At 43.9% G+C, this 144179-nt stretch overlaps 1 protein-coding gene across 1 annotated transcript; it reads right to left on the reverse strand.

The window, feature by feature from the left end:
* Window positions 1-17187: 17187 nt before the first annotated feature.
* Window positions 17188-103571, reverse strand: GRIN2C (glutamate ionotropic receptor NMDA type subunit 2C). The gene is made up of 15 exons (XM_040438500.1): window positions 102656-103571; window positions 101943-102278; window positions 76636-77051; window positions 65416-66002; window positions 65117-65231; window positions 64818-65029; window positions 64521-64683; window positions 62364-62517; window positions 61188-61313; window positions 51261-51490; window positions 42586-42746; window positions 41353-41540; window positions 21446-21678; window positions 17777-18292; window positions 17188-17322 (listed from the first exon to the last, which is right to left on the reverse strand). Exons 1-15 carry the CDS (start codon window positions 103569-103571, stop codon window positions 17188-17190), a joined length of 4488 nt encoding a protein of 1495 aa, XP_040294434.1.
* Between the last annotated feature and the right edge of the window lie 40608 nt (window positions 103572-144179).

A 144179-nucleotide genomic window follows, 5' to 3' on the forward strand; every position in this document is an offset into this window, starting at 1 on the left:
TTGGGTTCATTTAGAACATGGTTGTTGTTCAATAATAAAATTAATCCTCAAAAATACAACTTGCCTAATAATTCTGCACTCCCTGTATAGGCTATGGCACATGGCTTCCTTCTCTCACTCAGATATGCCCTTGATATTAGCACAAAAAAAATCTCTATTTTAAAAGGCAAATAAGAAGAAATTGTACAATGTAAGAGCCTCTATGGATAAAATTTATGGTTCTCTCCTAGGTTGCTGGGTGATATAAATGGCACATAAATTTTTATGACCTTGCATTAATTATAATTATTGGCCAATTAGTGATGGTATAATTATGGTGGGTGCATATTCATGTGCTCAGTCAGTTATTCAGTTACTTAAGAAACCGCTGAAGGAGCCGAGAACTTCTGAGTAATAGGAAGTATTGCTTTATGTATTGCTTCTGATACACTGAGTTCACAGGACAACAATTAAAATACACTTCTAGTAATGTGCATTGAAATAAAAAAAATATTAGATTGGAAATAGTTATAAATAGTTACTGTTTTGCTCCTGGTGGTGGAACAATCTTTTTCTTCCCTAATAGCTCAGTGTGTTATTAGGTTGATTACCAAGTGAAAGTTCATTGGTTCGAATAGCCATGAAGAAGATTTCCCAAGAAAAGAGAAACTGCATCATCCTACTCATCGATAGTGGTATCTCAGCCACCTCATCATGTGAGGCCATGACAACTGGAAGAATACAAAATGAAGTCCATCCATTCCAAAGCCAAGTGGTGGACGTCCAGGCAAAATATCAGAGTCAACAAGTCGGCTCATCACAAGTTCTATCAGTTCTGGAGCGACAAACACGGCAGTGGAGGAGGCTTCATAATAGTGAGATCACAGAAGTTGATGCAAGCAACATGCATTACACAAGTCTGGAATGGTGGCCCAAAAAAAAGGTGAAGAAGCCTCGACTTCAATACTGTCATAAGAAGAGTCGGGCTTGAGTTTTCAAGAAAGTACGAACAGTAGAAGATTGGAAATGGGTGATTTGGAGCGATGAGACTAAAGTCAATAGACTGGGCTCTGATGGGTGCAAATGGGTCTGGAAGGAACAAGGGAAGAGGGGGTAGTGGATCGAGAAATTTAAGAAACTGTCAAGTTCATTGGAGGAAGCCTGATGATATGGGGTTGTTTCACAGCCAAAGGTGTTGGATACTTGACCAGGATGGATGGTGGTCTCAATGCTAACCTAAATGTGAGTATCCTACAAGACAAGTTACTTCGTACACTCGAGTACTATGATTATGAAAAGGACGACGTAGTGTTCCAGCAGGACAACGACCCGAAGCATACGTCGAGATTGGCAAATAAATGGTTCAATGACCATGAAGTAGAGGTGCTGGATTGGCCCACACAGTCCTCAGACCTCCACCCAATCAAATACTTGTGGGTAGAGTTGAAGAAAAAGCTATTTTCGTACCCAAGTGAGTTGAGCAGTATGCACCAACATTGGGAACGTGTAGAAGAGACCTGGGAACAGATTTCGGTTGAGACATGGTTGATTGAGAGCATGCCCAGAAGAATTCAGGCAGTGTTGAAAGCCAAGGGTGGATTTAAAAAATACTAATAAAAATTAAAATCTTAGAATCTTAGGAGCAAAACAGTAACAATGCAGTTACATGACAAGACTCTGCATAACTAATCATATGCTAAATAGTTGCAAGTCCAATTTATGTACAAGATAGCCAAGATGATTTTCTATAAAATGATGGTAAGATATGGAGCCTGAAAGTCAAAACATTGTTACCCTTATGGTTATCAGTGTATTTTTTTTTTTTTAAGATTCCTTGTGGGACTGATTATGGCTTGTGCCAATCAGAACTGGAAGAACCTAGTGGTGTACATAGAAAAGATAGAGCCCAGAGCAGCAATCAAAATAGATCTCCCATTAGACTCTTTCCATAACGCTTGAGGCAATTACCCATCTATGGAAATGATTATTACCTTTTTATTGCGTGTGATACTTTAGGTCTACAGTCAAATACTGAAACAGCATTGATATTTCATCTTGACATTAAAAAATTGCTAAATTAACTGCAGGTATAAAAATAAGTATCTATATATAGGTGACTGAGCGTTAACTGCAGATAGACTTCAGTTGGTTGATATTGTTACTTGACTAGATGGAAGCATTTTTACTTTGGCATAAAGAAATATAAGGTTTCTATGGAAGAAGATTGGAAGACCTATAAGATAAAGGTATCTCAGTCAGTCTGGACCATAAAAGGCACCTTAAAGGGGTTGTCCGGGTTTAGAGCTGAACCCGGACATACCCTTATTTTCACCCAGGCAGCACCCCTGATGTTGGCATCGGAGCATTTAATGCTCCGATGTGCTCCCTTGCCCTGCACTACATTGCGCAGGGCAAAGGCTCTTCCGCTTCCGCCCGGCAGTGTGTTCTGTGACGTCACCGGCTCAAATGGGCGTGCTTTAGTGCTGCCCTAGCCGTTATACTGGCTAGGGCAGTGCTAAAGTCCGCCAATCAGTGCCGGTGACGCCACCGGGCTTCCTGGCAGCCCCGGTACGTCACCGGAACTCTTGAAAATGCCTTATTCTGCGCGATTTAGCGCAGGGCAAAGGAGAGCATCGGAGCATGAACTGCTCCGATGCTCAAGTCAGGGGGGCTGCTGGGGGGAAAATGGAGGTATGTCCGGATTCAGCTCTTAACCCCGACAACCCCTTTAACTAGCTGGATAAATGCATTTGTTTGACTAGAAGAAGAATTAAACCCCCCACCTCAGCTAATGCATATAGCATAGTTCAGTGCTTGATCGGGCCCCTCTTCAAAATGGTTTCTGAGTTGGGATGAGCAAATTGATTTGTTAATCTGAACAAGTTTTTGCATCTGTGAGGGAACCTCCATCTACAACAGACCATTCTCTAATGTGCCGGCAAATTAACATGGCTGCACATCTCACGTGGCCATGATCATCTCGTACATGTGCCGTTACTGCGAGTATGGGTGAATGCACAAAAGTGTATATTTGTTCAGCTGAACAAATCTTTTTGCTCGTCCCTAGTTCTGAGAAATCAGAATATCTTACTTTAAGGGCTTTGTACAATGTGTTTTGCTCCATGTATCTAAAACAGCAAAACAAAGCAAGTTTGCAAATATTCTTAATTGAAAATCTATCATTTTGTGTATACAGCTGCTATGCAGACTTAGGCCTCATGCACACGACCGTATGTATTTTGCGGTCCGCAAAAAACGGATATGCAAAAAAAGGGATGACATCTGTGTGCATTCCATATTTTGCGGAACGGAACAGCGGGCCCCTAATAGAACAGTCCTATCCTTGTCCGTAATGCGGACAATAATAGGACATGTTACATTTTTTTGCGGAACGGAAATACAGACATACGGAAACGGAATGCACACAGTTTTTTTCAGTTTTTTTTGTGGACCCATTTAAATAAATGGTTCCGTATACGGTCCGCCAAAAAAATGGAACGGACACGGAATGAAAATACGTTTGTGTACATGAGGCCTTATGTATACACTTCTACATATACTAGAAAGAGTGCCTCCGTAGTGTGATCCTACTTTCCTTCTTCTTCCTCTACCTCTTGACAATATATATTCAATGCGTTAGCAGTAAGCGTACAACAGACATAAAGGGGTTCGGCAGTTATTTTAAACGGATGATCTATCCTCTGGATAGATCATCAGCATCTGATCGTCAGGGGTCCGACACCCGGGAACCCCGCCGATCAGCTGTTTGAGAAGGTAGCGGCGCTGGCAGTAGTGCCGTGGCCTTCTCGCTGTTTACCTGGGCCGGGCTAAGTTCCATTCAAGTGAACAGAGCTTACCCCCGCCCATGCCAGTTGATACTAGTCGTGACGTCACTGGGCCTGCGGTAAACAGCGAGAAGGCCACGGCGCTACTGCCAGCGCCGCTACCTTCTCAAACCCCCGACGATCAGATGCTGATGATCTATCCAGAGGATAGATCATCAGTTTAAAATAACTGTAGAACCCCTTTAAAGATCGAAAAATGAGATTCCTTCGTGGTTGATATGTTTTAGTTGCTAAATGAAAAGATGATGACAAAATTGCAAGCCTTCAAGACTACTCAGGTCTCTTCCTCAGGAATTAATAGAGTAATTGCAGCACACAGTTTTGCTTGTTGCTTATCAAATTTCAAATTTTATTCAATTTTTTGTCATCATATGACCAAATTCCAGTGCACGTTAGACAGCTCAATTATATAGTTTAGATAATGACCAGACGTTTCGGCCTTTCATGGCCTTCTTCAGTGGTCTCAAATCTAAAAAAATAATATATATTCGTTATAAGTCACATGAAATACGTATTGGGATTTCTGGTCTTGACGAAAAGAATTATACATAAAATATTTGCTATATACATATATTGAACATAGGGGAGAAAGTATATATGGTGAATATATTCTAAAAACAAATAGACAGCTTGTAATAATCCAAGAGCGAACCTACTGATATCAGAAATACAGTATAAGCGGATATAAACCATAACAGTTTCTGTCGGGTGTTTGCCCAATATAAGACACATAGACAACTGTGACCGTATTTATGGGATAAGTGATCCACCTAATTGGTCATGTGGTCTATAATCTAAATGTGCACATGGTCACTGCCTTGTGTAGTCCATAGGGCAAACCCCCTGAGCAAGAGATCATAATATAGCAGAGTGCAGACCTCATTATTAAAGCAGAGTGTAAATAACAAAGTGCAAGTAACAGACATAGTCTGGATGGCCTACATTACCCCCAACAATGGTCCAGACAAACTTCATCTTTATCATAATAATATTCAACATAAGCTGGAGTAGTTACCTTGCCGTGCTGTCCTTCAGGTGTGTGCGCCGGATGCACCTGGAGGACGCTGGCTATGTGCTTTTTATATCGGTGGTGGGCGCCATTATCATGTACGTCACATGGGACGTCTAAGTCACCTGATGTTGGTGGAACGCACGTGCGTTCCACCTGCGTCTCTGTTGTGCCGGCCGGCCGCTCAGTCTGTGCTGTTGCGCATGCGTGCATCGCGTGACGCAGGCGGAACTAACCTGCGTTCCACCTTGCGTGTCACCGGCTCAGGCCGTGCTTTAACAGCATTAACAAGAGGGCTTACTGAAATGAATAGATATTATGGCATTTCCGATAATACATATGGGTAGTTGGGATAAATGGGTACTGGATAATCAATAGTAATACATCACAATGATTTGCATGTTGATAATCAATAAGAAATAATCTATAATATCCCTGTCATAATAAGTAATGGATTGATGAATGATGGATGGGGTGAGAAAAGGGGGGGGGGGGGCGGGGGAAAGGGGAAAAGGGAAAAGGAAGTGGAGGGGAAGGAAAAAAGGAAGGAAAAAGGGGGGGGAAAAGGGGGGGAAAAAAAGGGGGGGCAGGTGGGGTGGGGGTGGGGGTTTTATCTCACCCTTGCAAGTCGTGATTTCAACGGGTCTGTAGAGGAAAAATGAAGATATTGTTAATTGCATATAAAAATTTTTTTTACAAAGCTGTACAGTTACATTAGATATTGATAGAGAAGTCGCATTCCCGGTTGAGGCCGTGTGGTGAGAGGGTTCCGAGTGTGTGGATCCAGTACGCCTCTCTTTGTTTTAGATGCGTGATCCGGTTGCCGCCACGTCTTGGATGATCGATTTGTTCCAATACTTGGAAACGTAATTGGGATACCTGGTGGTTTTTTTCGTTAAAATGATGTGGGACCGGTAGCATCGTGTGTCCAAGTCTAATGGTGGATTTGTGCTTACTTACACGATCACGCACGTGTTGGGTTGTCTCTCCCACGTACGCCAAACCGCATGGGCACTTCAATACATATATCACAAAACTGGATTCACATGTGAAGAAACCCTTAATCTGGTATAATCGACCAGTTCTTGGATGGGTGACATGTTCACCTCTAATTACACTTGAGCATTGCGCACAATGTAAACAAGGAAATGTTCCTAGTCTTTGGCTTTTCAAAAAAGTTTGTTTAGGTAGCTTGGTAAGACTCCCTATATCGGCCCTAACCAATTTATCTCTGATGTTGTGGGGTCTCTTGTAGCAGGTGAGTGGGGGTTCATTGAATTCCGAGATGTTAGGGTATGCTTTAGTGAGTAATGGCCAATGTTTCCTTAATGCCTGGTGGATTTTGGGGGCCAGGGGATGGTATGTAGTTATGCAAGCTAATCTTTTATGTTCTTTTTTGCATAATTGTGCTCCTTTGGTAATGTTATTCAATGTGGAATCTAAGAGAGTCTGTGGATAACCTCTAATTTGGAATTTTTCCTTCATTTCTTCAAGTCTAACTGTTTTTACATTGGTGTCGGTGACAATGCGGTTTACCCGTACAAACTGAGATTTTGGGAGAGAGTTTTTTGTAGCTCTGGGGTGACAGCTGTTGTAATGTAAAAGGCTATTGCGGTCGGTTGGTTTGTTATAGAGATCTAATGTCATGTTGCCTGCTGGATCGAGTTTGACTGTTGTGTCGAGGAAACTTATTTCCTCCTGGCTCGTCTGCATAGTGAATCCTAATTCTGGGTAGACAGCGTTAAGATCATGTACAAATTCCTCGACGGTGGTGATGGGGCCCTTCCATATGCAAAAAATGTCATCAATAAAGCGTAGCCACATGACTGAAAACTGTTTAAACAAGGGGTGGGTGTATACGTAATCTTCCTCAAAGGCTATCATGTAGGCATTTGCATATGGAGGGGCCACATTCGATCCCATAGCGGTACCCCTTTTCTGACCGTAGTATGTGTCACCAAACATGAAGTAATTTTTTGTTAATATGGTTGTCAATAGCTCGATGCAGAATTCCTGTTGTATCTGGTGGAGTTTGGAATGGGTAAACAATAATCTAGCTGTGGCCTGAATGCCCTTTTCATGTTCGATTGATGTGTATAGGCTGTTCACATCTAGAGTGATTAATGTACAGTTTGGTGGTCTGTCTGATTGTTGTAATTTGGAGATGAAGTCTGTGGTGTCAAGGAGAAAGGATCTAGACATTTTGATTAATGGGGTGAGAATTTTTTCAAGGTAAATGGCTAGAGGAGAAAATACTGACTCTGTTGAGGCGACAATGGGACGTCCTGGGGGATCTTGTAAATTTTTATGAATTTTTGGTAAAGTGTAAAAGACTGGTATGATCGGATCCTGTTTAGTGAGGAATATAGCGGTCTTGGGATCAATTATCTCTAGGCTGGTGTATGTGCTAAGGATATTAGAAATTAATTCCTGAATTTGTCTTGTCGGATTTTGTCGTAGAATCTCGTATGTTGTTTCATCGTTTAATTGTCCCATGATCTCCCTCATGTATTTAGATTTGTCCATAACTACTAGGGCACCTCCTTTGTCGGCTGGTTTAATTATGATGTCACTCTGTGTTTGTAGTGAATCTAGGGCCATTTTTTCTTCTGCTGTCAAGTTATTTGTATGTTTATAGTGGCCTTGTTTATTATCTTTTAGAATATCCTGTATGGTTTTCTGGGCAAGGGAAATGAATGTTTCTATCGGATGTTTGTTGCGGGGTGGCATAAATGAACTTTTATTTCTAAGGCCTAGTGTTTCCAGGGATAATGCCCCGGGTGGTTCCGTGGTAATAGTAGGTCCCGATTCCGCCTCGCCAAAGTGTGCCTTTAGTCTTAAGGTCCGGTAAAACCTCTGGAGTTCTTGTTCCAGGGTAAACGTATTAAGGCTCGGTGTGGGGCAGAAGGATAATCCTTTTTGGAGTATATAAGTCTGTGCGGGCGATAGATTGGTAGAGGAGATATTAACAACTAAATTGTTCTCCTTACCTGGGATCTTGTCTGTACTTGGCTTCCTTGACCGTTTCCTCCCGCCTCTCCTAGTGCGCCTAGTCCTGGTCTCTGTCCTCTCCGTCGGTTGCCTAAAAAACGAGCGGGATGTTTGTAGCTTCCTACGCTTTATTGATGACATTTTTTGCATATGGAAGGGCCCCATCACCACCGTCGAGGAATTTGTACATGATCTTAACGCTGTCTACCCAGAATTAGGATTCACTATGCAGACGAGCCAGGAGGAAATAAGTTTCCTCGACACAACAGTCAAACTCGATCCAGCAGGCAACATGACATTAGATCTCTATAACAAACCAACCGACCGCAATAGCCTTTTACATTACAACAGCTGTCACCCCAGAGCTACAAAAAACTCTCTCCCAAAATCTCAGTTTGTACGGGTAAACCGCATTGTCACCGACACCAATGTAAAAACAGTTAGACTTGAAGAAATGAAGGAAAAATTCCAAATTAGAGGTTATCCACAGACTCTCTTAGATTCCACATTGAATAACATTACCAAAGGAGCACAATTATGCAAAAAAGAACATAAAAGATTAGCTTGCGTAACTACATACCATCCCCTGGCCCCCAAAATCCACCAGGCATTAAGGAAACATTGGCCATTACTCACTAAAGCATACCCTAACATCTCGGAATTCAATGAACCCCCACTCACCTGCTACAAGAGACCCCACAACATCAGAGATAAATTGGTTAGGGCCGATATAGGGAGTCTTACCAAGCTACCTAAACAAACTTTTTTGAAAAGCCAAAGACTAGGAACATTTCCTTGTTTACATTGTGCGCAATGCTCAAGTGTAATTAGAGGTGAACATGTCACCCATCCAAGAACTGGTCGATTATACCAGATTAAGGGTTTCTTCACATGTGAATCCAGTTTTGTGATATATGTATTGAAGTGCCCATGCGGTTTGGCGTACGTGGGAGAGACAACCCAACACGTGCGTGATCGTGTAAGTAAGCACAAATCCACCATTAGACTTGGACACACGATGCTACCGGTCCCACATCATTTTAACGAAAAAAACCACCAGGTATCCCAATTACGTTTCCAAGTATTGGAACAAATCGATCATCCAAGACGTGGCGGCAACCGGATCACGCATCTAAAACAAAGAGAGGCGTACTGGATCCACACACTCGGAACCCTCTCACCACACGGCCTCAACCGGGAATGCGACTTCTCTATCAATATCTAATGTAACTGTACAGCTTTGTAAAAAAATTTTTTATATGCAATTAACAATATCTTCATTTTTCCTCTACAGACCCGTTGAAATCACGACTTGCAAGGGTGAGATAAAACCCCCACCCCCACCCCACCTGCCCCCCCTTTTTTTCCCCCCCTTTCCCCCCCCCCTTTTTCCTTCCTTTTTCCCTTCCCCCCCCCTTCCTTTTCCCTTTTCCCCTTCCCCCCCCCCCCCCCCTTTTCTCACCCCATCCATCATTCATCAATCCATTACTTATTATGACAGGGATATTATAGATTATTTCTTATTGATTATCAACATGCAAATCATTGTGATGTATTACTATTGATTATCCAGTACCCATTTATCCCAACTACCCATATGTATTATCGGAAATGCCATAATATCTATTCATTTCAGTAAGCCCTCTTGTTAATGCTGTTAAAGCACGGCCTGAGCCGGTGACACGCAAGGTGGAACGCAGGTTAGTTCCGCCTGCGTCACGCGATGCACGCATGCGCAACAGCACAGACTGAGCGGCCGGCCGGCACAACAGAGACGCAGGTGGAACGCACGTGCGTTCCACCAACATCAGGTGACTTAGACGTCCCATGTGACGTACATGATAATGGCGCCCACCACCGATATAAAAAGCACATAGCCAGCGTCCTCCAGGTGCATCCGGCGCACACACCTGAAGGACAGCACGGCAAGGTAACTACTCCAGCTTATGTTGAATATTATTATGATAAAGATGAAGTTTGTCTGGACCATTGTTGGGGGTAATGTAGGCCATCCAGACTATGTCTGTTACTTGCACTTTGTTATTTACACTCTGCTTTAATAATGAGGTCTGCACTCTGCTATATTATGATCTCTTGCTCAGGGGGTTTGCCCTATGGACTACACAAGGCAGTGACCATGTGCACATTTAGATTATAGACCACATGACCAATTAGGTGGATCACTTATCCCATAAATACGGTCACAGTTGTCTATGTGTCTTATATTGGGCAAACACCCGACAGAAACTGTTATGGTTTATATCCGCTTATACTGTATTTCTGATATCAGTAGGTTCGCTCTTGGATTATTACAAGCTGTCTATTTGTTTTTAGAATATATTCACCATATATACTTTCTCCCCTATGTTCAATATATGTATATAGCAAATATTTTATGTATAATTCTTTTCGTCAAGACCAGAAATCCCAATACGTATTTCATGTGACTTATAACGAATATATATTATTTTTTTAGATTTGAGACCACTGAAGAAGGCCATGAAAGGCCGAAACGTCTGGTCATTATCTAAACTATATAATTGAGCTGTCTAACGTGCACTGGAATTTGGTCATATGATGACAAAAAATTGAATAAAATTTGAAATTTGATAAGCAACAAGCAAAACTGTGTGCTGCAATTACTCTATTAATTGTACGTGACTGAACAAGTCCTTGCAGGCACCAGCTAACCCGATAAACGGAGTGCGGTACTCCAAAACTAACACTCTTCCTCAGGAATAACACAGTATCTGAAGAGTCACATATTTACACACAAAAATACAGGAGGATAGTGAGGTAGATGAGAGAACTGATGTAAAACAGATCAATATGAGGATATTTGGTACATATAATCAGGTAGACCACATTTGGTTTGGTGCAGGTGAAGATACCTTAGACCTTGTAGTCCTGGAAATCTATACCTTGTCAGTGGTCATTATGAATGGACAGGTCTTACATTTTGTCTGGTTGCACAGAAATATTCCTGTTGTTGGAAAGGACAGTGAGCTTCTAACATTGATGTTTCTGAGATTCAGGGGCTGTCTGAATCTGTCTGAATTGGATTGTAGGTGACTACTAGATGTAATCAATGTTTTTCTTGGTACTCAAAACACAAAAATCATTAGTTAACTCTAGTAGTTGCCTACAACCCAAATCTGGAGGTTCAGAGGAGGGTTGCTCAGAAACTACATCAAATACTACAACAAGATGACCGTTTGAAATCCATATTTCCGGACCCCCCACTCCTGTGCTACAGACAGCCCCCTAATCTTAGAAACATTATTGTCAGAAGCTCACTGTCCTCTCCAACAACAACAGAAACATTCCCCTGCAAACAGACCAGATGTAAGACCTGTCCATACATAATGACCACTGACGAGATGAAGGTCCCCAATACACATCAGGACTACAAGATCTCAGGTAGCTTCACCTGTACCACGCCAAATAAGATTTATTTAATTATATATATCAAAGGTCTTACTGGGGGTCAAAAACTTAGAAGAAAAATGAGCTGTTATCACCACACAATAAAAGAAAAAATGAAAGCTACGCTTATACCGAAACACTTTGCAGCCCTGACCACAACATCACAGATATGCAGGTCTTGATACAAAAAGGAAATTTCAAATCTAAGAACAACAGAATAGTCTGGGAGTATAATAAGATAATGACAACCTTTGACACACTCAGATCAGGAATGAATATGTCACATAGATTTATGTTCTTCTACATCTTAAAGGGGTTGTGTCACTTTAGCAAATACCATTTATTATGTAGAAGAAGTTAATACAAGCCACTTTCTAATGTATTGTTATTATCCATATTGCTTCCTTTGTTGTCTGGATTAATTTTTCCGTCACATTATACACTGCTCGTTTCCATGGTTACAGACCACCCTGCAATCCATCAGTGGTGGTCCTGCTTGCACTCTATTGGAAAAAATGCTGTCCTCTGGTGGCCTGGACTGCGGGACCGCACATAGGCAGGTGCATTTTTCTAGAGTGTGCAAGCACGACCACTGTTGCTGGATTGCAAGGTGGTCATAACCATGGAAACGAGCAGTGTAAAATGATGGAAAAATGAATCCAGTCAGCAAAGGAAGCAATATGGACAATCACAGTACATTAGTAAGTGCCCTGTATTAACTTTCCTTATTTATATTTAGTCATTGACTACTGATTGCCTCATCTTGCCATGTGTATTTCTTACTACTAAAACTTAACTTTTATTACTTAATTTATTTTATTATTCCTATCTAACCACAATTTGTTTTAAAAAATATATCAGGTGTTCCCCTCTTTTTTATGTGCTGTATAACATGTGTTATTTCTAGGTCTGGTAGCTGCGCCTTACTGCTCACTGCCCGATCCCCTGAAGACGCCAGGTAGCTGGCGAAACATGTCGGGGGGCAGTGTATGAGGTGATTTTAAACATTAGGAGTACCCATCAAGTGCAAATACATAGAAGGAACTAATAACCGCTAGAAAATTTAGGTTGGGTCTCGACAGATTTTGTGGGAATAAACTAAAATATAAAAATATAGACCCAACGGTTGTTAGGAGAACCCTATTTGTGGCATAGAGGGGAGGTGTAAACGGGGCGGCACTTGTATGCGTGATCGACATGGCAATGCCGATTGTGCTCATCTTGCATTGAGGGATATGGAACCCCCCTGACAGGGGTGTCCGGCTCCCTCTTTTGCCTCCTACCAGCCATATATTATACAAATTATGCAACTGTGGGTCTTCTGCCAGTATCCAATATGGTGCTTCTACACATGTACACATGTGAGCATGCGCATTGGAGTGCTGACAAGGTTTTTGGTCTTGCTGTATCCGACTGTATCCGACTAGGGCGACGCGCCTGCCTAGGACGTAATATGATGTCACTTTGCTGGGCGACGCGCCGGTCTTGGACGCAGCAAGACGTCATTCTGCTGAGACTCACCCTGACGCTTGCGCACTGTCTAAAGGTAGACGCCAACTTTGGCCATTGCGGACATGTGTGAATACGCTGTTATCATGTGGTATGTCAATTTTCCCATCGCTTGCTCCTCCTGTTTTTAAATTGTTGTAATTATGTGTATACATAACAGCTGATGCATATTGGCGCCACTTGTATTTATATAACAATTATATCACATTACTGTAAAGTTTTTGATAATGTTTTATATTCAATTATGTACCACCATTTTTATCACCATATTACTTTGTATTATTTATATAATAATCATGTCACATTTGATTTCAAATTGATTTTCACTTATTGATTGTATTTATCGATATCGTCACCCACCAATCATGTATATCTATTTAAACCACATGTTACACTTATGTTTGATGCTTGAGAAAGGCTCTGTGTTTTGAGCCGAAACGTCACCTCTTTGTGCCGAAACGTCGCCTCTTTGTGCCACTGTGGCCCAATAAACTTCCACTGTTTTCTACTGGATGTGCTGTCCGTTTTCATCTATATATATATATATATATATATATATATATATATTAGGGGACAATAAAACTTTCTCACTCTTATCTATAACTGCTAAAACAATTTACTGCTACAAATGTTTGTTTCCCCTTCCACCCGTATTGATCTGCTCTACATCAGTTATCTCATCTATCTCACTATTCTCCTGTATTTTTATGTATAAATATGTGAATCTTAGAGACCCGAGTAGTCTCAAAAGCTTGCAATTTTGTCATCATCTTTTCAGTTAGCCATTAAAAGGTATCAACCACGAAGGAATCTGATTTTATACTTTCTATTTACTGGCTAACACAGTATAAAGATATTTTTAACTTTGACAGATAAAAGTAAGAATTGTCTGCAGGACTAAACAGAGCTTGTAGTTTTTAACCATGGAGACACATAGTTCTGCCTGGGAGCTGAAGACAATCAAAGCGCCCAAAAACCTTCAATAGCTGACCGCCAACAGCTATCTCCCTCATAGACATGGACACTTTGTTCAGCCAAGTGTATATGTTTCCCATATGCAGAGAGTAGAAAGCTGCTGCCAGACATCTCCATCAGCAGTTTATCTCTTGGGAGAACCAAAGGATTGAGTGGTATAATTCAACCCACCCGTTCCTTCTCTTCTACCCAATAACATTTCATAGGAGAGAGTCAGGATCTCCCCATACACATTCAATTGTCAGCCAGTCCCACCAAAAATTAGTATTTTTATCGGTTTTGTTTTTACAGGATTTCCTATGCAGTAAAACTGACCTGTCACCCTCATTCTCTGGGTCAGTACGATTATAACTTTACCACATTTATGTAGTTTTTCTTGCATTTTAATACTGTGAAAAATAAAAAACTTTTCTTTGCATCACCACATTGAAACCCCCATAACTTTTTTATTTTCATGTAGTTGATTTTATTTTGGAGTGTCCATGAGTTTTTGATCACTTTTTATTCAATTTTGGTGAAGCAATGAAAAATGGGAATGCACACTTGATTTTGATGTTTTTTTTATCCCATTACGCCAATCGCCATATGGGATAAATATTTTTATATTTTGAAAACAATGGCCATTTTCGCACAAGGTGCCTAGGATGTTTTAGTTTTTTTGTTTTTTATTGTTTATCTTTTTTGTTTATTTTTATTAAAATTGTAGGGAAAGGAGGTGATTTTAATTTCAAATTTTTGTTTCTATTTTTTTTTTATGCTTTTTCTTCTTTCTTTTACACTTTTTTTATATTCATTAGATTGCTTCTCTCATAGACCCTAATGCATTAGCATTGGAGTCTATGAGCATTTCACTATGTTCCTATGGAGCTCTGCCACAGACAGGCTGATGGGGCAGAGCTTAGTGGTGCCAAGGGGACCCCAAGACATAACTTTGCTTGGGGTCCCATATGTGCCAAATTAAAACTATTTACAAAGTTGCTTAAAGGATAACTGTCGTATTTATTAATTTTTTTTGAGTATTGGATTGTGGTGATTAATATCACCTTGGTGGCCCTATTTCAACTTTTCACTGTGTATTCAATTACCCCTTAATTCTACATTTTTGTTCCCTGTACTGCCTACTTTTACCTGTGCTTAAAATAGGGTTGCTAGGCATGGTCCGTCTATCTGTTAAAGAACGGAGCACGCTGGATGCAGGCTCACATTACTGACAGCCAGGGACTGTAAGTAAATGATTAAAGCCAGGTCCTCCCCAGCAGCTGATAACAGTGCCTGGGCTGTGTGCACTTCTCCCTGTCCCTGTGCTTGGCAGACGCTCCCTCACTCAGCAGAGCTGGAAAATGCAGAGTTGGAGCAGCGCACACCAGGGAAGGGAGATCTGCCATCTGCTCAGTGTATAAATGAAAGCAACATGTGGTAAGAGGACCCCTTTGTGCTGCAGGAGATTAACCCTTTACGGGGGAGGGCTCTGGTTACTGACACTTTTGGGGGGCTATTGTTACTGGCTAGTGAGGGCAGGCGGGATTAGCCTCAGGGTGAGGGCAGTGGCGGCCATCTTAACTGAATAGTGAAATTGCAGTTTTATGCAGACTGTTTGCTAAGGGCTGAATCTTATTAAATATGGGGTAAGTCAGTCTAATAGTAACTGATTCTGGAATATCATGTTATTAGTAACTACATATATGAAAATTGAAATTAGGGTCTAAATGTCACAGTTATCCTTTAATTTTAGATTCATTGGAGCAATAAAACAAATTGTTGCGAAGGTGGACATAGCCCTTTAGTGGAACAGCTTCCACAAGACTACACTTAAATCCTTGTCAATAAAAATATGTTAACATCTCAATAAAAATATATTTAAAATACGTATGTTAAAGGATTTGTCCAGGATTTGAAAAATGGCAAAGAGCAGGGAATGTGATCAGGTGAAAATCTATTCTCACCTGTTCAATCCCCTGCCACTCCAGCACCACTGCTCTGATGGTCCCTGCCAATCACTGTTTACCTGCCCTGCAGCTATGACCTGCTGTACATGTGCACTGGACTGTTGCAGCCAATTATTGGCTTCAGCAGTGGTGTTGCATAGATGGTATGAGACTGCTTAAGCCAGTGACTGGCTGCAGCGATCAAATGCACATGTACTGCAAGTCATCAATGCAGAACAAGTAAATAGAATAACAGGGACCACTGGAGCGGCTGCGTGGGAGTAGTGGGGGATTGAACAGGTCAATTATGTTTTTGTATATTTTATCACATTTACTGCTCTTTGCCAACTTTTTGGAAATCCCAGAATCCCATTTATATTCCTCGAAGCAAAATTACATTTGACCTGGCACAGATACTAATATACATAAATGTCGTTTTTTATTCTTTTACGATATAATCCTGTAATCATTCAATATAATGGCACTTTAACCAAACTGCCAAATAAAGAGACAGAAATCCCTGGCAAGATTACAATAATAGGAACTCATTTTTTCGGATTAAGATGGCAGATGAAGCAGATGTACCTACTGTATAACATATCACTTTTGGTCCTGTAGGAGTGAGTATAATCATAAGGTTATATTGATGCTATTTATGATTGCACAAAAATGGTGGACATCTTTGAAGACCATTTTCCAGTTTACATATAGAACCAGGTAAGTAATTGTAAATCCATTGCATTATTTATCCTGATTTTGAATCACCCTCACCCGACCCCCTGCCGCTCCCAATTTACTAGGTTCCTGGATTATACTTCCTTTTGACACCCTTGAAATTCCTGGAGCTACCTTCTTAGCCAGTCTCTGGCCTTAATGGTGATCCGACTAAGCCACAGCCTCAGCATTCCCTGAATATTGAGTAGGGACCAGGTAGCAGAGACCAGCGAGGACCCTGTAAGCATTGGAACGGGAGTGGCAAGGAATCAGTGAGGGTGACTATGCCATCTTTTATTTTTAACTCACTTCAAGCCCTTTCTAAAGTATTTCCCCCCTCAACTCTTTCAAAGTCCTAGAGCCTTCAGAGCTGAAATCCCACAACAATCCTTGCTTGCTCTGGTAATTAGCATTTTGGGAAGTGTAGGGGCAAAAAAAACTCTACTACTGCATTACTGGAGCTCATCTAAGCTGAAAAGGGTTCTGACGACAAGCTTATTGACTGTTTCCAATGGCAACCAGCAGAACTATGAATGCAGCTCTAGCCATACTAACTCAGAATCCGTATAAAATAAACAGAATATGACCCAAGTTACTTAACTCTTTAGTTTGACTCTACCTATATACCAGCTTTAAAATGTGATCAAATGTGGACGTACCCTTTAATGTAAAGTGACAATATGATAGTTCCAATTCATACCTAATCCATTCCATTGATTACACCACAAAAGACTTTTTATGGATAGGTATAAAGAATTCCACAGACCTCCCTCTACATGTCCTGCACCTGAGAGTCAGCAGTCAAATGTGATCTTTATAATCTGGCAGAGTTCTTGTTGTCATAGTATACACAGGTATTTTCATAAATGTCACACTTCTGACTCCCAGCTAATTCTCCTCCATGTTTCAGTAGGGTGGTGGGTTCCTGCACTGCCACCTGGAAATGTTCCTAAAGATGAAGAGGAAGGATTCCTATTATTTCCCATGTGGGAGTAACATGCAGTCCTTCCTAGAGTAGCCATGTTAAAAACAGTGTGCATGTCTCTGTTGGTTAAGGTGGATGGCATGACATGTGTGGAGGTTGTCTCCTGAAAACATGCTTCATTTTGGGAAGACTTATAGGGAACAGGATTACACAATTTACCACCTCTATTCCTCATAGGATAGCTATTGCTGTTGCTGCAGAAAGGGCACACATGAGAGGTATGAGGAAGAGAACAGTAAAAAGGTCCACCACAACGTTGTTGTAGCCTCCAGTCTTCCCTTTGGAGGGAATCGCACAACAGGTAAGGTCTTCTTGATACTCGCCTTGGAATAGGGGATGGGCACCAAGCTCTGCAGTGCGGAGAGCCTCCTTTGGAAGTGGTCGGTGGTTTGTGCATCGGCTCCAGTCTTTTGCTTACTGTCAGGTGGGAAATATCACAAGGGCTGCTGCCAATGCCTAGTTTTTTGTCTTGTAGGCTTCCATTCTGTGAAATAAGGGACACTTGCGGGACATTCTCCTGACGCAGGAATGTATGTGTTGTTGAGGAGGGATCTATCTCCTCTGGGGAAAAGCAAGCAGAAGCATGAGAAGACCTTAATGCAGGAGAAAGAAGAGGTCCAATTAGAGCATGGTTTACAGTTGCCACTGGTTTGGTGATGACACCACACTGAGGGGAAGAAATGGTTTGAGTTGGCTGCTGTGACCCTTGCACAGAGAAAGCAACTTGAAGACTCGCACTCCGCTGTCTCCATGTACGTAAAGCATGAGATGCAGTCTCCAGGGAACCCCCAACTCCAGAGGAAGAAACCAGATCCCTTGCTGTTTGGAGTACCCTCAAAACATTGGCTGGTACAGGAGTCCCTGTCACATCTGGGTTAGGGCAAGCAGGTCCACGGGATGGACTTTGGACACCACGAAAACAACTGTAAATCCCCTATAGATTTAAGAACAGACATGAGAAAACTGATATACTAAACAATTATTTTAATAATTGTAATTTCGCAAACACATTTCATGAATAGCCTGAGATCTCAAATCTACAGCTGCACAGAAAGTCCTGTAGTTATGTGTCTCTTGGGCTGGGGCTACACGGCAACTCTGGCTGTGACAAACATGGCACGGAAAAAGTTCATCACAAAATAATCAAAGTAAATGAGGTCGTGTTGCGACTTGACAGTCACAAAAAATCCAGCAGGTTTGTATTTTTTGCAACTCTCAGGATAAATCTTGCAAGTCACAACGCAACCCCATTAACGTTGTAATGTACAGTACATAGTTCTGCGATCTTTGGCAGTGTTGCGTTCTAAGTTTCCATGTAACCTTAGTCTTACCACATCTATGAAAATCAAATGTACATCTCCACTAACCACAGAAAAAGTCTTACTATTACAAATTCAAAATGGGCCCCTCATTATGGTACTAGGTTTTGCCATGCAGAACAGAAGGGTCTAGCGTTTGCTTTGTCCTCCATACCCTTTCCAAGACCCTTGAGCTAAATCCTCACCCAGTTCCTCAAGAAAGGGAAGTCCTGCACAGGTTCTTGCCATCCAGTCCCAACAGCAAATGGGTTGTGGTACTTATTCCCTTTAGTATGTTATGCCAGTCATTGAGTGATTTGTGCCAAATACATTAAGCAGTGCCATATTCTGGCTTTCTACTTAATAAATGTAATCACAGAGTACCTTCACCAGTGTAAAACTGATGATCATTAAAAATCACCCAATTTGTGCCCTTAAAAAGCAATTAACAATGAGGCTGGGCAGGACAAGGAAAGGAAAATTGACTCACCCTCACACTTGCCCTATCAAGCTATAGGCCCTGCCTAGCAAAATAGGAATGGCCGCCACAATAGGGGCGATCCCGTGTCAGGAACCTACTGGTAGGCCCTATATGTCCCTGACAAGGGATAGATACCGCCACCCGAGAAGAGTAATATGACTACAGTCCAATAGTAATGTCATAAGTCAATGCATGTATCAGAAAATAATAAAGTTACAACAAAAATAATCGCACATAATACATATATGCTCCCAAATAAACCAGTGGCATCCAGGTTTTTATCACCAGTGGACAGAGACCAGACTTTCCATCAAGATGGCCACCACTGCACCACCAATGCTCCTGTGTTGACCCAGACTGATCCCTTATCGTACCCTCTCCAGGCTTGGCATCTCATTTGGGATTAAGGGAAGTATAATCATATCCTCCCTTTTCTGTCATAGCGATTGTTATGTTGATTGGCCTATCCTGCTGTTATTTCGATTTTATTGAATAGGCATACTTTGATTATCAGTATTTAAATGGTGTGTGGTAGATTTTTAAAAGGGTCTCAGTAGTAGCAGGACTGTGGACATTTGGTATGTGATGCAGATGCATTATATTTGGTCCCAAATATGATGGAATTGTCTTTCTTTATGGCCATGAGATTTACCATTATCATTTGGGTATTACTACAAGAATATAATCTGATTCGCACACATATTATTGCCTCCATTCCTGTATTGTTTTTTTTTTTGTTTTTTTTTGTTGTTATATGTGGTCCCCTGATGAACTGACCCCAAAGAACGGTTCAGAGAAATGAGTCGGGACAAAATTTACATTCCTGGAACTTGTGGTATGTGCTCCTTTCTTTTCCACTGGTGATCAAAACCTGGACGCCACTGGTTTATTTGGGAGCATATATGTATTATGTGTGATTATTTTTGTTGTAACTTTATTATTAGAGATGAGCAAATTTTTCAAAAGTTCAAGTCGGCCAGATCTTGCTTGAAGATCTGGCGCAAAATCTAACTCTGTGCGATAGTAAATCATCACGTCCAAGAGGTCTTCAACCAAGATGGCGACTGGTGACCCATCGCGAGCAACTGGGGGAGGTAAGTATGAATTTTTTTGTTTTTTACACTATTTAAGGTTAAATCGATTCGTTTACACGAAGCACAAGGAAATTTGGCTTCGAGGCGAATCGAATTTATCCTGAAATTCGGATCGAATTCCACTTTGTGGGATTCGATTCACTCATCTCTATTTATTATTTTCTGATACATGCATTGACTTATGACATTACTATTGGACTGTAGTCATATTAGGTCTCTTCTCGGGTGGCGGTATCTATCCTTTGTCAGGAACATATAGGGCCTATTAAGAGTTTCCTAACACGGGATCGCCCTTATTGGGCCGGCCATTCCGTTTTGCTAGGCAGGGCTTATAGCTTGATAGGGCAAGCGTGAGGGTGAGTCAATTTTCCCTTCCTTGTCCTGCCCAGCCACAATGTTAATTGCTTTTGAAGGGCACAAATTGGGTGATTTTTAATGATCATCAGTAAAAGTTACGTTTTACACTGGTGAACGTACTCTGTGATTACATTATAATTAAGTTACACTAGTGACTACCTGACATCTGATGTCTTTATCTATTAGAACTGTGAAAAATACTTAATAAATATGTCTAAAACTAAGGGGGTAATTTACTATTCTGAAATGCACCTAAATTAGGCACATTTCTGGCGCAGGTGGCGGGTCTAAAATTGTGTGGGTGTGGCTTAGGCAGGGAAGGACTGGCAGGCCTGTCTCATTCATCATTTTCTACGCCTGGTTTAGGTGTAGAAAATGGTCTAAATGTAACCGGTGCCTCTTTAAAACTTTGCCGGAATGACCGCCAGACATGGGCCTTTATTAAGACCGGTGTCTAAAACACAGGTCCTAATAAAAGTGCCCCTAAGTCTTCTTGGAGAACACACCCACGTTTCTCATCACACATTTGGCAAGTGACAAAAATTTGTAATTTCTAGTGGCACGTTTTTATATTTTGTGACTGATTTGGTGCACTTGACACCATCTGATGCATCTTACTGTAGATCTTTTTGACAATATCTTCTTCTTGTTCATGTACTCAAGGCAACGTGTTGTGAAGCAGAACCTGCTCCTTCGTCAACTAGAGCACTTAGCAGGTTCTGCTCTGAAACGTGTCACCTTGTGCACATGAAAATAAGCATTGTCAAAAAGATCTGATACAAAGTCAGATGTGAGTCTTCTCCAAGGGAGCATATTACTTTCTTTGAAGTTTTATTTCCTTACTACTTCTTGCTTACCCGACTGATCCCCAGCAGACTCTGTTCCACACAAGAGCTGGGCAAACAGTGTCTCATCCTCCAGTAGACAAGATGTTCCCAAGAGAAGACCAGAAGACTCAACCCCATAGCCACCAGTAGCATATAGAAGACTCCGGCCATGTTGTCGATGTCCAGTTTACTGCTCACCGCCTCATTCTTCTCATTTTGACAAATGCCTGATAACCACACTGTCTCCAGTCTCTGTGTGTCACCTAGAAGAAAAATATGGAATTACTATGGATAAAAAAATGATTTCAATTTAGACTAGCTCGCAACTGAGTACGACTTGGTGAGCTGTGTTATAATCTTGTAAACCTGTTTAGAAATTACAGTAAGGCGCTATAGTTGGGGTAATCTAGATTAGTTTCCCTCACTGACATGTTCTGTACTTAGTATAAAGCTGCTTAATCTGTATTTCATGATTGTAGTAGGGAGGAATTATCATGAGAGAGTTTTTTTGGGCATTTTTTAGGCTAGTCATTCTGATGTGTTCTAATGGAAATTGCAACTGATGCATGGCATTTAGTACCAACACTTTCCTGCCCACGTTGGAGTGCCCTGTTCTTTCTCTGAATGCTAAAGCTTTGTCTGGGGACCCCGGTTACTTAATATTCTGCCTGGAGAATCTACACTGATGTTACTGACCAATTTGGGTTAACTGTCCACATACTGACATTAAAGACTATGTACACCTTCAGAGTAAAATTTTCTTTATGACTGTATTTTACTCATTTTGGGCTAAAAATCATTTTTTCCATTGGTCTTTATTTAAAATATTAAGTCGTTCAGTCACAAAGGGTTAATTGTTTGTCTAACTTTGTGAATGTACTCTTTACTTTCACTTTGTGCCAATAACCCTTATCTCTAACTTACTAAGAGGTCATAAACACTTATTTAGTCCCCAGTGAGCTGGCATATCTAATTTGACTGCTTTAAGTCAATGGTTTGGGGGGAGTACTGTTGCACAAAAATCTTCAATTTTTTCTTCACTAATCACAGTCACTAATGTTAAATTTGGCATACTTCATACCAAGCTATGCCCATTTTGTTCACCAAAAAACAAAAGTGACTAGACAGGTTACAAAAGGAAGGAAAAAGGTGCAAGTAAATAATATAGTAATTTTAATAATAAATAATAAAAATTATGTTTGAAAATAAAGATGCAAAAAAGGAACAAATTATGTCAGAAAAATAGTGGATAAAAAATGGATAATAAATCCCACACAGTGTTAGCTTCAGAGCTTCTACTGTGAAAGACAGGATTGAAATGTTTTTTTCTTTTGATTAGATAAAAAAAAAAAAAAAAAAAAAGGCATTAAAACTGGCACAAAAACTGTGGCTTTTTATTTTAAATAAAACCCATAAGTGGGTTGTGTTTTTATGGTGTTTTGTAGATTTATGTGCATTTTTTTTGCTGGTGATGTTTTTTTGACAAAAAAAAATCAAAAATTTGGCTCCAGATATTGCATGGAAGTCTATGGGAAATATTAAATGCAGGACAAACAGTGTTTTTTCAAGTTGCAGAATGCTCTTGGGTTTGTCATATTTTTCTCTCTCTCATTATCTGGTGTTTCCTCCCACAGACCTCCATTGTTTTCCTATGCTACCTCAAAAACAACAACAACAAAAAAAAACACTTGTGCATTGTGTGTAGGCATTTCTTAAAAGTGTTTTTGCATGGTATTTGTTTTGTTTTTACAAAATCTTTTTTCCTATACAGCTCTCTAGAGAATGGGGCCACATATTTTCCTCTAAAAAAGACACTAAGCATGCAACACTCTTACAGAACACTAGGTGCTGAAACACACTATATGGGTAAAAAGAAAACTTAAAAATGATACAAAAACTGTTGATCAAGTCAGGCGTTTTTTGAGGCCAAAAAAAATCCTGTCAGGGACAAAACTACGTGTGAAGGATTGGATCAACACTGGATGGGTCATTTCAACCTGTCTACTTCGCCATGTCACTGTATTTCCAAGGTTCATGTCCATCTACACTTTATATGGACGTAACCAGGCATGGGATTCAGCCGGTTCCCTCAGGTTCGCCAGATCCGGTTGTTAAAATTACAGCCGGATCGAAGAACCGTGTTACCGGCTGAATCCCGATCCGGTTCCCTGTCGTCGTCGGCAGCTGGAGATGAGCACTTCCATTCCATAGTTTAGCTCCTGTGGGGGTTTGCTCTGGTAGGAAGGTTAGCGGATGCAGTATAGAGGCAACAACAAAGTCTTTGAATTAAACAGTTCAGTGTTTATTCACACATTAAGTAAATGACAAAACAAAAAGTCAGTTTCAAGGAAAACAGTCACCTTGTGATTCTGGTGTTCGTTCACACCATGCAGCAAAGAAGAAGTCCTTGGACAAAGCAGAATCCACCTGCTTTCACGCCAACAAGGTAGCAGGCCTTAATCCAGGCCCAAACTGCCAGGTCCCAACACAGAGACTAACAGAGCCTCACTGTCAGAGATGAGTAATCCACACCACCTGACAGTGCTCCCTGTGTTTTATAGCCCAAAACCAAGACCCGGCCTGGAACGTGGGGAGTAGTCACCCACCCAGCACTTTGACTACTCCCAGTAAGAGCCGTCCCAGATCAGCTATTACAGCTATACTAAACAGCAACGTGTCAAAAAGCAACTGCTGCTAACACATGAAACCGACTCTTACTTCCGGGAACCTCGGTGACACATATTTATCATCCACGATCATCCCCTGAACCCTCTTACACTCATTAGGCTTTTTAAAAGTTGGGTGGTACAGTATGTGTGTAGAGTATATATGGGGTATTTATGTATGTGTACCATGTATATATGGGGTATTTATGTATGTGTACCATGTATATATGGGGTATTTATGTGTAACATGTACATGGTGTATTTATGTGTATGTATGTTGCATATATACAGTATATAGTGTATGTTTATGTAAACATGTGTCGTGACGCCACGTGTCCGCTGTTGAGTAGGGAACCTGTTGTTAAAAATTTGAATCCCACCCCTGGACAGAACAGATAAAACAGTATGTTTCCCTTCCCAAGATATGAGAGACATGGCCATATGCAAATTATAGAACCCACCGCAAACAATGTCAGTCCTTACAATCAATTGCAGCTACTGCTTTCTAACCCCCTCCTGGCATTGATACAGGGTACTCTGAGTGCCACCATACAGCCTCCTGCACAAGGCTTTGCAGTGGATGGACACAAGGGTTAACTGATCACCATACAATGCACAGTGTACCACAGGCCACCATGGACAGGTGATGATAGGTCACTATTATTTCTTGGAAAGTCTACTGTACATACCAATGAACTGTAATTCCATAACAATGGAAATATGCCTCCGAGCAGTCAGACGGTGCCAATAAAAGTGACAAATATCTTCGACTTCTATAGGAATGACACTGAATTACAAGCCCCTTCAGTTTGCAGGTTTGAAGAATCGGTCTATCCGTACCAGATTGATTTGGATGCAGTTTGTCAAGAGACTCTTAAAAAAATGGCTCTACTGAAAGAAAGTTCCATGTGCTGTCTACTATACAAATGTATTCTAGTCTGAAGCTGTGATTGATAGCCAGGGCTTCGCAATCTATATGCATGATGTAAAAGGAATTCAAACTGTACAGCAAATACAGTGTGGCCCTATTTTTTATTAAATTTAATCCTGGATATTTTATATGCATCGAAATGGAAACAACAGCACGGTGCCCTCAATTCTGCTAAACAAACTACATGGCAATAGGTCAGGCTTAGAGACGCCGAAACATTCACTGACCCTGCATGGTGGCGCAGCCAAATCCTATGATTCCGCATTATTAACCGTGGGCACTTGACGTGCTTTCTTATGGTGAATCTATGAAGGCACTTGATGTGCCTCCCTATGGTGCATCTATGAAGGCACTTGATATGCCTCCCTGTGATCCAGGAAGGGAGTAGGGTAGAGTACAGGAGAGGCAGAAGTGACACTGATAGTGGTCGTAGTACTCATGGTGGCAGTCCTCACTCTGGTGCACCCTGGGCTGTACAGTGGAGGGGTACCTCCCTTGCTTTCATTGGGGAAAACCCTGGGTTTGGTCGGGGGGTCTCCTGCCTGGTGGTGGTCTCCAGTGGGTTTTGAGTTGCAAGGCAGGGTAAGATATGGTGAAATACAATGCTGTGGCAATGCAGGTAGTGGTACAATGCAATGATAGGCTTAGGTTAAAGGGAATCTGTCACCGCAATTTTGGACAATTGTCTACAGTAATACATGCAGATAAAGAGTCCAGATCAACCATTTTTATTTTCCTACTGTCCCAGGTTTCCCCGCTGTCAGCACTCAAAGCTGCGCTAAAATACATAGCCTGGACTGCTATGCTGTTCTAACATAATGGAGATGACTCATAGGCACAGTAGGAAAAAAAAAATTGTGATCTGGCCTCCATATCATGTATTACAGCAGATTATAGTCCAAAATCAGGGTGAGAGATTCCCTTTAAGGTGGAACCAAGTCCACTGAACTTTACTGAACCAACTCAGCAGTTACAAACATGCTCTTGCTAGAAAAGGCACAGTTCAAACACGTTGCATAAATCAGCATTCCGAAGGCTGCACATAGGGCATAGGCAGTAGGTTCCCTCTAAGTACCTTTCCAGACAAGCTATACAATCTTCCTAATTTGGCCAAGAAATGCAAGTTCTAACAATAATTTTGTTTCTCCCTGCTCACCAATGTGGTACTACAATATCCAGCTGAGGGGTGCAGCCCCTTTAACAGATGGCCAGCTTGTCTCTTAAGTATGGTAGGGAGCCTGAAACTCCTATTCCTACCAAATTGCAGTGAAGTCCAGAGTAAATACTCGTGTTACCTTCACTGGTTTTCTGTCCAGGCACTGTCCCTTTGTAATGGACCTAAACCTTCTGCAATATCTGCTCTTCTCTCTCCCTGCTGCCTCATGTTCATGTTTCACAGGGCTGGAGTATCTCCATTTGCTGCTATTTCCTCTCACACGCAGACACACTCTAACTTTGTTAGCTCCGTACACAACATAAAAAGGTGAGACCAGCAACTACATAGCAACTGAGTCATGGGGTTGGCTAGTTAACCTCCTCTACCCCATATACAGCTTTTGGCATACCAAGTGCACAGTAAAGTTGCATTAACCCCTTATGCAGTCGTCCGCCAACACACTGCAGTACTACCTCAATTTTACCCCCAAGATCATGAAGCCATTGCTCACCGCGTGTGGGTGGGAATTTTATCTCATGCAGATGCCACAATGAGTGTCCCTACCCTTATGGGCAATTTCCTGATATAATTTTTTGCAAGCAGAAACATTTCTGATTATCCGGCTGGAAGAAATATTTGTTTAAATACAATTGCCTACCCACACATCTCGGCAACCTGTTTGAGTGACAGATGGTGGTGGTACACAGCACCTGTATTCGGCTGACTGTGCCTGCAGGGTAACTAATATTCTACAGCACTGTGTGAGTATTATCATGGAGCAAGACGGAGATTTAAAAAAACATACAGTATAAGTGCTTAACCCCTTCCTGACACTGTCATTTTTTCATTTTGTTTTTCACTCCCTGCCTTCCAGGACCCATAACTTTTTTTTGTTCACATGGTTACGACCACCCTGCAGTACAGCAGCAGTGGTTGTGCTTGCATTACGTAGGAAAAAGCACTAGTCTATATGTGCTCCCACAGTCCTGGCCACCAGAGAGGTTGGCACCTTTTCCTATAGTGTGCAAGCACGGCCACCGCTGCTGGATTTCAGGGTGGTCGTAACCATGAAAATGAACAGTGTATAATGTGATGGAAAAATTAATCCAGCCAGCAAAGGAAGCAATACGGACAATCACAATACATTAGTAAGTGTGTTGTATTAACATCCTCTATATGATACATGGCACTTCCAGAGGAAAAAAAGCAGGCTGGTTTGAGAGCTGCATTTATACAAGCAGGCAAATAACACGAGTTTGTGAGCATTCGTGTGTTTGAGTTCAAGTGTGTGTTTGTATTAAGTGTGAGACATTAGATTACGTGATTTGAGATTCAGAGACTTTAGGAGGGGAGTAAGTTAGATTCTTATCACTGCACTATATTGTATTTTTCTCTTTTCTTGCGTAATCCCCATTTAGTATGTGTTCCATTACTGACAGCGCAGTCTAGTGCACATCTAATGTATGCAGTCCTGGAAAAGCCCTTTTGAGGGTGCATATCTTTGTTCAAAATGTGAGCAAATTGCCCGTTTGGAATCGCACATCGAGTATCTAAACGGGCAAATTTCAACACTGAGAAGCGTTGACAATTTGGAAAAGAGTTTGTTGCTCACTGAGCAAGCACTCTATGGGGCAGATGGAGGGGGGTGTTATTAGCGAGGAGGCTCAGGAAAGTGAGGTAGCTAGCTGGGTAACAGTTAGAAAGCAGGGTAGAGGGAAGAGTGCCAGGGAGGCCTGATCGGACACACCCCAACAGGTTTGCATGGTTTGCAGATCAGGGGGATGTCAGTCCAGGGAGAGCACTGCTGCAGCCGGACACTTCCTCTGCCAGTCAGGGGAATGTCAGTTCCAGTAAGCAGGGGACTAGGAGAGCAGGGCAGGCCAGACAGGTGCTGGTAGTGGGAGACTCAATTATTAGGCGTACAGATCGCTAAAACTGGAGAGGGGGAGGGGTCTGCCTTTATGTATAGTCCTGTCTAAAGCCCACACTCTGGGAAGATATAAGTGAGGGACATGAACATGTGGAGTCACTGTGGGTAGAAATACATGGAGGCAAAAACAATAATAAATTACTAATAGGAGTTTATTATAAACCACCTAATATACCAGAGTCCACAGAAAATCTGCTACTAAACGAGATAGACAAGGCGGCAAATCATAATAAGGTGGTTATTATGGGGGTCTTCAACTACCCAGATATAGACTGGGAAACTGAAACTTGTATATCTCATAAAGGAAACAGGTTCTTGGCAATAACCAAAGACAATTACCTTTCCCATCTGGTTCAGGACCCGACTAGAGGGACGGCCATACTGGACTTAGTATTAACCAATAGGCCTGACAGAACAACAGACGTGCAGGTCGGGGACACCTTGAAAATAGGGACCATAAAGTAATAACCTTCCAATTATCGTTCAAAAGAGCGTTTCTTCAGGGAGGAACAAAAATACCAATCTTCAAAAAAGCTAAATTTAGCCAACTAAGAGAGGCCATAGGCATAACTAACTGGGACAAAGTCCTCAAAAATAAAAATACAGCCACATGAGGATATTGGGATATTTTTAAAAGCATCCTAAAATCTAATTGTGAAAGGTACATACCTTATGGGAATAAAAGGTTAGGGAACAAGAAAAAAACTATGTGGATAAAATAGAATTGTAAAAAAAGCAATAAATGACAAAAATAAAGCATTTCAATCACTAAAACAGGAGTGTAGCGAGGAAGCACTGAAAAACTATAAGGAAAAAAATTGAATATATAAAAAACAAATAAAAGCAGCCAAACTAGAGACCGAGATATATATATATATATATATATATATATATATATATATATATATATATATATACAGTACAGACCAAAAGTTTGGACACACCTTCTCATTCAAAGAGTTTTCTTTATTTTCATGACTATGAAGGCATCAAAACTATGAATTAACACATGTGGAATTATATACATAACAAGCAAGTGTGAAACAACTGAAAATATGTCATATTCTAGGTTCTTCAAAGTAGCCACCCTTTGCTTTGATTACTGCTTTGCACACTCTTGGCATTCTCTTGATGAGCTTCAAGAGGTAGTACCCTGAAATGGTCTTCAAACAGTCTTGAAGGAGTTCCCAGAGATGCTTAGCACTTGTTGGCTCTTTTGCCTTCACTCTGCGGTCCAGCTCACCCCAAACCATCTCGATTGGGTTCAGGTCCGGTGACTGTGGAGGCCAGGTCAAATAGCCCTTACTTTCAAAGTTTTCCCAATTTTTCGGCTGACTAACTGACCTTCATTTCTTAAAGTAATGATGGCCACTCGTTTTTCTTTACTTAGCTGCTTTTTTCTTGCCATAATACAAATTCTAACAATCTATTCAGTAGGACTATCAGCTGTGTATCCACCTGACTTCTCCTCAACGCAACTGATGGTCCCAACCCCATTTATAAGGCAAGAAATCCCACTTATTAAACCTGACAGGGCACACCTGTGAAGTGAAAACCATTTCAGGGGACTACCTCTTGAAGCTCATCAAGAGAATGCCAAGAGTGTGCAAAGCAGTAATCAAAGCAAAAGGTGGCTACTTTGAAGAACCTAGAATATGACATATTTTCAGTTGTTTCACACTTGTTTGTTATGTATATAATTCCACATGTGTTAATTCATAGTTTTGATGCCTTCAGTGTGAATCTACAATTTTCATAGTCATGAAAATAAAGAAAACTCTTTGAATGAGAAGGTGTGTCCAAACTTTTGGTCTGTACTGTATATAAATGGTAAAAAGTATAAATCCGAAGGTGTCGGCCCTCTACAGAGTAATGAGGGGGGAGTTGCAGAGAGCGATGAGGAGAAAGAAAAGCTATTAAATATTTTTTTCTCCACTGTATTCACTGAAGAAAATAAACTGTCAGATGAAATGCAGAATGTAAAAGTTAATTCCCCATTAAAAGTGCCCTGTCTGACCCAGGAAGAAGTACAGCGGCTACTTAAAAAGATTAAGATAGACAAATCGCCAGGACCGGATGGCATACACCCCCGTATTCTAAAATAATTAAGTAATGTCATAGCCAGACCCTTATTTCTGATATTCAAGGACTCTATACTAACAGGGAGTGTTCCACAGGATTGGCGCATAGCAAATGTGGGGCAAATATTCAAAAAGGGTCCAAAAACAGAGCCCGGAAACTATAGGCCGGTAAGTTTAGCATCTGTCGTGGGTAAACAGTTTGAAAGTTTTCTAAGACATGCTATCTTGGAGTACCTCAAGGAAAATAAGCAAATAACGCCATATCAGCATGGCTTCATGAGGGATCGGTCATGTCAAAGTAATTTAATCAGTTTCTATGAGGAGTAAGTTCTAGACTTGACAGCGTCTAATCAATGGATGTCGTATATCTGGACTTCTCCAAAGTATTTGACACTGTAGCACATAAAAGGTTAGTATATAAAATGAGAATGCTCGGACTGGGAGAAAACGTCTGTATGTGGGTAAGTAACTGGCTCAATGATAGAAAACAGAGGGTGGTTATTAACGGTACACACTCAGATTGGGTCACTGTCAGTAGTGGAGTACCTCAGGGGTCAGTATTGGGCCCTATTCTCTTCAATATATTTATTAATGATCTTGTAAAAGGCTTGCACAGTAAAATATAAATTTTTGCAGATGACACTAAACTGTGTGACGTAATTGACAAGGAAGAGGACAGTATACTGCTACAGAGGGATCTGGATAGATTGGAGGCTTGGGCAGATAAGTGGCAGATGAGGTTTAACACTGACAAATGTAAGGTTATACACATGGGAAGGAATAATGCAAGTCACCCGTACATACTAAATGGTAAAACACTGGGTAACACTGACACGGAAAGGGACCTAGGAATTTTAGTGAACAGCAAGCTAATCTGTAAAAACCAGTGTCAGGCAGCTGCTGCCAAGGCCAATAAGATAATGGGTTGCATCAAAAGGGGCATAGGTCCCCGCAATGAGAACATAGTCCTACCACTATACAAATCACTAGTCAGACCACACATGGAGTACTGTGTACAGTTCTGGGCTTCTGTGAACAAGGCAGACATAGCAGAGCTGGAGAGGGTACCGAGAAGGGCAACTAAAGTAATAACTGGAATGGGGGGACTACAGTACCCTGAAAGATTATCAAAATTAAGGTTAATCACTTTAGAAAAAAGACGACTGAGGGGAGATCTAATTACTATGTATAAATATATCAGGGGTCAGTACAGAGATCTCTCCCATCATCTATTTATCACCAGGAGTGTGACTGTGACAAGGGGACATCCTCTGTGTCTGGAGGAAAGAAGGTTTGTACACAAACATAGAAGAAGATTCTTCTTACGGTAAGAGCAGTGACACTATAGAACTCTCTGCCTGAGGAGGTGGTGATGGAGAGTTCACTAAAAGAGTTCAAGAGGGGCCTGGATGTATTTCTGGAGTGTAATAATATTACAGACTAAAAAGAATGGCGTGGTATTAAACAGGCAGGAAATGCACAAACCCACATGCAGTTGTGCATATATATACAGGGGAGCAATTCCTGCACTTGTGGCCCGTTGCTAATGGCGATCCCCAGCAAAAATGCATACAGTGGAGGATGCCCGTAGCGAACCATAAGTACCACAATAGACATCCTACACAAGATAGCAATTATGTGGATGTGATAATCAATATAACAATATAACAATAGCAAAGACAGGTGCACTCTGCGGTCTTACTAAACCCTCAAACTGATTTTAAAATTGAGAGATTAGCCAACATGTCCTACGGCCCACTGGCTCCTGGTATTGCCCACATGACACAGGTAGGTGAGTGTTAGGTACCAAGCTACTTGAGAAACCTTGGCGCGGTGCTCGGGCTCAGACATGTCCTACACCGTAGGACATTTTGGCTAATCTCTCAATTTTCAAATCAGTTTGAGGGTTTAGTAAGACCGCAGAGTGCACCTGTCTTTGCTATTGTCATATTATTAATAATATTACAGGCTAATGCTACTAGAGATGGGTCGTTGATCCAGGGAGTTATTCTGATTGCCTGATTGGAGTCGGGAAGGAATTTTTTTCCCCTTAAGTGGGGAAAATTGGCTTCTACCTCACAGTTTTTTTTGGTGCCTTCCTCTGGATCAACTTGCAGGATAACAGGCAGAACTGGGTGGACAAATGTCTTTTTTTGGCCTTATATTCTATGTTGCTATGTAAACAAAGCCTTTAACTGTGGGAGAAACATTTGTGCAAAATATGCTACATACATCGGCTTCACAAAAAATTAACAAAAAGTAAAATGAAACCTTTGCAAATTCCAAAACATACTGTACAGTATCTAATATAACATATAGTGATGCAATGCACTTAAAGTAGTAGTCCAACTAATAAATAGAGTATAGGCCATCAATGTAAAAGTAGTGGAAAGCCTCTTTAGCACAGAGTAAAGTCTCAGAGACTTTGTTGAACTGTGTTGTAAAGGATCACTCTGTGTAAAATATATGCACTGTATTATGCCTAATACAAGACTTAAAGTCTCGTCCCAGACAATGGGGGCATTTCGCTAGGATATGCCCCCATTGTCTTATAGGTGCGGGTCCCACCGCTGGGACCCACATCTATATCGGGAACGGAGCCCTAAAAGTGGTGGCTGGAGGACTCTGGTCCGGCCATCACCAAGTGCTCTCCCCATAGAGAGCATGACCAGCCACCGCTCCTATTCACTTATATGGGCCCGATGTACACTGACCAAAAATATAAATGCAACACTTTCTGAAATGTGCAGTTTGATCACACAGCACAATGCCACAGATGTCGCAACGTTTGAGGGAGCGTGCAATTAGCATGCTGACTGCAGGAATGTCTACCAGAGCTGTTCCCCGTGCAATGAATGTTCATTTCTCTACCATAAGCCTTCTCCAAAGGCGTTTCAGAAAATTTGGCAGTACATCCAACCGGCCTCACAACCGCAGACCACGTGTAACCACACCAGCCCAGGACCTCCACATTCAGCATGTTCACCTCCATGATCATCTGAGACCAGCCACCCGGACAGCTGCAGCAACAATCGGTTTGCATAACCAAAGAATTTCTGCACAAACTGTCAGAAACCGTCTCAGGGAATCTCATCTGCATGCTCGTCGTCCTCATCGGGGTCTGGACCTGACTGCAGTTCGTCATCGTAACCGACTTGAGTGGGTAAATGCTCACATTCAATGGCATCTGGCACGTAGGAGAGGCGTTCTGTTCACGGATGAGTCGGCGTATGTTATGGACAATGAACACAGGTGCATTTTAATGATGGCATTTTGAATGCACAGAGATACCGTGAGGAGATCCTGAGGCCCATTGTTGTGCCCATTCATCCACGACCATCACCTCATGCTACAGCATGATAATGCATGGCCCCATATTGGAAGGATCTGTACACAATTCCTGGAAGCTGAAAACATCCCAGTTCTTGCATGGCCAGCATACTCACCGGGCATGTCACCCATTGAGCATGTTTGGGATGCTCTGGATCGGCGTAGACAACAGCGTGTTCCAGTTCCTGCCAATATTCTGCAACTTTGCACAGCTATTGAAGAGGAGTGGACCAACATTCCACAGGCCACAATCAACAACCTGATTAACTCTATGCAACGGAGATGTGTTGCACTGCGTGAGGCAAATGGTGGCCACACCAGATACTGATTGGTTTTCTGACCCCTTCCCCACCAAGTAAGGCAAAACTGTGGCCTTTTATTGTGGGCAGAGTGGTCTTTTATTGTGGGCAGTCTAAGGCACACCTGTGCAATATTCATGCTGTCTAATCGGCACCTTGATATGCCACACCTGTGAGGTGGGATGGATTATCTCGGCAAAGCAGAAGTGCTCACTAACACAGATTTAGACAGATTTGTGAACAATATTTGAGAGTAATGGGTCTTTTGTGTATGTCGAAAATGTTTCAGATCTTTGAGTTCAGCTCATGCAAAATGGGAGCAAAACCGAAAGTGTTGCGTTATTATTTTTGGTCAGTGTAAATAGCTGAGCCATAGAAAATGAATAGAGGGTGGCTGCGCATGCGCAGTGCGCCCTCCACCACTTTTAGGGCTCCGTTCTCGATATATCTAGCGATATGCCCCCATTGTCTAAGATGAGACAACCTCTTTAACCACCTCCGGACCGCCTAACGCAGGATCGCGTTCCGGAGGTGGCAGCCCTGCGCAGAGTCACGCATATATGCGTCATCTCGCGATGGGCGAGATTTCCTGTGAACGCGCGCACACAGGCGCGCGCGCTCACAGGAACGGAAGGTAAGAGAGTTGATCTCCAGCCTGCCAGCTGATCACCCCCCTGTCATTGATCACCCCCCTGTCATTGATTACCCCCCTGTAAAGCTCCATTCAGATGTCCGCATGATTTTTACGGATCCACTGATAGATGGATCAGATCCGCAAAACGCATCCGGACGTCTGAATGAAGCCTTACAGGGGCGTGATCAATGACTGTGGTTATCACCCCATATAGACTCCCTGATCACCCCCCCTGTCATTGATTACCCCCCTGTCATTGATCAACCCCCTGTAAAGCTCCATTCAGACGTCCGCATGATTTTTACGGATGCACTGATAGATGGATCCGATCCTCAAAACGCATCCGGACGTCTGAATGAAGCCTTACAGGGGCATGATCAATGACTGTGGTGATCACCCCATATAGACTCCCTGATCACCCCCCTGTAAAGCTCCATTCAGATGTCCGCATGATTTTTACGGATGCACTGATAGATGGATCCGATCCGCAAAACGCATCCGGACGTCTGAATGAAGCCTTACAGGGGCATGATCAATGACTGTGGTGATCACCCCATATAGACTCCCTGATCACCCCCCTGTAAAGCTCCATTCAGATGTCCGCATGATTTTTACGGATGCACTGATAGATGGATCCGATCCTCAAAACGCATCCGGACGTCTGAATGAAGCCTTACAGGGGCATGATCAATGACTGTGGTGATCACCCCATATAGACTCCCTGATCACCCCCCTGTAAAGCTCCATTCAGATGTCCGCATGATTTTTACGGATGCACTGATAGATGGATCCGATCCGCAAAACGCATCCGGACGTCTGAATGAAGCCTTACAGGGGCATGATCAATGACTGTGGTGATCACCCCATATAGACTCCCTGATCACCCCCCTGTCATTGATCACCCCCCTGTAAAGCTCCATTCAGATGTCCGCATGATTTTTACGGATGCACTGATAGATGGATCCGATCCGCAAAACGCATCCGGACGTCTGAATGAAGCCTTACAGGGGCATGATCAATGACTGTGGTGATCACCCCATATAGACTCCCTGATCACCCCCCTGTCATTGATCACCCCCCTGTAAAGCTCCATTCAGATGTCCGCATGATTTTTACGGATGCACTGATAGATGGATCCGATCCGCAAAACGCATCCGGACGTCTGAATGAAGCCTTACAGGGGCATGATCAATGACTGTGGTGATCACCCCATATAGACTCCCTGATCACCCCCCTGTCATTGATTACCCCCCTGTAAAGCTCCATTCAGATGTCCGCATGATTTTTACGGATGCACTGATAGATGGATCGGATCCGCAAAACGCATCCGGACGTCTGAATGAAGCCTTACAGGGGCGTGATCAATGACTGTGGTGATCACCCCATATAGACTCCCTGATCACCCCCCTGTCATTGATCAACCCCCCTGTCATTGATCAACCCCCCTGTCATTGATCACCCCCCCTGTCATTGATCACCCCCCCTGTCATTGATCCCCCCCTCTGTAAGGCTCCATTCAGATATTTTTTTGGCCCAAGTTAGCAGAATTTTTATTTTTTTTTCTTACAAAGTCTCATATTCCACTAACTTGTGTCAAAAAATAAAATCTCACATGAACTTACCATACCCCTCACGGAATCCAAATGCGTAAAATTTTTTAGACATTTATATTTCAGACTTCTTCTCACGCTTTAGGGCCCCTAGAATGCCAGGGCAGTATAAATACCCCACATGTGACCCCATTTCGGAAAGAAGACACCCCCAGGTATTCCGTGAGGGGCATATTGAGTCCATGAAAGATTGAATTTTTTGTCCCAAGTTAGCGGAACGGGAGACTTTGTGAGAAAAAAATTAAAAATATCAATTTCCGCTAACTTGTGCCAAAAAAAAAAAATTTCTATGAACTCGCCATGCCCCTCATTGAATACCTTGGGGTGTCTTCTTTCCAAAATGGGGTCACATGTGGGGTATTTATACTGCTCTGGCATTCTAGGGGCCCCAAAGCGTGAGAAGAAGTCTGGTATCCAAATGTCTAAAAATGCCCTCCTAAAAGGAATTTGGGCACCTTTGCGCATCTAGGCTGCAAAAAAGTGTCACACATCTGGTATCGCCGTACTCAGGAGAAGTTGGGGAATGTGTTTTGGGGTGTCATTTTACATATACCCATGCTGGGTGAGAGAAATATCTTGGTCAAATGCCAACTTTGTATAAAAAAATGGGAAAAGTTGTCTTTTGCCAAGATATTTCTCTCACCCAGCATGGGTATATGTAAAATGACACCCCAAAACACATTCCCCAACTTCTCCTGAATACGGCGATACCACATGTGTGACACTTTTTTGCAGCCTAGGTGGGCAAAGGGGCCCATATTCCAAAGAGCACCTTTAGGATTTCACAGGTCATTTACCTACTTACCACACATTAGGGCCCCTGGAAAATGCCAGGGCAGTATAACTACCCCACAAGTGACCCCATTTTGGAAAGAAGAGACCCCAAGGTATTCGCTGATGGGCATGGCGAGTTCCTAGAATTTTTTATTTTTTGTCACAAGTTAGTGGAAAATGCTTATTTTTTTTTTTATTTTTTTTTTCATACAAAGTCTCATATTCCACTAACTTGTGACAAAAAATAAAAAGTTCCATGAACTCACTATGCCCATCAGCGAATACCTTGGGGTCTCTTCTTTCCAAAATGGGGTCACTTGTGGGGTAGTTATACTGCCCTGGCATTCTAGGGGCCCAAATGTGTGGTAAGGAGTTTGAAATCAAATTCTGTAAAAAATGACCTGTGAAATCCGAAAGGTGCTCTTTTGAATATGGGCCCCTTTGCCCACCTAGGCTGCAAAAAAGTGTCACACATCTGGTATCTCCGTAATCGGGAGAAGTTGGGGAATGTGTTTTGGGGTGTCATTTTACATATACCCATGCTGGGTGAGAGAAATATCTTGGCAAAAGACAACTTTTCCCATTTTTTTATACAAAGTTGGCATTTGACCAAGATATTTATCTCACCCAGCATGGGTATATGTAAAAAGACACCCCAAAACACATTCCTCAACTTCTCCTGAATACAGAGATACCAGATGTGTGACACTTTTTTGCAGCCTAGGTGGGCAAAGGGGCCCACATTCCAAAGAGCACCTTTCGGATTTCACAGGTCATTTACCTACTTACCACACATTTGGGCCCCTAGAATGCCAGGGCAGTATAACTACCCCACAAGTGACCCCATTTTGGAAAGAAGAGACCCCAAGGTATTCGCTGATGGGCATAGTGAGTTCATGGAAGTTTTTATTTTTTGTCACAAGTTTGTGGAATATGAGACTTTGTATGAAAAAAAAAATAAAAAAAAAAATAAGCATTTTCCACTAACTTGTGACAAAAAATAAAAAATTCTAGGAACTCGCCATGCCCCTCACGGAATACCTTGGGGTGTCTTCTTTCCAAAATGGGGTCACTTGTGGGGTAGTTATACTGCCCTGGTATTCTAGGGGCCCAAATGTGTGGTAAGGAGTTTGAAATCAAATTCAGGAAAAAATGAGGAGTGAAATCCGAAAGGTGCTCTTTGGAATATGGGCCCCTTTGCCCACCTAGGCTGCAAAAAAGTGTCACACATCTGGTATCCCCGTACTCAGGAGAAGTTGAGGAATGTGTTTTGGGGTGTCTTTTTACATATACCCATGCTGGGTGAGATAAATATCTTGGTCAAATGACAACTTTGTATAAAAAAATGGGAAAAGTTGTCTTTTGCCAAGATATTTCTCTCACCCAGCATGGGTATATATAAAATGACACCCCAAAACACATTCCCCACCTTCTCCTGAGTACGGAGATACCAGATGTGTGACACTTTTTTGCAGCCTAGGTGGGCAAAGGGGCCCATATTCCAAAGAGCACCTTTCGGATTTCACAGGTCATTTTTTACAGAATTTGATTTCAAACTCCTTACCACACATTTGGGCCCCTAGAATGCCAGGGCAGTATAACTACCCCACAAGTGACCCCATTTTGGAAAGAAGAGACCCCAAGGTATTCGCTGATGGGCATAGTGAGTTCATAAAACTTTTTATTTTTTGTCACAAGTTAGTGGAATATGAGACTTTGTAAGAAAAAAAAAAAAAAAAAAAAGAAAATCATAATTTTCCGCTAACTTGTGACAAAAAATAAAAAGTTCTATGAACTCACTATGCCCATCAGCGAATACCTTAGGGTGTGTACTTTCAGAAATGGGGTCATTTGTGGGGTGTTTGTACTGTCTGGGCATTGTAGAACCTCAGGAAACATGACAGGTGCTCAGAAAGTCAGAGCTGCTTCATTTCAGAAATGGGGTCATTTGTGGGGTGTTTGTACTGTCTGGGCATTGTAGAACCTCAGGAAACATGACAGGTGCTCAGAAAGTCAGAGCTGCTTCAAAAAGCGGAAATTCACATTTTTGTACCATAGTTTGTAAACGCTATAACTTTTACCCAAACCATTTTTTTTTTACCCAAACATTTTTTTTTTATCAAAGACATGTAGAACTATAAATTTAGAGCAAAATTTCTATATGGATGTCGTTTTTTTTGCAAAATTTTACTACTGAAAGTGAAAAATGTCATTTTTTTGCAAAAAAATCGTTAAATTTCGATTAATAACAAAAAAAGTAAAAATGTCAGCAGCAATGAAATACCACCAAATGAAAGCTCTATTAGTGAGAAGAAAAGGAGGTAAAATTCATTTGGGTGGTAAGTTGCATGACCGAGCAATAAACGGTGAAAGTAGTGTAGGTCAGAAGTGTAAAAAGTGGCCTGGTCTTTCAGGGTGTTTAAGCACTGGGGGCTGAGGTGGTTAAAGGAGTTGTGTCATAAACGACTTTTCACTTTAAAGTATAGTTTCATCAGTTACTCTAGCTCTCATTCCTCTTTTCATTTTTTTTCAAATTTACCTCATTTACCATTTTTTCTTATCCCCCATGCTTGAATCCTACTTCCTGGTTTCTCATGTTTATACTGTGCCATCATGCCTTAGGGCAGTGAGATGTGTCCTGAGACATCAGCAGATTGTGACACTAGTCATGTCCCTCGTTCTTACCAGTGACACTTGGTGAGTTCTACATTACAAGGCTCCAATGCTGGACGCACCCAACATTAACTGAATATCTAAACTGATTTCCCACAGATATCTGTAAAGAATAAATCAAGGCAACTGGACTTACTTTAGATTTCTTGAAAACGTTTCACTCGTTCTTCCAACGAGCTTTCTAAATTCTGAGTGACTGTACAAGAATTCTCTGGGAATAAATATGTAACTGAATCAACATCTGGTAATTATACCCAGCATGGGGTCAGAGGTCATTATACCCAGCATGGGGTCAAAGGTGTTGATTCCATTATCCTAATTGGAGTCAGTAGGTGATAATGTTGATTCAGTTACATATTTATTCCCAGAGAATTCTTGTACAGTCACTCAGAATTGAGAAAGCTCGTTGGAAGAACGAGTGAAACGGTTTCAAGAAATCTACAGTAAGTCCAGTTGCCTTGATTTATTCTTTACAGATATACCATGACCTGGATAAATGAGAACCTTCCACAGGTCACAATGGTAGACTAATAACTGTAGAATAAAGCAGTTTTGATGAATGGTGATATTTAGGGGATGTGATTTAACAGTGTTATCTCTTGGACATTTATATTAGTGGCACAACCCCTTTAAAGGAATGATGCTTGACACAGAGATTCACAAAAACCATCTTACTCAATTATTTAGCTTCATCTTAGAATAAAGCTATTTTTGTGCAGGCTTTAAAGAAATACCGTACAATCAGTTATCCTAATGATATAGTTATTACTGTCGGATTTAGACATAGGGGAACATTTATCAAGACTGGCGTTTCCATATGCCACTCATGATTTCTGTGCTTTGGAGTAAGATGTGACTAGTTTATTAAGAGACAGATGCCTCTTAATAAATTAGACGCCTCTTTGGCACTTCATGCACCAGAAACTCAAGCCTACGCCAATGCAGGGGCTGGCATAGACGTGAGCTATAACTTATGCCAGTTTCTGGTGCAAGTTATAGGACATCCATCATGCTGTTATAGGCTCCGGCCCTCAGCTAAACTCCTTTTCTCACCACTTCTGAAATGTGGTGAGAAGCTCAAAATGGCTCAAATTATGGCGTGCACATGAGACTATATTGAGACTTTTACACCAAAATAGTGGCATAAAAGCTTTAATAAATGTCAACCTATGGTTGAACCTACTGTCTTGCAATGATGATTCAGAAAAAGGTTAACAATAACATCTTCATGAGACAAGAGACAATTCTCATCATCTCAGGGCAAAAGACCCTTTTTAAATCCAGATCTGGCAATCAAAATAAATCTCTAGATCAATGTCCCTTCTCCAGGAATCAAATACAAATAACTTGTAAAAAAAAATCTCTTTGCTTCAATGTCAAGTGGAACTTTTACTGTGTTCATGACTTAAAGGGGTTGTCTCATCTGAGACAATGGGGGCATACTGCTAGGATATGCCCCCAATGTCTGGTAGGTGCGGGTCCCACCACAGGGACCCGCAACTACACCGAGAACGGAGCGGGGAAGGTGGCGGAGGGCGCTGGCTCAGCTATTTCCGTCGGGCCCATAGAAGTGAATGTGAAGGGTGGCCAGTCATGCGTGGTGCGCTCCCATTCACTTCTTTGGGGAGTGCGCTTGGTGATGGTCAGACCAGAGTCCTCCAGCCACCACTTTGCGGGGCTCCGTTCCCGATATAGGTGTGGGTCCCAGTGGTGGGACCTGCACGTATAAGACAATGGGGGCCTATCCTAGCGATAAGCCCCCATTGTCTGTGATGAGACAACCCCTTTAACTTTTTCATGGAAGTATTATACAAGAAACACCAAAAAGTGATGTCATAGAGGTTGACACCTACCATCTCCTAGAAACTGTAGTAATGCCAGGTCAATGGGTCGCTTCCACCGTGAGTTCTTCTGTAGAGCAATACCATACCCTGTTGTAGCAAAGACCTTCCCACTTCCAATGGTCACCAGCTTACACCCTTCATCCTTGCCTGCCATGTAATTCAGCACTGCTGCATCATAAATGAAGGCGTCCAACTTTCTGTGGGAAAACACAAGGCCTAAGATATCACCTGGCAATACTAAAGAAGAAGATATAAAGAAGTGTTATCCAGAGTACAGGATATAGTATAGAGCAGAAGTTAACTAACCTTTTTCTACATTGTGAGCCATGTTTAACTTCAAGTGGTGGTCAGGACTCACAACCTCTGCCTGCCCTTCCCTCGGCCTCTCCCTGACTACGGTCTCTCCCTCACTACGGTTTTGCCTGATCCCTTGGTGCTCCAGACTGGTGTCTGTTGACCCTCATGTGTCAGCTTTCAATTGAACAGAGACTTCACCAAGAGGTCTGATGGTTCCCCTGCAGCAAAGTCCAGATCCCTGTATAAGGGTTAAAAGGTGAATACCAGGGAGGCCACATAGATAACACCCTTAAAAGTGACCCCAAGCCAAATCTGTTCAAGTGACACAGGGGATCCACAGCCACTTTTCAAAAAATAGCAAACATTTTCAAATATTTTTAAATTTGATGGGTGAATTTGTATTGTAACCAGTACATCCGTACAAATGGCAAGCCACACAGGTGGGGTCAAGAGCTACAAGTGGCTCCTAAGCTACTGTTTGAGGACCACTGGTATATAAACATTTATTACAATTAATGTACAACTATTTCAGGCTTTGTAGCACATAACTGATTGAGATAACGAAGGCATGCCCTTTTTTGGTGGTTAGGGTTAGGTTGGAGTGAGTAGGATGTAAAGCAACCAAATAGTCATATATGTCAAGGTTCAAACTAATCAGCATGTGCACTGGGTGGTGTATGTTTTTGCCTCTATGGAATAGTGCACCATACTCTGTCCAGGATGAAAAAGGTATATTGACGTATATCAGCCCAACGGAGGACAATGGGACACTCTTTTGGCCACTGGCTAAATGGGGGCTTATGGATTCATCGAGAGCTTCTCTGGCGGGTATGGCACACTACAAATGCAGTATGAATGTAGCTTCACTATGTAACTACATAAGCGCCAACATATTATCTATACTTGAATTCACATCGGAATTGTAATCTGTAAAATAGTCCTCACCCAGACTTCAAGCTGGCAAGAGCATCTTCCACTGATCGCTGGTTGTATCTCACCATGTAACTGTGCATGTCAGGATAATTGGTGCGGATGTTACGCTCAGTGCTGCCATTTGGGACAGTGCCAAATCTAAAAGGCGGGTAATGCTCTTGTGGCTTCTGGAACTGCAGACACAGAAAAGATCATAAGCCTGCTAAAATAAAACATCCGGCAGGTAACATGCTAAGATTTACTGGTATTCTGGGATGTATTGTGGGAATGGCCTTGATCACCAAGTCCTTGTTCCTCTGGGACCTTGAGGCTGTCATAAAGAGGACCAGCCCAGGAAGAGATATGATTAGACATGTTGAGAGAGTTGGCTTCTTCAATGTAGCCGCGGACATAGAGAGTAATAGCAAGGACTATAAATCCCCACAATTTACAGGCCTGCCAATAATACGGTAAAAAGTGAAATATGTGTTAAAGTGACCCAATGCATGGCCTTGTGAGTTTTGGACCTTACAGGATGTCTGATCTCTTTTCCTTCACGATTACTCTGATAGTAAAGTAGCTTTTCCGGCAGCAAGGATTCTCTGAGCTTGGGCATAGCTTCTGCAGGAACTCTCCACATACACGTCTTTTCTGTAGCTTTCCTCAGAGTAGACTCCCTATTCTCACTAACCAGGTGGCGGACCTAGTCCATCACCTGGTAATAGAAACAGTCTGCCAAACGTTAACTGTTAGGTTGCTGATACAGTGTAAAAAAATATTGCATTGTGTCAGTTGGTATCAGTTACTCCTTTGTAATATTCCTAATGGGGTACTGCAAATGCACAGTATGTGTCACGTAGTCTGGGAAGTGGTGTGACCAACTTGGAGGACAGAGGAAAAGCCCAGGAATTAGCAGATCTGCAACTGAAAAGGAGGGCACCATGTAAGTGTTCTGTTCATTCCTCTGTTAATATGATTACAATGAAAGGTAACACGGTAACACATACACATATATAGATATGGGACTGGATAGATAGATAGATACCTGTAGATAGATAGATAGATAGATAGATACCTGTAGATAGATAGATAGATAGATACCTGTAGATAGATGATAGATAGATAGATAGATAGATATAGATAGATAGCTGTAGATAGATAGATACCTGTAGATAGATGATAGATAGATAGATAGATAGATAGATATAGATAGATAGCTGTAGATAGATAGATACCTGTAGATAGATATAGATATAGATAGATAGCTGTAAATAGATAGATAGATAGATAGACCCACCATTCACTATAGGTGACATCACAACTTACCCACTCCCCTGCCCTGCACAATGACCTCTGCACATACCCTCCCCGAGAAATTAATAAGGTCAGCGGCAGTCTATTGTGTCTATGACCCACCCATGTTGCTGCTGTAAAGCATATCTCTAAATATATGTTGTAATAACATATTACTAGTCTTAGTGGCCAGCGTGAAAATTGCAGGATTTTAGCCATAGAGAGTGACATAGAAATGTTTTTAAAAAAACACCAAAGATTATATTTTTAACATAAAAACTTGAATTAAATAATAGGTCATTTTTTTGATGACACATTACCTATATGTAATACCATCTTAGTCTACTTTCACACTCGTGTTTTGGCTTTCCGTTTGTGAGATCCGTTCAGGGCTCTCACAAACGGTTCAAAACGGATCAGTTTTGCCCTAATGCATTCTGAATGGAACAGGATCCGCTCAGAATGCATCAGTCTGGCTCCGTTCCGCCTCCATTCCGCTCTGGAGGCGGACACCAAAACACTGCTTGCAGCGTTTTGGTGTCTGCCTGGCGATGCAGAGCCAAACGGATCCGTCCTGACTTACAATTTAAGTCAATGGGAGCGGATCCGTTTTCACTGACACAATATGGTGCAATAGAAAACTGATCCGTCCTCCATTGACTTTCAATGTAAGTCAGGATGGATCCGTTTTGACTTTGTTCTTCACAATGCAAACGGATCCGTTCTGAACTGATACAATCGTTTGCATTATCGGTGCAGATACCAGACGGATCCGCACCTAACGCAGGTGTGAAAGTAGCCTCAGTTTGCATTTTAATGCATCCTGAATGGAAAAGGATCCGCTCAGAATGCATTAGTTTGCCTCCGTTCCGTCTCCATTCCGCTTTGGAGGCGGACACCAAAATGCTGCTTGCAGCGTTTTGGTGTCCGTCTGACGAAACTGAGCCAAACGGATCCGTCCTGGCACACAATGTAAGTACATGGGGATGGATCTGTTTTCACTGACACAATCTGGCACGATAGAAAACGGATCCGTCCTCCATTGATTTTCAATGGTGTTCAAGACGGATCCGTTTTGGCAATGTTAAAGATAATACAAACGGATCCGTTCTGAACGGATGCAGACGGTTGTATTATCCATGTCCATGACGGATCCGCACAAAACGCGAGTGTGAAAGTAGCTTTACTATGTCATATGTTTAGAATGTAGAAAATGAAACAGTTTTGCTCCGTTAGGGTGCAGTGGACTGCGACTGAATATCAATTCCATTCATCTGAATGGGGCTGTGTTGGTGGCAAGCGCCTGGATTTCGGCAAGGCCCATTCAGGTGAATAGAACTGATTTTCAGTCGCAGAAAATTTCTGTAAGAAAATTTGCTGCACTTGAAGACATCTTTAGGATCATTTACCCATTGAAGCCTCTTTAGTAACTAGACATGAAACCTGTACTGCATTTGTAATTTCCCATACACAATCTGCACACCGCTACATCAATGCTCAGCATCCTGCAGCAGCAGGCGGGATGATAGCAGTCTGACAATTAACAACATGTGTTAATGAGAGCTTAATCACGAACATAATGAGGAATGTCTGGGTTTTTCACCCTCCTAGGAACATTGTAACCTGCCTTTTCTTTCCATCCTGCTAATGTTTCCCTTTGTCGCCTTCATTTACGCTTTCTGCGGTATGTCTATCTCTGTTATGTTCCTATGTTGATCCAATGTGCATTCTGTTCTGTGTATCCTATTGATCCCCACTGCACCAAATAAACCACCTATTTTTAGTTCAGATATGAACAATGTTTGCCTTTATTCATCACTATCTATGAAGCAAAGGCAACAGGAATATGTAAGTCAGATCTATATAGAGGATTGCTGAAAGGGGGCAAAGGTTACTGTTCGGGGATATCGATACCCAACCTCTGGGTAATGTATGATATATTGGTATAATGTGTAATATACTTCCTGAACACCCCTAGACACTATCTGGGCACTGTACACACTAGTTATCTGAGCACTGTATGGAGCGATCTGGGCAACGAGTGCATTATTTATCTCACAACTGTATAGCACTCTCAGAGCAGTGAAAGTACTACTTATCTGGGCAGTGAAAGTACTACTTATCTGGGCAGTGAAAGTACTACTTATCTGAGCAGTGAAAGTACTACTTATCTGGGCAGGGAAAGTACTATTTATCTGGGCAGTAAAAGTACTACTTATCTGGGCAGTGAAAGTACTACTTATCTGGGCAGTGAAAGTACTACTTATCTGGGCAGTGAAAGTACTACTTATCTGGGCAGTAAAAGTACTACTTATCTGGGCAGTGAAAGTACTACTTATCTGGGCAGTGAAAGTACTACTTATCTGGGCAGTGAAAGTACTACTTATCTGGGCAGTGAAAGTACTACTTATCTGGGCAGTGAAAGTACTACTTATCTGGGCAGTGAAAGTACTACTTATCTGGGCAGTGAAAGTACTACTTATCTGGGCAGTGAAAGTACTACTTATCTGGGCAGTGAAAGTACTACTTATCTGGGCAGTGAAAGTACTACTTATCTGGGCAGGGAAAGTACTATTTATCTGGGCAGTAAAAGTACTACTTATCTGGGCAGTGAAAGTACTACTTATCTGGGCAGTGAAAGTGCTTTTTACCTGGGCACTGTATGAAACTATCTAGACAATGAGTGCATTATTATGAGTGTATGATGCTATGTGGACAATGTATGGACTATTTACCTTGGCACTGTATGACATTGTGGACAATGAGTGCATTATTTATCTGAGCACTGAATGGCACTATCTGGATAAGATATGTATTATTTATCTGGGCACTGTGTGGCGCTATCTGTACAATGTATGGACTATTTACCTTGGCACTGTATGACATTGTGGACAATGAGTGCATTATTTATCTGAGCACTGAATGGCACTTTCTGGATAAGGTATGTATTATTTATCTGGGCACTGTGTGGCGCTATCTGTACAATGTATGGACTATTTACCTAGGCACTGTATGTTACTCTCTGGACAATGAGGGCATTATTATGGACACTGTAAGAAGCTATCTGGACAATTCATGTACTATTTACCTGGGCACTGCATGATACTGTGGACATTATTTATACAAACACTGAATGGTACTATCTGGATAATGTTTGTATTATTTATCTGACCACGGTACAATACTATCTGGACAATGTATGGACTATTTACCCAGGCCCTGTATGGCACTCTCTGGACATTGTATGGACTATTTACCTGGACACTCTCTGGAAAATGAGTGCATTATTTATCTGGACATCATCTGTTATTGGATAATGGTCTATACAATATATAGCTAATGTATAGACCATTTATCTGGGCAGTGTAAGGCACTATCTGGATAAAGTATGCACATTTTATTTGGATACTGACACCCTTTGGACAACATATTGACTTTTTTACCTGGCCATTCTAAGGCACTCTCTGGACAATAAGTGCATTTTCTATCTGACCGCTATATTGTACTATTTGGACAATGTATGGGATATTTACCTCAGTACTGTATGGCACTCTCTCAACAATAAATGCATGATTTATCTCCGCACTATATGGCACTGTCTGAACAATGTTTGTAATATTTACATGGGCACTGTATAGCACTATCTGGACTATGTATGGATTACCTAAACTATTTATGGAATATTTACCTGGACACTGTATGGTGGTATGTGGATAATGCAAGCATAGTATTATTTGAGTGTATAATACCAGTTTTCTAGCTTTCTAAATTGATGGTCTATCCTTAGAATAAGGCCTCATACACACAACCGTGGTGTGTTTTGCGGTCCACAAATTGCGGATCCGCAAAACACTGATGGCGTCCGTGCGCGTTCCGCAATTTGCGGAAAGGACAGCCTTTAATATAAATGCCTATTCTTCTACACGGAGTGCTGTCCGCATCCTTTGCGGCCCTATTGAAGTGAATGGGTCCGCATCTGAGCCGCCAAAACGGCGGCTCGGATGCGGCCCAAAACAACGGCCGTGTGCATGAGGCCTTAGTATTATAATATTTTGCCCTCTTTAGATGATTAGACTGAGGCCTAGAACTTACTTTTAAAATCTTTCCATTGATTTTTTTCATTACTATATTTTAGCGTACTGACAGTTGTGTGGTCACTGGTTGCCACGGGTGGACATCCAGTGGCTGTACCCTTAGTGTGGGGCATTTCAAAGTTTGACTTCTCTAACCATAAAGAGCTTTTTACTGTGTTCTCTAGTTTATTCCCATTGACCTTCAGTGAACATCTAGAGCAGGGATGGCCAACCTGCAGCACTCCAGCTGTTGCAAAACTACAACTCCCAGCATGCACAGACTGCCTACAGCTATCAGACTACAGGCTTGCATGGTGGGAGATGTAGTTTTACAACAGCTGGAGAGCCGCAGATCTAGAGTTAACATTTTTACCTCAAAAATGCACACAAAAAAAGATGTAAAATAAAATGCAAAAGTCAGCAAAACACCATAAATAAACTGTGTGTGAACGCAGCCTAAAGGCATTATCCTAGCACTCCTATATCCACAGTGCTCGGCTACCTCCAGCAATCTCATAGTGTTGCCACCCCATTCAAACATCGGACCCCCATTCTTGCAATCAGTGGAGGTCCCAGGGGTTTGCCCTCCACTAATCAGACATCTAACCTGTGGGGATAGGGGATACATTTTGATCCTTGGAAATCACTCCATGTACTCCTATATCCATTGTGTGCTGTCGAGCATAAAACTGTACTCCATATTTAAAGGAGTTGTCCCATAAAAATATTCTATATCTTTCAAACCACCACCTAAATCTCAATACTTTTGCAATTGCATGTACTGTAATTATAAATTTAGTATAACCGCTGAGTTATTTACTACAATCTGTATGGCGCCACCTGCTGTTTTCTCTTTTTCTAAATTCTTTGTCCAACTCACTGAGATGGAAGCACATGCTCAGTTCCATCCTTCGACTGCCACCAGCTGCTGCAGAAAGGACTGCCCCAAGAATAGACATGCCCCCTGAGTTTTGTGAGAGAGACTGTCATGTACTATATGATATCTGATTTACCATTTTTACATTAATTATAGGGTAACACCTTTAACCACCTAACAGTTCTGCCCGAGCTCAACTCCAGCTGTGGGAAAAGTACTTAACTGGAGCTGAGCTTGGGCAGAAGGGGAAGGGGAGGGATGCTTTAGCTGCTGATATCTCCTGAATGGTAGCAGCTAGAAGCATGGAACTGGTCTTGTTTGAAAGCTGGTATCCCAGGCATTAGTCAAAGCAACAGAGGATATCACTGTTAGAAATCAAGTCGGGAATAATCACAAGTAAAACCTGCTTTCACTTTCAGCTACATACACTGCATCCCAATTTCTAACAGTGATATCTTACCATGTACTGAAGATATTGCTGCCATTCTGGTATTGTTTGAAAGTTTGGAATGCCATCTCTAGCTGATACCAAACCAGAGATATGTGCAGCTAAAGCAGGTGGCCCCCTCCCCTTCAGTCTGAAGGAGAATGAGGGAGCAGTTGCAGAGCTGACAGCTGCAGGAGGAAAGGAAAAATTATAAAAATATATAGAAATATGGCATTATCATCAGCGTACTGACCCACATAATAAACTTATGTTATTTGTACCACATAGTGAATGCTGTAAATAAATTCCACAAAAATTAAATAATAAAATAATAACAGTCATTTAATACACTATATATACCCCAAAATGGTTCCTAGAAAACCTACAACTAATCCTGAAAAAAAAAATATTCAGAAGAAATTTTTTTAAAGTTATGACTGCTAGAGGTGAAAAGGGGGAAAATATTATTGGTCCTTAAGGCTAAAATTAATTATGTCACTAAGGGGTTAAAAATGCAATAGTGTCCCCTGAGTTGTGCGCCAACAATATTTACTGCAGACACACTTTAAAAATCTACAATAAAAAAAGTGACATTTTTGGGAGTGTTTTTCCAATTTTAACGTGACTGTTAAGAAGTGGACCGAAGGGCCGTATTACAGCTGAACTCCTTCTGTTTTCCATGCATATTCTTTGCAGAAATACCCCTTTGTGATATTGAATTCAATTTACACAGTATTACTACATTATTACTGTGGTCTTGGTGGATTACTTTACATTTATCATCATTAAATTTTATCTGCCATTTACCTGCACAGGCTGCCAGCATATCAAGGTCTTTCTGTAATATTTCAGTATTAAAGCCTTTCATACAAATCTTACAGAGCTCCAAACATCCTTTCTTCACACAGATATAGAGATAAATCAGAAAATAATGGTTGTTTGCAGCCATTTTTTGTGTTGCTTCTCCAGGCTGCCTGTTTTAGAGCAGGAGAAGCTGAGCAGATTGATATATAGTTTTGTAGGTAAAGATTCAGTATAACTTGTATTTTATTCATTGAAATCCCTGCCAGTGGGCGATCTTCTCAGTGATCGACAGCTCTGTATATAGGGAAGGCCGTCAATCACTGAGTAGGCCCGTCCACTTGACTCCTAAGCTTAGAAAGAGCAGAGATCTAAACGCATAAAATACAACTTAGGGCTCATGCACACGACCGTATGCCCTCTGAGACATACGGTCCGTGAGCGGGCAATATGTCCCGGAGCGGCATACATCATGGACACGGGAGCGCACAGAATCATAGGTTACTATGATACTGTGCGCATCGGGCCGCCTGCGGGACTACTGTCCTGCACTCATATGATCATATGAGTGCAGGACAATAGTACCGCGGGCGGCCAGATGCGCACAGTATCATAGTAACCTATAATGCTGTGCGCTCCCGTTCGCACGATGTATGCCGCTTCGGGAGATATGGCCGGCTCACGGACCGTATGTCTCGAAGGGCATGTGCATGAGCCCTTAGACTGAATATTTTCCCATAAAGATATATATCAATCTGCTCAGCTCCTCCTGCTCTATAACAGGCAGACTGCAGATAAGACACCATGTTCATGATGACAGGTTCCTTTTAAAGAAATTGGTGCAAACCTGTAAATTTTTGGTGCAATCTGGCACATCTAGTTCTTGAGAAATCCTGTGCACCTACAGTAGCTCAATGGGGGAAATGCAGGCAGATAAATCAGGAATAAAGTGCTCAGTAAGAAAATTAATGGCACTACTATCCATCTGATATTTACCATACAAAGTGAGCAAAGGATAGACATTTTTCCCAGAGTGCTTTTTTTTTTATGAAGGTGGACTTATTCAGAGAGCTCCCCCTAGTGGTGAATGCAGGCAGTCAGAAACCCATCCTTCCACTATATGGACTTGTGATTGATATGTGATAGACAGAATTGTAGATTGGGTTAGATTAAGAAAAATAGCCAGTATATAGAGTTTGAAAGGTAATAATCAACCAGGGATTGAGACCCCACTCACCTTCCTGTCACTCAAGCCAGACACGGTATCTATATACTGCTCCTGAATCATGAAGGCAGCTAGATTGGCTGTGTAGCTAGCCAAGAATATTACCGCAAAGAAGGCCCAGACCAGCACCATGATCTTACTGGTAGTACCACGGGGATTCTGTATAGGAACTGAATTATTAAACACCAACGCCCATAGCAGCCATAAGGATTTACCGATGGTGAAACTTGGACCTCCTAAACCTGTAAAGACAACAAAGAAAATGTTATCGCTCGTTTCCTTTCATAACCGTCCATCTCTTATCATTTTCTAACATCAGTTCCTGTCCTTTGCTGCACTGCAGAATAATTGATCTTTGTAGCTATTACTCACACCAGTCATGTTTCTCTTCAATGGTTTCAATTCTCAAAAATAAATAAAACATACAATATAATAAAAATATAAAAACATATAGATCATATAAATGTTATCATCTAACATGTTATATCCAGGCTTGAAAAATTGCATGAAATTGTTGTCCGCAGGGAAGACACAGACAGTGAGCCCTAACTGGAACCCCGCCCACTTCCCCTGCCTACTTGCAGTGCAAGCCCTAGGCGGCAAGTCCGCAACTGGTTGACATTCCCTATCCTACTAAGGTGCAATACATACGAAACAGAGACAAAACCACACAAAAGCAGAGTCATACAGGAATGAGTCTGAACCAGGAGGACGATACAGTACCAAATCGAGAGTCAGACAGTAGTCAAATAGCCAAGCCGAGATCAGAACCAGACGGGAGACACAGTGGCGTACTAAGGGCGTGGGGGGCGGTCCGCCCCGGGTGCCGACTCTCAGGGGGGTGCCAGAAGCAATGGGCGCTTCCATCAATACAGATGGAAGCGCTGATTGCTGGAGCGCAGGGAGCTGGGTCCTGTCACTCACCGCTCAGCTCCCTGCGCTCCTCCACTTCTTCAGGCTGGCGGCACACAGAATGGTGAAGCAGGAAGACTTCTCCCTGCTCCACCATTCAGCCTGCAGACACAGATCGCGCTGCCAACCGGTGTGGGTGGAGTCTGCAGTCTGGAAATCTGCATAAAATCCACCCACACAGTGCTGCAAAGCGATCTGTGCCTGCAGGGAAGAGAGGTATGTGAGCTTCAGGAGCGGGACAAGGTGAGTAGTTAGTGTTTTTTTTTTTTTATTACTATGGAGGGGGCACAGACAGAGGACTTTATTACTATAGAGATGGCACAGAGGACTTTATTAGTATGGTGGGGGCACAGAGGACATTATTACTATGGAGGGGGCACAGAGGACTTTATTACTATGGAGGGGGCACAGAGGACTTTATTACTATGGAGGGGGCACTGAGGACTTTATTACTATGGAGGGGGCACTGAGGACTTTATTACTATAGAGAAGGCACAGAAGGCATTACTACTATGGAGGGGGGCACATAGGGCATTACTAATGTGAAGGGGACACAGTGGGCATTATTACTATGAAGGGGGCACAATGGGGATTTCTACTATGGAGGGGGCACAGAGGGCATTACTAGCACAGTGGGCATTATTACTATTAAGGGGGAACAATGGGCATTATTACTGTGAAAGGGGCACAATGGGCATTATTACTATGGGGGCACAGTGGGCATTATTACTATAAAGGGGACACAATGGGGATTATTACTATGAAGGGGGCACAATGGGGATTATTACTGTGAAGGGGGCACAATGGGGATTATTACTGTGAAGGGGGCACAATGTGGATTATTACTGTGAAGGGGGCACAATGGGGATTATTACTGTGAAGGGGCACTATGGGGATTATTACTGTGAAGGGGGCACAATGTGGAATATTACTGTGAAGGGGGCACAATGGGGATTATTACTGTGAAGGGGCACTATGGGGATTATTACTTTGAAGGGGGCACAATGGGGATTATTACTGGAAGGGGGCACAAATAGGGCATTACAACTGTGAAAGGGGCATAGAGAGGGCATAACTACTGTGAGGGGGCACAATGTGGGCACAACTACTGTGAGGGGGCACAATGTGGGCACAACTACTGTGAGGGGACACAATGTGGGCACAACTACTGTGAGAGGACACAATGTGGGCATAACTACTGTGAGGGGGCACACATCTGTACAAAACTACTGTGAAGGTTGTGCAATGAAGGCAATACTACCGTGAGGTGGTACTTTTTTTTTTAAAGCGAACCTTTCACCTGTCTTGTCCCGCTTTTCTGGCATGTATATGCATGGAAAAATCGCTTTATAAAGTAATCGTCTCCAGCTCCACAAGTCACGGTAGAAGTCAAGGGGGTAGCCCTTCCCTCACTCCAGGCTGTTACTCCCCTGCCCTAACCCCGCCTCTATGCAGTCGAATTGACACCCGGCTCAGTCGCCGGGACCGTGCTTGTACAGGCGGCGCATGCGCCGTCGGACTCAAGCGCGATCCTGTAACTGAATCGCGCGTGAGGAAGAGAAGACAGGCAGGCATCGGGGACGGCGCATGCGCGATTCAGTTACAGGAGCTGGAGAAGAGTACTTTATAAAGCGATTTTTCCATGCATATACATGCCAGAAAAGCGGGACAAGACCGTGTGCTAACACAATGAGGATGATCTATAAGGTACTTTTGATAGTTTATTAAGTGAAATCCAGGTGAAAGGTTCGCTTTAAGTATTGGGGGGATTCCAAACACCCTAGACACGCCACTGGGGAGACACAATACAAAAAAAAACACTAGGCAGAGAGTGGTCAAAAGCAAGCCGAGGTCAATAATATGAGCAATCCAAATGCACAGACAGATTGGGACTGGGAGCACATCTAGGGAGTCATAGACTTTTACTGGTACTGGTGTATGGCTAGGAAGGGGTTTAAATAGAGCACTGAGTCCCTGGATCAGAACCTAATAGGTCATGACTCGGTGCTCCATTAGTCAGAACACTAGCAAATAGGAGTAGAGCTAGCCCACTGCTAGTCTCCTCCATCACAGGCCCGCTGCAGGGAGAAACAGAGTATTGCATCCTGTTGCTAAGGATGCTGCCGCGTCACCGGTGGCATGGCCATTGTAAGGGATCGCCTCTTATTTGGGGGTCATTCTCACAGATACGACTTTAGGACACCAGGTTTCAGGTCCAAACCGTGCATTTATTGTGCACACTCCAACCAATACAGGTCATCATGAAGTCGCAGCTTCACCTAACACATGTGACATCCACATAAAATAATAAACACTTGCCCGGCTAGGCTGTAACTAACACAGAGTTTCCTGACTCACCTAGGTCACAGTTCACACCCTGTGAACTCGTGCGGCTTTGTCAGCCAATGTCCCACAGCCTCCTGGCTGTCCAGAGCACAGTATGCCTACTGTCTCTAGTTCACTGCTTCGTGTGGGGGATTGGGGCTCAGTAGTCTGCCTGACTATGGCCCTGCGACCCTCCCAGGCGTCGCTGCGTCCCCCAACTCCAGGCTATCTCCCAGCCTCGTGGTCCCTCAGCCTTGCCCAGCTGAGACCACACAGACAGAGCCTCCAGGCCTCTGTCTACAGGTAACACAGTTTCCCCCCTGCTGACACCCTGGGAGGTGCTTTGTGCCAGCCTAATTACTTCCAGCTGGTCTCGCCTTCGCCTATGGTGGAATAGGGGTGTGGACCGAACTATCCACCCCTTCCTTGCCTCTAACCTGCGTGAGACCTGTCACTGTCTCACACCATGTAGCACATCATGGGGCAGCGCGTCTCACCTGCTGCGCCGAAGCCAGAAACCACAGCGTTGGAGCCTGTACAAGTAAATACCTCAGCAAGGTTTGCGGTCTATACAAATAAGACTGACTCTATTCAAATGAATATATGAATAATTATAGTGCTTGAAAAGGCAGTACATTGTTATTCCTCATCTTATATTTGATTCTTCTCCAGTTTTCTGCAATTAATACAGCCTGAACCACTTAACGTACATACTCCGTTCAAACTGTGTTTCAAATAGGGTGGCCAGACGTCCAGTTTTCAGGCTCCCTGTCCTTCGTCCGGCGCAGGGCCTGGACTGACACAGGGATGTCCACCCTTCCAGTAGCTCACGCTCAGACAGCAGCATTGTGCTGTGTGAGCGTGAGCTGCAGCAACTGTCTGAGGCTTCTTTCACCCGGGGCTCTGGGGAAGGATAGGGGGGAATCGCGGCACCATGCCTGCTCTTACTGGCAGGCAGCCATGCCAGGTAAGGGCAGCATGGTGCTGCACTGCCCCCCTGCAGCACCGATCGCTGCTATTGGCCAGATTCCTTACACATGCGCTGCTGCGCATCGCAGCTCCGGCTGCGATACGGAGCTGCAGGGGGGTGGGGGTGTCATGTGGAGGTGACCGATGCTGAACAATTCAGCACCTGTCTCCTCCTAGGTCAGGTAGGGGACACCAGTGTTTTGGGTCCCCTGCCAGCGCTGCTATTGGCTGGAACAACTATATCCTAACCATAGTGGATTATGCCACTAGATACCCCGAAGCAGTAGAGGTGCCCAATATTGAGGCTGAGACAGTAGCAGATGCCCTGGTTAAAGTATTCTCAAGAGTAGGATTTCCCAGAGAAATTCTATCTGACCAGGGTACTTAATTCACGGTGACCGTAACACATCAGCTATGGAAGGTCTGTGGGATAAAACCCCTGATGAGCTCCCCGTATTACCCCCAGACTAACGGTCTCTGTGAGTGATTTCATGGAACGCTGAAGCAAATGCTGAAGACGTTCACGGACGCTTACAGAGACTGGGAGCATCTCCTGCCTCACCTCCTCTTTGCTTATAGGGAGGTGCCGCAGGAATCGACGAGCTTCTCGCCCGTTGAGCTGTTATACGGGAGGCGAGTGAGGGGACCCCTCGATCTCATTAAGGAGCACTGGGAGGGGGCCACAGAGTCAGCAGGGACCCTGGTGGTACCATAAGTGCTGGAGTTGAGAGACCGTATGGAGGCATTGACTCAGAAGGTACGCAAGAAACTTCAGGTGGCCCAGCGGCGCCAGCGGGCATGGTATGACCGGAAGGCCCGATACCATAGTTTTAAATTCGGACAGAAGGTACTTAAACCAGTCCAGCATGACAAACTACAGGCTGCCTGGCAGGGACCATACCAGATTATTGGGAAGATATGTGACACTACTTACACTGTAGCTAGTTGTGAGAACGAGGATGTGAAGCACACATTTCACATCAACATGCTCAAGGAGTACAAAGGGAGAGAGGAAGAAGTGGCGGCCGTATGTGCCCCAGCTTCTGAGGATACGGATAACTTACTGTAACGGATCTCCTGGCACCCCGACTGGGTACCTCCGTTGATGGATGCTCCTAGTGCTTCCCGAGGGCTCCAAGCACTCCGCTCGACACCATAACCACCACAGGAACAAGGAACAGGAACAGCTCTTACAAGAGCTAGGAGTTATAGCCAGGGGAGTATACAGCGTATAGCAATCCACTTTTTGGGGGTTTCCACTCTAGGGGTATCTCAGGGTGTGTTCAATTGCAACATGGCGCCTGTCAATTATTCCGGTGAAATCTGCCTTCCAGAAGCCATTTGTTGCTCCTTTCCTTCTGACGCCTGTGGTACGCCCATTTAGCAGTATAAAAGCACATCTGGGGTATTGCTGTAATCAGGAGAAAATGGGCAATACATTTGGGGATGCATTTTCTCCAGTTATCCCTTGCGAAAGTGAAAAATTTGGGCCTAAAATCCATTTTACTGGAAAAAATTAGAATTTTTCATTTTCACAGCCAAATCCATGAATCACCTTTGAGGATAAAGTTCTCACTCCACATCTTGAAATATTCCTTGAGGGGTGTAGTTTCCAGAATGAGGTCACTTTTTGAGGGTTTCCACTCTAGGGGCACCTCAGGGTTTCTTCATATGCGACATAGCTCCCAAAAGCCAATCCTGCAAAATCTGTCCTCCAAAAGCCCTATGGCGCTACTTTCCTTTTGAAGCCTGTCATGCACCCATACATCATTTTGTGAGCACATATGTGGTGTTGGCGTATTCGAGGGGAAATGGGGAACAAAATGTGGGGTGCATTTTGTCCTCTTACCCCTTGAAAAAGTGAAAAATATGGGTGTAAAGCAACTTTTTCTGAAAAAAAATAAAATTTTTCATTTTCACAGCCAAGCGTTTCCTAATTCTGTGTAACGCCTGATGGGTCAAAGTGCTCACTACACACCTTGAAATATTCCTTGAGGGGTGTAGTTTCCAGAATGGGGTCACTTTTTGGGTGTTCCCACTGTAGGGCCACCTCAGAGTGTCTTCATGTGCGACATAGCTCCCAATTACCATTCCAGCTAAATCCGCTCTCCAAAAGCCATATGGTGCTCCTTCCACTCTGAAGCCTGCTGTGCGCCCATACATCAGTTTTTGAGCACACATGGGGTGTTTCTGTAAACTACAGATTTAAGGTAATAGATTTTGAATTTTGTTTGGCTGTTAACCCTTGATGTGTTGCAGAAAAATTTTATTGAAATTTAAAATCTGCTAAAAAAAGTTACATTTTTAAATTTCATTCAGATTTTCATTTAATTCTCGTGGGGCACCTAAAGGGTTAACAAAGTTTGCAAAATCAGTTTTGAATAGCTTGAGGGGTGTAGTTTCTAAAATGTGATTTATGGGTGTTTTCTAATATGTAAGCCCCAGAAAGTGACTTCATAACTGAACTGGTCCTGAAAAAATTGGGGTTTGGAAATATTCTTAAAAATTTTAAGATTTGCTTCTAAACTTCTAAACCTTCTAACTTCCCAAAAAAATAAAATGTAACTTTCAAAATGACCAAACATGAAGTAAACATATGGGGAATGTAAAGTAATAACTATTTATGGAGGTATTACTATCTATTTTAAAAGTAGAGAAATTGAAATTTGCTAATTTGCTAATTTTTCAAAATTTTTTGTAAATTTGGTATTTTTTATAAGTAAAAATGATTTTTTTTGACTCAATTTTACCACTGTCATGAAGTACAATATGTGACAAGAAAACAATCTCAGATTCGCCTGGCTAAGTAAAAGCATTTTAAAGTTATTACCACATAAAGTGACACATGTCAGATTTGCTAAAAATGGCCTGGACAGAAAGGTCCTTAAGGGGTTAATATACCGTATTTTTCACCCTATAAGACACATATTTTTCCCTCCAAAGTGGGGGGAAAATGTCAGTGCATCTTATGGGACGGATACTAATGAGCGCTTCCCTTGTGAAAGCGCTCATTAGTACCGGAGGAGTGGGACGCAGTAAAAGCAGTGCTTGCCTGGGCTCTGTACTCACCGCTTCCTGGTCCTCGGCCGCTCACTGTGCTGTAACTGTACACAGTGTGAGGACGTCTGCGCTCTGTGACCTCACGGGTCACAGCACAGTGCGCGGCAGGAGGAAGAGAGCTGGATCTTAGGAGCGACGACATCCGGAGCAGGAGAGGTGAATTGATTTTTATTTTATTTTATTTGCCATGAGACATGGGGTTATGATCTGAGGCATGGGGGTCTGATCTGAGGCATGGGGGTCTGATCTGAGGCATGGGGGTCTCATCTGAGGTATCAGGGTTTCATCTAAGGTCTATATGGGGGGGTCTTATTTATATTGGGGCTCTGATCTGAGGTCTTATTAACATTGGGGGTCCAATTGAGGCTGTGAGCTGAGGTCTGGTTAACATTTGGGGTCTGATTAGTGGTCTGATCTGAGGTCTAATGAAAAATATTTTTTTCTTATTCTCCTCCTCTAAAACCTAAGTGCGTCTAATGGGCAGGTGCGTCTTATAGGGCTAAAAATACATTGGTAACGTTTAAAAAAAATAAAATTCCCAAAGAAATGAATGGCAAAATTCTGCTATTTATACAGCCCAAAACGCTTAACGTACAAACTTCATTGCGCTTCGAAGCACTCGGTGATTAGAGGTGTGCTATGTATTTTCAATTGGATTTGTTCTCTATGTATTTCCTTCAGGAAATTTCAATCTAGCTATTCATATTAGTTCATTTATACATGGAAGGCCAAGAACATAACAAACGTATGCCTGAAAATGGCCTTATTTTGGAAATGATCAGTAGTGCATTTAGGGTCAATTCACATGGGCCAGATTAAACAGTTCCATACATCTCAATGGGGATATATAGGCAGTTAAGCCTATGGATTTCTTCAAGCCCCATTTACATGAATGGGACAATCGCGGTTATTTCTGCAACTAAGCTGCCATGTGTGAATTTATCCTACTTTTTACTTCCACCCATTTCTCCTGAATGTACATAAATGTCATGTACTGGACTATTTAAGACGCCCGTTCAGTTCTTCTAACAGGGTTCCTCTCTTTCTCCTCCATAAACAGTTCTTGAACTCAATTAACATCAGGTCTTGTTCCATTATGCTGTTCCTGAACTCTCTGGCATCGGATTTGGTTAGAGAGCTAAATTAGGACATAAAAGGCAATGCCAAGCACATTAGAGAAGAAGATAAGAACATGTCTTCTTGTCTGTAATGCAAAACAATCATTCCTCATCATCAGATCCTTGCCAGCCATGCTTCACACTTGCCAAAATATATTTTTGCATATACATTTGTTGTATCTAATAAAAGCCAATTTTTCTTTCCAAGAACTTTATATAGGACCTGGGACATTGCTTTCATGTGATTTAAACATCAATTCAGGAAAGAACTTTTTACAGTTAGAGCGCTCAAACTATGCCATGCCCTACCCCAAGAGGTAGTAATGGCAGACACTATGTCAATAATTATAAAAGGACATTAAATAGGACCAGGGGACATTATTTACATGTAAGTTAAACATTAGTACAGGAAAAGGATTCTTTACAGTTACAGTGATCAAACTATGGCATGCCCTACCCCAAGAGGTAGTGATGGCAGATGCTATGTCAGCCTTTTAACAGTAAAATGACTTTACATAGGACCAGGAGAAATTCTTTACATTTGATTTAGACAACAATATAAGAAAAGAGTTCTTTACCGTTAAAGCAGTCAAATATGGAATATCCTGACCCAAGAGGTAGTAATGGCAGATACCATGTCAATATTTATAAAAGGACATTACATAGGACCAGGGGACATTCTTTACATGTGATGTAAAGGGCATCTGTCAGCAGATTTGTGCCTATGAAACTGGCTGACCTTTTGGCAACTGAAGGCAGCTATGTCGGTATCATGTTCGTATGTGCCCACATTGCTGAGAAAAATGATTTTTCAGTACATGCAAATGTACATCTAGGAGCAACCGGGGCATTGCCCTTACTCCTAGAGACTCTGCTCTCTCTGAAACTGCCACGTCTTTTCCACTTTGATTCACAGGGCCAGGTGTGAAGATGTTTTCACTGCCTGGTCCTGTCAATCAAAGTGCAGAGGACGCAGCAGTTTCAGCGAAAGTAAGCCTCTAGGTGTAATGACAACACCCCCGTTGCTCCTAGAGGCTCATTTGCATATATTAAAACATCATTTTTCTCAGCAATGCGGGCACATGCAGGACCAACACAGGTACCTTTAGCTTCCAAATGCACATCAGCCAGTTTCACAGGTACAAATCTGCTGACAGATGCCCTTTAAATATTAATACAGCAAAGGATTCTTTACAGCTAGAGCAGTCAAACTATGGCATGCCCTACCCCAAGAGGTAATGATGGTAGATGCTATATCAGCATTTTAACTGTGAAAGGACTTTACATAGGACCAGGAGAAATCCTTTACATGTAATTAAGACATCAAAGGGTTCTTTACAGTTAAAGCAGTCAAACTAGTGGCGGTAGTAATGCCAGTGGTAGCTGCTATACCAGCATTTATAATAGTGCTAGATGCTTATCTAAAAGGCAAATGGCCGTGAAGGTTATAATGAATCTAGCAATGAATGATGTATAATTAATCAAGAAAGGTTGAATGTGATGGATACTTTTTTTTTTCCACCTAAATAATGATTTTTGAAAACAGTTATCTCACGTTTTCCATTGTTTAGATCTTGATTATATCCCATTGGGCTGAAATACTCAAAGATGAATACGGTCACTGCTACAACAGATAGGCACATGACAAACATCATCATCCAGACCGCTGGGCTATATGGTTCTGCAGAGAGAAGTAAAGGTGAGAATTAAAAGGACTTCACGGTTACTCCATGATACAATATCCTAACACCTCATCCAAAGAACAAAAACAATACTGTATATGTAGGGGTTCTAGTGAGCCAAGGTCAATATAAGGACCAGTATTACATATTTTTTATATGTAGAACTGTGGTGACAACACAAAGATTAACCAATGGGTTGTAAAAGGGGCAAATTAGATGCAATTTAAAGTGTAACTGTCATATTATTTTTTATTTGCTAGTTTATTAGAGCTAGGCATGTATAACTGAGTTAGTCTGTCAATGATTGTCAAAAGATCTGTAATTACCTTATAATAAGAGCTTTCATTAATGTCCCCTGTCCCTTTCCACTGGTCCCTTAAAATACCGTTGCTATGGCTTGTCTGTCTTCCTTTTAGTGTAAACAGAAGACAGAGGGGTGGTCCTTCACAATGCATGCCTGCATTAGGCTTCGGAGTGAGGAGGCGTGTCTCCCAGTAATCCAATCTGATTGGCTGGCTGGTAAGCTGCTGGCTACAGCAAGTGTGTATGTGAAGTGAGTGAAGGCAGTTTTGGCCTCAGAGACCTGGCAGAGGAGCCATTATGAGAAGATCCTTATATTGTAGAGGTTAAAACAGCCGTAACTCAGGGAAACACTCAAGGAAAACTGTGGTATGTGATGAATCTAAAGTTTGCTTTATGCATTTTTGATGAAAGCATGATAGTTACACTTTAAATCTGTTGAGTTTTAATTTTCCCACCTAATTTCCTTTATTTATCAATTTTATTTATATAGCACCAACATATTCCAGAGCACCCAGAGGAACCTATGCAAGCGCAAGAAGAGAATACAATCTCCATGAGGATGTGAGCTCCTTTCACAAGAATCCATTGGTAAATCATTATGAATACAGGAATATATCTGTGGACCCTAGATAATAGAATATCCAAATACTCAACATATTTTGAGTGACCCCACTATTAGAAGATATGTTTTTTTTCTAGTGTGCTTTGAAGTGAACTGAGGTCTAACAATTCTCTACAGATCTCACCTAGGAAAGCTGAGGGGGACACCGTTCCATTGCTACGTGACACTAGGACACTGATTCCAGTCTCTACAAAGGGAACAGAGAAATCCACAATCTCGGAACGCTCTTCATTTATCGTTAGAGACCCAATAGCAAGGTGAGCACGCTGATAATATACCTGAGCATGCACGGAGAGAAGAAGAGAAAAAATCAAGTGAAGTCAGCAGTCAGGAAGAGTGATACTAAAGTAGTCAAGAATTGAAAATCCTATACTATACACCATTCAGCTGTAACATTACAACCTGTCCAGAGTGAATAACATATATAATGATTCCTGTCATGGGGTGGGATATATTAGACAGCAAGTGAACAGTCCATTCTTAAAGGATAACTGTCACATTTAGACCCTAATTTCAATTTTCATATATGTAGTTACTAATAACATGATATTCCAGAATCAGTTACTATTAGACTGACTTACCCCATATTTAATAAGATTCAGCCCTTAGCAAACAGTCTGCATAAAACTGCAATTTCACAATTCAGTTAAGATGGCCGCCACTGCCCTCACCCTGAGGCTAATCCCGCCTGCCCTCACTAGCTAGTAACAATAGCCCCCCAAAAGTGTCAGTAACCAGAGCCCTCCCCCATATAGGGTTAATCTCCTGCAGCACAAAGGGGTCCTCTTACCACATGTTGCTTTCATTTATACACTGAGCAGATGGCAGATCTCCCTTCCCTGGTGTGCGCTGCTCCAACTCTGCATTTTCCAGCTCTGCTGAGTGAGGGAGCGTCTGCCAAGCGCAGGGACAGGGAGAAGAGCACACAGCCCAGGCACTGTTATCAACTGCTGGGGAGGACCTGGCTTTAATCATTTACTTACAGTCCCTGGCTGTCAGTAATGTGACCCTGCACATTGCGTGCTCCGTCTATCAACAGATAGACGGACCATGCCTAGCAACCCTATTTTAAGCACAGGTAAAAGTAGGCAGTACAGGGAACAAAAATGTGGAATTAAGGGGTAATTGAATACACAGTGAAAAGTTAAATTAGGGCCACCAAGGTGATATTAATCACCACAATCCAATACTCCAAAAAAAAAAAAAAAATGCGACAGTTATCCTTTAAAGTGATGTGCTATAAGTATGAAAAATTGTCAAGGGCCAAAATGTAATGGTTAACGCTTAGGTCAGAGCATTTACAAATTGGCAGGTCTTGTGCAGTGTTCTCAGTATGAAGTGGTTGGTGTCTACAAAAAGGGGTTCATGGAAAGACAACCAATGAACTATCGACAAGATCATGGGTTCCAAAAACTCATAGATGTGCATTGGGAGAGAAGGCTAGCCCATCTGGTCTGATCCCACAGAAGAGATACCGTAGGAAAAATTCCTGAAAAGTTACTCCTGACTATTATAAAAAGTTGTGGGAACACACAGGACATCTCAGCTTTCTGCGGTTGGGGCTATGTAGCAGCAGACCATTTAGAGGAATGCACATACTGACCTCCCTGTCTACTGCTGAAAGTGCCACAACAGGCATGTGAGCATTGGGAATTTGTAATGGAAGAAGGAACTGGGGTCTGATGAATGATGTTTTCTCTTTTATCATGTGGATGGCCAGATGTGTATGAGTCACTTACCTAGGGAAGAAATTGCACCAGCATGTGCTATGAGAAGGAGACAAGCTGGCGGAAGATCTGGGTAATGTTCTGCTGGGAGACCTTGGATCATGGTATTATTTTACTTGACATCTAATACCTACCTAAACATTGTACCGAGAACTACACCCTTTCATGACAGCAATATTCCCTAATAGTGGTGCCCTGCCCCACTGCAAATTGTTCAGGAATGGTTTGAGGAACATAATAAAAAGTTTAAGGTGATTACTTGGTCTCCAAATTCCCCAGATCCCAATCTGATCGAGCATCTATGGGATGTGCTGCACCCCATGGAGGCCACAGATGATAACTTAAAGAACTTAAAGGATCTGCTCATAATGGCCTGGTGCCAGATGCCACAGGAGACCTTCAGAGGTCTTATGGAGTCCATGCCTTGAAGAGTCAGAGCTGTTTTAGTGGCACAAAGGGGATCTAAACAAGAAGGTTGTAATGTTACAACTGATTAGTATATTTTCTAGATATAGTACTTGAGGAGATCATAAGTAGTAAATATGCCTACTTACCTCGCCAATCATTCCATTCCACACTCCTCGTACAAGTTTCCCATGTTTGCCGTTTGTCACTAGGTAAAGATCATATGAGAACTTAACAGTACGAGCCAACTTCTTCAGGATGTCAATACAGAAGCCTTTACAGCACAGCTTGGAGTAAGGTTCGCCTGAACTGCTGGGGTATATAATAGGTAAGAACTATGTCAATGAGGACAAGCATAGAGTTGGTGAAATTTATGAATAATTATTCCATAGTCACTTTTCTTCCCGTCCTTTGTATATAGTCTGCTGTTGACTGATCCCCTTTACCTTAATGTCAGGTTGCTCTGTTTGCGACAAGGCACTGTGTTCCGTACACAGTCTCCAGAGATTGGATCTGTGTTCTCAACAATAACAAATGGTCTCTCTTCTAAGGTGGCCACAGTAAGGTGATGAGTATCTGACACAAGTTGTTGACCACTGCCATATCGTGGCCATACTGGGTACTTCATACGTATTATACCATGTTCCCACCTGCCAACCTAGAAAGGAGAGGGGAGGGGGGACAGATTTCTTTAGCTGTGCCCATTTCTTGCAAACACTACCCAAGAGAAATGTAGAAAGCTTACCTCCTCCCATACCCGTTGTGGTGTCAATGTAATGACCAGCATGGATGGATTTAGTAGAAACCCTTGGGTATTGAAGGATAGGTCCCTCTCCTGCCACATTATATTCATCATATGCCTAAAAGATGGAAAAAATGTGAAGTGGAGCAATTGGAAAACAGATAGATCAAACATATAATTGTTGAGGACAATAAAGGGCATGTAAAAAACTAGAAAAAATTAAATAGGCCCTCCTAGGACTCTAATAAAACACTGTTGACTTCAACTTGTCTTGTGAACTGTTATGTTTCTTTGAGATGTACCTATACAAAGTGTCATTTCCTGGCATTTGTCCTGGTGTCAAACAGGTTCCTCCAGGATTGGGCAGCTCACCATGTTTCTGCAAATAGTTCCTAGCTGCTGCAGCAATTACTGCTATTCCATCCTGAACCTTTTGTCGTAGGCTCCTCCGCCAGCCATCAGTCATCACGCTAACAAGTCCAACAGGGAAGAATTCAGCAGGCTGCTCTGGAGAACCAATTGTAAAACTTGGTACAATCCAGATATGGTCTGGTCCAAGTAGTCCAGCTTCACCAGCAATTGGGAACAACTCCTCAGCCTCCTCTCTGGAGCAAAATAGTAGGAGCACGGGAGCTGAAATTTGTCGGAGTACTTTCTGGGCCCCCCTTGGACCAGTTCCTGGCTCTATTATCAGTTCATCTTGAGGGCCCCAACCTGGTTGAATAGCTTCACACAAAGCTCTGACTGTCTTCAAGAATAACCGGTGACCAGGATAATGACTTGTAATCACAGAGAATGGACCAAGTTCGTATTCCTCCAACACTTTAAAGATGACAGTGAGCTGCTGCTCCACTGAGACTGCCATCTGCAGGAAGGAAGATTTCGGCTCCTGTAAAGATAGGGACATTTTATTATTATTTTTTTACATTTTATTTCTACATTTTGACAATCAATGCAAACAACGGAGTAATAAAAGTGCTCAGATTGTAACATCTGTTATTTTAAGGGCACTGAGAAGTTACAAGCTTGCCAATGCTGCCAGCTTACCTATAAAAATGGGCTAGAACATGGCAGATGAAATTTAATGTTGACAAATGTAAAGTAATGCACCTAAGCCATAGTAACCGTTTTACTACGTATGGGTTAAAGGGTTTTCTGGGATTTTGATAACCTATGCGCAGGTAATTTATAGGGGTTCAATTCCCTGCCGATCCGCTGCTTCAAAGGGTTACAGTGCTTGGACGAGTGTTGCGGCCTCTTCAGAGTACTGAGCACAGCACAATACATTGTGTGGCTGTGTTCAGGCTCGGACTGGACCACCAGGGAACAGGTGAATCCCTCGGTGGGCCCCTGAACAAGGTTGGCCCCTAGTCCACCACTGCCTGCACAACTGATACATGGCACAGTAAACTGACTGCACTGCATATAGCTAGGCATTGTAAAGCATCTCAACCATGTTCATATAAAAAACCGGGTAGACTATTTAACAAAGTACCTAGTTTAGGCTACTTTCACACGAGCGTTCGGGTGTCCGCTCGTGCGCTCCGTTTGAAGGGGCTCACGAGCGGCCCCGAACGCATCCGTCTGGCCCTAATGCATTCTCAGTGGAGGCGGATCCACTGAGAATGCATCCGCCTGCCAGCGTTCAGCCTCCGCTCAGCGAGCGGACACCTGAACGCTGCTTGCAGCGTTCGGGTGTCCGCCTGGCCGTGCGGAGGCGAGCGGATCCGTCCAGACTTATAATGGAAGTCAATGGGGACGGATCCGCTTGAAGATGACACTATATGGCTCAATCTTCAAGCGGATCCGTTCCCCATTGACTTTCAATGTAAAGTCTGAACGGATCCGCTCAGGCTACTTTCACACTTAGAAAATTTTCTAAGTTATAATGCAGACGGATCCGTTCTGAACGGATGCAAACGTCTGCATTATAGGAGCGGATCCGTCTGATGAAACATCAGACGGATCCGCTCCGAACGCTAGTGTGAAAGTAGCCTTATTATTATAGACACATTGGGTAGGTGAGATGACTTCAAAGTACATAGTCATGCTAACCATGTCCTCTTTCCCGAGGGACCTGCCCTCAGCGATTGTTTTTGTGATCAGCGGGACTCAGCACTTGGACCCCCACCAATCAAAACCTTTGATATGTGACTATGAAACATCAAATGTTTTTTTAAAGTACAGATACACTTTAAGTCCTGGAAAACCATGAAAAACAAAAGCAAAACTTAGTAAGCTAAGTTACTCAGTACTCAATGTTAGCAGTACTCAAGGTCAGACAACAGCTGCAAAAGCAAGTTAGAGTTTAGGGTTTACAAAAATAATATTACCCCTATTACTCCTTGTAAGGCCACATCTAGTGTATGAGATTCAGTTTTGGACTCCACATGCTATAAAGGGTATAGGAGAGCTGGAGAGGCTTCAACAGTGGGCGACTAGATTATTAAATGGAATGAAAGGTCTCATTTATCATGAGATGCTAGACAATTTTGGCTTGATCAGCTTGGTAAAATACCTTAAAAGTGATGTTACAGCAATGGGTGTGAAACTACTGTGTCAACCAACAGATCTGGCTTTGGGCTACTCCTAAGGAAGTTATCCTGGCAGTCCTCTGGTATTCACCCCCTAACCCCGGTATAGGGATTTGGTCTTGCTGCAGGGGAACTAGCAGGAAAATACCTCCTGGAGTAGTCTCTCTATGATTGACAACTGTGCTGACCCATGAAGGTCAGAGACCTGGGCAGAGCACCAAGCGGTCAATCAGAATAGTAGTTAGGGACAGGCTGAAGTCAGGGTAGGCAGCGAAGGATCAACACCAGTAAATTGGAAGAATATCGGTACACGGGCAGATAACAGAACAGCACACCCTTGCAGGAACTTAGTAAGGTTTGAACCTATTGCTCAGGAACCTTCCCACTAGAGAAGGTGCCATAAAGGGTTTCTCTTTAAAAAATGTAAAATGGCCACAAGCAACCAGTCCTAGAATATGAGCAGAGCCGGTTGCCACCACTTGCAGAGCTGCTTAGGAGGTTGAGGAGGGGAGGCCTCACTACTCACTACACTGCTCTACAATAGATGGTAATGGTGCAATCCTGCCTATGATATGCCCTCATGGCTGAGCAGCCTGACAGGAAAACTCACCAATATATAGTATATGCAAGTGCTGAAGCGTAGTTTGTAGTGAGGCCCTGCCCCTTCACCCCCCTAGGCAGCTCTGCAAGTGGAGGCAGCCAGTCCTGCTCACATTTTAGGACAGGTTGCCTGCAGCCATTTTAAATCATTCCAATAGAACCCTTTTAAGTACCCTTTGGTGACCAGCTATTGACTAGTGACAATTAGGATGCGTGCGTGCAAGCTCCTCCCGCCGGTCTATGCTGCTGGCTACCAGGGGATAGGGGCATGTGAGTTGAACAGCAAATGGAAGTGATCTTACTTAAATAATAATGTGGTCAGTTCAAGGAACTAACATAAGATTTATCCCAAGGACTTTACAAAAGAACAGGGGGCATTCATTATACAAGCTATAAAGATGGGCGAGCACACTCCATTTGGATCATAAAGTACATAAAATTTAATTAAATCCCAATATAAATGGACACATGTGAATATGTAAAAATCAAGTCAGTTAATAGATAAAATACAATAAAACAAATAATGCACTTTAAATAGTCCACGGATTATAAAATTGTCAGGATGGTTTTATCCAGTATATTGCAGTCTGGTTAATGGTGTTTATACCAGAGTGCTATAAGTCAATTGACGTCTTGTAATGCTAGGAATCCACTTGTAAAGTGAAATAAATAACTAAGGTCCTGCTTTCCAGGAGACCTCTGGTTACAGTTCTGTTTCACGGATATTTCCCAAATATTATAAGCTGGTATAATGACATCAATGTAGACAGATGGTTGAAATATTCTAATTCAATCTCTGATCGACTGCATGCACTGGAGTATTAGTATATGCTTCCCAGACGTTGGGTGCCGGTCATATGCACCAGCCTGCTAAATAGTATTATTCAGTCCCGTAATGACTGTAGATGTTAGGCTTGTATATGAAGGCTTCTTACCTCCCTCGTTGTGGACGGTCTGTTTCGAACGTGAGTCGGGCGGTGCGGGACAACGCCGGCGTCTCGCTCCGTTCAGCTGCAGCTGGCTTACCCGAAATCTCACGGGGTTTTAAAACGAGATTCTCGTCCAGCACACTGGAAGTACACAGTGTATCTTCGGTATAATTCCGATTATTGTTAAAGTCCTTCAATCAAATTGATTATTTATTTCACTTTACAAGTGGATTCCTAGCATTACAAGACGTCAATTGACTTGTAGCACTCTGGTATAAACACCATTAACCAGACTGCAATATACTGGATAAAACCATCCTGACAATTTTATAATCCGTGGACTATTTAAAGTGCATTATTTGTTTTATTGTATTTTATCTATTAACTGACTTGATTTTTACATATTCACATGTGTCCATTTATATTGTGATTTAATTAAATTTTATGTACTTTATGATCCAAATGGAGTGTGCTCGCCCATCTTTATAGCTTTTACAATTTACCATATAGAGGGTGGGTGTCCCTCCAATCTGGGTTAGCAGCACCTGTTCCACAGTTCCGTCCAGAGTGAGCCACCGCCCTATTGTCGGCATTCATTATACACTGATGAGCAAAAGGGTAACAATGTTTTGCACTTTTGACTTTCAAGCTCCATATCTCACCATCCACTACAGCTTCCAACGTGAGACTACCATCATTTTATAGGCAGTCATCCTGGCAGTAACAGTGGCTGCTGTGCGCCGCTGTTACCCTGCTTACCACCAAAGTCCTGGGCACTGTGTTCAGCAGTGATCTGCTGCCAGTGATCTTTCAGCCATTGCCGCAGCATGCTTGCTGCTTGTTTCCTGCAGCATTTCCTTAAGGGCGGGCGCACGTCACTTCCTGTATTTTATGGGTTGGATTATGTGACCTCGCCAACCAGTCCTTGCCCTCCTGCACATATATAAGTGGCTCAGCCCCCTTCCTAGATGTCTTAGTGTCAAGGTCCTTGTGCCCTGATAAGGTTCCTGATATCCGCTTGTGTTCCTGTGTTCCTGACTTGTACTTGTGTTCCTGGATTCTGATACCCATTTTATCACTGCCTGCTTGCCTTGACTCTCCTGTTGCCGACCCGGATTGCCTGACCTGTACCTGTGCCGCCTTCCCTGACCTATTGCTTGTCTGACTTCGCCTCTGCCTCATCCTTCAGACCTGCACTGTTGCTCCTGGTAACGACTCAGCCTGCTGACAACGCCTGTACCTCTGGTATCTTTCTCAGGTACCTCCTGGTCCACCTGGACCAGCTGCCTCGTGTACCTAGCCTCCTCAAGAGGTAGCGACCTGGTATTCCCCTCGGAAAAGTTTATCCCCACCATCAGGGGTACTGTCAAGATCGAGGGGTTCACTTAGACAACACCCTTAGAGTAGGTAGGACAAGTGGCACAGTGGGTTCACACCCGCTGGTTCGTGACATTGGCTATCTCATACATAAATTGGACTTGTAACTATTTAGCATATGATTAGTTATGTAGATTCTTGTTATGTAACTACATTGTTACTGTTTTGCTCCTGGTGGTGGAACAATCTTTTTCTTCTTGTATACTGCAAGTCACAACCTGTTCTCACATTCCCTAATAGCTCTGTGTGTTATTAGGTTGATTCCCAAGTGAAAGGTCACTGGTTTAAATTGAGGAGTAGCCCTGAAGAAGATTTTCCAAGAAAAGAGAAACAGCATCATCCAACTCATCAATAGCGGTATCTCGGCCAAGAAAATTGCCAAACTGCATCATGTGAGGCCATGAAAAGTGGAAGAATAAGAAATGAAGTCCGTACAGGCAAAATATCGGAGACAACAAGTCGGCTCATCACAAGGTCTATCAGTTCTGGTGCGACAAACACGGGCAGTGGAGGTGGCTCATATGCTTTATAATAGTGAGATCACAGATGTCCATGCAAGCGGTGTGTGACGCGGATTACACAAATCTGGAATGGTGGCCCAGTGGACAGTAGAAGATTGAAAATGGGTGATTTGGAGCGATGAGACAAAAGTCAATAGACTGGGCTCTGATGGGTGCAAATGGGTCTGGAAGAAACAAGGGAAAAGGGCGCTAACAGATCAAGAGATTGAAGGAACTGTCAAGTTGGGTGGAGGAAACCTGATGATATGGAATTGTTTCACTGCCATAGGTGTTGGATAATTGATTAGGATCGATGGAGTTACTTCATACACTGCAGTACTATGGGTATGAAAAGGACGACATAGTGTTCCAGCAGGACCCAAAGCATACATCGAGAATGGCAAAGAAATGGTTCAATGACAATGAAGTAGAGGAGCTGGATTGGCCCCCGCAGTCCCCAGACCTCAACCCAATCGAACACTTATAGGTAAAGTTGAAGAAAAAGCTGTATTTGTACCCAAGTAAGTTAACCAGTATGCACAGTGGCATGGCAGGGGGGTTATTAGCAGGGCCACAGCACCAATTAGGCGAGGTGAGGCGATCGCCTCAGGAGGAGCGGCCCTGGTGACAAGTTGGGGGGGGGGGGGCGACGGCAGAGATAAGCGCTTCCATTGTGAGCGCTCATTTCCATAGTCATCTGTATCGCCATCCTCAGGACAGCAATACAGATGGATGCTGTGGGTCAGGGGAGAGGCGTCTCCCTTCCCAGTTCCTCTGATAGGCTGCAGGCACTAGGCCTGCAGCCTATCAGAGGCTGATGCAAGCGACGTGATGACGTCATTGCGCCGCCTGAGCGGTACACCGCGGGACACAGGCCGGAAGAGGCCTGCTTCGCATCGATGCTAGCCTGATGGAGGTAAGTATATGTGTTTATTTTTTTTTATATGGTACAATACAGGAGAGAAGTGCTGTGGGGGCACTTGTTACTGGCACATGATTGGGGGGGCATCTCTGGGGGGCACTTCTTACTGGCACATGATAAGGGGGTATTTATGTGGGGCACTTTTTACTGGCACATGATTGGGGGGCATCTATGGGGGCACTTCTTACTGGCACATTATTGGGGGCATCTATGGGGGCACTTCTACTGACACATTATTGGGGGGCATCTATGCCAGCACTTCTTACTGGTACATTATTTGGGGGCATTTTGGGGGCATCTATGGGGGCACTTCTTACTGGCACATTATTTGGGGGCACTGTGGGGGCATCTATGGGGGCACTTTTTACTGGCACATTATTGGGTGGAACTATGGGGGCATCTATGGGGGCGCTTCTTACTGGCACATTATTGGGGGCACTATGGGGGCATCTACTGAGACCACAAAGAAAGGGTATTTTATATGGGGGCACTATGGGGGGAGAGGAACACTATGGGGGCTTCTACTGAGGCCACAAAGAAGGGGTATTTTATATGGGGGGCTCTGTATAGGGGCATTTTATACTTGGACACATTATGGTGGGTACTATGGGGAAGGGGGAGAGGAGTACTATGGGGTCATCTATGGGGGGCACTAAGAAGGGATATTTTTTACTTGCAAATTATAGGGGACACTGAGGGCATCTACTGGGGCACTATATATGGGGCATCTTATACTGGTACATTATGGGGGGCACTAGGAGGAAGGCGGGAGAGGAGCACTATGGGGGCATTTACTGGGGAACTATATAGGGGTATTTTATACTGGCACATTATGGGGGCACTATGGGGACATTAGCTCAACTGGCACACATTATAAGGGGGCATTTTTGTACTGTCACATTATAAGGAGAATTACTACTGGGGGGCATTATGGTGGGCTTTATTACTACTGGGGGTCTATGGGGAACATGATTACTAGTATGGGCACTATGGGAGCATTATTACTTCTGGGGCACAGTGGGGACATGTTGGGGGCCCTGTAGGAGCACTATTACTACCATGTGTGCTCTAGCAGAGAATTATTCCTATTGGTGGGACTTTTGGGGGCCATACTACTGTGGGGACCCCTTGGAAAAGTATCAGCTTACAACAATTATTTTGGGGGGACGTTATGTTTACACTTTTAGTGTCAGGGGCACTATTTGCTGGGCGCAGTTATTTTAGGGCACTGTGTGCCAATAATTAGTGAAGGGGGCATTATCTTTGTGGTACTAGTATTATCAGGGGATTTATCTGTTTCTGCAGTATAGTATTGGGGAGCACAGCGGCACAGTATTGGGTGTGGTAGGATGATTTGTCCAGAAGATGGGAGGATGATAGAAAAGTAGTAAACTAAGATTTTTTTTGTCAAACTGCAGAGACGAGAAATGGCTGGAAAATGGTGGTCTGGTCTGAAAGGAGAAGATGAGGAAAGAGAATATCTACATCAAAGGTGACATCACTGGATGTAAGAGGTATGTGCGCTGTATTACCCTGGATGTTCTGCAGCAAGCATGCTCAACCCGTGGCCCTCCAGCTGTTGTAAAACTACAACTCCCACAATGCCCTGCTGTAGGCTGAAAGCTGTAGTCTGTTCGGGCATGCTGGTAGTTGTAGTTTTGCAACAGCTGGAGGGCTGCAGGTTGAGCATGCCTGTTCTGCAGTGATGGGAGGGTGGATATAGAATTTGGCCCACCCTGCCGCATTCTGTAAAAAAGGGGCGTGGCCACAGGTTGGGGGGGGGGGCACAATACTCGGCTTGCCCCGGGTGCTGGCAACCCACGCTACGCCACTGAGTATGCACCAACATTGGGAACATGGAAGAGACCAGGGAACAGATTTTGGTCTAGACATGGTTGAATCTGATTGAGAGCATGTCCAGAAGGATTCAGGCAGTGTTAAAAGCCAAAGGTGGATTTACAAAATACAAAAAAAAACTAAATAATATAAATTTAAATTTGGAAGCTGTAGTGGATGGCGAGATATGGAGCCTGAACATCAAAAGTTTAAAAGTTTGCTCGTCAGTTTATATGGAGGAAAGACGATTCAGACATCAGTACAGGAAAGGATTCCTTGCAGTTAGAGCAATCAAACTATGGAATGTCCTACCCCAAGAGGTAGTGATGGAAGATACTATGTCAGCCTTTGCCTAATTGCAAATGGCATTGATAGTTAGAATTAATCTAACAATTAAAGTGTGTAGTTGATTGAGAAAGGTTAAACTTGATTGACCTGTGTCTTTTTTCGACCTGCCACACACAGAAATATAGCAGACGTTAGCCAAAATCAGCAATTATATAACTTTTTTCCCACCAAGTAACCCTTATTTCCATATACTGTGATCTGCAGAGAAACGTACAAGTGCAAGACAGAAGCAGATGCGTCATCAGCTGTGAAACTACTTGTTTCCTTTGATTTCTCCAAAGCTGCTGCTCTCTGCCGTATGCAGAAATAAACTCACTAATTAAAACAAACTGAGATTAAATTCAGCATCATACTCGCCACTGACGCATAGGTAAAAGGATGGTTAATGAGGCGTCCGAAGACAAGAAATTCATTATTCAACTCTGGTAAAATAGTGGTGAGAATATCTGGTGGTAGTGATGGCCTAGTGCAGTAAGGAGAATGACATCTGCTCCAGCGAGGGATCTATAAATATGGCACTCAGGAGACTTAAGGCTCTCTGTGTCTTGCATGTAAAATAGGGGATGGGAAGCTATTTAATGGGGAGTATAGGAGGTATCAGCCTGCTGTACGGATGAGTCCACTCTTTCCTTTCTGCAAATTCCGAGACTCCAGTTTATCAAGATGCAAATTCACTGCAATCTTTGGACGGGCTGCAGTGCACATCACAACTACTGGGTGGCAACATCTAGACACATATAGCATAAAGAATTCCCCATTTGGTATCTAAATTCATGTATTTTTTTTCAAAGCTGGCCATCTTCTGCCCCTCCACTCAAAATATGAAGAGAAAAGAGGAAAGATAAGAAAGGACATATCTCTATATGATAATAAGTGAGCCTGAATATATAGAATAGTTAACTAGTGAGTGATCTTCCATATGGAAGATGAAGTCTTATTGGAGGCCCACCAGCAAAAGTCCAAGCTAGAGTAGACTGTACAGAAAAGGGGTCATACCAAATATCAAGCTGGGTCCTACTTATGGTAGTGGGTTTTGCCAACAAGGACAGAAGGGCCCGGTGTTTGTTTACCCGCAACCCTCTTTCCACGACCTTTGGACAATGTCCCGCCTCCTAACTACACAGTTCCTCTGGAGAATCCTGTATAGCTCCTATACTTAAAGTGGTTATGCCATGACACAGCTTCTAACAGAAGATATGGCTGGTGACAGTTGAAGATTTAAACTGAGCGTGTGTGACCACCACAATGAGGTGGACAAGAAATAAGGAAAACACCACAAACAGCAGGTGGCGCTATACAGATACATTTTATTGAATAGGTCAGTGACTATACTACATGGTTAATTACATGCAATTACAAAAGTATTCAGATCCAGATGCTGGTTTGGAAAATATAGACTGTTTCATGGCAAAATAAATGGACCAACCAAGACTGGGCCCCCTCTTTCCAAGGGCTCCATAGTAGCCAAATGTCTCTCTCTATGGTATTTACACCCTTTCATACTAGTTTTTAAGCCCACATGATTTATCTCATTATAATGATATTGTGTGCATTTTTCACATTATCGGGAGAAAATCACTAGATTAAAGGGTACCTCCAATGATGATACTGGCCATGGAAACCTACCTTGGCCCCATCTTCCGATGGCATTGGAGGTACCCTTTCATTTTAAAGAGTTACATTTTGCTTCTCGAGGTGGATTTAATCAGAAAAACTTAACCTATCCTACACTCATCTCTGTGTTTGCAGTGAGAATGCTATTGTTTTGGGCCATTGCACATGTGGTCACATGGTGGCACATCACAAAAATGCCCAAACATTATCATTTCTGCTATTTTCCAGTTGGAAAATCCAGGACTGGGCTATGACTTTAGCCTAGATGATCAATTAAGTCTGTCCAAATTCAGACAATGGCATTGTATTGCATCCATTAACTGAATGAGATGTGATCATGACACAATGTCCACAGGGCAGCACAGCCTGCTGCAAATGTCAAGGTTGGACAAAAGGTTGTCCTACCATACGATAGATAGATAGATAGATAGATAGATAGATAGACATGAGATAGATAGAGATAGATAGATAAATAGATAGATATATGGATGATAGATAGATAGATAGATATATAGTAGAGATATATAGATAGATATGAGATAGATAGATCATAGATAGATCATAGATAGATCATAGATTGATAGATCATAGGTAGATAATGGATAGATAGATAGATACATAGATAGATAGATGATAGATATGAGATAGATAGATAGATGATAGATATGAGATAGATAGATAGATAGATGATAGATAGATAGATAGATAGATAGATAGATAGATAAAACTGAACTACAGAACACACTGAGCCCTGCTACATCTATATGCACAGTCATGTTGGAAATATTTTTATAAGAAAGTTCTTGCGGGCACTAATTGCATGCAGCAATCAACAATCATTTGCATTATCATATGAGCTTACCTTTGGAGTCAATACCACAGCAGATCCTCCGCTAATGCTAATAATTGGTACGAGAGTCTGAGAAGAAATAAAATCTAGTATTTGGGCCACAGCCTCTGATCCAATATTGTCCTGAAACACCACCGCATGTGCTTCTTTTAAAGCCAGGCACAGTTGGCGCAAGAGTGGTCCTGGGCCGCTATCGTTCACAAGCACAGTGACTGTGTGAATGTCGAGAGGTAGACGTAAAGATCCATCTGGAATCAGTGGTCCTATCACTTCCATCTGTGGAATTGACCCACCAAATACCAAAGCAACATTCACCACAGGCCCTTCAGCTCGGGGAAGCAACGTTTCCATTACTACAGCTCCACAACCAAGTGCACCAAGAAAAAGCCATCCCAGCGACCGGGCCATGGACATCACAAAGGTGGAACCTGTAGGCAAGAAGACATAAATTAAGTCAGTCATACATTTAATGATTGACTAATGAACCGTCTACTTGGAGTACTGAAACTGAAGACCCTATGGTCTTGTAAGGGTTTGCTAGAAGATAGCCCTATGGGCTCAGTATAATATAGGATAAATGAAGAGTGTAAAATGTCAACATAATCTGGTTCAGTCCAACTGTGGAGTAGCATGGTTTTATGTGCTATATGTGGAGTAACATTACACAAAGCAAGGTGACATCATGTAGAAGGGGGCCTTGGGCCAGATGGGTACTTGAGAGAAGGTTGTAGGAATGCAGTCTAATGAGGGAGGGTGCATGCTGTAAGACAGGACGAGGGAGGACAATGGGACACACAGAAAGAACTATGATGTATTTTTAGTTATCCTATGAATTATTCATGGGTGGATGTGGCAGCTGATCCTGTGACTCCTGTCTGAGAAGCAGACGTCATATTGAGATCATGCCACAAAACCAGAACCATATCTTAAACTCAAATACAGCCAGAACTGAGGCAAAACCTGAACTGCACATACTGGACACCCTATAGGAACTTTTCTTGAGAAGTCTGGAAGATGACTACATGCTTCTTAATGCTCAATTTCCACCTTGATTCTGCACCAGAAATCTTACCTGGAATTGTTTATATGAAGTTACCTCTGACCTACAAGTCGAGAGTTGTGAATGATGGAGTAATGATGGTCTGTTTAGGCAGAAGATGGATAAACTGAACTTTCTGAAGGATCCAGAAATATCATGACCCTGAACTAGGCCTACACCCTCGGTCCATAAGACCTTACGACGCATGAACTTGAAGAAAGGCACCAAGGGATACCAGAGCCAAGTACAAAGTAAAAAAAAAAGATTGAGCACTAGGTCCAATCCAAGAATGGTTCTCCATAGCATGGCATCTACCAGCAGACTATATTCAGAGGACTAATGCACAATGTCAGCTTCTCTGCAGGTGGCACAGAGCTTCAAGCTACTTTGGAGCCTGGCATAATGATCTGGGTGCCTCAGACACACAGCTCAATTATATGGACTCCACTGGAATGTGGTGAAAACGATGTTGATTCTGCAGGAATGTGGCAAAGTGCCATGCACTGGCTTAGGGGCTTGGCATAATGCAGTGGGCACAGCAGAAATATGGCATATTGCTTCGTCGAATTCACAGATTCACAGCTGCTTTAACTCTTTCCCCTAAGCAACCTGCTGCCAGTATGTCCCATAGAATAAAGGTGAAAAGAATGAGTGCATGGGCAAGGAAACAACAAGGGTGGGTAAGATAAGAAATGGGGGGATAAAGGAGGCAATGGAAGACATCAACAGCTCAATCATCAGTCACATCTGTCCCAGCCAGGTAACGTTCATCCCTCACCTGCCCTGAGCCAGGAGCCGCACAGGATGATGCCAGAAGAATGTTACACAGAGCGGAGCTCGCAGAGCCAACTGCAAGGAGAACGAAGCCCAGGAGACACATCTAAACACGGGGAAGGGGGAATGGGAAGGAGACAAACAAAGAACTACAGAAAAGACAAACTATAAGGAGAAAGAAGGATCAGAGCAACAAGGAAAATGCAAAGAGTGAGAGAGGATGGGGAGAGGGAAAAGGAGGTGGGACAGGGTGAGGAACGAGAGAGAGGAGGGGGAATAAGGACGAGAGAAGGAGTGAGAGGAGTGGGATACGTGATGGGGAGAAGAGGAAAGATATGGGAGGTAGGTAAGATGGTAGATCAAGGAAAGAGTCAGAAGGGAGGAGAAAAGAGACAGGTATCAAGAGTACGAAGAGAGGCATGAAGGAAAGGACAGAATCAAGGACAGAGCCAGAGAGGGGAGCTCTATATCACTCACATGAGCCCTGCCTGTCCCTGGCTGGGTGTCACAGCCTGTCTACTCGCAGTCTCTGCGCATCCAAACATCTCATCCTTCTGCTCTTGGAAGGCTTTTTGACATATTGAGCTCTTCACCTCTTGCATTATGTATGGGGGCACTGGGGTCTTCTTCTGGCAGGGATTCTACAAAAACCCTGTGCTCTGTCTCTTCCTGGGATTAATCGCACTGGCTTCTTTTCTATAGTATTTTTTTTATATTCATTGCTTTTTGACCAACCTATTCCTTCAGTTATTTTTTTGTCTATTTTCTTCTTGTTCTGCCAAAATCATGTTTTATTTATGGGGGCTGCAACATGGCAGGTCACTTCTCAGGGCGGGTGCCTTCCTACTACTCTATGCTCCTCTCCCCCCTTTCAAACTTTTCAATGTGGTTTTTAGGCAGTCATTGTATGAGTAGGTGCAATTATGGTCAGCGTAGTGGCAACTTTTTTTTTTTTTTACATATATTGGAGCTGAGTTGGTCGTTTGGCACAGGTCAGCATGATGCTATGATGCAAGTTAACCATAGAGATGTGTCATAATATAGAAAAAACGGATCCGCAATACACGGGTGCCGTTCCGTGGGCATTCCGCATCACGGATGTAGACCCATTCACTTCAATGGGTCCGCAAATCCAGATATGCGGAATGGTGTGGAACGGAAGCACGGAACGAAACCCTACGGGAGCACTACGGAGTGCTTCCGTGGGGTTTTGTCCCGTACTTCCGTTCCGCAAAAAGATAGAACATGTCCTATCTTTTTGCGGAACGGCCGAATCGCGGACCCATTAAAGTGTGTGCAGGAGGCCTTAGTCAAATCATTTCTAGAAGATGTGATTCAGGAATTGGGAGTGTATTATGGAAAAGTGTAGTAGACTGCGCTATCCTGTCCAGCAATAACTCTGGAAAAGAACGGAACTCGGGCAGAACAGAGTCCAAAGATGAATCCTTAGAAGTCCATTTAATGCATTAAAGTCATGGTATACGTCCGAATACGGTTTTTGGGTAATCAGGTGTATACCCCTGACGGGAAGCTAAAAAGCTATGTGAATGCAGCCTTAGGACTTGTTCACACTTTGTCCTTTGAGTGCTGATTCCGTGCCGCAAAGCGCTACCATTCGTGCTACCAGCGGTTTAAAATTTGTGACCACCTGTTTGGAATCTGTGGGGGACGCCTGTTAAGGGGTTTAGCTTCATTCAGCGGGGCTTAAATTACGAATGTGTCAGTGTCATTGAAACTGGAAATCCACACAGAAGCCTTTGCAAAATATGCTGTGTGAATGGGGCCTAACAAAAGTTAGCAAGTACGTATGCTATTTTGGTTTCCATTTACAGCACGCGTACGGATAAAACAGGGTAATCTGCTACGCTATTCCATTGAACAAAAAATATACTAGACGAAAAGGGTCTCTATACGCTGAATAGGGGCTGCTGGGTCTGTTTATCCCATGCGCCAAGACCTTTCCCAGTGCATATGATGCATGCTGGCCCAGAGGGAAGAGGTAGGGATGGAGAGGATAGGAGTAGTGGCTGAGGCAATGAGGGTGGTCATAGTCCTCAGAGTGGCTGATCCTTCTGGCTCTGCGGGCAGTGAATGGAGGGGCACTACCCTTCTTCTCCCTGGGGAACACCCTGGATTTCAGGATCTTCTGCCTGTTGGTGGCTGGGGTCCCCTTGATGGTGGATGGTTGTCAGGGTGCAAGACAGGAAGACTGGTGCAGGGGGGCCAGCTGATGGTAGAGGCAATGACCAGGCTGGTTATAATGATGATGGAAGTTGTAGTACAACTACAAGAAGTAGGCACAGTTCTGAGGTATATCACAGTATAGGCTTTTCCCAAAGGCTTCATATAGTAAGTGACAATGATGGTAGTAGTCATCCATGAGTCTCTCTCTAGATACACTATGCAATGTTCCTTCCCAAAATAACCAGTCATGCAGTCACCCTCAATATTCTTTCTGCAGTTCCCAATTGCAGGGTGCAGTCCTTCAATGGACGGCCAAACCATCTCAGAAGTGTGCTGGCGCCAGAAGCAATTAGCCCTTACCACAAGCAGTAAAGTCCATTGCAATAAGCGTGGGTTTACCTTACTATCTCAGTCCAATCACAGTCTTTTTATAATGGTTCTCAACCTTCTATATAAATTCAAGGCTGTCTTTCTCTCATAGGAATAATTCTTAGTAGCATTGCTTTCTGGCAGCTTTCCACTAGCAGGAATGCTGTTTTTCTGGATAAGGCTTTTCTTTAAGTCCAGCTTGCACTTCAGTGATTTGGTCAGTCATTTTCATCAGTGATATATGAGCCAATAAAAAGTTGAGCCTACAGAAATGAAGTATAATAGAATGATTTGCTCCTGCTCTGTTTTCTTTGACCCGCAGCAAGTTTTGTCTCACACTGACTGATGGAAATTACTGACCAAACATTGACCAAATCACTGGTATGCACTAGGCCTTAGGCCTACTTGGGAGAGCACACCAAAGAAGGTCTTCACTCTAGGTCTGCTGTCTAGACACTCTGCTCTATAAGCCATTGGGGAAGGACCAGCCTATGTCCTTGCAACTAAAAGAACTGCCATTTTAACTACTTCCTACCTATATATCACCTTTTAGGAGCCTCACTGCAAAGATCATCATCACTTTAAACATTTTGAAGTGGTGAACATGACTATTAACCCTTTAACAGTAATGAACCTGAGTTTTAACCCTTCAACAGGGAATCACAGAATTAACCCTTTTAGGAGTGAGCCAATGGGTGACTGCACATACGGTAAATGTACACTGCTGATGAGAGACTTTAACAGTAAGACTATCTTTGTTGTTCATGGCCACTAATGAGAGCTAGCTTTCATTTTTCCAGAGTAATTTGAGAAATTACATCTGGGGTCTGATTGTTTGCTATGGGCAACAATCTTACTATTAGATAGTTTTGATAAATAAGGTCCACTGTCCAACTTAGACCAGACAGATGCAAAATTTGGTGCATCTTGCTTAAAGTGAATGGCGTTGTGCCAAGTTTTGAACTTACACTATCTAAAGCATAGGGGATAACTATCTAATCGGTTGGGGTCTGAACGATCTGAACTCCACCAATCCCAAGACCAGGGGTCCAATTCCCCAGTCTAGCATGGAAGTGCTGGAGATTTAAGAGCTTGGAACTTGGCTATCTCCTGCAGTTCCATAGAGAAAGAATGGAGACTCAGTGGACATGCTCGACCTACGACCCATTCAGATGGGGGAACAGGACTCCGGAGGTCCCAGGATAGGAAATGACTTTTTAAACTTGATACAACTCCTTTGAAGGGGTTTTCCTATCCTCAGATAAGCCAGAAATGTCAGATAGCTGCGGGTCCCACCTCTGGGACCCGCTCCTATCTGAAGAACAAGGCCCTTGAAATAAAGGAGGGCATGCCACACATTTGCAGCGAGTCAGCCCGGCAAGAGTCACTGCAGAGGATAGGAGTGGTAGTGTCCCTGATGAATGTGTAACTGTGTACTCCCTCAGGTCGTTGCTCCCTAGAGATTGGGGCAGTGGAAATGTAGCATTGAAGAATGAGGCCAGAATTAAACATATAAAGGTCTAATTTATTGAGTGCAACGTAGAACTTCAAATACATTTAATAGAAGTGCAAACATCTGGTCCCAGTAAAGAATGTAGAGGCAGGTTGGATTGCTGCAGGTTAGCACTAGCATTGTACTGACCTAGTAGTATTCTGGGTGATGGGTGTCTTAGCTGTAGTCCCTCACCTCACCGCAGTATTTTTAAATGCTGGATGTAGCTGTTCACTCTGCTGTCTGTCTTCTCAAGGATTCACTTGAGCATTTGATATAGCCGATATCTCTGGAAAACCTTGTCCAGGAGCAGGAGCTCTGCAGTTTGCTTCCTTCCTCCTCTCTGTGGGACCAGCCCACTCCTACCCTGTTCCTCACCAACCATTGCCATCTACTCCTTACTAGAACAAACATCCAAAAACGTAAAAATACATCACAATACGTAATATAATATACAATACAAAATACAAAACTGTATACAATGGTAATACCTCCAGGTATGGGGTGCTACACATTCACTGCTATGAAACTTCTGAAAGTAGCTGAGTGCTCAGGGAATGTAGAGCAAGCTGCGCAAGCGCGACCACCACTTCATTCCCGGTATGGGACTGCCCATTTTTGAACATCCCTTAGCGGTGAATGGAGGGTGGTTGCGCATGCTCAGCTGCACTCTCTTCACTCCAGAGGCCCTGTTCTCGAGATAGGAGCAGGTTCCCAGAGATGGGGACCTGCAGCTATCTGACATTCGTGGAATATACTAGCGATATGCCATAAATGTTTCGATGGGAATTCCCCTTTAAACACTTTTACCTAATTGTACACCACCTATTGTTTGGCTTACATTTAGCGCATTTTAGGCCATGCCCTCTTGGTTTATCAGGCATAAACAGTGTCTAATACACATGATACATTTCCCCGCATTTAGCTTAATAAATCTGCCCCGCTATCTTCTATTATTGTCCATAACAGTCTGTCGCTTTCGCGTGTTTTACTGACACTTTCTGATTTTGCATTGTAGTTTTTACATTTTACAGAAAAACAACAGGCATATGACAGATGGCGCGCTCTATTTCTGTATGGTTTTTCGGTATTTTTATACCATCCGTCCAGATTTTAACATACAGGCAATGTCAGTGAACTAGCAAGCTGGATACCCCCCCCCAGATGGCAGCTGCTGCTTATTCCTGGGCTCACTTCAGTTATCGCATTTTTTGTAACAGCTCTTAAAGCCTTGTAGTCCTATCACGTGGCGTCGCTGTTTAGTATGTTCACATGGATTCCCGCACTGATGACAGTCTATTATCCCTAGCTCTCAGTGATTTCTAACCATGCAAATGCCACTTTTTTGTGCAAATTTTTTTATAGAGGCCAATTTCTAGGAACCGTCGCCTCTTAATCATTCCTTTACAGAGCCTTAGGGAAATTTGAAGAAGCTGAGTAAGAGGGAAACCATGACACTTTGCCTCTATTTGCCGTAGGAGCTATTACGAAATATTACTTTCAATGACACTTTCGTTGCACCTGATGACATTCTTGATATCTCAACAACTAACATTTTTGACATACTAATGTAGAAATTAAAGGGATTTTCCGGGAGTACAATATGAGGACCTATCCTAAGGATAGGTCATCAAGATCCGATCAGTGAGGATCTGACTTCCAGCACCCATGCCGGTCAGCTGTTTTGAACGGCCACGGCCTAGGCCAGTGATGTCATGTTCATTGGTCACGTGGCTTATTTGCAGCTCAGCTCCATTCAAGTGAATGGGGCTGAGCTGCAATACCAAGCACAGCCACTATACAATGTACGGCGCTGTGCTTGGTCTACTGTGAGGAGGCGGATGTAAAAAAATACTATATATTTGTGTCAGAAGTTTTTTTTTTTTTTAATTTTTAGAATAAAGATACAGCCATTTTATTTGATACTTTTGTGCAGATTCTTTTTCCCCCCTCTATATTAAGGGACACTATAGTCACCAGAACCACAACAGCTAAACGTAGTAGTTCTGGTGTCTATAGCATGTCTCTGCAAGCTTTTTAATGTAAACACTGCTTTTTCTAAAAAAAAGGCAGTATTTACATTACTGCCAAGGAACACCTCTAGTGGCCACTCATCAGACGGCCACTAGAGGTGCTTCCTAGTCCAGTGTTGCACAACGTGCAGCACTGGCATTAACGCTAAACACTCCTCATAGAAATGCATTGATTCAAAGCATCTCTATGAAGCCACGCATGCGCAATAGCCTCCCAATGCTTCCCTATGGGAAAGCAGTGGGTTGGCTATGATATACTCACACACTGCACATTTTTTGTGTGTGTGTGTTGTGGTGGACGGCGTGATTGCATGCTAGGGTGTGGGAAGGCGGGATCCAGGGGGCCCAAGTAAATTCTTGCCCAGGGTCCAATCAATAGTAAAGACGGCCCTGGTTACTGCAGATTCATGTGTCCATGTTCTGCTCATATTATCGGTCCGTATTTCTTGCATGTGTCATGGCCCGATCGGGTCAGTTAAATCCATGGTCGGGCCCAGACATGCACAAGAAGCGCAGACAGATAACAAGGCTGGACCACGGACGTGTAAATCTGGCCTAAGGTATCAGTGCACACTGCTGAATTAGGCCTCATGCACACGACCGTTCCGTTTTTTGCGGTCCGCAAATTGCGGATTAGCAAAACACAGAAACCACCCGCGTGCCTTCCGGAACAGGCGGCCCATTGTAGAAATGCCTATTCTTGTCCGCAAAACGGACACAAAAAGGACATGTAATTTTTTTTTGCGGGGTTGCGTAACGGAGCAACAGATGCGGACAGCACACAGAGTGCTGTCCGCATCTTTTGCGGCCCCACTGAAGTGAATGGGTCCGCACCCGAGCTGCAAAAACTTGCGGCTCGGATGCGGACCAGAACAACGGTCGTGTGCATGAGCCGTGATAGAGCACCCATAGAAGTAGACGCCCTTTACGGTACTTCCAATTTAATATGGAGGTTTTTTCTGTTGCATTACTTATGGAGAATAAAGAGAATCTACTGCACAGGCGCCATCTGTATGCACAGTTCTCCTGAACTAGAAGTGAAGAGCGACTTGGCGTTAAAACCTGGGAGTGGCATGCCAGAGGAGAGAGCATCGGGGGACAGACTGCACATGATACCGAGTAAGTATTAGTACAGTCATTTCTGGTTCAGGAGAACTGCGCATACAGCTGGCGGGCGCATGCGCAGTAGGTTAAAAGAAGATGAAGCCGGCAGAGGGATTGCATCTTGTGGCACTCTAGCGAGATTACAGTAGAGGGTCTGCTTGATGTCGGAGGAGCTGGGAGGGGACTTCAAGATGAAGGGAGATGTGGGGCTCATTCAGAATGGATGTGGTGGGGCTGCACTAACCATTAGGACAGCCCCTTGGGCTCTTTTCACAGGTAATTAGAGTAAATATAAAATCGTTTTTTAAGGCAAAACCACAGCATTCATGTCAGACACAGGTATATTTCTAAAATACTCAAGGAGACCTCAGTGAACCTGTTGGCAGCTTAATATGAAAAATCGTGCTGACAGAATCCCTTTAAATCATGGCGAAATCTGCCTTTTAGTTTCAAGAACAGGAGTCATATCGCTGCAAAACCAGGCCGATCGGACCCTTTAGTAGTCTGAGAAAGCTGGATGTCAGCGCTGACAGCAGCTGTGATGGTGGCCATATTAGTTATTATGTGCGAGAGAGGAAAAGAAACAGAACAAATGAACTGCAATGTAGACGTAATATCGACTGGAGGAGAGGACAACACAAGGACAGATATTTACAGGTGATATTATACACTGCAGGTCCTTAGACCTATTAGTATGCGCCCCAAGCGTTACAAGGTGATATCAATAAATGAAATGACTATTACATCAATTTTTTCTAGTCTGCATTTCAATTTCGCAATTCCTACAAGTATTGACGCAGTATATGGAGTGAATAATGTATAGTGTATATAGAGGGGAAGATTGACTAATCTAAATGTGCTAGAACTGTGTTCTTTACCAAATAACTGCTGTACATGATTTGCACCACATTTATTATGTGTTTTATTATCATTTTCGTGCCTCACTTGACCGCCTTAAAGGGGTATTCCCATCTCAGACCATGGGGCATATGGCTAGCATATGCCCCCATTGTCTGATAGGTGCAGGTCCCACCACCATCTCATAAACCCAGTCGGCAAAGTGAAGGAGAGCGCACTGTGCATGCGCCCTCCTTCGTTTCTATGGAGATTCTGAAAATAGCCGAGTGCGCCACTCTGCTATTTTTGGCGGGCCAATAGGAACGATTGGTGGTGGCCGGCCCCAGCATTGCCAGCCAGCATTTGGCTTTGTTTTAGTGATAGGTGTGGGTCCCAGAGGTGAGACCCGCACCTATCAGACAATGGGTGCATACTCTAGCGATATGCCCCCATTGTCTGAGATGGGAATACCCCTTTAACGAAAAAGGGGCATAGTTTAGAGAGGAACTGCCACCCCTCCTGCCATGTCTGTTTTAGTGACTACTTGCATTCGACCTTTGTAATAACTATTCTGGAGCATCTATTCTTACAACTTTATGTTGTGCCATTCTTTTATTAACCATAACTTGCATTCCGCTACCCATCTGCGAAACCTTTGCCTTGCATCTCAAAACTCATCTCCACCAAGGGCACCCCACCTAACACCAGACAGCAGCCCCAAAGCCAGAGAGTGCCCCAAAAGGAAGAAAAGGTGCTCCCTTCCCATCACTGCACAGCCCAAGGGAGTGCCAGGGTGAGGACCGCCACTGAGTAACTACTACCTCCATCATTGCCACCACCACTCCTATGCTTTCCACTCTGCCCTGTGGCCCATTGGAATAGCACTAAAATTGTTGGGTTCAACGAATATTTATCTAAAGGTTCAGCCAGATTAAAGCTTCTTTCACATCGGTGTTACACGTCTCCTGCCGGAGCTTCTCTGGATCCACCATAACTGGATGTTACCGGATGCCCGCCAGCCCCCTTTGACTATAAAGGGATCCGGTGGAGATCCGGCCTCCACCTGCCAAATATGCTGGATCCATATGGAAATTGAACTGGATTTTGAAATCTGTAGTATGCCATTTGTTTGTGCTATTCCGCACCTCCTCTAGAATGGTTCTCCCCACAGACTTAAATGAGGTTGTTAACATAAACAGAAAATCGACACCAAAATCCACAACAAAAACCACACAAAACTGCACCAAACCGATCAAATTTATGTGCATTTTTTATGTGGTATTGGTGCTGATTTCATTTGGATTTTATGCATACAACTACCCTTAGGCCTCATGCACACGAGGCCTCATGCCGTTTTGGCGGCTCGGATGCGGACCCATTCACTTCAATGGGGCCGCAAAAGATGTGGAGAGCACTCCGTGTGCTGTCCGCATCCATTGCTCGTTCCGTGGCCCCGCAAAAAAAATATTTTCACTTTGTGGACAAGAATAGGCATTTAAATTGAAGGCTGTCCGTGCCGTGCCGCAAATTGCGGAACGCGCACGGACGCCATCCGTGTTTTTTTCGGATCCGCTATTAGCGGACCGCAAAACACACCACGGTCGTGTGCATGAGGCCTTAGGCAGATTTTGCCCTTTTTATTGAGAACACTGAACCAAAATGTCACCAGGGCATGTGTTCTGCCTCCCATTGTTTTCAATGGGAGGAAGCGCTAAAGTTTGCGGCCTAGCGGTTAAAAGTGTGCACGGACAGCCTCCACATGAAGCCATGGTAGCTATCTACTTGCAGTTAGCTCCATTCAATGGAGCTAAGCCCTAAGTGGGTCCATGGCCTTTAAAGTGAACAACCATAGGAGAAACCGCTGTGGTTTCTGCCGAGGTATATATCACCATGGTTTCTGCTGAGCTTACAGTCAACTATTTATTCTTTAAAGGGCTCATCCGGGAAACGATATTGATGACTTATCTGCGGGGGTTGGACTGCCAACACTCCCACCAATCATCTGTTGGAAGAGGTTGGACACTCCATGAGGGCCAAGGCCTCTTCGTAAGCCAGTGACACTGTACATTGATTACGTGGCCTAGTTGCAGCTCATCCCCATTCACGTCAATGGCCTATATTGCTAATGGCTGCACGGTATTGCAGGTGCCGCTGGGACATCAACCATGCAGACCTAATTAGTTTAATTAGAGCTGTAGGTGTCCACTATATGATGCAAGCTTCTAGCTATACCTGTCCTGAACTGCGGTGATGGTGTCTTAATGTGTTTCCCACCACCTTGCAGCGGAGTCTTGACAGATTGGTTACTTGATCACTCTGCTGACACAAATACGCCGTAGTTTACAAATCTTCTGTAGCCTATAACCCTGCAGAATTTCGGGGCAATGATGTCCTTCTAGATGAGCTGCCTCTGTGGTCCACATTCAGTAGACAGGCTTAATTTGTGCTGTAATTAAACAGATGTGCGCACCATAGGGTAATTCTCCATATACAGAGTAGTATAGAATAAAATACAAGGCTCACCTTGTTAGGTTGTGCTAATGATAGGCACAACTCTATTGAACGCTCATCAAAATAGGTCCTAAGAGCCTGGAGGGTAGTGGTCTGCAGCCACAGGTGAAAGGTCTTCTTATCGGAGATGCCTAGAATCCCCAAGAAGGTGCGTATTTGCAGAGATAAAAGTCCCACGGTGCAATGACCAACCACAGGTCACCAGGATCAGGATTCAAGGTATTTTATTGCAGCAATACAACACGTTTCGGGGGAATCACTCCCCTTAATCAGGTACACAAGGCTGCACACCTTAAGGCTGCACACCTACGGTTTGCATCCTTGTGTACCTGATGAAGGGGAGTGATTCCCCGAAACGTGTTGTATTGCTGCAATAAAATACATTGAATCCTGATCCTGGTGATCTGTGGTCCACATGGCCTGGAGAAGCAGGAGATGGATCGCATGCTCCAGAACTTTCCTCTCTAAACTGAACCTAACTCACTCAGCCCTTCCCTTGGCAAGAAGTTGGACCAGCCGACTCCTACCAAGAGAGGAGGAATGGGAAGCTAAGTCCCATTCCTGTTGCCAAACACTACCAACCGTACCCCATCTGCTAGAGAACAAGGCGTATAGCATGACATTACATAACACTGCATTTACATTACAAACCATTGCAGTTACAATAGTTGTACCCCCAGGTCTGGGGTACTCACAAATAATGTTGATTAAAAATGTCTTACAGCTTCTATGCAGAGCTGTGTGTCTCCATGGTAACAGATTACAAACAAAGTCTTTGTTGTCTGATCTTGCAATAAGAGCATGTTAAGAATAAGTAAGGGACAGAAGCGCACACTTTTTCAGCGTTTCAAAACTTGTGTGAAAACATAATGGGGGAGATTTATCAAAACTGGTACAAAGGAAAACTGGCTTAGTTGCCCATAGCAACCAATCAGATTCCACCTTTAATTTTTTCACACTCCTTTGGAAAATGAAAGGTGGAATCTGATTGGTTGCCATGCTATGATTGGTTTGCACCAGTTTTGAGAAGTCTCCCCTCCAAAGTGATTCAAGCAAGCAACTGCGTCTTTAGGCAGCTTTAACATGACACTTTCTGTACGTGTTTTTTTCTGGCATTTTTAGTCTATACATAGGTCTAAGGAAAAAATGACATACTCAGAGCATGCTGCATTATAAAAAATAAAATGCCACTGACCTCCAAAATGCTTCACATACAGGGAAAATCAAAATGCTGTGTATACGCACAAGCTGAAAAAAATCATGTGAAAAACACCACCAAAAACATGTCAAAATGATGTGAATCTAGCCATAAAAGGTTCCCGAAAAGTGATGACAAATATGTAAGTGATGTGGGATGGGGAAATCCTATTAGGGTTCTTTCATACAGTGTTGTTTTCCACCATTTTAAAATGCATGAAAAAAAAAACACATTTTAAAAATGTAACGTGTTTTTATGGTATTTTTACTGATATTTTTTGGTGTTGTTCTTCATTTTATGTGATGTTCTATGGTTATTTTTTCTGGCACATTTCAATTCTTATAGAGAAGCCTACGTGTAAAAACTCCTGAAGAAAATCTCATACCCAGATCATGCTGCATTTTGAAAAAAATCCCCCCCCCCCCCCCCCAAAAAAAATAAAAAAATACACAGGACAAAACAGTTGTGAGGGTCATTTATTAAGATTTGAGTTTTAGACGCCGGTCTTAATACCCTTGCGCTTGATGCGCCTAAGTTATGTACAGATGCGGTCCTCTACATAACTTAGGCGCATCCATCGCCAGCCTAAAAAGGGAGCTGGCGTCTATTTAAATCATTTTCTATGCCTAAAACACGCATAGAAAATTATAAATGAGGACCGGCCAGCCCACCCCCTGCCCCACCCAAGCCATGGCCGCTTTTTTAGAACTGTCGTACGTAGCCAGATGTGGAAGAAGTCGCAGATTCGGCCGAAAATCCCCTTTGTGACCGAATCTGCGACAGATATATGGTACGTAAAAAATTGTATTAATTTGCTTGTAATGCATTATCTATTTCACTACAGCTGGCTGCAGAATTTGTGGGCAAAAATAATACACACAAAAACACCTTAAAACTCGCCACAATACAACGTGATATTTTTTATTTTATTTTTTTTTGTTGCAAAAAACTGTTGAAACCAATGTTTTTATGTTTAATGATGCTATTTATATTTTTTTGAAATCCTGAAATCCTGCAGTTTTCACTGACCTCTGAGCCTCATAATAGTCTGACACTTCCTGTTCCATGGAGATTCCTTATCAGCAATCATCACATTATCATCACAGGCAGGATGACAAGGAAAACTAACACCTCTGTTTAGATAACACAAGATCCACCATTCACAATAGGTAATGTACGCAGGTCACATCCTTCCCCTCCCAGCACAGTGACCTCTGCAAGGGCCACAAAGCATGCCCACAACACGCCACCACAGAAGTCAATGAAAATATCTAGTCCACAGGTTCCTATAGTCCATATGCTATAAAGCATATTTCTGAATGCTGTTAACGGCAACCTAGAAAGATGGCCGCCTCCGTAATCTTATACAAAAAATATAAGAAAGAAATACTAAGTTATAACATAATAACATTAGAAAAAAAGAAGATGTATCACTTTTGCAGTGACCCATGGGGGAGGGGGTGTGTGGAAGAGGAAGGTAGTTATGGCTCCAAGGGTGGTCGTAGTACTCATAGTTCACAGTGGGGGGTGCACCCTTTCTTCCCCAGGGCACTCCCTGGAGTTGGGACTTCTGCCTGATGGTAGTTGGGGTGCCCTTGGTGGTTTATGTTTGGCAGGGTGCAAGGCATGGTGGAGCCAATAACCAGGCCTATTGCTTGCAATAAATAAATTCTCTTCACTGAAGCTGATGATAAGGATTGTAGTACAAGTAGCAGCAAGGCGCAGTAACAAAGTATATCACAGCACAATATTTTGTAGAACTCCGTACTCCTTCTCTGGTTCTCTAAAGTCTCTCAGTAGAACCACAGGCATGCAAAGAGTCCTTCTACAGTTCCTAGACTTATGGGTGCAGAAACTTTAGATATGGGTGACCAATCCATCTCAAAGTGTGGAGGATACTTTAGCAATATTCCCTTCCACTGCAGTAAGGTCTTTCTGCCATAAACGTTCACAATACCCTGCTGTCTGACTCCAATGCATGGTCTTGTGAGTTCTAGACCTGCAAATATCCTTCTCCCTGGGGTACTCTGGTAGGAAAGTTTCTTTCTTGGCTGTTAAAGTCCAAGAGACAGAGATTCTCTGAACTTGAGCCTAGCTCTGAGGAGCTTGCACATGTAGGTATTTACTGTTCTTCAGCTAGACTAAAACGACTCAGTTATCAAGCAGCGGACCCAGGTCCATCACACTGGAAATCTGACATAGTGAACCGAGGTTAAGATTAAGTACACAAACACAAAGAAAATCTCCTTTAAATCTCCTTCTCCCCAGGGTACTCTGGTAGAACAGTTGCTTTCTTGTCTGTTGAAGCCCCAGAGACGGAGATTATCTAAACTAGGTCCTAGCTCTGAGGAGCTTGCACATGTAGGTCTTTACTATTCTTCAACTAGACTAAGACGACTCACTAATCAAGGGGAGGACCCAGGTCCATCACCCCGGAAACCTGACATAGTGAACTAAGGTGAAGATTAAGTACACAAACATAAAAAAATCACAATATTTAAGTGAAGAATTTGATATTACAGTAATTAACCCTTTTCAGTAATCCTTCTTGGGTACTGCAATTTTAATTAGTTAATAAAATACATGTGATATATTCCCTTTAAGAAATATGAGATGGATCTGAAGCTACTACTACTAGTTGATACTCTTACATCACGGTAAGGCTTTGTTCTTCCAAGACTAACTCATTGCCCTTAAGTATTTTCACCTAAAACAGCTGCGTTTGGTTGACTCATTATATTCACACTGCTGCTTGTAGCACATCATTTACAAGTACACATTTATCTTGATCGCAACTGGAAAACTGAAATCTCCATAATTTTTTCATATTTTTGTGCATAAGTGTGTATTGTGACCTTCTGGACACGTAACTGATGTCATCACGGTCATTTATTTGCCAGTTGCTATACTTACACATTGAATCTGTTTGTGAGCCACATTGAAGGGCATCACCCTGTGAAATGTGTAGCCTTGGGCTATTGGAGTATTAATATCATGAATGTTTCATTTATTTTTTAATCACTTCTCCTTATGTTAATATTATCAAAGGACGGAGCAATCAGTGGAGGATTAACAATAGTCTTCATGCTCCATGTCCTGACTGTTCAGGCACTGGGATGCTGCTCTAATGTCTTACCTGGATCTCTCCCTATTATATGAAGGATGCCTTATGCACTGAGACCATATATATACTGAAACTAGATAGATAGATAGATAGATAGATAGATAGATAGATAGATAGATAGATAGATAAATAGATGGATAGTATTAGATAGATTTAGATAGACAGACAGATAGATATGAGAGAGCTAGATATGAAAGATATAGATGGGTAGATAGATGGATAGATGATAGATATGAGATAGATCGATCGGTCAATCGATTCATAGATAGATAGATAGATAGATAGATAGATAGATAGATAGATACAGTATTAGATAGATTTAGATAGACAGATATGAGAGAGCTAGATATGAGAGATATCTAGAGGGTAGATAGATGGATAGATAATAAATAGATATAGAGATAGATATGAGATAGATAGATAGATATGTAATACTCCAGAGTGGTGTTACCCCCTTCTGCACCTTGCTACTATCTTTTATGGTCTAACCTGTATGTCACCTATATATTTATTTCCAGGTCCCTCAACACTGTGCATTTATAATAATGTTATGTAACTGGTCATGTAATGTGCCTGGTTCACCAGCAGGTGGCAGCAAATACGGCAGAGCTATAGTTAGAATGGAACTCACCATTCCATTCCCCCCCCTCTTTGTTCAGAAGTTGGCTAGTCCTGCTTGCTACCAGAAGGAGGTGGGGCAGTTCTGGTTTGTTTTGGTTGAGACTCCATGTTGGAGCTGCCAAGGTTCTAACCTACTTCTGAACATAAGTCCGACTACAAGAGTTAAGTGCAGCATAAAGAGGAAACTGTCACAGTCTCTCTGACAGGGGTCAGAAGATCTAGGAGACTGGCTGCACGCGATGTGATCTGACAGCCTCTCTGGTTTCACTCTTCTGTGTTGTTGCTGGGTATTACCACACCCCTGGTCTCAGGTGAAGCTTAAGTGTTAATTCCTAATCCTCTATTTAGTCTGTTCTCACCCATCATGCTATACGGTTGATAGCTCCTTTTGTTTGTGAAGAGTTGGTGTCTGGTTCTCCTCTGAGTTCCTTCTCATCTGCAAATTTTGGAGTTAAGTATCTTTTCTCTATTTCTTGTTTGTGGTTTTCCCCTACCTTTTGGTATTAGGCCTGAGGGAGTCTCCTGTTCCTTAAGCTGGGAAGGAACAGGACATCTCTTGTCCTAACACTATTTCCAGGGCCCTTTAGGGTCAGATAGGGCCCTAGGTTCCAGCGTATGAACATTCCTACCATCAAGGTCTGTTTATACTTATAGTAGGCAGGGCTCAGGTTAGGGATTCACTAGGAGGTGACCTTTCCCCCTTTCCCTAGTTTCCAGGCCTCGTACCTATTCCCTTCCCTCTTGTGGTCAATGTGGAGTTATCCTCCCACACCGCGCCGTGACAGAAAAAAAGACACCAAGTTAGCTTGTCAGTACTGCAGAGTGAGAGAAAGATATAGCAGAATTTAGTTTGCCTGCCAGTTTAATGCTAAATCCTGCTGGAACCAAGACAAAGTCTGAAACTGTTTGGAGAAACGTTTATTCAAGTAAAGCTGCCATTGAACTTCATCTCAAGGTCTGGGCTCAAGTTATTTCTTTAAATCCCTCAATTATTCCCCCTATTTATTGCTTCAAAGCCAAAGGCTGGGGTCTAGCCGTATCCAGGTAGGAGCATCGTGACACACACAAAGAAAACAGATAGGCCGCACTATACCACTCAGCATTCCTACACCTGGGTACCATCTACTACATCACTAAAAAGGGGCCCTGTACCCTTGTTGCTTCACTGCAACTGGCATCATGAAAACAAGTACTCTTCTTCCTCTTAAAGGGCCCTGGGAGAAGGTGCCCTCTGCAATTTTGGCATCATACAAACAGGATATGAACGGGATTCGAACGGGATTAATCTGTGTGTCTTACAACTACAAAGCCTATAGGTTTTACAGGAACCCCATTAAAAATGACTTTATTAAATTTGCTGCGGAGTGACAGGCGCAAAACTATGCGCGTCGGCATCCAAAGGGTTAATCTGCTATTTTTATCAGCGATGGCGAATCATCTTCTTGTACAGAGCGGGAAGTAAAGGAACGTCCCTATCTAAAGCGGGGAAATTTAGCCCTGCCGACAGAGAGCAATATTACAGCACAAGGAGAGGAAGTGGAAGCTCCACCCCTAGAGCCCCTCCTTCATCACCAGTTGACATGGCCAGTGAGAGGAAGGACAAAATGGTGCTTCCAAAGCCTGCCTGTGGAGGAATGTGTTGTGACAAGGTACCTGCCCTGTTCGATGACATGAAGGATATCCGGGTGTCGCAGCTCATAAGTGGATCGGGGAAGGAATCGCCCACGTTCCCTGTGCCGACTGGTGCGGCAGAGATGGCAGGATTTACCAATCTGCCACCAGAAACAGTGAGGTCTACGACACGTTTAACCCGGTAGTCCCTCTGAAAGTCATGGCCTACGCTACCAAATCGTGGGATTACAGAAAGGCCATCAAGGATTGGGTGGTCCGATTGCTAGACCAGCCACTTCCCCACGACCCAGTACTGGAGAGAAGAATCTGGACCGTGGTCTGGTTCAATGTGGAACGAGGCACGGGGTTCATACAAGATGATGAGTCCGGGACAGAGTTGTTTGTCAACCGGCGCTCTGTTAAACGGCCTAACCTGCCGCAGGTTAGGCCAAAGGGGAGCAAGTTGAATATATTCCTATGAGGTCCACTAAAGGCCCCTTTGCTGCGGGGGTGTCTTCTTGAGAAGCCCCTTGTCCCAGTGTCCACACCGGAGACATGACAGGAAGAACCAACTGCTGTCGGGAGGGTGCACTGTCTGCAGGAGTCAGCAGATGGTGTGCTGTGCTTCCGCAAAAGGCCTCAGCCAGAACCAGAGCTGCTCATCCCAGGATTACCTGTGCCACCAACACCTGTTTGTCAAATGGGCTGTGTGTCCACCTCCATTGTTTCCTTCAACCCAAAAGTTGTTTATCAACTACCCTGGAAAATGGCCATGGCGAGGGAGAGAGCATCCCAGGATTCACCACCACATGAGAAGGACTATCTACCCGCTCCCATACAGCCGGTGGTCCTGGATCCATTTTGCCTGGCGGGAGGTTCCGGACCCGTTAAACAGAAAGTTGCAGCTGCTATGAAGAGTGTGACTACCCGTTCAATTCCAAGTTCCACTACAGGAGGGCAGTGCCGCTCCACTACACAAGTCAGACTGGATTATAAAAGGAAGGACCGTCCACTAATGACATTCAGCAGTGGTAGCAGCAAGGAAGATCGGAGGTCCTTCCCCTAAGGAGCCTCAACAACTCCATTTAAAGAATCCAGGACTTCTGACAGCCACAGCGTGGACTGTTCCTGAAGGGTGAGGGCCTGTTGGCATTGTTTTTATATTTCAGGCTGCCCTTGTTTTTAGTCCTCACCCGGATGGTCGCGTTCAGTTAGGACTGCCCCAATCTGTCAGTTACCCCCATCTTCATCTACCTGCAAGTTGTGCTTAACAGTGCCAAAATTCCCTTTTTTCCCCCTTCTCAGGTTATTTGGGGGCCCCCTTTTGCCAAAAGGGTTCTTATGACCTGTGCTGCTATTTTATATTGTTAACCCATGTGGATTACAAATGAGTTTACTATATCATGTGGATTACAAATAATGACGTTACGTTATTTCCCATGGATTACAAAGGACTCTTTTGCACTTTTGTTCTAGTTTGCAATGGATCCTCAAGCACTGAGGAAGATACTCTAATTTGATTTTATTGCACTATTTAAATGCCTTATCTGTTTGCACTGTGATTTGCACTAATCTTTTTCAGGTTCAGCAACGTTTCAAGTATATTGTCCATTGTCTGGACCCTTATATGGGTACAACAATGTGATATTATGCAGTTTTGTATGGACTTTGGTGTAATTATTTAGCCAGATAGTCAGCACCTTACTTTTCTAGATTTATGGACTGCCTCTGAGGAAGTCTGGTACGTCACAAGCAGGTCTTACATTGTCATTGCTCATATGGACTGCCTCTGAGGACGTTAAATACTCATGGTTCTTAAGTTACCTTGTGTTAGCTAGATAGCTTAGGCATACATTGTATTGTATTGCTACACAGGGGGAACCAAGTGGTAAGTCACAAGCAGTGTGTGTTTTTTTGTTTGTCTATATTTGTTAGGGGCTGTTTTCTAAACTAGATTTATTAAAAGTTATGTTTTATATATGTTACTGCCCCCCGCCTGTTTAATTTGAGGAATCCGTAGGAAGCCGTCTTTATGTCAGTCTATGTATGTGTATTTTCATGCAGCACTTACATTTTTCCTTGGTACACTTAGAGCATATACCCTAAGGGCAGCTTGATCTTTAAGTAAGGGGGTATGTAACACCCCAGAGTGGTGTTACCACTTCTGCACCTTGCTACTATATTTTCTGGTCTAACCTGTATGTCACTTATATATTTATTTCCAGGTCCCTCAAAACTGTGCATTTATAATAATATTATGTAACTGGTCATGTAATGCGCCTGGTTCACCAGCAGGTGGCAGCAAACATGGCAGAGCTATAGTTAGACAGAATGGAACTCATCATTCCATTCCCCCCCCCCCCTTTGGTCAGAAGTGGGCCAGTCCTGCTTGCTACTAGACGGAGGTACAGTTCTAGTTTGTTCTGGTTGAGAATCCATGTTGGAGCTGCCAGGATTCTAACCTACTTTTTGGCTGAAAATAAGTCCGACTACAAGAGTGAAGTGCAGCATAAAGAGGAAACAAATACACCAAGTTAACTCTTCAGTACTGCAGAGTGAGAGAAAGATATAGCACTGAGAAATATAGAATTGAGTTTGCCTGCCAGTTCATTGCTAAAGCTTGCTGAAACCAAGACAAAGCCTGAAACTGTTTGGAGAAACATTTATCTTCCACAGTTACTATAAGGGACTGTGCAAAGTTTTGGAGGGGAAAACAACAGACACACTGACCTTCTGACTATCTGGTTTAGGCTGAGTTCACATCACCGTTCAGCCATTCTTTTCTCCTGCTCCGTTTAGGAGCAGGGAAATGGAAAGGATAGATGCGGCACATAACTGAGCCGAACAGAACCTAAGAACCCCATAGACTACAATGGGGTCTGTTAGGTTTCCGCTCAGAAGAAGATTTTGTAAGCGAAGACAAAAGTCCTGCATGCACTACTTTTGTCTCCGCTCCAAAATCTTCTTCTGAGCAGACACCTAACAGATCCCATTATAGTCTGTGGGGTTCTTAGGGTCCGTTCGGCTCAGTTATGTGCCGCATCTGTCCTTTCCATTTTCGGAACGGAATGGCTGAATGGTGATGTAACGAAGTCTTAGCTGTATTGTTTATGTCGGGAAAAATATTGTTTCTGTTTAGGCTGTGCGTCTCCAAAAGAAAACAGTCAAAGCACCTAGATGTCTGCAGATAGGGATTACTGCTTAATAGAAGAGACTCTGCCAGTGTGCATGAGTGACCAAAATAAGACAATGAGATAGGCATACTCTGCCACAGACTCTGGGTCACCAGCCATGTGGTTGAGGAGCCAACTGGATGACTGAGCCAGATACCCCGGGCCTCCAACCTTTGTCCAGGGTACCCGTCTTGAGAGGGAGAGCTAGCTCAGGCCTTTCCTCAGCATCAAACCCTTCTTCTGCCAGGAGAAGCCAGCCCTATGCCTCGCCTGTACTATTTTGCTCCTGATTTCTTCCAGTAAAGAAGCACACTGGTTCACTGCAGACCCTCTCTGGACTTATTTCCCATTGGGTGCACCACGCCTTACCATCCCTTCCGGAGAGCAGCAACATGTGGTGACATCTCAACGGTGTCCTGGGAACCCAGCATAGGGTTGTGGCCACCCCACACACGGCTACTGCAATATATAGGAGATGATAGATAGATTGATAGATAGATAGATAGATAGATAGATTTGGGATAGATAATAAATAGATAGTGTTACAGGAAAATATGGCTCTCAGCCAGAACCTCAGCCTGATGATCATACAAATATGCCTAATAATTGGATATAGTGTATATTGATATCCAGTGGTATTCACCCATTCAGTGATATCAGTATGGCCAGTAGCCATTTGGTCATTGTGTCCCTTGTTAGCATATCAAAGGCAGGAAGGGGACATTGTAAAAGCAGTTGGACAACATTCTCTAGGCCAACAGATATTTGGGTGGCCACAGGGTGGAGTCCATGGTGGGGGCTGGGACACAGAAACATATAGGTGACATGAAACCTGGGAGTCTCTCTCTCTCTCTTCCTGGACCCCCCTGGACCAACATCATTTCAGGAGCAAGCTAAGTTATATGTAAGCTTATGTGTGTATGTATATAGGTATAATATCCCAGTAGACTTTATATGTGTATATGCTGTTTATGCAGCAGTCTCTATATGTACTTGTACTAATGGTCAGGTACTGGATATGAGTTGGTTAGAAGTGTGGATCCAGTAGACGGTATATTGGAGGAATCTGGATATACTGTATATACATACACAATATTAGACACATTTTCTTAGCATCCAGGAAATGCAGGAACAGAGGCGACTGTGTGTGGTGGTGTCTTCTATGTTATTTGTAGTGTCTCTATCTTTATGTATAATGTCCATTGCTTTGTCATCTCTGTTATCAGTAAACTATTTTTCTATATAAGTATCTGCGAGGGTTGTATGTTACTCCTGGGGTATATGAAAGACTGGAAGAGGTGTAATAATAATTGGCGTAATGATAAGTCTGAATTAGACGGCCACTTAGAGAAAAGGGACAGCACAGAGGAGAAATCCCAAGTAGTGGAAAACCTCGGTCGCGGAGGACGAGACAGACGCGAACCCCGCAACAAATGGCACACCAACAGGTGCTGACCCGCTGGGAACCCTTCAAACCCTTGATGTGCAGAGGAAATGGCCGATCTATACAAATTTATCATGCGATAGGCCTTACCGTCCTCAAATAATGATGTAAGGAAGTGTAGAATCTCTTCTACAGGCGCCGAAATGGGATCCAAGTGCCGAGCCAAGCACCAGCTAGACCAAGATCTCCAGGCTGATCTATAAGCTTGTCTTGTGCCGGAAGCCCATGCATCTTCCAATAGTCTTCTAGTTGCATCCGAAAGTCCTTGGACTCCCCAGGAGTCCCTGAAATTCTGCATGCTAGAAGCCGCAGGGAGCCGTCTAAAAGGAGGGGATGCTCTTGACCCACGGGCCCCCGAAGGAGACCCGGAAACTCTGGCAGAAGAATGGGGATCTCTATCATCAGTTCCAGTAATTCAGGGAACCATGAACGGGTGCCCCAAAATGGAACCACCATCCCCAGCTCGGCCTATTGTCGGTGCACCTGGTTCAGGACCCGCAGGATCATGGCGAAAGGTGGGATCGCATACATTAGGGATCCGGACCAATCCTGGAGGAAGGCATCCACCGCTTCTGCGTCTGGATCTGGGCGCCAACTGAAGAAACGGGGAAGCTGCGTATTCAGACGGGAGGTAAAGAGGTCGATAGAGAAAGGACCCCAAAGAGACAAGATAGCAAAGAACACCTCCTCGTCCAACTTCCAATCGTTGCCGTCCAAGAGATAACGAGAACTCCAATCCGCCTGGGTGTTGTGCAGGCCCGGAAGGTATTCCGCTAACACCGTAATGTCCCTGGAAAGACATTAAGACCAGAAATCCTTCGCTAGATGAGTAAGCATTGCTGAGTGTGTGCCTCCCATGGAGTTGACATAACGGACCGCTGAGATGTTGTCCATGTGCAGCCTGATGCAATTCCTGGCCATGCCGTTCGTGAAACTCCGAATAGCAAAGGAGCCCACCAGGAGCTCCAGAGCATTGATGTGAAGTCTGGGTTCGTCTGCCGACCAGGGTCCTCCTGTGGTTACCCCATCGCAATTCGCGCCCCAAACTAGAAGACTGGCGTCCGAATCCACCGTAAAGTCTGTCCGCGGACTGCAAATCGCCTTGCCGTTCCAAGCAGAGAGATTGTGTATCCACCAGGTCAGTTCGTCCCTGGTCTCCGACTCCAAAGATATTAGGTCTGCATACGAAGCTCCGGCATGGAGATGAGCAGTCTTCAGACGTTGAAGGGCCCGATAATGGAGTGGGGCCGGGAAGACCGCTTGCATAGAAGAGGAAAGGAGGCCGATAATTCGGGCCAAGTGACAAAGAGAGATTTGCGACATAGTCAACGCCCTGCTCAATTTCCTGGGGATAGCTCTGACCTTTGCCGGAGGGAGGCTTAAAGTTACCGTAAGGGAATTCACTGTAAAGCCTAGGAATTCCGTGGTCTGAGATGGGGTTAGAATCGATTTCTCCTGATTGAGAAGGAAGCCTAAACGAGAGAGGAGGTTCATAGTATAATTGAGATGTTTGAGAAGAACGGAATGATCCTGCGCTAAGATGAGAATATCGTCCAGGTAAATCACTAGGCGGACACCTCAACTGCGGAGCCACGCCATAGCTGGACGCATTAGCTTGGTGAAACACCAAGGGGCGGATGAGAGACCGAACGGAAGACAGCTAAAACGCCAGACCTCCCCTTTCAATAGAAAGCAAAGGAGATCTCTGGAGAAGTCTGTGATCGGGACAGTTAGGTATGCGTCCTTGAGATCGAGTTTCACCCTCCAATCCCCCTGAAGAAGTAAGTCTCTGTGGAGATGAATACCTTCCATCTTGAAATGTCTGTAATGGATGAACCTGTTCAAGGGCTGCAGGTTGATAACGGGTTGCATCTGACCCCCTTTCTTTTTCACTAAGAAGATGCTGCTGATTAAACCCGAATGCTGGTCTGGAGCTCGTTCTATCGCCTCCTTCTGGAAGAGGTCCGACAGCTCCCTGTTAATCAAAAGTTGAGATGGGCCCGAGAGAACCAGAGGATGGGGAAAAGGAATATGATGCGGAGACTCCACCAGCTCTATCTGGAAACCTCGGACTTTGGAATGGACCCACTGGTCCGAGGTGATGCGTGACCAGGCGTGAGAAAAATGACGGAGCCTGCCCCCTACGCAAACATTCGAAAAACAGAGGTAGAATGCTTACCGTAAAGTCGTCTTGAGCTCATGGATCCTCTGTAACCTCTATTGCGTCCTGGACCGCCTCTGGTAGGAAAAAATCCAGACGGTTGTCTGGCATCCTGGTAAGAGGATCTTTGTGGAAAGGCTGATCTATGTGAGTAGGAGCCTTGACCCGAACCTCGGGTCTGATATGAAGAACGGCCGGGCAGACGGCCCCTGGAACTGCTGGCCCTGGTGGAAACCCGATCATGAAAGACCCTCTTCATAGAGGACTGGGCTTTGTCGAGAGCCGTAAAAGCGCCCACAAATCAGCTCAAATCTTTAATGAAGGAATCTCTAAAAAGTAAGCCCTGAGCATCCTTGCCTGCCTCAGTGAGGGCCTGATTGGCCAATTTAGGCTCAATCTTGAATAGGATGGCCTTGCGTCTCTCAATAAAGAGTGACATGTTGACATTGCCGGCAATGCAAATAGCCCTTTGGATCCAGCCCCGAAGTTCTTCCGGGTCCACATTTCTATCATCCGCTCTAGCGGATTCAGCCAATTCGAAAATTCTGGCTAGGGGGCCAAAAATATCCAGTTTATCTTGGCAGGCTTTAAGAGCTGACTCCAGACCCTTATGGGGATTCCATCCCGACTTAGATAGGAACTGCGCCATCTTAGGGTCTACAACCAGGGTATCGCAGACTTTGGTGGGCACTAGCGGTCTAGGGCATTCTGGCCTAAGCTTACTGAGAGGGCAACGCACCCGGGTCTCTAAATATTTGGTCACATGGTCCACCGGGAGCCACTCTGCCGATCTCGGATGATGGAGGACGTCCGGAACGAAAAGTGGTTCTCCCGATGGGTCCACTAAGGAGACTGAGGCATCAGTAGCGGCCTCACATAAGGCATTGCTACCGGCTATAAAAGAATGGGCTGGGATAGCACGGTCCCCCGTCATACCCGAAAACTCATCTTCAGAGTCGTACAAGGCATCTGCGCTAGCCTCCTCATCGGATCCGACCTCGGAGTCAGAATAAATATCAGGCTGTACTCTGGCACATTTCCAATTCTGCACCTTTTCTTCCTGGCGTGGATAGGCTCTTTTGCGCTCCGTGGGCGCGTTATCTTGGGTGGTAAAAGTAACTCTATTCACAATGTTTCTGGAGGCAGGAAGGTCCGGTGGTTGGGGTTGAGATACGCAAGCACTGGGGTGGTTCTGACCCTTCTTGGAAGAAGATGGCTGGGATCGAAAGGCCTCTGAGATGGACCTAGTGAGAGTATGAGACATGGATCCCATGGCCGCTATAATAGCGTTAGAAACCGAACGCTAAATGGCCGCCGCCTAGGACTCATCTAACAAAGGGAGGTCCTCCCTAGTGGGAGGATGAGCTAGGTTTTCAATATCAGGATACTCAGGGGCATGAGGATTAAGGGGGGACCCTTGCTGAGACATAGTGGAAGATAGGGTATAAAACACCAAGGATTAAGGGGGGACCCTTACTGAGACATAGTGGAAGATAGGGTATAAAACACCTTTACCTTGGTGTTTTATACCCTATCTTCCACTATGTCTCAGCAAGGGTCCCCCCTTAAACCTTGGTGTTTTATACCCTATCTTCCACTATGTCTCAGCAAAGGTCCCCCCTTAATCCTCATGCCCCTGAGGATCCTGACTGACTGACCTATATGCTTCTGTATACTAGAGGGAGTAAGTCACGTCCCACTAGGTAAAGGGAAGGATGGGGCAGACAAAAGAACCTACACTAGTACCCTGAGGTGTTATGAGTCGCTATGTAGCGGTCAGAGGAGGGAGAGACCGCAAAGCAGGATTCAAGTACAGTACAGCGGACAAGGAGACTGAAGCAAAAGCCGGCTTTATTAAGAAGCAAAATTAATCTGCCGGAAAACCTGAGTAACAATACAGTACCACCGCACCAGCGGCACAATGGGTCAATGACAGGAATGGGATGAACAGGTGAACATAAAACAACAACAGTGGTAATGAGATTTTGCATGGACACAGAATAAGCTAAACAGTAAGCAGTCAGCTTGCAGACTACTCTCACTACCAATTTCCTATCTAGCCCTGCTACCCAGGGGACGCTTCTACAGCGCACTGAATAAGTCCCTGACTCTATAACCTATCACAGATAAGAACCGGTGCCACTCACAGTTCTGCAGATTCTCTTGGATCCAATAAGATGCAGTCTGGCTCCAGGTCCGGTCGCTTGCTTGTCTGTCTTTCTCTCTCTGGTTACAGCAGATGCAGCTCTCCACCTCTGGCAGGAAGGATCCGGATGGTCTCTACACACGGTCCCACTTCTTCTGGAACACACAGTGAAGTCCTCTGTGTGCAGCTCTACAGCTGTCAGGAAAATCTCAGTTAATATAGCCTCCTGCTGCTACAGTCTTTTTCTGTTATCTCTCAGCAGTCCATCTCTCTCTGTTATCTCAGCAACTTCTGGAACAGCCCGGGAAAAACTTCTTAACTCTTTCTTAGCCTCTGGCCAGCACAGCTCAGGTTCCTGTTTAGTCATAGTGGCCTCTGGTGGCCGGAGGGAAACATGACAGTCTGCATAGATATACGTGCTGGAAATGCTGCTGGTTGATTCAGGGCTGCCTCTTACAGCTACACTAGAAGACACGGTGTGTAGAAAACGCAAGATCGCCCCCGTCATAGAAGGGGAGTGACTACAGGGAAAGAGAAGCGGTCGAACAGAAGGAAAACGGGAGGAATGTAAAATGGCGGCCAAAGTAACGCGATACTTCGGGCGCAGAAGAAACAGTGAGAGAGGGGAAAGCAAGATGGTGGCCGAAGTCTCGTGATACTTCTGCTGCGCACCAACAAGAAGAAAAGTGACTGAGGCGCGGTAAGCGCGGGGAGGAAGCGAACGGTAAGAAGAAAAAAGGGGGGGGAAGCTTGGAATGACCCACGCCAGCCCAAGCAAGGGACTAGCGTGCGGAGGAGGGCTAGGATGAAAAATATATGTGGCAAGAGTCAAGGACACAGGGTAAAAAGGAGAGGGGAAAATAAACCCCTCAAAAGGGATAAAGGGAAGAAAAAATAGAACCAGAAAATCTAATCTAAAACAATCTGATTGAAGGAATATTTATATCCGAATTAACAATAAGAGACAAATCCTAATATGGACACGATACTTATCTGGTGGCAGCAGCAAAGGAAGAGGAGGATTTTGGGGGATAAGGACTATATATATAGACGACCTAGGCATGGGAGGGGCCGGTTGTCATGGTTTATTCTAATGTCTTTGTTCTTTTTTCTTTGCTGCTATGTGGTGGACAGTAAAGGAAGATATAGCAATAGGAGCCTTTGTGTCTTAAAATAAAATTATTTCTTGTCTTCTGGACCAGTCCAATTTAATCCACTTCTAATAAGTAACCATTGAGTAGCTCCAGCTCAACCACTGTGCAGGAGATATTGATTTTTTATTTCATCCTGTAACATTTATTGAACAGCACATGCACCTCCTATTATCTGTCATTATCACCGACCTATTAATAACGCCGTAGTATACCTCTAAAGACATATTGGTTGGCGATGAGGTATGATGGGTAACCTGAGATCTGCAGCCCACTCCGTTATCATTAGAAGTCTTGTACATATGATATATTAACCATAGTGACATGCATTCATTCCCAGACAATTGCGACTTCTATTTTTAGTGTCCATTACTGATCGTTCATTGCAAATATTGAATGCATTATATCTGTGCAGTGCAACGTCTAATGTACCGCTACAAAGGTGAGATATAAGATGGCTGAACTCGATGATCTACATAATATGTAATATATATTTTAATTTTTTATTGAAGACTTGTTATTTGAAGGGATTTTCCAGGAGTAAAATATTGATGATCATCAATATCTAATCGGTGTAGATCTGACTACTAGCACCACCACCGCACTACTGCCTCCTCACAGCATACCAAGCACAGCACCGTATATTGTATTGTGGCGGTGCTTGGTATTGCAACCCAATGGGACTGAGCTGCTCCTAGGCCATGTGACCGATGAATGTGATGTCACTGGACTAGGAAGGTGTCGCACTGCTCAACGGAGCTGTGGCCTCTTTAAACAGCTGATCGCTGAGGGTGCCAGGAGTCGAACCCCCACCAATCAGGTCATCAATATTCCTCTCCTGGAAATCATTAAAAAAAAAGAACATACAAACCAGTGTAACAGGGCAAGTATGAAAAATAGCAGCTTGAGCACATTGTCACATCAGTAAGCTTTTCCACAGCATATAGTAACTGAGCATGTGCGACCACCTCAGTAGGTGGATGTGCACATTACGATAAATATTAAACACCAGGGGGCGCCATTATAATTAAGTAAAGAGAATATCTCAAAACTGGAGCATTTTTGTAACAAAGTAATATACAAAAGTATCTAATTTTCTTTAAGATGAATTACCATATTTTTCTCCCATAAGACGCATTTTTTTTCTCCCATTAGCGAGGGAAAAATGCCCCCTGCGTCTTATTGGGCGAATTCTAATGAGCGCTTTTATTATGGAAGTGCTCATTAGTACCGGAGGAACAGGAAGTGGTGAAGGCTCTGTACTCACCTCTTCCTGGTCCTCGGTTGTTGGCTGTGCAGTGGCTGCGCACAGCGTGAGGGCGCTCTGTTACCTCATGCTGTGCGCGCCAGTTCACAGCACAGCCAACAACAGGAGAAAGAAGATCGTGGGCAGTGAGGAGCGGCGGCATCCAGGAGCAGGAGAGGTAAGTGTTTTTTTATTTTTATAAAACATGAGGCTGCTGATCTGAGGCAATGGGGGTGAAGAGAGGCATAATGGTTGATAATGGGGGCTGATAAGAGGCATAAGGGCTGATTATAGGGGCTGATAAGAGGCATAAGGGATGACATGGGGGCTGATAAGAGGCATGGAGGCTGATGAGAGGCATGGGGCTCTTATCTGAGGTCTGATTGAGGGTCATTTACATTGGGGTCTGAGCTGAGGTCTTATTGGGGGTCTGATCTGAGGTCTTATTGGGGTCTTATTAACATTGGGGGTCTGATTGGGGCTGTCAGCTAAGGTATGATTAACATTGGGGGTCTGATTGGTGGTCTGACCTGAGGTGTAATGAAAATTTTTTTTTCTTATTGTCCTCCTCTAAAACCTAGGTGCGTCTTATAGGGCGAAAAATACAGTATATTAACATTAAAGGGTTATACAGGAATTTGATACTGATGGTCTATCCTCGGGATAGGTCATTAGTATCAGATCAGTAGGGGTCCAACACCAAGGACTCCCTTCCCCTGTGATTAGCTGTTAGAAGAGGCCAGGCTCTCTGTAAGCATCAAGGCTTCTTCCAAGGCCAGTGAAATCACTGTACATTGGTCACGTAGCCTAGGTGCAACTCAGTGCCATTCAAGCGAATGGGGCCGAGTTGCAATACCAAGCAGAACCATTATACAATGTACAGTGCTGTGCTTGGTGAGCTGTCAAGAGACCACAGCCACCTCTTCAAACAGCTGATTTGCACCCCTTTCAATCTGAAATTGATAACCTATCCTGAGGCTAGGCCTCAATATCAAATTCCTGGATAACCCCTTTAATTTTAATATAATTCATCATGAAAAGCTAGTTACGTTTGTCATTTACTTTCTGTTACAAAAATGCTCTTTTTGTGAGATATTCTCTTTACTTCATTATAATGGTGCCCCCTGGTGTTTTATCTGTATAGTCATGTGCACAGCTACCTACTGAGGTGGTCGCACATGCTCAGTTCCATCCTTCAACTGCCATCAGCCCTATCTGTTAGAAGCTATGACAGTTACAGGGAGAGAGCTGCAGGAGCAAGGACATGCTCAACTGAGAAAGGACACACCCCCTGAGCTGTAATAGGGAGAAAGCTGCAGCATTTATTGAAGTAAATTCCAGTGGGCTCGGCACATTTATCTTCTTTTACGCCAGTTTTCTGCTGTAAAAGAAGACTTACATCTAGCTTTTAGTCTAGCGCATGGACTGCCAGAGGATGTGCCCAAGTTATGACGAGGCCTGTGCCTCACTCAAGAAAACAAAATACACAAAGCCAAAACCAGTAAAATACCCAGGATCTTGGTAAACAAAAAAAAAACCTAAGCTAAAAAAAAGCATGAAACTCTAAAACTTAACCTTTAATATATTAATCCATAAAAATATCCATAAATATGGAAAGTACCATTAGAGCAAAATAAAAAAATACCCCAAAATATAATACACCCAATAAATAAACCGTTTACACAGGTGTAGCGGTCAGGGGGGAATTAGCCCTAATATACCCTGACTACCCCTAGACACAGGGGAACATCCTGATGGTGGATGACCCCTTGGGATGGTAAAGGGTGTACTAGGGTGCATCAGGGGTAGGTTCCAGCGAGGGTCATCCACCATCAGGATGTTCCTTTGTGTCTTGGGGTAGTCAGGGTATATTAGGGCTAGTTCCCCCCTGACCGCTAACTCTACCTCTGCTACACCTGCGTAAACTGATTATTTATTGAGTGTATTACATTTTTTGTTTTTCTTTTTTTGGTCTAATGGTACTTTCCATATTTATGGGTATTTTTATGCATTGATATATTAAAGGTTAAGTTTTAGAGTTTTATGCTTTCTTTGAACTTATGGCCTGTGCCTCACCGTAAATAAGGTGCCTCCTCCGTCAGTGCAGGGAACACCATAAACTGCCATAATAATGATAAATTAATGATAAATTCCACCCATGGTGTGAAACTCATGTGGAGTGCATGCCACTGATTGAGAACCCAGGTACTAGACTAATGTTCCACAATCCTTTCCTCAAGGAACCCCAACTCCAGGTCAGCTTTAGATGATTTCTATGTTGTAATTAGTGATGTAATGAAGGCAAATACATAACGAGAAACGAGGAAAAAACCTCTTTGGGGTTTATTGAGGACAGAATGTGAGAAACACTAAATCCTTTCTAGTATTGTGAGAAATGGTGTTGTATAATAGCTGAGAAGAAGGCTAGCCTCCTAATCTATAAAGCCTTTCCTTCGAAATCGGTGTGACGGGAGGCTCGTTCCAGAGCGCGGGTGTCCCAGCCTTCGGTAAATGGCTGTATAATGAAGTGTGTGATGTGTATACACAGAGCGTGTTCTGTCTCTACCATTTCTGCCTCTTCTTTTTATCCCTCATGTGGACATCTTCTGCCCGGGGCACAAAAGACACATTAAATGTTCCTCTCTTTCCCTGACAGTCTGCACATCTCCCCCTCCCCTCCTCGCTCGGCTGCTCAACTCGATGCAATGTAGACCTCTTTCTGTCCACGGGCTAATGCTCAGGTGTCAGAGTAGAATTCAGTTCAATCTTCTGTTCCCGCTATTCTTGTGATGGTGAAGCATATTGGGGGCCATTTACGAAGATTGGCTTTTTATGCCTGTCTTTGTTTCCCTGCTGTACTGGCAAAGAAAGCTTCTAACTTAGGATGCATTCACGTGACCGTAGGTGTTTTGCGGACCGCACATGGCCGGCCCTATGATAGCAATGCCTATTCTTGTCCACGACTGCAGACAAGAATAGGACATGCTCTATCTTTTTTGCAGGGCCGCGGAAGGGAACTACGGATACGGACAGCACGCGGTGTGCTGTCCGCATCTTTTGCGCACCCATTAAAATGAATGGGTCCGCATTTGTTCTGCAAAATAGCGGAACGGATGCAGACAGAGAAATACGGTCGTGTGAATGGACCCTTAGGATGAGGCTCAGACCAGCTGTCCATGTGCCTGGAGTAAACACTATTCCAACCCCTGACTGGAGTAGATTTTACTCCTCTTTCCAGGCGTAAAAGATAGTAAATGTGTCAGGGACAAAGTCCTGCCCCCGTCCTGGCCCATGCTGCCCCCTTGCCGCTCTAAAGTGGTGAGGATGGCGAAAAACGCCTTTGCAACAAAGTATTTCACAAAGGTATTAAAAAAAAAATGGTCTTGCGACTATTTTTATGCTAAAAGCTGGTATTAAGATATTAATAAATGCCCCCTTTAAGTGTCTGCCTCCCTCTTTTATATTTAAAATTGGGAACATATCCCCATAAAGGGAGGAAGACCCTAATGTGTTCATGTATCTAAGCCCTACTCTTGATCCTTATGTTGTCATTCGGGTATTTTGATATTTAAAGGGATATTCCGGTAAGTACAGTACTCGGCTATTTCCGAAACTCCCATATAAAGGAATGGAGTGGCCGCCTGCATGTGCAACTGGCTGTTTCGGTCATTTTAGTGGAGCAACAAGGGACCTGCAGTGGTATGGGGCCCCTGTTCTCATAATCGGTGGAGATCCCAGAGGTAGGATCCCCACCGATCTGAAGCAGCACATCTGAAGCTTCCTGGGCTGTGTTTAGAATAGATGGGCACATCAGCACATGCCAGGGGGCAGCACATCTGAAGCTTCCTGGGCTGTGTTTAGAATAGATGGGCTTGTGGCGGGCAGATCTCATAAGGCCCCATGGCAAAACAGAATACTCTCCCCAAATAGTTTGTATGACAACCTACAATTTTTTTGTTATTCTCTGCCTCGCACCCGACTCCTATGTTGGAGAAAGTGGAACAGGTGCATCATAAATATGGTGTTCTTTCTGAATACTATTGGAGATCATTTACGAACATTTTTATGCTAGTTCTTGATGTAACAATAGTTGCAAGACCCTTTTTCGGGAATTTTTTTACGTCTGTACAACAATATATTGTAGCACGGGCGTTTGTACGCCGTCCTGGCTACTTGTCCAGCGGAACAGACATATGGATGTGATGTCCACATATTTTGCAGCCCCATTGAAATGAATGGGTCCACAATCCAATCTGCAAAAAATGTGGATCGGATGTGCAATGAGCAGGATACAGGTATACCCTGACGCCAAATTATGCAATGCCTGGGTCAGGTGTAGATGATAGTCTAAAGTTTGTTTGTGACGCCAATTGCAGCGTGCGCAGGGTACTATGACAGAGCCCTTCCAAGGTGTTATAACGCATGTCCCAGGTTAGGAATGCCAGAGTGGTGTAATGGCCTATAATGTCTCTATAGGTGGTGATAATTGTGTCAACGGTGTCTGCTACCTGGGTACGGCTGGACTCCTGGCTCCTGGCTCACTTGCAATAAATTTGAGTGTAGTGATAACAGGACTAATAGAGGAATTTTGCAGCAGAAATGATGTCCAGACCTTTAGATGAAGTTCAAACTTTTCTTTACTGAAGGTAACTTGAATCCAAACAGAATACAGCTTTGGTCTTTGGTCCCAGCAGGTTTTGGCAATGGTTGGCAGGCAGGGCCGGTACAAGGCAGGGGCCGAAGGAGCGGGTGCCCTGGGCGCTACCATTTGCGGACAGGAGGGGGGCGCAGGTGAAGTGCCAGCCACGGCCCCCCCTACATCATGCTGTGCCCCCCCATGTGCCCCCCCAACTAAAATGACCCCCCCCCCCAAGTGAGCAGCCGCCGCCGGGCACAGGGAGATGAGCGCTTCCATTGCGCTCATCTCCATTGTAAACTGTCTGTGCCAGCGGAGGTGCAGGGGAGGGAGAGGCGTGTCCCTTCCCTTTCCTCTGATAGGCTGCAGGCAGGCACCGAAGTGGAGGAGAGGCCCCGCCCCCTAATTACTCCTGTTTACCTTTCTAAAGCTAAAGGACCTTTGATGATGTCATCACAGGTCCTGTAAGGGAACTGCACAGTGTAAAGTGTAGTTCCCAGGTTAGAACAGTGCATCTGCCAGGACCTGTGATGACATCATCTTCAACATCACAGGTCCTGCAGAATCTAGCAAAGGAACTGCACCAAAAATGGTGTAGTTCCTAGGTTTCAAAGGTACATCTGCCAGGACCTGTGATGACATCATCACAGGTCCTTCAACCCCTAACAGCAAGTATTAAAAGTTCACAAGCAGCTCTGTATTGATCCATACAGACTGGAATGGAGAGGTAAGAGGAGGTCCTCCACTTTTCATCATTTACCCCCCCCCCCCCCTCCATGCCCTGTTTTTACTCATTGCTCACTCATGTATACTACTTCAGACAGTTACCACTACCTCATGTACCTCACAGTGACTATAATGCATAACTGACCACATATTTCTATAAACACTGCATCTACAGTATTATACCTTCTATGTGTCACATCAATACACTGCTCTGTATATATATATATATATATACACACACATACATGCACACACACTGCATATATTACACAGTATTATACATGCAATATGTACAGATATATAGTATATACCGCAGTGCACTGATATGTGAGGTATGAGGTATAATAGATGCTGTGTGTACAGATATCAGTACACTTCTGTATATACTATATATGTGAGGTACGAGGTATAATAGATGCAGTGTGTACAGATATATAGTATATACAGCAGTGTACTGATATGTGAGGTACGAGGTGTCAATACACTGCTGTATTTACTATATACCTGTACACACTGCATCTATTATACCTCGTACCTCACATATTACACTACTGTATATACTGTATACACTGCATATATTATACCCCGTACCTCACATATCAGTACACTGCTGTATATACTATATACCTGTACACACTGCATCTATTATACCCTGTACCTCACATATCAGAACACTAGGGAATATACTATATACCTGTACACACTGCATCTATTATACCGCGTACCTCACATAACTGTACACTGCTGTATATAATATACATCTGCATCTATTATACCTCTTTTGTGTGCCAGGGCTGTTTTGTAATCCCATTCCGGCCCTGATGGCATAAATTATAAAACGCAGCAGCAAGAATAGTTCATGGAACAAAGGGAGGGGCTATAAAAGGGGAATGGGGGCCCAATTTAGATTCCTGCTATGGGGCCCAGTGATTTTTATGTACGCCCCTGGCTGCAGGCACTAGGCCGGCAGCCTATCAGAGGCCGGCGCAATGACGTCATCGTGCCGCCTGAGCCTTACATTACAGCGTGGGACACAGGAAGAGGCTGCATCGCATCGCTGACACTTAGGTAAGTATAAGTGTTTTTTTTTTGGTTTTTTTTACAATAGTGTTACTGGCACATTGGGGGGGCTTATTACAAAACTGGCACATGATGATGGGGGGGACTTTTTACTGGCACATGATGATGGGGGGGAACTTTATAGTGTCTGTGACTTTCAAAGTCCCACAGTCCTTTGTTCTATTGCTTTAAGTATATTCTTGTTTTGAAACAACATTGATTCTTTCTTAAAAACGGGGGGGGGGGGGGGGCGCAGTTTGCCATCTTCGCCCTGGGCACCAAATGGCCTTGTCCCAGCCCTGTTGGCAGGAATAAATCTTCTGCACTATAAATCTGGAGCTTGCAGGATAAGACGTCTGCTTAGTAGCTCTGTAACTGTGGCAGGAATTTATCTTCTGCGCTTCTCTATATCTTCTGCTTTGTGGGGACAGACTAGCTGAGGAGTAATGGCTTCTCCTAGGTCTCTGGACTTGACTCTCAGATAGGCTCTCAGGGAATGCTTTCGTCCTGGAACTCTGGAGGTTGTCTGCTTTCTGGTCATCCAGCTGAGGCTGCAGGGCTCAGTCTGGGAATATGATCAATGTCTCAGCCGAGACAAGATCCTGGCTTTCTTCCCTATACAGGGGGACTCCTGAACTCTATCACACAGCCTTCCCCAACAGGGATGGCTGGCACACTCGCCTAACTTCCTGCTCCACCCAAGCTGAAGGATGTGGGAACAGTCCACACCTCCACAGAGGGGGAGCTAAGCTGGAATAATCCATTCCATCCTAGATACACTAAACTGAAACTAATACCTTACCAACGCATTGCTGCCACCTGCTGGTGAACATGGAAAACTGCAACAATAATTGTATTTAATACAGTGTTTAGACGCACAGTTGTGAAGACATGAGCAAAATCATATCAGATGACAAATGTAACGGCTCCTAGAAGATAGTAGCGGGGTAAAGGAGTGTAGTAACACAACTCTGGGGTGTTACAGCTGCGGAAACAAAATACAGCCGTGTGCATGGGGCCTTAGACACGTAAATTCCTCCCTAGATGTGCTAGATCCCTTCTGGCTCTATCAGGGTTAATTGCTTTGATTGCATGCCTGCACCTGGAAGTGACGTGTGTGGCAGTTTTATGTTCTGAGCTTTTATACCTCCTGGAGCGGTGAGCTGATTATACACTTTCTTTTTCTTGTTTGTAACTGTCATAAATGCACTGATAAATCTCCTTCCCTATCGCTCTAAACGCACCGATTCCCTTCATACATTAATTATACGATAAAACTGAATGCCTGCAGGCACCACTAGACCGAACTCAGTGCATATGTAACACCCCAGAGTGGTATTAACACTCCTACACCCTGCTACTATCTCTAATGGGCTAACCTGAATGCCATCTATGTATTTCTGTCCAGGTCCTCTACATTGTGCATTCATAATCTTTCTATGTAACTGTTTATTACATGTAATTTGCCTGGTTCACCAGCAGGTTGCAGCGTATATGGCAGAGCTATAGTTAGAGAGAATGGAACTTACCATTCCATTCCCCCCCCCCCCCTTTGGGCAGAAGTGGGCCAGTCCTGCTTCCTGCCGTAAGGGTGGGACAGAAGTGTCCAGGAGTTGGAGTTGGAGTCTACTTCTCGTCAAGAGAGGAGGGTGAGCAGGGGTACGCTAAGCAATGCTGGCCATGAAGAAATATGTCTGGAATCCATAGGGCCCAGAGGAATAGTTCATTGGCAAAAGATAAGTTTTACTGAGTGTCAGGTGGGGAATAAATGTCGACGGCACCCCATCCAAGGATACCAGGACAGTCCTAAAGTACAGAAACCAGACTAAAGCAGAGTTTAGTGCAGCATAAAGAAACAAAGCAAAGTATTAAGCAAGCCTGTCAGTACAGCAGAGAAAGAAAAACAAGCAGAGTTGTTGAGAAAGTCTGCCAGTTTATGCCAAAGTCTGCTGGGACCAAGACAAAGCTTGAAGATTGTTTTTGATTAACGTTTATTCAAGTAAAGCTGATGTTCGACTACATACAAGGTCTGGACTCAATCTTTCTTTTATCCCTCAATTATCTCCCCCCCCCCCCCCTTTTTATTGCTTCAGAACCAAAGCCTGGGGCCCAGCAGTATCCAGTAGAAGCACCGTGACACACATAAAGAGACATTTAGGCCACACTATACCACTCAGCATTTTCTACTAAACCTAGGACGCAATAGAGGGCCCTGGGGGGCGGCGCAAGTTGCACATAGGAATTTGTAGTTACCGTGAACTTAGTGAAAACTGTAAAAATCGCAATGCACAGATCTCCTCCTAGTGGCGGCTGTGGAAAATTGTTGGAATAATGCTTATTATTCTGTGCATTGTAACAACTACATCAAAGGGTTTCTCCGGGAATTAAGAAAATAAAAATACTTAAATATTACTTTTTCATAAATATATTCCCAAATACCTTTTATTAGTTATAATGGCTTGTTTTGTGTGGGGAGCAATCATTAGGAGAAATAAAATGGCTGCCATCCTATTAGTACACACAAAACATGTCCTAATCACACAGCAGGACAAGTTACTTCAGAACAGTGAGCTATAGAGCTGCCTCATCGTCCTGTCTGCTCTGCTTGTCAGGGATTATGATCCTGAATAGAGATGATAAGATCTTCAGCTGAATCTCTGTAGGAATGGAGTTCATGAGGAGACATGAAGTACAGAGAAAAGGTTGGGGATGTGACTGATGAGCAGCAGCACTTGTATGCAGTCTCCATTACCACAGACCCACGTTACCACAGTCTGTACTTCATGTCTCTTCATGAACTCCATTTCTACAAAGATTCAGCTGAAGATTTTATCAACTGTATTCAGGATCATAATCCCTGACAAGCAGAGCAGAGAGGAGGATGAGGCAGCTCTATAGCTCACTGTTCTGAAGTAACTTGTCTTGCTGTGTGATTAGGACAGGTTTTGTGCGTACTAATAGGATGGCAGCCATTTTATTTCTCCTAATGATTGCTCCCTAGACAAAACAAGCCAATATAACTAATGAAAGGTGTTTGGAAATATATTTATAATAACGTAATATTTAAGTATTTTTATTTTCTTAATTCCCAGAGAACCCCTTTAAGTAATTGTCTGTTTCCAGACACAGTGTTATGTTGTTAATAAAGTACTGCTAAAAAGAAAAGGCAGGAAGGGGCGGAGACTTGCGAGGCATGTAACTAGAAGTGGTCCACCACCACAGGAACTCAGAACCCAATGTCCACCATCCCAACAACCCTAACCCCCGGAAAACACACACAAAGAATCACACAGAATCTCTGAAAATGCGACACTTTCAATTGCTACTTTACATTACCTGACTTTTGAGCCTTATGTGCCTCCAGACACTCAAGAGTTAATCATGCTTGCCTACCTGCATTATCAGCTAGAAGAGGTGAATGACTTACAGTCCGCTGACATTTTGGTCACATCCACAAGTGTACAGGTTCTGCACCCAGTGTTCTCTTACAGCGGGAGTCTGGAGGCTAGAAAGGCACCACAGAGGAACCTATGAAACTCCCCCTCATTAGAAGCAGCATCCCCCTACTCCCTACTAGTAGTAGGATTCTCCCAATCCCACCCCTGGCAACAGCAAACATCAAACAGGTCTGCATTTTAGCTTGCCCGAATATTAACCCTTTAGAAATTAACCACAACATAAAAAGGGGTTTCTGAGATTTTACTACTGACGGCCTATTCTCAGGATAGGTCATCAGTATCTTATCGGTGGGGGTCCAACACCCGGGATCTCCACCAATCAGCTGTTCGAGAAGGCACCGGCACTTGTAGTAGCGCCGCAGCCTTCTCAAAACTTTTCCTAGGCCAGTGACAAAACTTTAATCGGTCACATGGTCTAGGCGCAGCTCATGCCTATTGAAGTGATTGGGGCTGAGTGCGATACCATGCATAGCCGCTATACAATGTACGGCGCTGTGCTTGGTGAGCTGAGACAAGGCCGTGGCTCTCGCAGGAGAGCCAGGTCTTCTCAAACAGCTGATTGGCGGCGGTCCCGGGTGTCGGATCCCTACCTATCAGATACTGATGACCTATCCAGAGGATAGGTCATCAGTAGTAAAATCTCATAAAACCCTTTTTACCCTTTAGCAGTGAACGAGCGGGTCACTGCAAATACAAAGGGTATAATCTGTGACAAACTTGCAGAAATCCTGCAGTGAATTACACAACAAAATGCACAATTTGGTGTATGGTATTTTGGCAGATATTCTGTGTATTTTTTTGCTGCGACTTGCCACGCGTGGCCGTACCCTCAGTCTGGTCCTGCTTCATCTCTGTCAGTAGCACAAATGACAAAAGACTGATTTTGAGGACATCATCTTGGCTGCTTTTGTTCTTCCAACCTACATTGTGCTGCACATTTTGAACTGACAAGTGAGATAATACAGTCTTGTTGGGATATGAGCAATGCATGCCAATATTCCATATGTTCTTATGGTAAATCTTTCTACAGCCAGGGGAGTACACAGGGTAGAGGTGCCCCCTGCTGGCTCATGTCATCACACCACCCATCTGACACAGAAGGGACTTTCATTTGTCACATTCCCCTGCCCCCTGTTATCCCCCAGTAGAAAAGGGCAGCAGGAACCCTCTGGACATTTCTCCTTCACATGTTTGATTCCTGTGATTGCAGAGAAGGTTCAGAGCAGGTTCACAAACCGATAGGAACAAGTAAAATGCCAACCTGAGGGTAGCCTCCTTGTAGCTACATAGACTGCCTCTGTGGTACGTATTCTCTTGAGAAAACCTCTCTCTAGTGACTATGTCTTATAAGAATGAGAACATAATCACTGCAGGTTTGTATCTGAGAAGTCATTCTTGAATTTTCACATTAATTCACAAAATTGTCAAACTGCATTTCTACACCGGCCTGCGACAATAAATGCCACTCAAGCAGTATGCAACCATATTAATAGAAAATTCCTCCCAGGAAAGATCAGTGGCCATTTTTAGAAATGTAGTATCAGGGGCTTAAGTCCTTGGTAACGTCCGCCACACATTAACGGCGGATGTTGGGGCGTCCATTTAGGAGCTGAGCGGGTGCCATAGCTGGCGGGTGCTTGTTGACAGCAGGCATCCACCAGGAGTGTCTGTGATCAGAGACCACTCCAATCAAGGACATTTAACCCCATGAGATGCCATGATCAATTGTGCTTAGGACATTTGAGCGGTCATTTGCAGGGGGACTAAAAATAAAGTTAGAATTAAGGGGAAATAAAGGTTTTAAAAATATTTAAAACACAAAAGAAAATGAAAATTCTGCTCATTCTGTTTCTCCATTTTACAAATTTTGGCAATAGAAAAAAAAAAAAAAAATACAGACTTTTGCAAGAAACTCATGTGAGTGCCCTCTCTAGTTTTTTTTGGCAGAGGGGATATTAACAAGAGATATGCATCTAAATACAGAAGGTGTGCTCTGGTGGTGGCCTCCCTATCTCTCCTAAGCACTAAAGAATTGGATATGTAAAATGAAACATGCCTAATCCTTCCCCCCCCCCCCCCCCCCAATATCATCTGTTGGGGAGAATTAGGACACCCTTATACACATCATATAGACATTTGACCATGCCAAAAATCATCAAGGTTAATCTAGTGGGGTTTTCCAGTTTGCATCAACATCCTTAAAAATAATCATTTATGAAGGTAGCTGCAGCCACCAACAGGCCTGTTACCTAAAACCATTGGGATAAGACTACCTTTTAAGATACTCCTGGACTGTGCCTTATCTGCTACCTGTACTATAACCCTCATCATCAACTCAGTAAGGACTTTATTTATTTATTGCATCCAATGGGCCTATCCATTGTCTCTAACCACTGCATGACCAAGGAAGAGCCAGGGTGAGGACCATCACTGTGAGCTGTAAGTACAACTACCACGATCAAAACTACCACTCCCATCCTTCTTACGGCGGGTCGCTGCATTGGTCAGTTATTGGTTTTGTAGTATAATAGTCTACAGGACATATGAAGGCTTTGATCGCATTTCTATAGCATATAAATGAAGAAGGAACGATTGTGCTGTATTTCGGGTTAATAAGGGCTACACTCTCCTTTATGCAGCCTTTACTTGGGAAAACTAGGTTCTTACTTAATCACATCCTTCTTCTTAGGTTAGTGGAGGTCCTTGCCCACGGCCTTTCAGCAAAATCACTGTTCTCCTCTTATTACCATCATTCCTTGAAAGGGGCTGACAGTTCCTCCTTAAAGGCTAAGATGCAAATTCTGAAAACCTCAAGGAGCTCTAATTGTCATACAAGACTGTGCTACAGTGTTCATGCACTCAGGTGTTCCTGGCCTACTTTTTCTTAATGCAGTTTTATTTATGTAAGGCATCTTGGATTTTCTTTCTATTGTATGCATTATATACTGTATATATATTACATGTATCTAGTGCTATAATAGTATAGTTTTTTTTATTGTGTAACAACATTTAATTCAACAATTATACAAGAAATGGTTCAGTGTAGAGCCATTTGCCCTTCAAGTCACCTTTTGGCAGAAACGACAGCAGTTTGAATAGGTTTTTATCAGCTTTGCACATGCTGACCTCGCAGTTTTTCCTTATTCTCCTTTGTAAAACTGTTTAAGTTCTGTCAAGTTAAGGACAGTGAATGAACAATTGTTTTCAAGTGCAGCCAAACAATTCAGTTGAACTGAGGTCTAAATTTTTTGACCCCTACGATGTGTTAACTTTTAAGTCTAATTTTAATCTTCACTTCTCTTGCAGACTGCAGCAGGTTTTCCTCCAGGATTCCTCATGATTTCTCAGTTATATTAAAGTCTAAATGCTTTCCTGTGAAGTGTTAGCTTTTAAATTAAATTAAAATCTCTTGCACTTCTCTTGCAGACTGCAGCAGGTTTTCATTCAGGATTTCTGTTTCAATAGTTTTTATTGGTTTAGTATCAATAAAAGATAATAGAGGACAATAAATTTCTCATGTTTCCAAGTACAGTCAAATACTCAGATTGAACTCTAAATTTTTCCCTGTGAACTCTTAGCTTTTAGTTCTAATTAAAATTTCATGCACTTTTCTTGCAGACTGCAGCAGGTTTTCCTCCAGGATTCCTCATGATTTCTCAGTTATATTGAAGTCTAAATGCTTTCCTGTGAAGTGTTAGATTTTAAATGAAATTAAAATCTCTTGCACTTCTCTTGCAGACTGCAGCAGGTTTTCATCCAGGATTTCTGTTTCAATAGTTTTTATTGGTTTAGTATCAATAAAAGATAATAGAGGACAATAAATTTCTCATGTTTCCAAGTACAGTCAAATACTCAGATTGAAGTCTAAATTTTTCCCTGTGAACTCTTAGCTTTTAGTTCTAATTAAAATTTCATGCACTTTTCTTGCAGACTGCAGCAGGTTTTCCTCCAGGATTCCTCATGATTTCTCAGTTATATTAAAGTCTAAATGCTTTCCTGTGAAGTGTTAGCTTTTAAATGAAATTAAAATCTCTTGCATTTCTCTTGCAGACTGCAGCAGGTTTTCATCCAGGATTTCTGTTTCAATAGTTTTTATTGGTTTAGTATCAATAAAAGATAATAGAAGACAATAAATTTCTCATGTTTCCAAGTACAGTCAAATACTCAGATTGAAGTCTAAATTTTTCCCTGTGAACTCTTAGCTTTTAGTTCTAATTAAAATTTCATGCACTTTTCTTGCAGACTGCAGCAGGTTTTCCTCCAGGATTTCTCATGTTTTCTCAGTTATATTGACGTCTAAATGCTTTCCCGTGAAGTGAAGGGAGTAGTTTCCACTTCGCTTTTACGCCTGTTTCCAAGTGTAAAAGGTGGTAAATGCGTCAGGCCCGATATCCTGCCCTCGCCACGCCCACTCCCTCAAAACTCCCGGGCGCAAAAACGTCCGTGTGACAAGACATTGTGTGTGTGTAGCATGTGCATTTAAAAGGTCGCAAAATGAGGTCTTGTGACTTTTTTTATGCCAAAAGCTGGTATATCGCTGTAAGTAAATGACCCCCAGTGAGGCTGGGTTTACAAGTGACTGAAAATCCAATGGAAAAATTCATTGCATTTTTTTTTTCATTTCCACAGAAAAACTGTAACAAAGCTGCATGTATTACACAGACAGGCTTGTTTTTTGTGGGACAAGTTGCATTTTATGATGGCACCATTTACCGTTAAATACAATGTAGTGGGAAGCTGGAAAAAAATTCTAATGTGGTGGAATTGGAAAAAAATGTACAAGAAAAAGTAGGCACTACCTGTATAGGCCACAGGATACTAGCGGGTCAATGGACTCTGAGGTCTTGGTGGTGCTCAGCAGTAATAAAAATAATAGTAATGCCCATAAAAATGCAGCAATCCATGGCACTCATGATATTTTTCATTGTAATATACAAAGAAAGCAACCGGCCAAAAAAAGAAATTCAGTGACAATTTTATGGCTTTTGCTTTTACGGCATTCCCTATGCAGTAAAACTAACCCATACCCTTCACTCTCCGGGTCAGTATGATTAGAACAATGTAGTAGATAAATGAGGGGCACTCCGTATAAGGGAATAAAAAACGGCAAATAAATAATGGCTACTTATTTAATCCTATTATAAAAGGCATTGCATCAAACAATCACAATATAAAACCATCCATATAATATATGCAATAAAATGAGTTCACAATGGAAGAGGGCCCTGAAAAATTCGCCAGATAATAATAAAAGTTCAAGGATACACAAATAATCAGCAGTCCCCACAATGAGAAACAATCACAATGGATCCTAATACACCTGGACAAGGCTCCAAAAGCACGATCTGACTGCGTCAGAGAAATAGTATAATGTACTATACACTGTCCGACTTCAATCCTCCAATATATGGACAGTCAGATGTATCAAATCCTGGGAGGAATCTCTTATTCAGATGAACAGATCATGGAAAGAGTCTCTTACCCTATTCCGTCACTGGCTCAGTGTAGTAAATCGAGCATGCAGCCGATCTCAGCTAAACGCGGCGTCCCACGTGGCGTCCCACTAAATCTAGTAATAAAGCCATACAGACATTTTTCATGTTGAAGTGTGTATACATTTTTTGGGCCCCTTTGTATATACAGACACACACATATATACACTAGACACAGATATACACTTGCCTTTTCTAAAGGCAAATGAAGTCTATCGGAACGGAAGCCCAGACAGAACATTTCAGTATCTGCAGCCTCCGCTCCCCCTCCTATTCGGTGGGACAGATGAGCACTGAGCAGAAGCTTTCGGCAGAAGGTTTTTGCAGGCTCTCCATGTGCTCTGCCTGCACATATTGCAGAACTCCATGGTTGGTAGAAGGCACTTCAGCCTCCTCCTCTGCTAGAGCAGACAGAGAAGCTTCATTTCATAGCATAGAGGAAACACTGGAGGATCCTCTAGCACCCCCTTCACATGTGGAGAGGGATGCGTCCTGTATATATATATATATATATATATATATATAGCTCTCTATGCCTACATTACAATCATACTGCATCCATTCTGGATCAAGATATATAATTGCATCCCCGTCATCCCACAATCTAATCTACAATTTCCTCTAGTTATATCTATGTAGTACGGTAAAATAAATCTCTGTAACGTTCCCAAGGGCAGACACCACAATATATTTGCTTAACTTTTGCTCAACTGTAGGGTCTGGATGTTACCTCACACCCACTTCCCCTACCCCTCTTTCTTAGTCAGCGGAATAGCCAGAAACCCCTAGAGACAATACACTATCAAGTCACTACATGTAATACATGCAGAAGAATTCTTCTGTGACCACTTCTATTTGTTTCTTCAGGTGGTCCTGGCATCAGCCCCGCAGAAACACCTACATGGCCATCAAAATTATCAGCAAAAGAGGGGAAAATGCAGCAACTTAAGGGCTCATGTACACAATCGTAAGCGCTCAGCGCCGGTGCTGCGGACAGAAAATAGTGGTCTGCAAAGCACGGGCACGGGCCATGTGGCTACCGTTTGCAGATATGGGCCCATTGACTTGAATGGGTCCTCGATCTGCAACATACGGCCAAAGATAGATCATGTTCTTTTTGTTGTGCGGCGGCACGGATGGGAAGCCAATGGAAGCGCTTCATACAGTAGTGCTTCCAATCCATGTCTCCGCTCCGCAAAAGATAGGTGAAGTCCTATCTTCGGCCGTAAGTTGCGGATTGTAGACCCATTCAAGTCAATGTCAAATGGAGTCCCTGAAAAAGCTGGTTATTCCAGCGATACGTGTGGGGCTCGGCAGGTGTGAGTACATAGACTGGGACCCTCTTCTTTACATTGGATGTCATGTTTTGGCAACATGTATACATTTATTTGCTTATTTTTGAGTTGTCTGGTCAATCAGGATTGTCCTTTGTTTTTACTGGTACGCACGTTTATGTATGGACAGATTAAGTCCCACATAAGTTTTCTATTGTATACAAAGTTTTAATTCGCTGCTGTTAAATAAAGATTTTTATATTTTTTTATATGTTGGATGTGCAGCTTTTTTCTATATAGTCCTGCTAGCTGTGTTGGTACTTGATAGAGATTTATATATCCGCATCATAGCCCTAAGGATGGCCCAAGATGGTGCTACCTCTTCCAATAAGACCAGTGGAGTGATGGGCACACAGGTGTATATGGTCGTTGATGTGTTTGTTGGAATGGAGTATGACACAGCAGTTGACTGGTGGAGTCAGGACACTCCCCACTTTATCATCAGCAAAGTAGTGTACAAATCCATTACCAGAGCGAAGCTAGACATCCCATCTTGGCTGGACACTGATCTACACGACATAATTAAACAACTGCTGCGTAAAAACCCTGTGAGGTGGCTGGGGGTGTATAAGAACATCAGACACCATTCCTTCTTTAACACAATTGGTTTAGAGGCACCGGAGGATAGGAGAACACAGCCACCATTGAGGGCAGCTCTGAAGAACAAACATGTGTTGTGGCCAGAAGATACGATACTCCTTCACCCCCTGGCAGGATTCTCCTACATGTCACCAAGCTTGGCGTGGTAAGATCCTCCTCCACTACTGATGATGTCATCAATCTTAACACTGTGGTCATCATCATTGTTCTCGTGGACCTAATATCAGGCAGAACATGAGGTCCTATAATAATTCTGCTCCATGTCCCATACAATGATGATATAATGGAGACATTACTCATCAGTATGTTACTCCTTGCACTGGGAAACATAAGTAGTAAACATAGTAATTCAATTGGTAGAAGACCAGGCCCAGGCCAGTATCAGCGCTTACATGTAAAGATGATAATTCTTATAGTGTCGCTCTCTCACAGGGGGTCACAATCACAGATTTCTCCTCTGACAACGGGATTCAAGTCCAAATGTTGCTTTATTCTGGCACTTCAGCACCATCACAAACATAAACCAAAGTAAACACCTGCCATTCTGGGCTCTAGATAATAAAGAGGTCTACTCCCTGGCTCACCTAAAAAATGCAGGTTACACAGGGTCTCCGGCACCAACCCACTCTGTAGGGTCACTTCCTCTCCCCAGTCATACACAGAGGGTTGTCTTATCCCTCCTTGATTATAGCCCAGCTGACCTCACCTGTGATCTCCTCAGCTAAAGGTAATATCTGTAGTGGACTAGGGGTGTGGACTGAGAGACTCCCACTGCCAACCTGTCTCCCTCTAGCTTGCCAGCTAAGACCGGTCCTAGGTTGCTAATATAGCTTGTGTGTTTATACATCTAAACCTGCCAATAACCTTAATACAGTTCCTATGTTTGTGTGTTAAAGACAAAAGCAGAGGTATTTACAGTCACTTTATGTTTGGATGTCATATAACTGTTATATATAGTGTGTTCACAGAAGCAAAAAAGATAATATGCCTTTAAGAGTCATTATGTAATGTAAGGTAAGCTCAATGACACAGCAGAAACAACAGAAAGCAGAGAGGTAAACTGTTGTTGCTGGGCAGGAGTCTAGACCAATCACAGCCAGCCTCACACAGCCCAGGAGTTTTGACCAATTACAGCCAACCTCACACACAGCTTGTGTGGGAAATTCCCCTAGCAGGAGCTGCTGGAATCATTATTCACCAGGGAGAGGAGCTGAACAGACACACACTCCACTAAGAGCTGTGTTTTATGGAAGCAGAGAAGCCAAAATAGGTATTTAAAACAGTTATATAATGCTCCTACTGTTAATATAGTGATTAGAACTGTATACTGAACCAGTTATATGTATGTTTACTTACAGTTCCACCAAATCCAATTGCAAACTACAAAGTTCACAATCCAAATTCAAATTCCATATTGCAATCCAAATTGCATACAACCATACCAGATCATACTCAACCAATCTGCAAATAGTTACTGCTAACTGCATACTGCAAATTGCGACCAAAATCAGCAAGTGAACTTTTAGTTAGACCTCAGATATACCTCTCAGAGAGATCATAAAGTGCTTAAATAATTAAACGTGAGAGTACAGATACTCAAGAGATAAATATATCCACCATTTTATGTTGAATGATAAGATTGAACAGTTGAACGACCATCTTATGCATACCACCATTTGTGATACTTTATTGAACACGTGTTTTGTACATGGACAATCTGCTGCGGAGATGGCACTGTTTATATGAAGAAAAGTTGAAGTTAATAAAGAAGTTATTTCAAGCATTTGGTGTGCTCTTTAAACCTACTGTTTCCATAGAACGGCGCTAGAATAATTACAGAGTAACAGACAGTCTGGTTGGACTAAAAAGTTTTAGATATCAAAATTCTTCTAATGCCACAGTGCAAAACTGCCATACTTCCAGTCCAAAGAAATCCAGCCCATACAACTTTAAACAAAATAATCTCCAGCAAGCTATGCCTTGCTGAAGCAGCACTATTTCTGGATTTCAGTTATCTCACCCAGCTAAACTGAACCACCGGGTGAAATACATACCCCCCCACCATACCTGTACCGTGCACTTCATCACATATCCCCCCCCCCTCTGTTCACAGCTGTGGGGGTGAACAACAAAACAGGATGCTCATAACAGGGCATCTGTATTACCCTGCAGTTTTCCGTCTCGATGCTCCCCCGAGAATATATCAACCAATATTTGATGGATTCCACCGCCCACTTGTAATACCCCAGAGTGGCATTACCACCTCTTTTGGGCTTCTCATAATTGACTGTTTAAGTGTAATGTGCCTGGTTCACCAGCAGGTGGTGGAAATCTTGGCAGAACTAGTGTAGCATACCAAACCACAGGGGAAAACACGTGAGGCTCACGGTGGGCCGATGGTTCATGTACTCACGGTTAACAGATGCCTCCCTGGGCTGGCGTACAGTGGATGAGGAAGACAGCACAAAATCCTCTGGGGCACTCTCTGTTACAGGGAACACCAGCCAGATGGAAGTTGAGGTGCCCTTGATGGTAATGGGTGTAAAGTGCTTTTTTGGCTGGACTCCCGGTTCGTGACACCAGCACCGTAATGTGCAAATGTTGAGAGTAGCAGTAGTAAGAATGAGGAGTCGTTTGTTGTAAACCAGTTGAACATTTACTGCAAATCAATAGTCTCTGGATAGTTGGTACAGTTCATCAATGGAAAGCTATTTGTATAGCATAAGTAATAATACGTTCAATTGTACTCCTATTATCAGGTAGTGGCAGTTGTCAATAGAGGGATTCTTCTAATGTTGATACTCTACAGGCAAACTGAAGATTTACTTTAAGTTCCAACTGGTTTATTCTCTGTATTAATATGTGTCTTACCAACATTATTGCAAGACATTTCCAAATCATCTACATTTTTACCCACAGGGGGAGCTTCTTCCCCGATCACCACCTGCAAAGGAAAGGGGGTGTCATTATAATCACATATTTCACATGACCCCACATTTTCATTATGCATTTCAATTAACTTAACATATTCATTCTGCACCTCATCTGCACCATTATTTAAAGGGACAGGTACAGGTACTGCAGGAGTTTTGTCACTTGCTGCAGAAGTGTCTCCTCTTCTCCACAACTCCCAAAATAATGGGAAGTCACGGCCCAATATTACATCATATGTGAGCCTCCTGTCTACCCCGACATCACAGGTCACAGTCCAGCCTGAATTTGACATGGGCCACGGATTAAACCTTGGTATCTCCGTGAACACACAGCACATTTTTATGTTTGTCCAGCACATAGATAGTCCTCCACTACTAAGCTCTCATGAACCAAAGTTACCAGACTACCAAAAGGGCATTGACGGAATAGTCATTAACCCCACAGGACGTATCTGCTGCTCAGTCTCTGGCTCTGGTATAGTCGCACAAAAAGATTCTGCAAACAGTGACTGTCGCCGACTAGTGTTATACTCCATGGTCTCTGAGGTAAGAGGGCAATAAACAGCCACATGTCCCCACTCCTGGCACCTCCAGCACTGGGGTACCCCTGGTTTCCTACGCGGGAAGACCTTTCTAGGACTAGATTGCCCCAGGGATTCACAATCAGTCTTTTTCCCACGCCCAACCTCCAGAGCCTTGCTCCCTCTTGTATTTTCCCACACACTTTCACTAGCTGGAACTCTCTTACCCACGGATGTCACGGATCTGGTGCTTCTGGGAGTTTCTGGCACGGTAGGAACATCGCGGATGTAATCCTCAGTCGTTAGGAAACTTTCCACAGGTTGACCAGCTGGTCAGCAGACTTGGGATCTCCATGTCCAACCTAGCGTTGCAGCTCCACAGGGAGGGCCCTGAAGTAATGGTCGACCACCACCTTCTGTATGATCTCCGCCGGTGTAGATTACTCTGGCTCCAGCCATTTTCTCAGCAAATGGACCAGATCAAACATCTGGGACCTGGCCGGATTTTCCAGACTGTAGTTCCAGTCGTGAACCCTCCAGGCACGTACTGCTGGGGTGACTCCAAGGCGAGCAAGGATCTCCGACTTTAACTTGCTATAGTCCCGGACATCGTGCTCCCTGAGCTCATAGTAGGCTCTTTGCGGTTCCCCTGTTAAAAATGGCACAATCACCTCTGCCCACTCTGCAGCTGGGAGTCTCTCTCTTTCCGCCACTCTCTAAAACAATGTCATCATCAGGTTTAATCTTTTGCAAGGCCTACTGCACAACCCTCCTCACATGGTGCCATATGAGCAATAGATTTCATCTAAAATTTTACATAAAATAATGACAAATAACCGGAATATGGTGCAAAATGGCCGCGGTCATAAACCATAAATAATTAATAAATTAATAAATAACCATTAAACCATCAGTAAAACCACAATTGTCCCCAGCAAAGCTTGGTGACTAACCCCCCCCCCCCCCCCCCCTCTAATTCTGGACCGTGACTTTTGTAAGGGAAGGCAGGCAGGACGATGTCTTTTTCTTTACAGGTCACTCCACCCCCCCCCCCCCTTCCCCTAGTCATACACAGAGGGTTGTCTTATCCCTCCTTGATTATAGCCCAGCTGACCTCACCTGTGATCTCCTCAGCTAAAGGTAATATCTGTAGTGGACTAGGGGTGTGGACTGAGAGACTCCCACTACCAACCTGTCTCCCAGTCCAAAGAAATCCAGCCCATACAACTTTAAACAAAACAATCTCCAGCAAGCTATGCCTTGCTGAAGCAGCACTATTTCTGGATTTCAGTTATCTCACCCAGCTAAACTGAACCACCGGGTGAAATACACCCCCCCACCATACCTCTACCGTGCACTTTATCACAACACATAGATATAAGTATAGACACACAGATACAAGTATAGACACACAGATACAAGTATGGACACATGGATATAAGTATAGACACACAGATACAAGTATAGACACATAGATATAAGTATAGACACACATATACAAGTATAGACACACAGATACAAGTATGGACACATGGATATAAGTATAGACACATAGATACAAGTATAGACACATAGCTATAAGTATAGACACACAGATACAAGTACCCATTCATTTTAATGTGTGTATTCACACATCAGTTTTTTACCACAGTCCATGTTCTTAGCACAGATGCATGCTCTATTTTGTCCGCCTTCACGGATCCATCACGCCCATTATAGTCTATAGGTCCCTGAAAACCACGGATGCAGTGTTTCATTAGGAAGAGATGCTTTGAAAATGATTTTAATTTTGAGCTGTGCAGTGTCAGTAAAACATGGATGACACATGGACTGCAAAAAACAGACACACGGATCCATCACCGACATCTTCATGGAGGCATCACTGACCACTAGAGATGGCTTTGGGGTTCGCCCTGTGGTCGTTTTGCGGCGACCTTTGCGCGTTCGGGATTCGCCGAACATGCGGACATATGGCGATGTCCGCCGGCGCCATATTCTTTTGCATTGCGCCGAACTTTGACCCATGACACATCCATCAAGTGGAACAGGACAGCCAATTGAGACGTTTCAGCACATGGACACACCCCTACCCTATAACAGAACCCTATCTGGCAGCCATTTTACATTCTGTGTTTTGCCAGTTTAGGGAGAGGTTGCTTTGTGGAGCAGGGACAGGCTGTTAGGGACACCAAGCGCTAGCTAATAGGGCCACAAAAGTCCTTTTAAGGACTGGTATAGGTGTGCTATCGATAGATGTGATATAATGAGGGGTGTGATATACTTATAATATACTTTCTAACATAGAAAGTATATAATAGTGCATTTGTATTGTGCAGCAGTTGTGTGCGGTTCTGCTGCGATACCGCAGCTATATAGAGGGACAAGCGCTATTGGAACAACTATTTACAACGGGTGTGATATACCTGTTGCCCCCCCAAAAAACTGATTGAGCGATGTGATATACCTGCTTCCACAAAATACTGATTGATGGCTGTGATATACCTGTTGTCCCAAATAAACAGGGTGGTGTGATATAACTGTTGTGGCAAAAAAAAAGTTGAGGGGTGTGATATACCTGCTTCCACAAAATACTGATTAAGGGGTTTGATATACCTGCTTCCACAAAATATTGATTGAAGCTTGCAATATACCTGCTTCCACAAAATACTGATTAAGGGGATTGATATACCTGCTTCCACCAAATATTGATTGAGGCCTGTGAGATACCTGCTTCCACAAAATACTGATTAAGGGGTTTGATATACCCGCTTCCACCAAATATTGATTGAGGCCTGCGAGATACCTGCTTCCACAAAATACTGATTATGGGGTTTGATATACCTGCTTCCACAGAATACTGATTGAGGCCTGATATATACCTGCTTTCACAAAATACTGATTAAGGGGTTCGATATACCTGTTTCCACCAAATATTGATTGAGGCCTGCGATATACCTGCTTCCACAAATACTGCTCTTCTCTAGGGACTTAGCCACAAGGTCATTTTGAAAATGACAGGCAGAGGACGAGGCAGGCCGTTCCGCAGGGGTAGTAGGGGTCGGGCAGGTGCATCAGGCCGGAACCTAAGTGGGAAGTTGAAGAAGGTGCATGCGATTACTTCAAAGGACGCACCAGAGTTGGTTGAGTGGTTCATTCAGCCTTCCGCTTCTGCACCCTCTTTATCCTCTGTATCTGCACCCTCCTCACTCTCTGCTGTGTGCACCCCCAAAGACACCACCACCAAAGCCCCTCCATTCGAGTCAGAGGAATTATTTTCCCATCCATTCCCAGAACTTACTGATGCGCAGCCATTCTTGACATCGGATGAGGAAGAGGATGTAGCAACAGCCGACACCCAGCGGTCTGACGACAGTACCAAGATCAGCCCAAAGAGGGAGGTCCCCGCTGTTGCTGCCTACTCCGAGATCTCAAATGTCAGTGGTGGTGAAGGTGACGATGATGACGTGTCGATGGACGTCATGTGGGTGCCCGCAAGAGAGGAAGAGGAGGGGAGTTCAGAGGGAGAGACGGAGCAGCAGAGAGGGAGGAGAAGGAGGAGAAGCAGGCAGAGCTCGCAGGGCACAGGTGGCAAAAAGCAGACTGCAAATGTATCTGGAGTGAGCCATCCACCATGCACGGTCACTTCTGGCGCTCCCCGGACGCCGGCACATGGCTACGCCGGCACATGGCTCCGCAGTGTGGGCTTTTTTTAGTGTGTCAGCTGCTGACAATAGTGTTGCCATCTGCAGACTGTGCTGTCAATGCATAAGTCGCGGTAAGCCCAACACTCACCTAGGGACGACCTGGCCTCCCATCACCGATCCCAGTAGGAGCAACGCCGTCAGAACCCACAAAGGCACACTCCCGGCTCTCCACGTCCTGCCTCTTCTCCTTCTCCTCTCTCCTCCCATTTGTCCTTCATTCCACCTTCCACCATGCCGTCGTCGCGTTCATCTGGCAGAAGGTAGGCTTCTGTGGCCCAAATGTTCGAGCGTAAAAAGTTGATGATGTCGGATAACCACCTTGCCCAACGGCTGACCGCTGGCTTGTCGGAACTGCTAGCCCTCCAACTAGTGCCACATAAACTGGTAGACTCGGAGGCCTTTAGAAAATTTGTTACCATTGGCATACTGCAATGGAAGTTCCCCGGAAGGAAATATTTCTCCCAGAAGGTCATCCCAGAGCTATATGGCCACATTCATTGGCAAGTGAACATATCTCTGGCACACAGTGTCGGCACCAAGTTACATCTGACCACAGACAGGTCTAGAAAACACGGGCAGGGAAGGTACATAACTTTTACTGCCCACTGGATGAACCCTCTGATGGCTGTCAAGCATTTAACCCGTGGCTCCCGTGTGGATTTGGTGTTACTGCCACGGATTGCATGCAGGCCTGACTCTTCTTCTCTTCCTCCTACTCCATCCTCCCTCTCCTCCTCGGCTGACTCCTCCTTTTCCACTGCTACCGCCTCTTCCTCTGCACCCCCAAGCTCCCCAGAATCTATTCGACGTGCCAGGTGAGACGTTGCCATGCTGTGCTGCGGCTGTTGTGCCTGGAAGCCAAGAGCCACACCGGTCCTGCACTGCTTTCAGCTCTGCGCTCACAGGCCGATCAGTGGCTAACTCCGCTCAATTTGACAGTTGGTAAAGTGGTGTGTGACAACGGTGCAAATCTGCTGAGCGCGCTGAAACAGGGCAAAATGACACATGTGCCGTGCATGGCACATGCCCTGAACTTAGTCGTGCAGCGATTCGTTACCAAATACCCCGGGCTCCAGGACATCTTGCGGCAGGCAAGAGAAATCTCTCGCAATTTTAGAAAATCTTACACGGCCATGGTTTGCCTTGCTAACGTTCAGCGGCGACACCACCTGCCTGTCAGACGTCTGATTTGTGACAGCCCGACGCGCTGGAACTCCACCTTCTACACTGCGTGCAGAATTATTAGGCAAATGAGTATTTTGACCACATCATCCTCTTTATGCATGTTGTCTTACTCCAAGCTGTATAGGCTCGAAAGCCTACTACCAATTAAGCATATTAGGTGATGTGCATCTCTGTAATGAGAAGGGGTGTGGTCTAATGACATCAACACCCTATATTAGGTGTGCATAATTATTAGGCAACTTCCTTTCCTTTGGCAAAATGGGTCAAAAGAAGGACTTGACAGGCTCAGAAAAGTCAAAAATAGTGAGATATCTTGCAGAGGGATGCAGCACTCTTAAAATTGCAAAGCTTCTGAAGCGTGATCATCGAAAAATCAAGCGTTTCATTCAAAATAGTCAACAGGGTCGCAAGAAGCGTGTGGAAAAACCAAGGCGCAAAATAACTGCCCATGAACTGAGAAAAGTCAAGCGTGCAGCTGCCAAGATGCCACTTGCAACCAGTTTGGCCATATTTCAGAGCTGCAACATCACTGGAGTGCCCAAAAGCACAAGGTGTGCAATACTCAGAGACATGGCCAAGGTAAGAAAGGCCGAAAGACGACCACCACTGAACAAGACACACAAGCTGAAACATCAAGACTGGGCCAAGAAATATCTCAAGACTGATTTTTCTAAGGTTTTATGGACTGATGAAATGAGAGTGAGTCTTGATGGGCCAGATGGATGGGCCCGTGGCTGGATTGGTAAAGGGCAGAGAGCTCCAGTCCGACTCAGACGCCAGCAAGGTGGAGGTGGAGTACTGGTTTGGGCTGGTATCATCAAAGATGAGCTTGTGGGGCCTTTTCGGGTTGAGGATGGAGTCAAGCTCAACTCCCAGTCCTACTGCCAGTTTCTGGAAGACACCTTCTTCAAGCAGTGGTACAGGAAGAAGTCTGCATCCTTCAAGAAAAACATGATTTTCATGCAGGACAATGCTCCATCACACGCGTCCAAGTACTCCACAGCGTGGCTGGCAAGAAAGGGTATAAAAGAAGAAAATCTAATGACATGGCCTCCTTGTTCACCTGATCTGAGATTTACAAGGAGGGAAAACAGTACACCTCTCTGAACAGTGTCTGGGAGGCTGTGGTTGCTGCTGCACGCAATGTTGATGGTGAACAGATCAAAACACTGACAGAATCCATGGATGGCAGGCTTTTGAGTGTCCTTGCAAAGAAAGGTGGCTATATTGGTCACTGATTTGTTTTTGTTTTGTTTTTGAATGTCAGAAATGTATATTTGTGAATGTTGAGATGTTATATTGGTTTCACTGGTAAAAATAAATAATTGAAATGGGTATATATTTGTTTTTTGTTAAGTTGCCTAATAATTATGCACAGTAATAGTCACCTGCACACACAGATATCCCCCTAAAATAGCTAAAACTAAAAACAAACTAAAAACTACTTCCAAAAATATTCAGCTTTGATATTAATGAGTTTTTTGGGTTCATTGAGAACATGGTTGTTGTTCAATAATAAAATTAATCCTCAAAAATACAACTTGCCTAATAATTCTGCACTCCCTGTATATGCTTGATAGGCTGCTCCAGCAGCAACGTGCCGTTAACGACTACCTGTACGAACTCTGCAGCAGGACAGGTTCTGGGGAGCTTGGTTTCTTTTCACCGCACCAGTGGCTGCTCATGCGCGACACATGCAGACTTCTGCGGCCATTTGATGAAATCACCAAACTGGTCAGCCAGAGCTCCATCAGTGATATCGTACCTTACACCTTCTTTCTGGAGAGTGCATTGCTTCGTGTCATTGATCAAGCTGTCGAGGAGCAAGAGCTGGAAGATGAGGAAGTCGCAATGCTGAATGAATTCCCAGGGGGGACTACTCCATCTGTGACAAGTCAGAGGAAGATGGTGGCTGGGGGGAGGAGGAGGAGCAAGAAGAGCAGGCTTTGAGAAGGACTTTAAACTTTTCGGGGATCCCTGGTGTTGTCCGTGGCTGGGGGGAGGAGACCGAGGACGACATTCTCCTGGGCAATGATTAGGAGCCAGGGCGCTCCACCGCTTCTAATTTTGTGCAAATGGGGGGCTTCATGCAGCAGTGCTTGAAGAGGGACCCCGTATAAAAAGCATAAAGGGCAAGGACCAGTACTGGGTGGCAATGTACTTAGACCCCGATAGAAACACAAAATGGCGGGCATGTTACCAGCATCACAGAGGGCTGACAGAATGCATCATTTCCAGGCCTTGCTGCGAGAGATGCTGCATTCTGCTGTTGCGGGCGCTGGCAGAGGAATTTACACCCACAGCGAAACAGGTGCAGGTACCAATCCTAACGCGCCTGCAAGAAGAGGAAGGTTTGAAGAATAGTTGGTCACTTCGGATATGAGATCATTCTTGCAGCCAACCTATCGCCAGCCGCCATCCGGATCCAGCCTCAGGGAACGCCTAGACCGACAGGTGTCCGGCTACATCGGGTTAACGGCCGATGTGGACGCTCTGAGAAGCGAGGAACCCCTTGTGGCAGGCGCAGCACTATGAAGTGCCTTTTGCACTGTGGCATTAGAAGAATTTTGATATCTCTGACTTTTAGTCTAACCTGTCTATTACTCTGTAATTCCTCTAGCGTAGTTCTATGGAAACAGTAGGTTTAAAGAGCACATCAAATGCTTGAAATAACTTCTTTATTAACTTCAACTTTTCTTCATATAACACTGCCGCCTCCACAGCAGATAGTCCATGTACAAAACATTTGTTGAATAAAGTATCACAAAATGGCGGTATGCATAAGATGGTGGTTCAACTGTTCAATCTTGTCATTCCACATAAAATGGTGGATATTTTTCTCTCTTGAGTATCTACTCTCACTTTAAGTTATTTAAGCACTTTATGATCTCTCTGAGAGGTATATCTGAGGTCTAACTAATAGTTTTATTTGCTGAATTTGGTCGCAATTTGCAGTATGCAGTTAGCAGTAACTATTGCAGATTGGTTGAGTATGATCTGGTTGTATGCAATTTTGGCCTCTCTGCTTCTATAAATCACAGCTCTTAGTTGAGTGAATGTCTGTTCAGCTTCTCTCCTGGTGAATAATGATTTCAGCAGCTCCTGCTAGGGGAATTTTCCACACAGGCTGTGTGTGAGGCTGGCTGTGATTGGTCAAAACTCCTGCTGTGTGTGAGGCTGTGTCACGACCATGGTTGTGGTCGTGACTCCTTGGTTGTCAGCGGTTGGTTTTATGTTGTCAACCACAGGTGTGAGCTCTGTATCTTGCCTCACGTGTGGTTGCCGTTGGCAACATAAGGTTGTTGGCAGTGGAGCGGCCTGAGCGGTTGCAAGGCGCTCGCTGTCACGGCATGCGGTTGCCTCTGGCAACGTGTGGTTTTAGTGTTCACTTTCTATGTTTGGTATGAGGGAGTTTGTGGTGTGTACACTTCCCCTTTAAGTGACACTTACCTTGTTTGGTGATGGAAGGGTTAATCTCTTTCCTAGTGTGTGTGTGGCCGCTTGGGCTATTTAGCTTCCTGCTGGAAGGCAGTTGCTGAGGGGTACTTCAGCCATGCGGTTTGCTGGAGTCATCCTCCTGGTTCATATACCATCTTTCCAGTAAGGGCCACCCTTGCGGTCATAAAAAGAATGTCTGATGTTAAGTTGATGTTTTTATGCTCTTGATATTTATTGCAGCTATGGATGTCCTGGCTTCCTGTGTGTTTTGATGTGTGTGCTGTCTCCCTTGTGTCTGTGTGGACAGCGTATTTGAGCACGGGTTCCAGTCAGCAAGGCTGTGGCAGGTTAGTGTGGAACTGCTTGGTTCACCTGTCATATCCATATGCCTGTTTATGTTCCCCATCTCCTTGCAGCTTGGCCAGTGAGACTCCTGTTCGTCCGTGCCTAGGAGGAACAGGTCGTCTTACCCTGCTCCTAGTTCAGGGCCACCCTGAGGGCTAGTACGGACCCCAAGGTTCCGGAGTATGAGCCCTCCTACCATCAGGGTCGGCTCATACAGCTAGGAGTCAGGGTCAGTATTAGGGACGTGATAGGAGGTGACCTGCTCCCTGATCCTGTGGTCCTGGCCAAGCAGCGACCAAACATCTTCTGGCATCGCATGGCTGAGGGTTTCCCCCATCCTCAGCCGTGACAGTATGACTGCAATGGCTCCTTACTTGGATCCTACCTTCGGAAGAGGGTGCAGCATGCATCGCCATATGTTTGTGGGGTGCATGCGCGTTCTCCGGAGGGAGAGAGTTTTGGGGATCACCGTCTATGGCGCTGTTGGTAGCTTATTCCCCGCCACCTTACCTTCCGTGTCCATGTTGGTGATCCCTCGTCCCTGTCTATGTTCCTATCTCTGGTCGTCTGCTGGCAGCATTCCGTTAGTGTTCCGGCTGTGTGCTGGTTAGGAGTGTCTGTTGGCAGCGACTGGAGTGGGAACATTAGTAGAGAGTGGACGCAGTGTCGGTGTGGTCTCCCCGGGCTGTTTCTTTGCTGGTCTCTGGTTCCTGTGTGTTGCTCCAGAGCCTGGCAGTCGGATCTTGGTTCCTGTGTGTTGCTCCAGGGTCCGGCAGCAGTCCTGGGGAGACTCGCATGTTCTGGCGCTGATTCCCCTACATTTCCCTTCTCCCATTCCGGTTTTTGGTCCCTTACTGGTTTTCCCCTTTTTTTTTTGGTGGGGGGGCTTTGAGGGGTGGGAGTGTCACGACCATGGTTGTATTTTTTGCACTGTTACATTATAATGAGAATTATTTCTACTGGGGGGCGTTATGGTGGGCTTTATTACTCCCCCATGGTATGACCCCCTAGTAGCAGCACCAGCCTCTCCCTGCTCTGCTATTCCTCTGCCCCTTCTCCAAATCCTTATTATGAAATCTTTCTCATTAGGATAAAACACAACATCAGCTCCGCCGAGCCCCCCAGCCAAGTGTTGAAGTGGTGTCCGAGATCCCCAAGGGCTAGTTCAAGTAATTGTAATTTTCATGTGAAATATGTTTATGTTATACACATATAGCCTACACTGTGCCACACAATATACAGTATACCGCTACACTGTGCCACACAATATACAGTATACCGCTACACTGTGTAGTCTGTTCTATAAGCACCATTGTTTTGTGGTGGCGGACAGAAAATAATCTGGAAGTGCCCCTCCCGAGACCAGGCTCTGGATCCGCCACTGCACAGCTCATGCGTTATTATACTTTGTGATAATGAATATGCCCCTCCCATTCATTACATTCTCAGAAACAAGCAGAGCATGGATGTCAATAAAATTATGCCCCCCCCCCCCCCTGGAAAAATTTCTGCGTACGCCCATGGAGCTTACCTCACATCCATGTAATGAATCTTAAAGGCATATTATCTTTTCTGCTTCTGTGAACACAATATATATAGCAGTCATATGACATCCAAACATGAAGTCACTGTAAATAACTCTGCCCTTGTCTTTAACACACAAACATAAGAACTGTAATAAGGTTATTGGCAGTTCTAGCTGTATAAACATATAAACTATATTAGCAACCTAGGACAGGTCTTAGCTGGCCAGCTACACCCCTGGACTACTGGGTGTGCAGGCTTGACCTGTGGCCAGAGCTGGCACAATTTGCCATGGAACTCTTGGCTTGCCTCTCGTCGAGTGTCCTGTCCGAAAGGATGTTCAGTGCAGCAGGGGGGGATCAAGACCGATAAGCGCACTCGCCTAGCTGATGACAGTGTGGACTACCTCTCATTTCTAAAAATGAATGAGGCATGGATCTCTGAGGAATTCAACACCTGTGATGACCACGTGTAATTAAATTTCCTCATGCCAGCCCACACATATCCGCCACCAGAACAAAGAATGGTCCTTGTCTTATGTATATACAGCGGCATAAAAGGCCTTTTCTGTGAGGTAAATGCTTAATTCTTGGGGCCTCTACTCCAGTAGCCTACAGTAAAAAATTTATTCAGTGACCGCCTAATGTACCTCCAGCCACATAATCACAAGTACTTTTCTGTCAGATGAATGCCTAATTTTTGGGGCCTGTACTCCAGTGGCCTACAGTAAAATCTTTATCCAGTGACCGCCTAATGTACCTCCAGCCACATCATCACAAGTCCTTTTCTGTCAGGTGAATGCCTAATTTTTTGGGCCTGTAGTGTCCTACAGTAAAATTTTTAGCCAGTGACCGCCTAATGTACCTCCAGCCACATCATCACAAGTCCTTTTCTGTCAGGTGAATGCCTAATTTTTGGGGATTGTACTCCCGTGGCCTAAAATAAAATGTCTCTAGGCCCCAGCAGGGCACATTTTTGAGAGTTTCCCTTTAAGACACATAAAAATGGCCCCTGTCCCGGCCAATGTTCGTCCATCACTACTGACCACCTTTTCATGGATTTAAGCACGGACACGGACGTGTGAATGAAGCTTAATGTGTAGGGACAGAGATAGGGAACATTTTTTTAAAATATAATTTATTTAGAGAAATCATACATTTATGCTAGAAAACTGGGCCAGAAATGTCCGCCTCTAAATGAGCATTGCTGAGGCACATCCATCTTTCCAATACAGTACAATGCAGTACTGACTGGAAAGACTGGGCTGGGTGCTGCTGGGCGTCTGTCCTCCCTGATCCCTCAGGCCTCTTTCACACGAACGTGTGCGCTCCGTGACCGTATTGCGGATCCGCAATACACGGGCGCAGTTTCGTGGGCATTCCGCATCACGGATGTGGACCCATTCACTTGAATGGGTCCGCAAATCCGGAGATGCGGAATGGTGGGGAACGGAAGCACGGAACGGAACCCTACTACGGAGTGCTTCCGTGGGGTTTCGTCCCATACTTCCGTTCCGCAAAAAGTATCAACATGTCCTATCTTTTTGAGGAACAGGCAGATTGTGGACCCATTAAAGTGAATGGGTCGGCGATCCGCTGCGGCTGCCCCACGGTCGGTGTTCGTGCATTGCGGCCACTGGGCGCACACGTTTGTGTGAAAGAGGCCTCATATCGTGGACTGTAGATTCAAGGGGTTTTCCTATCTCAGACAATGAGGGCATATCTCTTGGACCTGCACCTACACTACGGAGCCTGGAAAGTTATGAAGGGCGCACTGCGAATACGCAGCCATCCTCCATTCATTTCTATGGGGCCGCCAACAATAGCCGAGCACTGGCTCAGCTATTTCCGTTGCCCTCATAGAAATTAATGGTAGCGGTGGCTGTGCAAGCACTGTGCTCTCCCATTCACTACTTTGGGGAGAGCGATTGGTGGTGGCCGGACCCAAGAAAACTCAGGGTCCTCTGGCCACCACCTTCCCTGCTCCGTTCTAGGAGTAGGTGTGGATCCCAGAGGTGGGACCTGCACCTATCAGACATTGGGGGCATATCCAAGCGATATGCCCCCATTGTCTCAGATGGGAATACCCCTTTAAGTTATTAACCAGCCACTGGGAGATACATGACTATTGTCCATGCAGGGAGGCAGGGGGAAGCTATTCTACTCTATATAGGGACAGTTATATACTATAACTATATACTATAACTGTCCCTATATACATTTCCTATATGCATTACAACAGATCGTGGTAGGACGGTTTTTCTTTTAGAAAGTCAGGGACATTTATTAACCGTTTTAAGCCACTATTGTGTTGTAAATAAGTCGTGGATTAGGGTTCATGGAACCCTTGTGGCATCATTTGTGATTTTTTATTTCTATAGTCATTTTCAAAAGTGTTGAGAAAAGCGGGCATGGCTCAGCAGGGGGGGGCACCAGACATTGGCATAGACCAGGGATGCTCAACCTGTGGCTCTCCAGCTGTTGTAAAACTACAACTCCCATAATGCCCTTGGGTAGGCTGATAGCTGTAGACTGTCTGGGCATGCTGGGAGTTGTAGTTTTGTAACAGCTGGAGGGCCGCAAGTTGGGCATCCCTGGTGTAGACGATAGTTCAAATCTACACCTGCTGATACCTGGTGTAGATTTGCCAAATTTGTTAAAATGGTTCATACTGATGACCTATTAACTCCTGGCACTCCCGATAATCAGCTGTTTGAAGAGCGCCGCGGCCTCATCACAGCTTACCAAGAACGGCCTCATCACAGCTTACCAAGAACATGCATTGTATAGTGGCTGTGCTTGGTATTGCAGCTCAGCCCCATTCACTTGAATGAGACTGAGCCATGATGTCCCATGGCCGAGGAAGAGGCTTAAGCAATCATGGAACCAGGGGTCGAGTCGAGGGGGAACGAGTGGGAACGGCGTTCCTGCACTTTTTTTCATGGCAGGAACGCCGTTCCCTTTCAAGGCAAAAGGACCAGGAGGAAGCGGTGAAGGCTTTGTACTCACCGCCGCCTTCCTGGTCCTCGGCTGTCGGCTGTGAGGGCTGCGCACAGGAGCCGAGTGAGTCGCTCTGTGACGTCACTCCGTGCGCAGCCTACAGCAGTAGAAGAGGAGCGTCCTTGTCCAGGAGCAGGAGAGGTATGTGTAAGTGGGGTTTTTTTCTCCATATTTTATACTATAGGCTGAATGGAGAGGCACTGACTGGAGGCTGGTGGAGGGGGCACTCGGGGCTGGTGGATGGGGCAGCACTGGGCGATAGTGAATAGGGCCCTGGGGGCTGGTAAGAGGCACTGGGCGGCTAATGGAGAGGCTCTGGGGGCTGATATAGAGGACTGGGGGCTGATTAGAGGCACTAGGGGCAGATTAGAGGCACTGGGGGCTGATTAGAGACACTAGGGGCAGATTAGAGGCACTGGGGGCTGATTAGAGGCACTGGGGGCTGATTAGAGGCACTAGGGGAAGATTAGAGGCACTGGGGCTGATGAGAGGCACTGGGGCTGATGAGATCTGCTGGGGGCTGATATAGAGGCACTAGGGGAAGATTAGAGGCACTGGGGCTGATGAGAGGCACTGGGGCTGATGAGATCTGCTGGGGGCTAATGTAGAGGCACTGGGGGCTGATGAGATCTGCTGGGGGCTGATATAGAGGCACTGGGGGGCTGATGAGAGGTACTGGGGACTGATGAGAGGCACTGGGGGCTAATATAGAGGCACTGGGGGCTGATATAGAGGCACTGGGGGGCTGATGAGAGGCACTGGGGGGCTGATGAGAGGTACTGGGGGCTGATGAGAGGTACTGGGGGGCTGATGAGAGGTACTGGGGGCTGATGAGAGGGGGATGATGAGAGGTACTGGGGGGCTGATGAGAGGTACTGGGGGCTGATGAGAGGCACTGGGGGCTGATGAGAGGCACTGGGGGCTGATGAGAGGCACTGGGGGCTAATGTAGAGGCACTGGGGGGCTGATGGAGAGGCACTGGGGGCTGATGGAGAGGCACTGGGGGGCTGATGGAGAGGCACTGGGGGCTGCTATGAGGCATGGGGCTCTTATCTGAGGTCTGATTGGGGGTCATTCATATTGGGTTCTGATCTGAGGTCTTATTGGGGTCTTATTAACATTGGGGGTCTGATTGGTGGTCTGACCTGAGGTTTAATGCAAAAAAAAATGTTCTTATTGTGCGGTGCCCACTTCCAGCCCTGAGCCCAGCTGCCTAGAGCACTGATCCGGAGCAGCTTGGAGAAAAAAGGCCTCACAGTCCCACACTCCTTCTGCTCGGCCAAGCCTGTCAGCACCCCTGAGGCCAAGCCTGTCAGCACCCCTGAGGCTAAGCCAGCCAGCACCCCTGAGGCAAAACCAGCCAGCACCCCTGAGTCTTCAGAACTGTAAGTAAATTATATATAAGGGGAGTTTTTGTTTTGTTTTGATCACAATGTGTACATTTGGCTCAGTCCGCAGCGACACAAATTACAGCATGCTAGATTTTCTGTGCTTTTTTTCCCCCCCGCTACACGTAGCTTTCAAAAGCCCATTCACATGTATTGTATTTTAAAGGGGTTTTCCCATCTCAGACAATGGGGGCATATCGCTAGGATATGCCCCCATTGTCTGATAGGTGCGGGTCCCTATATATATTTGTTTATTTCATGTTAATTTTGCAGTTGTTTGTGTAAACTGGCACTTTACAATAAATGTTGCACTGAATTTTCAGCGAAATATATATATATATTTTTTTTTGGGGGGGGGGGGGGGTTTGCAGTGGATCTTGGGTGAGTTCCCACACTTTTTTTCCCAGGACTTGACCCCTGCATGGAACGCTGCATTCTCCTCATATAGCTCATCAGCAGGGGTGTCAGGAGTGGGACCCCCAACGATCTGATATTGACGACTGACCTATCCTGATGATAGACCATCAAAATTCTGGAAAACCCCTTTAAGGCCCCTTTCACACGGGGGCGAGTATTCCACGCGGATGCGATGCGTGAGGTGAACACATTGCACCCGCACTGAATACCGACCCATTCATTTCTATGGGGCTGTTCACATGAGCGGTGATTTTCACGCATCACTTGTGCGTTGCGTGAAAATCGCAGCATGCTCTATATTCTGCGTTTTTCACGCAACGCAGGCCCCATAGAAGTGAATGGGGTTGCGTGAAAATCGCAAGCATCCGCAAGCAAGTGCGGATGCGGTGCGATTTTCACGCACGGTTTCTAGGAGACGATCGGGATGGAGACCCGATCATTACAAACCGGATTCCAAAAAAGTTGGGACACTATACAAATCGTGAATAAAAACTGAATGCAATGATGTGGAGGTGCCAACTTCTAATATTTTATTCAGAATAGAACATAAATCACGGAACAAAAGTTTAAACTGAGAAAATGGGAAAAATATGTTGAATCAGAATTTCATGGTGTCAACAAATCCCCAAAAAGTTGGGACAAGGCCATTTTCACCACTCTGTGGCATCTCCCCTTCTTCTTACAACACTCAACAGATGTCTGGGGACCGAGGAGACCAGTTTCTCAAGTTTAGAAATAGGAATGCTCTCCCATTCTTGTCTAATACAGGCCTCTAACTGTTCAATCGTCTTGGGCCTTCTTTGTTGCACCTTCCTCTTTATGATGCGCCAAATGTTCTCTATAGGTGAAAGATCTGGACTGCAGACTGGCCATTTCAGTACCCGGATCCTTCTCCTACGCAGCCATGATGTTGTGATTGATGCAGAATGTGGTCTGGCATTATCTTGTTGAAAAATGCAGGGTCTTCCCTGAAAGAGATGACGTCTGGATGGGAGCATATGTTGTTCTAGAACATGAATATATTTTTCTGCATTGATGGTGCCTTTCCAGACATGCAAGCTGCCCATGCCACACGCACTCATGCAACCCCATACCATCAGAGATGCAGGCTTCTGAACTGAGCGTTGATAACAACTTGGGTTGTCCTTGTCCTCTTTGGTCCGGATGACATGGCGTCCCAGATTTCCAAAAAGAACTTCGAATCGTGACTCGTCTGACCACAGAACAGTCTTCCATTTTGCCACACTCCATTTTAAATGATCCTGGCCCAGTGAAAACGCCTGAGCTTGTGGATCTTGCTTAGAAATGGCTTCTTCTTTGCACTCTAGAGTTTCAGCTGGCAACGGCGGATGGCACGGTGGATTGTGTTCACTGACAATGGTTTCTGGAAGTATTCCTGAGCCCATTCTGTGATTTCCTTTACAGTAGCATTCCTGTTTGTGGTGCAGTGTCGTTTAAGGGCCCGGAGATCACGGGCATCCAGTATGGTTTTACGGCCTTGACCCTTACGCACAGAGATTGTTCCAGATTCTCTGAATCTTCGTATGATGTTATGCACAGTTGATGATGATAGATGCAA

This window comes from Bufo bufo, chromosome 6, assembly GCF_905171765.1.
Source record: "Bufo bufo chromosome 6, aBufBuf1.1, whole genome shotgun sequence".
NCBI lineage: Eukaryota > Metazoa > Chordata > Amphibia > Anura > Bufonidae > Bufo > Bufo bufo.

Excerpts from the sequence above, each read along its gene's own strand:
- GRIN2C (XM_040438500.1), bottom strand. The coding sequence starts at position 103,571 with ATGGGATCCATGTCTCATACTCTCACTAGGTCCATCTCAGAGGCCTTT. Across the intron at positions 62,518-64,520 it reads GGAATGGAATGATTGGCGAG|GTATATTATCAGCGTGCTCA; the intron begins GTAAGTAGGCAT and ends GTGCATGCTCAG. Across the intron at positions 51,491-61,187 it reads AGATCTAAACAATGGAAAAC|GTTTAGGAGGTCCAAGTTTC; the intron begins GTGAGATAACTG and ends TTGTCTTTACAG.